At 36.3% G+C, this 125477-nt stretch overlaps 8 protein-coding genes across 13 annotated transcripts; 4 read left to right on the top strand and 4 right to left on the bottom strand.

Annotated features, from left to right (window-relative positions):
• Positions 1–2204: 2204 nt before the first annotated feature.
• LOC132304411 (serine/threonine protein phosphatase 2A 57 kDa regulatory subunit B' kappa isoform-like) lies at positions 2205–16965 on the bottom strand. The gene is made up of 2 exons (XM_059802074.1): positions 14930–16965; positions 2205–2881 (listed from the first exon to the last, which is right to left on the bottom strand). The coding sequence occupies exons 1-2, from the start codon at positions 16082–16084 to the stop codon at positions 2543–2545; spliced, it is 1494 nt and encodes a 497-aa protein (XP_059658057.1). The 5' UTR covers positions 16085–16965; the 3' UTR covers positions 2205–2542.
• Positions 16966–27882: 10917 nt separating this feature from the next.
• LOC132304410 (E3 ubiquitin-protein ligase At1g63170) lies at positions 27883–36369 on the top strand. Of its 2 annotated transcripts, none has more exons than XM_059802073.1 (5): positions 27883–28048; positions 28997–29851; positions 34346–34471; positions 34570–34861; positions 36047–36369. In XM_059802073.1, exons 2-5 carry the CDS (start codon positions 29172–29174, stop codon positions 36239–36241), a joined length of 1293 nt encoding a protein of 430 aa, XP_059658056.1. In that variant the 5' UTR covers positions 27883–28048; positions 28997–29171; the 3' UTR covers positions 36242–36369. The 2 variants fall into 2 exon arrangements, with proteins under 2 accessions (XP_059658056.1, XP_059658055.1); XM_059802072.1 differs by having other exon boundaries at positions 28994–29851.
• A 3573-nt stretch (positions 36370–39942) lies between these two features.
• LOC132304408 (uncharacterized) lies at positions 39943–52263 on the top strand. Its single transcript, XM_059802071.1, has 5 exons — positions 39943–40075; positions 46167–48552; positions 49925–50045; positions 50929–50988; positions 51074–52263. Exons 2-5 carry the CDS (start codon positions 46283–46285, stop codon positions 52121–52123), a joined length of 3501 nt encoding a protein of 1166 aa, XP_059658054.1. The 5' UTR covers positions 39943–40075; positions 46167–46282; the 3' UTR covers positions 52124–52263.
• A 597-nt stretch (positions 52264–52860) lies between these two features.
• Positions 52861–61795, bottom strand: LOC132304407 (pentatricopeptide repeat-containing protein At1g63330-like). Of its 3 annotated transcripts, none has more exons than XM_059802069.1 (6): positions 59021–61795; positions 55745–55822; positions 55232–55366; positions 54982–55123; positions 54759–54868; positions 52861–53944 (listed from the first exon to the last, which is right to left on the bottom strand). In XM_059802069.1, exon 1 carries the CDS (start codon positions 61319–61321, stop codon positions 59126–59128), a length of 2196 nt encoding a protein of 731 aa, XP_059658052.1. In that variant the 5' UTR covers positions 61322–61795; the 3' UTR covers positions 52861–53944; positions 54759–54868; positions 54982–55123; positions 55232–55366; positions 55745–55822; positions 59021–59125. The 3 variants fall into 3 exon arrangements, with proteins under 3 accessions (XP_059658052.1, XP_059658053.1, XP_059658051.1); XM_059802070.1 differs by lacking the exon at positions 55745–55822 and having other exon boundaries at positions 52861–53418; positions 53510–53944; XM_059802068.1 differs by lacking the exon at positions 55745–55822.
• Positions 61796–63839: 2044 nt separating this feature from the next.
• Positions 63840–71011, top strand: LOC132304406 (psbP domain-containing protein 5, chloroplastic). 2 transcript variants are annotated; one of them, XM_059802067.1, is made up of 11 exons: positions 63840–63991; positions 64096–64262; positions 65516–65624; positions 66641–66690; positions 66925–66992; positions 67078–67176; positions 68077–68136; positions 68287–68346; positions 68435–68489; positions 68879–68928; positions 70746–71011. In XM_059802067.1, exons 1-11 carry the CDS (start codon positions 63912–63914, stop codon positions 70842–70844), a joined length of 897 nt encoding a protein of 298 aa, XP_059658050.1. In that variant the 5' UTR covers positions 63840–63911; the 3' UTR covers positions 70845–71011. The 2 variants fall into 2 exon arrangements, with proteins under 2 accessions (XP_059658050.1, XP_059658049.1); XM_059802066.1 differs by having other exon boundaries at positions 67051–67176.
• A 1871-nt stretch (positions 71012–72882) lies between these two features.
• Positions 72883–80939, bottom strand: LOC132304405 (uncharacterized). Its single transcript, XM_059802065.1, has 3 exons — positions 79948–80939; positions 78052–78307; positions 72883–73526 (listed from the first exon to the last, which is right to left on the bottom strand). The coding sequence occupies exons 1-3, from the start codon at positions 80251–80253 to the stop codon at positions 73132–73134; spliced, it is 957 nt and encodes a 318-aa protein (XP_059658048.1). The 5' UTR covers positions 80254–80939; the 3' UTR covers positions 72883–73131.
• A 650-nt stretch (positions 80940–81589) lies between these two features.
• On the top strand, positions 81590–92675 carry LOC132304403 (probable ADP-ribosylation factor GTPase-activating protein AGD14). Of its 2 annotated transcripts, XM_059802064.1 has the most exons (15): positions 81590–81804; positions 82138–82274; positions 84109–84170; positions 84837–84924; positions 85014–85075; positions 85153–85249; positions 85457–85867; positions 88606–88795; positions 88880–89178; positions 89459–89626; positions 89711–89818; positions 89940–90023; positions 91094–91268; positions 91384–91429; positions 91847–92675. In XM_059802064.1, the coding sequence occupies exons 2-15, from the start codon at positions 82176–82178 to the stop codon at positions 91983–91985; spliced, it is 2028 nt and encodes a 675-aa protein (XP_059658047.1). In that variant the 5' UTR covers positions 81590–81804; positions 82138–82175; the 3' UTR covers positions 91986–92675. The 2 variants fall into 2 exon arrangements, with proteins under 2 accessions (XP_059658047.1, XP_059658046.1); XM_059802063.1 differs by having other exon boundaries at positions 88606–89178.
• A 604-nt stretch (positions 92676–93279) lies between these two features.
• On the bottom strand, positions 93280–95115 carry LOC132304402 (molybdate transporter 1). The gene has a single exon (XM_059802062.1). It carries the CDS (start codon positions 94907–94909, stop codon positions 93515–93517), a length of 1395 nt encoding a protein of 464 aa, XP_059658045.1. The 5' UTR covers positions 94910–95115; the 3' UTR covers positions 93280–93514.
• Between the last annotated feature and the right edge of the window lie 30362 nt (positions 95116–125477).

The raw sequence follows: 125477 nt of genomic DNA, 5'->3' as shown, positions 1-125477 counted from the left end.
TCAAAGGACAATGAAGTACTTTTACATTGATTTATGGTGTCATTGTTCAATTTACCAAATTTGAGGGGTGTCATTTCCAAAAAGTACTTAAGTTGTATCTATCCGTCTTTAATCCAAATCTAAAAAGGTGTGAGTGTAATTTACCTAAAACTTTTTATAAAATGTGAGTTCGAAATAATCTTTTGAAAATAATTATCAAGAAGACCTTCTTTTAGTAGTGGCTCCATGCAATTTTCAATTCAATTTATAAGACCGGAGGTTTGACCATGTCTCCGAAAGATTTTTTGGAGCATCTGTGAAATATCTTGGTTACCACAATCTAAATTTATAGTGTCTTTATATTTTTAAAATTTTCAAAATTTGCCTTACTTTTGGCACAAAATTTATTTTTGTTCTAAAAACAGATTTCTTTGAACAGGAGAATGGAGCAAAATATGAAGTTACTGTCCAACTATCCAAGAGATGGAGTACAAGGGAAATTAACAATTAAGAACGAAAGTTTATACCAAAGGGTCTTTAGCCTAATAGTATAACCTTCTCATTTTCAAAGAAGAGGGGAGGGGTTTAAAATAAAATGTGGGCAAAATAGTGTGTGTGTGTTTGCTTTACCATCCAAAAAAAAAAAAAAGGACGAAAGTTTATATTTATGAGTTAAAATCATCTCCAGAGACATGTATTCAACTGTATTTATGAGGAAGCACAATGAATGCCTAAAAATTAAGTAAAATAAAAGAACAACAATAATTAAAAATCTTAGTCCAGTTGAATGACACTGTATACTAAGGGCGCAAATCCTCTGATGTTATTATCCCTACGGTCCGGTCCACTGCCTTGAGGCCTTGGTTTGGCCATGTTTTTTGTATTTATAATATATGAGTAGGCTCCATTATAAATAAGAAATAAAAACTGATGAGTTATCATCATAAATTTGACCCTTAAACAAAACAAAAAGCCAAGGAGTCATCAAACAAAGCAAAACAAAAAGACAGGATTTTAGGGAAGAAGATCCAATTTCGCAACAAGATTACAGTATATGTTGTTCAAATCTTTGTTTGTTGTATCAACTTCACCAACCCACAAACCCTAAATTCAAGTAAGGGTTTCGAAGCAACAAAACCATAAAGTAAGATTTTAGGAAAAAAGGTCCAATTTTGCAACAAAGTTACATTGTATGTTGTTCAAATCTTTGTTTGTTGTATCAACTTCACCAACCCACAAACCCTAAATTTAAGTTTCGAAACAACAAAACCATAAAGTAAGATTTTAGGAAAAAAAAAGGTCCAATTTTGCTACAAGGAAAGGAGGGAGGAATTAGGGTTTTTAATTAAAAAAAGGAATTAAAAAACAATATGCTTTTGATGGAACTAGAAGGAAAGGAGAGACAAATTAGGGTTTGGATTAAAGAAGTTAAAAAATAAATAATAGAAGAAAACGAAAAGGGAAGGAAATAAGAAAACGAAAAGGGAGGAAGGGAAAGATAAAAGAGAAGGAGGCCCAGAAGGCGCCACTTTGCCCTTTTTCAACTTTTTTCTTTTTCTTTTTGGTATATACCGTATATAGTTAGCAAATTAGCGTTAACTTCACTGTTCCATTACTTGCCTTTTTTATTGTGCCAAGCCAAACAAGGCCTTAGTAGCTCACCGCAGGGACCGTAGAGATGATAACATCAGAGGATTCGCGCCCCCTCTTGTATTGACCGAGGATGCCGAATACGTAAGTTTGGGCATGGGCTCACTTATGATGTCAAGGTAATATTAGTGGATGTATCATTTTTGGTATACTAAACAACAGGTAAATAAGAAACCCACACAATCAACATACTTGACACAACCTTAGGTTGAAAGTAGTAATTATCAAACTAAATACAAGTAGAAACAAGTAAATGCCTCTGCAAGAGGTTTGTGGGATCAAATGATATGAACAAGTTATTTTAACGAAGAGACGCATTTCTAAAGAAAATAATACAATTTCATGTTGATGGCACTTCAAAATTAATTGAAAAGCCGAAAAAATCGATAAAACAGAAAATTTACAACTGCTAAAGAAAACATGGTGCAAAACAGAGCAGAAAGATTGTTTTAAATTTTCACAAGAATTACACACTTTTATTTTACTATATTTTTTCCCCAGGCCTATTTATAAAGCAACATTTGTTCCTAAATTCTTAGAGAATATTTATCACCATTTTCTGAAGTACTTAAAAGTGTTACACACATAAATATAATATATATATATATACACACACACACAAAGAGAGAGAGAGAGAGAGACACTAGCCAGCTGATAAAAGATGCTAGTTTACGTAATCCGCTACAAGGCCCTTCGGACAACCTTTCCACTGAAGCAAATTAACACTTCATATTCTAAAAAAGATGAGAAATATAGAATCAAAGAGGTTACAACAGGCTATCACCAGAAAATGCTATCCCGAGACGAGATCCAAACCCGTACATCTCTTCTGGTTTTCCCTCCACCGAAAAGAGGTAAATAAGAAAGAGGAAACATGTGGACAAGCACAATACTAAAATGCCACTTGAGGTTGCTAACGACGAGTTACCAGGACAGCTGTGTTTCCGGCTATTGGGTGCCTACTTGCTGCATTCTCTAGGTGCTTCCATGCTTCCTTCCGCTCCGCTTCTTCCAAGCTTAGCCTTGCTTGTTCTTCCCTGAAATGGGAATGGCAGGCCAGGAACAGAGCATCATCCATCTCCACAAACATCTTTCTCACATTGAGGGTCGAGTTGAGCACTGCGGGATTCCAATGACTCTGGGCATTCTTTTCAAGGGCTGGGAATATGATTGGGAGGATGCAATGTCGGTTATGTGCAATCAGGCTTACAATTTGGTCATTGTTCCAAAAGAACAGTGCCCTCTCAGCCACCTGAAATCAATCGAATTTGGGGGAAAAAATAAGGGTTATTCATAATTAACGAACCTGTTTCAGAGAAAGTTTTACTCGTCCCGAACTTTTTATAATTAAAAAACAAAACAAACCATGGTATAAAATTCACTGTATTTAGTAGATGACAATATGGAGAAAGAATTCTTATAATGATTAAAACAATAAGATCCATCATATTTATAAAAAAAGTTGCCAGTATAAACGGCTTCAAGAAAAGAACCCAAGAATGATTCTTAAGACATCGTTCACATATTTCTTTTCCACATTTTGAAGGAAACAAGTGAGAGATACCCGTAAGCTTCTCTGTACATTATTATCTTCCTCTCTTTTTTTCACTAGTAGTTATATCAAAGAATAAGAGGAATGCATAGCAAGTATGTGTGAGAAACAAAATGGTCCCAGGGCACCTATGCTGAAAGCAATTATTGATGTGAAACAACTATAAATCCACATGTAAGCTTTTTCTTGTAATCTGTCTTGTTGTACGAGGTATATCGTTTGTGTACGAGATTTCAAAGGCAGACCTGTTCAAAGTTCGAACTGCTTCTTTCGCTTGCATCAGTCTTTTGACCACCGGAAAGAACTCTCTTTATTTTGATCTAGGAAGTCTAGAACTACTCCACACTAAGTCAAAGAAATCATAGAGAAATTCTGAACTCCCCTGAAGTAGAGCTCCACGGAAAGAAGCTGTAGGACCATGCTCTCATCTAGAAAGAAGAAAATTCAAATACATACATAATTCTCCACTGGCATTCCCTTAGCATACTGAATAAGGCAGAGGCGGACAACTCTCTAAATGATTAAAATGATGATTAGTAACTTAAACCTAAATCCTTCAGAGGTCACTGCCAAAAATTTGGAAACACCTCCACAGAATTCAGATAAGGGTAAACAAGAATTGGCAAAGATTTTGCACATAGAAAACCTATCCAGTTAGACTTTGCACATAGAAAACCTATTAGATATTCATTGGCTTTTACCAATTAAATGTTTGGGACATTCAAATTTTTATCCAAACAAAAAAAGCAGGGAACAAATAACCCAAACTCCATTAGCTGGAAATGCACCGGTCTTAATTCAATCCAAAGATTCAACACAGGAATAACAGGAAGCACTCCACTTCAAGTCTTTCTTTCAACAAAGGATTCATCCTCCAACAGGTGAACCCAACTGAACATTATCTATGCAACAAATCCACTGCTGATAATGTGATGTATGGCGGAGCTTTGATAAAGGATATCAAGGATGCATTACAATGAATTTATGTCTGCAAGGACTAAAAGGAGAAGAAGAAGAAGGTCATAATGTTTATAAGGCCACCCGTCTAGAATGCCTTTACACCAGTAAAAGATGGCAAATCTTGAGGAGGCCATCATTAATCAAACTTGTTGAATGGTCTCTACAAACCTCACTTATAGAAGCATAACTGTTAGACTTAAAGTCATCTGTTGACAATTTACTACTCAAAACTTGGGCTGTAATGTGCAAAGTGTTGTGGAATCATTTGTTTATTGACAAAGTTTAGCGAACAACACGGCATAGAATTTGAATGCTCAACCACATATCCAGGGCACAGGTAAATGAGACCTTAGAAGACCTTAATTGATCTAAATTTAATCTTGAAAAGTCTCAAAATATTTTTCTGAACTTGTTTTTAAAGTTACTACTTTCAAATTAAAGTTCACTGAAAATGTCTTCAATGTTGACTTTTACTGAAAAATAGTGTGGATCGATAGGATGATTGATCAAGTACTCTCTGGCAAACCTCGATTGATAGGTAGATTGATTGAAGTTTTCTGAAAAATTGCTTTTAAATTCAATAAGCCTCAATTGAACGTTGGAGGCTTGATCAATTGAGGGGACTCCAGTATGTGTCGGTTGAAGGCTCAATCGATAGACCCTTCAGAAACTCAATTTTGGAAACTCTCTCTAATAAGACTTCTAAAAGGTTTTAAACTTCCATACAGCATGGATGTTGCACTGGATCAAGAGGTTTGCTCAGATTCTTCGATGTTGCACTGGATCCTTTCCCATTTCTTATTTAGGGTTGCCTTTGGGAACTCCTTCGAGATGCGTAGGGAGTTGGGATCCAGTTGTTGATAGATTTGAGAGGAGGCTGGCGGGTTGGAAAAAGCAGTATCTCTCAAAAGGGGATCGGGTTACTCTAATTAAGAGCACCCTTTCTAGCCTCCCCACTTATTTCTTCTCGCTCTTTCAGATCCCATCTTCTGTGGCTGAGAGAATAGAGAGATTGCAGCGCAACTTTCTTTGGGGGGGGAGAGGAGAGGAGTTCAAATTTCATTTGATTCGATGGGAGCAGGTGTGCCGTCCGATTCGGTGTGGAGGTTTAGGATTAACGAGATTGGTGCCTTTCAATAAGGCTCTCCTTGGGAAATGGTTATGGAGGTTTGGGATTGAGAGGCATTAGCTTTGGAGGAGAGTTATCGCAAGCAAGTTTGGGGAGATTAGTGGTGGGTGGTGCTCTGCTGAGATTCGCAGTACTAGAGGGGTGGGGGTCTGGACTATTATTCGGAAAGGGTGGGATGATTTTTGCAAGCATGTTCGCTTTCGGATCAAAGATGGCAGAAGGATCAGATTTTGGGAGGATCTTTGGTGTGGGGAACTTCCTCTTGCTCTCACTTTTCCACGGCTCTATAGGATTGCTTCTCATAGACAGACCATGGTGATTAACTGTTATCACCTTGATAACGGGAGACTGACTTAGGATGTTCAGTTTAGGAGGCACTTTCAAGACTGGGAGATTGAGGATGTTACTCGTCTTTTGGAAGTTTTGTACCGTCAGGCGATCGTTGTTGGGTATTCGGATTGCTGGCTTTGGGTTCCTAACTCTCACGGTCGGTTCGAAGTTAGGTCCTTCTTTAAGTGCCTTTAGGTTGATTATGGAGGCTCTTTCCCTTGGAAGTCTATTTGGCGGTCTAAAGCCCCCCTTAAGGTTGCCTTTTTTGCATGGACTTCCGTCCTAGGCAAGATTTTAACCCAGGATAATTTGAGGAGGAGGAATCAGGTGGTGGTCAATCATTGTTATATGTGCTTGTGTGATGAGGAGACAGTTGACCACCTCCTTTTGCACTGCAGTATGGCCAGAGATTGTTGGGATTTGATGCTTGGATTATTTGGAATCCATTGGGTTATGCCTAGGTCTTCTAGAGGGTTGATTGAGGCTTGGAGAGGTGTCTCTGTTGCAGCTCTTATTCTGGAGGCTTGGAGGGCTACACCTCTTTGTATTTGGTGGTGCATTTGGCTCAAGCGAAATAGGAGATATTTTGATGGAAAGAGGAAATCTATTTCTACGCTTAAGTTCTCTATTATTTCCACTCTTTTTTGTTAAGTGTCAGGGAGAGATTATAAATCCATTGAGGAGATTATTGTATTTTTGGCCTCGTTGAAGCTTTAAGGCGCTTTGTGGCCTTTTTGTTATCATGGGTTCCGCTCCCCTTTTTTTGAGCGTTTTCAATAAATTTTACTTACCAAAAAAAAAAACTTCCATACAGCATGAATTTCCTATATTGGCTATAGTTATGAGAATATACTCAACCTAGGGTGTCTCTCATGATCTCTACAAGTTTCTTCATATTTTAGAGAAACAATTTCTTGTTTCTCGATAACGACCAATATATGCGATAGAAAGTTCAACAACAAGGAGATCATCATAATGATAAAATCAACAATGAGGAGCAAAATAAATATTTTTATTTTGTTTGATAACTATGAGGAGCAATTGAACCAATAAAACCGAGAGCAGAAGCATTGAACAAGTCATGAAGAAGCAAATTGCATGAGGAGCAAATATATTAACGGAACAGACAAGCTGGAGACTCAAGTGGAGAGTTCGGTGTGTATTGTGTCAAGAGGTAACTAGAAGATTCTAGGGTGAGGTTGTACAAACTCTTTCTCATAGTGGATCGTTCATGGTTGGACAAGGTCCTTGGTGTTTTCCTTTCTATGATTTTTCACGTAATATCCGTTGTTTTTACTCTTCTGATTTTGCCTTATATTTTTATGGGATTTTGCGGATGAAATTCAAAACACAATTCAACAGTAATTTAAAATTAGTTGTATTTTTAACTTTCTAATTTTGGTTGATTTTTCTTATAGCTCTCTCAATTTTATCTAACCATTTGATATTTATTTCTTTAGTCTTCATTACCTGCAGCTAGCCAATGTTAGTACGCTCTATGTTTTCTTCTTGTCTTTCATCACCATTCATCTATTTATTTGGTTATTCTGGTTTCTTGTCCGCATGATTTGTTGACTCCATCATGACTTAATAATTCTACAGTATTTTTTATCTGATCTCTGTCTTGTGGGAGTCTACTTGGATTCATCTCTTTCTTAGAGCCTCTTGTGTAGCTCATTTGAAAATCTTATTCTGTCCATTTTAGGATTTTTGCAACCCATTTGATTATCTGAACGCAACTTAATGGTGTTTTGCATCAGTATGAATATTGATTGTCACCTGGAATCACAGCAGCATCAGGCTCCAATTAACATATACACGTTGTCAATTACATCAAACTTTTGGCTATCTATGATCAACTTGAGTTTAAGCAGCCAATGGTGAGAGTATTGAATAAGTAAGATTAAGCACCGTAATTTTCTAGAGTTATTCAGCTGTCACTTTAGAATATCTAGGTTTCACTTGGTGTATGTGGTTTGTAGTGTTGTCCTGATTCTGTGTATTGAATATAGAAGACTTCCATTTTAGTACTTCTCAAAACTATATGACATAATCATCTGAAAGATGCTTCTGCACTATCACACTCCCTCCACATAAATTTTTAAGGCTTTTGATCTTCTTCCTCTTAACCACTTCAGCCAAACCTAATATAAGGGAATGTAATAAGATAAATAAAAAAATAGATAGGATTGGCTAGGGCATGATCCTTTTCCAAGGAGCAAGACAGTAGGACACTTTCTGAGTCACTATGTCCAGAAACTCTCAGGCTCTGGGATTACCTCATAAAGGAAATCCATGGACATCACAACAGAAGCCATTCTCCCAAGTCCATGCCAAGATACTCCTATCAAAATTAACATTTACTTAAAAGGATATATATTCTGTTAGAAAGCAATAATAGAGAAAGAACTTCCATTACCATCAACCCAAATTGTGAAATATTCTAATAAACCACATGTTGTCGCCTTAGCTACCAACTAGCACAAGGCCTCCATCTATAATATATGTATATATGTATATGTTTATATATAAAAAGAGTAGATCAATATATCTCCCTTCTCTAGTCCCCCTAGAAATTTAAAATAACCAAAAATAAGGATACCACTCATCAGAAAGCCAATGGTAAGGATGCTTATAAAGATCCAACTTCTCCAAATCCACGGCCTTGCTTCAAACCTAGCTTGTGAATTACCACAGCAACTTCACTTTTGAGACATGAGTTCAACTTAAATTAGCTATAGGCCCAAGATACAGACGAGCCAAGGCTAATCTCCCCAATTTCTCTCTCTCTTTTTTCTTTTAATTATTTATTTATTACATATATATTTTTAAATTCGCTTTAAAAAGTAGCATTGGAGATGTACACGTCACTATGTGCGATTTCACCCCACTAGGGGCGATTTGTGAGGCGATCTGTGTTTTGGTTGGTTGGAATGAAATCTTTTCTGGATATCGCAAGGTTACCAAGAATTTCGCTTGGGGGAGATGTGAAGTCGGCGGTTCCTCATCGCGGTCCGTCGTTGTATATCGACGGGGAATCTGTCGGAGGAAGGATATCTGTTCTCTCCTCTTGTTTGGTAGGAAAATTTGACAAGGAAGTGGGGAGTTGTGATCGCGTGAAAGAATGGGCAGCGAGGGCTTGGAATACGACTTGTGGAGTGGGGGTTTCACCGTTATCCGATTCAATGCTTCTTTTCCGGTTTCCTTCTCAGGCAGAGGCCAAACGTGTGTTGAAAGAAGGGCGAAGACAATTGGGTTCCGCAACTTTGAGGATCGACGTGTGGTCCTTCCGTGTTGGTTGCCGTGGCGTTCTCAGTGATCAAGGTCTCAAGCAGATCCGGTTGTTTGGACTTCCATTACATTTATGGTGCCATGCTCTGTTCGTCGAAGTGGGAGAACTTTGTGGTGGTTATGTCAGATCTGACGCGGATGAGACCAGGGATGCTGAAAGCGTTCGGATAATAGTACGAGTTGGTCGTGATTGTCCGAAGTTTGTGTAAATCAACGACGACACTTTCTGCTACAAGGTCGCGATTTGGGAAGAAATTTCGTCGGAGCTTGTTCCTTCAACGGAAAGTCTTGAAGGCAGTGACGGATCTCATCTTATGTCGGAAGAAAAATGGAACGAGCTTCTTAGCAAAGGTGAAGAAGGGATTCTCGAAATTCAACAATGGCTGAAGGATCGTGAAATTCAGCAAAAGGTGAAGTTTATTGGAGGTAGACGACGAGGTGAGATTCACACGCCGAGCAAACACGTCGTTGATGAGCAACACCGGTGTACACGTGGTGAACGATGGGCTACCCCTTCAGATTCAGCTCTATCCTTATTTCTTGAAGATAAGGTAGGGAAGGATTATTTTCGGGCTGATAAAGGTTTTACTTTGGGCCATAAGTTATCAAGACAGGTCAGGAAATTTGGGCCTGATAATCATGGGCTCATTCAATCTCAACCTTACAGAGCGTATTTGGGTTCTGGGCCTGTTAGAAGAAGACTACAGAAAGGGCCACTTAGATTTGGTCAAACTGGGCAACTCCAAACTGGGCCTCTCAAGTCTGGGCCTATTAGAAAGGTACGAAAAGGGCCTAACTCATTATCTATCTCACTTACAAACATCAAACCTGGTCCTAATGAATCACAAGCCCATACCAAACCCTCTAATATTTTGATGAAATCCGAGAGGAGATTGACGAACGTCGGACGCCATGGATCTCGGTGGACTCGGAATGAAAAGCAGAAATGGGTCGCACGTTCTCGCACTTTTTCTCCAGGTTTGAGTCCTAATCTTTCTCTCAACACTCTTTCTACTTCTTCTCCTTCTTCTTCGGGTGAAGTGGCTAGCGACAGGAATGTTGCTGAGAATGTTTCGGGTCAACAGAGAAGTATCATTGGGATTTCGACTTCAAAATCAGAGTTGGACGTCTCAAAGGTTACTACCGAGAGTACGGGTTTTCTCAATGGAGTGACAGTTTGTGTTGGAAAAGATTTGCATTTCAAATTGAATAATGATTCAGCCGTAGCTTTGCTTAAAGAGCTTCGGCTATTTACTTCAGTTAAAGGTTTGAGCAATTTTTCATCTGAGCATGAGGAGTTTTCAGTAATCCCATCCAAAGAAGTTAATGCTTCGGAAATAGAGGGGATTTTACAGGAAGGAGTGGTTGATGTTGCTTTTCAGCAGCACCCTTTTAACGCATCTTTTTCCGGGACAGATCCTGTTCACGATGAAGTGGACTTTATGGAACCTTTGGCTGTTGTGCGGCCTGATTGTTTGGAGACAACCACTGATCTGGGCATGGAATGGGTCATTGAGAATATTGGAGCAGTTAGTGAAGCTTTGGGTGTCTCTGCAGAAGGTTATGAGGAACAAACCCTGTGTATTCTCCACGAAATTATTGCAGGAAATGGTAGCAGTGAACCAATTCGTGACACAAAAGAAGTCAAAGTCAGAAATTCACATCGGAAAGGCGAACAGGAAATGAAGAATTTGATTTCTTGTGTTAACTACGATGGAAAGAATGGGTCAACCAAAGAAAGGGGGAGAACCAGGAGTGGTAAAAGGGGAGGAGGTGAATTGATTGTTTTTGGTTCTTCATGAAGCTACGACTTATAACATGGAATGTTCGTGGTCTTAATGACCCGAAAAGAAGAAGAGTTATCAAGGTCGCTTTGAGGAAGTGGAGTGCTCATGTTGTCTGCTTACAAGAAACTAAATTGGCCGATATTACTGTTGAGATTGTCAGGAGTCTTTGGGGAGGTAGGTTTGTGGACTTTGAAGTTTTAAATGCAACAGGCACTTCAGGTGGTATTCTCCTCATGTCGGATCGTAGATGGTTGTCAAGTTTGAACTGTTGGAAGGGTATTTTCTCGGTGTCATGCATGTTTCAGATGGAAGAAGACAATTTCAAATGGACGTTTTCAGGTGTGTATGGGCCTGTTACTGATAGTGATAAACCAGTCCTGTGGGAAGAGCTTTGCTTTGTTAAGGACTTATGGTCATTGCCTTGGTGCTTAGGTGGGGATTTTAATTCTGTTAGATCCCCATTTGAGAGATCCACAGGAGGTAGGTGGTCTTCAGAAATGACCATGTTTTCAGAATTTATTGACAATAATTTTCTTATCGATCTTCCATTGGAAGGAGCGGCTTTTACTTGGTCTAATGGTAGGGAACCGGTTACTTTTTCTCGATTGGATCGTTTCCTGATTTCTGGGGCTTGGGAAGAGCATTTCCCGGATGTCTCTCAGGCTGTGTTGGTTAGAGTCACATCTGATCATGTACCTCTTGTTTTGGATTGTGGTGGTTTGAGGTCTAGACGCACTCCTTTCAGATTCGAAAACATGTGGCTTAGATCTGAAGACTTTCAAGGGAAGGTTCAGTCTTGGTGGCAAAAAGGGTCTTTCACAGGCTCTGCTAGTTATGTGTTAGCTAGAAAGCTTCAGTTTCTTAAAACTGAGCTTAAGAGATGGAATAAAGAAGTTTTTGGGAATCTTGAATAGAAAAAGAATAGAGCCCTTGCTGATATTGTTGAGCTTGATCGTTTAGCTGAGGTGGGACAAAGTAGGGAGTCTTTACGCTCTCAAAGAGCCTCTTGTCAAGTGGTTTTTGCTGAGATTACTCATATGGAGGAGATTTCGTGGCGTCAAAAGTCTCGGGCTTTGTGGTTAAAGGATGGTGATCGGAATACAAAATTCTTTCATATACTGGCCAATGCTCACAGAAGGTGTAATCATATCGGACGTATTCAGGTTAATGGTTCTGATTTGTGGAGAGAAGAAGATGTGCGCGGAGGAATTGCTTCTTTTTATCAGCAGCTTTACACTGAAACTTTGGATCGAAGACCTATTCTTGATGGTCTTCCATTTAATACTATTTCTGCGTTGGATAGGGATAGTATTGAGATTCCATTCACGGAAGAGGAAGTGCTTAAGGCACTTTCTAGTTGCAACGGGGACAAAGCACCAGGGCCAGACGGATTTACTATGCGCTTTTTTAAGGAGAGTTGGGAGGTGGTGCGAGAGGAGGTGATGAGCACTTTTCAGGATTTTTATTCTCATGGCACATTTGAAAAATCTTTGAATGCATCTTTTATTGCTCTCATCCCTAAAAAGGGTGGTGCATCTGATATCAAGGATTTTCGGCCAATTAGCTTAATCGGATGTATGTATAAGCTTATTGCCAAGGTTCTTGTCTCCAGGATGAGTAAAGTGTTGGATGGTCTTATCTCAGAATCGCAAAACACTTTTGTTGGTGGAAGGCAGATTTTGGATTCTGTTCTTATTGCTGGGGAATGTGTTAACTCTAGATTAAGAAGTGGGGTTTCTGGCGTTTTGTGTAAGCTTGATATCGAGAAAGCTTATGATCATGTTAATTGGAAGTTTGTTTTGTATCTTCTTCGGAGGATGGGATTTGGTGATAGATGGATAAAATGGATTGACACTTGTATCTCATCAGTTATGTTTTCTGTTCTTATGAATGGCTCTCCTGCGGTTTTTTTGCTAGCTCACGTGGTCTGCGACAAGGTGATCCATTATCTTCTTTTCTTTTTCTCATCGTTATGGAAGGTCTGACTAGATTAATGAGAAAAGCGGAAGATTTGGGTTACATTAGGGGGTTCAGAGTTGGCAGAGATGTTGATCATCAGATCCAGATTTCCCATCTTTTATTTGCTGATGATACTTTGGTATTTTGTGACACTGATATTTCTCAACTCAGATATCTGAGGTGCACTCTTGCTTGCTTCCAAGCAGTTTCTGGGCTTAAGATTAATGTCGGAAAGAGTGTGCTTGTTCCAGTGGGGGATGTTCCAGATATTTCCTCCTTAGCTGCTGTTTTAGGGTGCGGAGTTGGTTCTTTTCCTCTTCCTTATTTAGGATTGCCTTTGGGAGTTTCTTCTACTCTGGTTGGGAATTGGGATTCAGTGATTAATAGATATGAGAAAAGATTAGCAGGATGGAAAAAGCAGTATCTATCTAAGGGTGGGAAAGTCACACTTATAAAGAGTACTCTTTCATCCCTTCCTACCTATTTTTTATCTTTGTTTCAAATTCCATGTTCTGTTGCTGATAGAATTGAAAAAATTCAGAGGGATTTTCTGTGGGGTGGAAGGGGAGAGGAGTTTAAGTATCATCTTGTTAATTGGGATCAAGTTTGCCAACCATTGAGATTCGGAGGGTTAGGCATTCGAAAAATTGTTCCTTTTAATCGTGCTCTCTTAGGAAAGTGGTTATGGCGATTTGGAAGGGAACGACATCGTCAATGGAGAAGAGTTGTCTCGTGTCGTTTTGGTGAGGGGAGTGGGGGTTGGTCATCTCTTCCAGTCACTATTACGGGAGGCGTTGGTTTGTGGAAATTTATTCGGAAGGGATGGGATGTCTTCTCTACTCTTATTAGATTCAAAGTTCGTAATGGCAGGCATGTTCATTTTTGGGAGGATCTTTGGTGTAGCGACCAGTTGCTTTCTCACTCATTTCCTAGGCTTTATAGCATTGCAACTAATAAGCATGTTTTCATGATTGATTGTTATCATCTTGATAACAATGGAGTTACGTGGGATGTGCGGTTTATGCGGTCTTTTCAGGATTGGGAAATGGAGGAAGTCTCTGCTTTTTTGGATATTTTGTATAGGCAAGAGGATATTGGCAGAGGGTGTGATGATATTTTGTGGGTTCCTTTGGCTTATGGTCGGTATGATGTCCGCTCTATGTTTATTCATTTATCCAATTTCGTTGGTTCCGAGTTTCCTTGGAAGTCCGTGTGGTGCTCTAAAGCCCCTCTTCGAATCGCGTTCTTCGTTTGGACAGCTACATTGGGGAAGATTTTGACTTTGGACAATTTGAGAAAGAGAGGCAACATCATTGTTAATTGGTGTTGTTTATGCAAAGATGATAGTGAATCCGTGGATCACATTCTTTTGCATTGTCCTGTGGCGTTTGGTTGTTGGAGTTTTATTTTCAGCATATTCGGCATTTTTTGAGTAATGCCTAAGCACTCCTCTCAATTGATTAACGCTTGGAAAAGCTGTCCTGTTAAGAAACAAGCTCGTGCTTATTGGAAGATTGTTCCTCATTGTGTCTGGTGGTGTTTGTGGCGTGAGAGAAATAACAGATCCTTTGAAGGAAAAGAATCGTCCTTAGCTAATTTAAAAATTCATATTCTTCGTTCTTTATTCTTTTATGTTAGAGGAAGTACATGCTCCTCGATTGATGATTTCTTTGATCTCTTGGATTCTATTGGTCCTTAGATCTTTTCTCTTGTATTAGGGATGCGTTCCCCTTTTGAACGTTTTTCTAATATATTTTTACTTATCAAAAAAAAAAAAAATTCCTATATATATATTCATTTTCTTACCATGGAACTCCTGTTTATATGAGGAAGATTTGAATTGGTTTGCACAAAAGGATTATTACTCAGTGTGGTCCCTGTTGATCCCCATTAACAGATGGTTCTGGGAGGAGTGAGGTGGATACAGACCTAAAATTTGGTGTTATTTGCACAATGTGGCTACTTACAAAATTTATACTGCATTACATAATTGTTTACATGCATATAAACATCATACATATTTTCTATGTATATGCAAGTGTCATGGAACCAAAATTATTAAAATTGATACCCTCCCACTCCATACTCTAGTTACATGTAGAAAAACTATTGTAGCCCACTGAATTCAGCAGTAACTTTAAATATATCTACTATCTTCCTTAAAAAGACAAAATAGTAAATTACTCGTCATAGAATAAATAAAGTAGGTGAAATGATGGGTTAAGGAAAACCACAGTGCATGCTACAGAATACTTGAGTAAACCTAAAAATCAAGGATAAAGAATAATAAACCTGAAAGTGAAAGCTGGTGATGCAGCATCTGATCCGCCAAAATAATGGAACCATGACCTTTTGGAACTCCCCCATGTTAATTGCTTCCAGAATCTCTTCTAACTCACTCAGAAACATTACCTCCTTCTGGCTGTTTGTAATTGGCCAGTATTTCAACAATCCCATTATCACAGAGCTTGTTAACTTGGGCTCCTTCTCTAAAAACTGTGCAATACAATATGATAACTGTTGAAAGTAAATTCCCAAGGATTTTGGCTTGTGCAAAGGTACCAAAGCCTTCAACAAAAAGGTCTTGTGTTCCTCCTTTAAAGGAAATGCAAACCCAGGGATTACACTCCCAAAAACCTCCAACAACTCAGCAATTCCATTATGTCGATCGTTTTCAAACACAAAGCGATAAAAGATATTGCTTACGTTCCTCCGGATAAAACGCCTATGAACCATGAACTTTCCATAAATCCTATGCAGAATAGTTTTCAGACATTCTCTCTCTCTTGGATCCTCAGAATCAAATAGGTCAAGCAACCTCAAAATAAAGGAATGATTTATATATTTTTTCCCTACCTTTGCTTCTAGCGAATTAGAAGCTATAAAATTAAGCAGTAGATCATAAACGATTTGTAAATGGAACCATGCAGGATCAAATATTGGTTCATCGTCGTCATTTTCACTCCCACTAAGGTCCAATTTATACCTGGGAGGGAAATCCCTAAACAAATTACTAGCACACATTCTACACATTGCTAAAATGGCAGGTTCTGTAAATCTCGGGGGTCCAGAAGCAACAAATTGAGTAAGCTCTATCAATGTCACACGTTTAAGATCTTTCTCTACTGTATTCTTACTTAGGTCATTGAAGTCAAAAACCACACAGCAGAGACTCAACTTACTGATAAAGAGAGTCATCCTCTCTGAACTCGGAACATCTCTGAATGCTAAGAGAGGCTCAATTCCAGCAACAACACTCGCCGGAAACACTGCTGATGACATTTTTTTAACCGCATTGGGACGGCCCGGAACCATTGTACCGCTGCTTGTTCGTTGAATACCACCACCACGGAAAGAAGACGAATCATTGGGAGAACAATTTCTCGAATCAACGGACTCGGATTTCGACAACTTCCGAGGAAGTTTACTGAGAAATTGCTTCAACATGGCAATGCAATAGACCGACACAACGTAAACACTTAAATAAGAGCCATGGTGATAAAAGTTATAAACCTGAAAGAGCCAAAAAGAAACCCTAGACTTCTGTCATGGCTGATAGAAGCTCGAGATCTGGAATTACAGAATCGTTTGAATGAAGATCAGATCATGGAAATGCATGCTCTAGCATGATTCGGTCTACAAATGATGCATGTGAGAACGTTTAGAAAGAGAAAGATGAACAAATTCTAGTGCTTGATCGGCACAGTATTAGAAAAAGACATGGATGAATTAGAGAGACAAAAATCACAAAAATGATAGAAACTTCAAACGATGAATACAACATTGAATCTCAGATCAGTCCTGGATACCCTAGGGGAGAAAAAGAGTCATTATATAGATACTATGAGAGAGAAGAAATTGAGAAAAACTTCTTATGTTAAATAGAGAGCTGAAGCTGGAGAATCAAATCCTCAAATACCAAAGAGAAACAGAGCAAAAGATAAATATTTATATATACAATATATATATATAGATAGATAGAGAGAGAGAGGGAGGAGAAATTTCAAAAGCTAATTACAATTTACAAATCTGAAAATATGAAATCCGCATATATATATATATATAAGAGAGAGATGTGTAGATAGAGAAGGAAGGGGAGAGATGGACGTTACTGGGAGGTGTGGTGAAATGTTTGAAAGAGTTTTCTTCCTCATTCAAAGTAGGGTTTGCTTTATGTGATTTCAGAGCTGATTGGAAGATATTGTAACAACTTTACGATCTTCTTCTACGCCATTCCATTCCATCGTTTGATCTTTGTTTGTTTGTTTAACCAAAAGCTTCTTCTTTTCCTCGATCCATGAGACGTTTATGGCGTTTTCTGATAAATTGCAGGTATCTATCTGTGTCTGGTGTTTTTGTTCAAAACTCCCCCAACTTTCAAAGTTTCCTATTTTACTCCCCTAAACTTTTATTTTTAGTACAAAAACCCCCTGAACTATTTTAAAATGTTGCAAATCACCCACTACAAGATCTACTATATTGGAAATACAAGGCATGAGAAGGAATTCTTTTATGTATTTATTTATTTTTTATTATTATTATTTTTTTTATCATCTGAAAGGTACAAAAGCCAAGTCAAAGTCATGATACAAAAGCATAAGCCAAGCCCGATAAAAACATATAAATCGTGAAGTAAAGCAATAAAAATAAAGAACAGCTTCAGATTTGTTTAGAAAGAGCCACCGCTCTAGAACGAAAACCACCAAGAGAGAAGAGCAGCAACTAAAGTGACCAAAGGTCAGGATATCATCGAGGCAACAGTTCCAATACTGCATCCACAAGGCGCCTCCACACACCCAACCCCGCACAAGATCAAATCAAATAAGGGAAAATAAAATTCGACCCAGATCAGAGATCTAGCCGAAGGGAAAACAACAAATCCACCCTGTCAAGCCGGAAACAAACCAAACAAGAATAGATCTAGCCACATAAAACAAAAAACAACGTGAAAAACCACCCACAAGCGCGAACTTATTAAGACACGCCGAGGTTATTAACCTGCAAGAAGCAATAAATTGAACAATTTGAATGTATCTAAAATCTGCATTAATCTCATACATACGTGACGTCATCATACATCAGAGTGCCTGTTTAAAAGTTTATAATTAAAAATAAATAAACTATAAATCCACCCGGCAACTTCTAAAAAAACTAAACAATTAACTACAAGTCACGATATTAAATTCTACTACAATATTTACATTTTTTACAAAAGACGTTCCATTATTCTTTTCCCCATTCACACCCAATACTTTAGACCTGGCAGTAGCGACCCAACCTTATACCTGAAAATATAGATATGGAAGGAGTGAGCTTAAAACTCGGTGAATGCAACACTACTACATCAGAGTAATATAAACAAATATTGTCTGATAACTTCAATTTAACTTGATAACATATAACTTCCAGCTTTACAGGCATTAAAAATATAGTACTATCCTTTCAGACCAGAGTATGGACATTATATAGTATAATACTATTCTTATAGGCCATAGTATGGACCTTATTTAAATATAGTACTCACCTTCCCGGCTAGAGTATGGACCTTATTTAATATATATAAACATTTCCACATCAAATAAATATCTTCAATACTTCAACATACCCATTCAAGTATAAACTTCTAGTGAGTACACTCACCTTGGCTACTCCCCAATTTATTCACTTATCCTTTGATAGGGTCGAAGTTGTCAGCACATTTTCCTTGCCTATACAACATTATAACCATGTTATATTTATTCCAAAAAGATTAAACAATTAGTCATCAATTCAAACATAAATTTCAGCCTTGTTATTTAATTGTAATTAAAATTCTAATCACAACCACGTAGAATTAACTTCAGCATAGTAATTACAATCAAGTAAGAATTGTATTCCTTCATATAATTTAACGCTCAATTAGGAAAATAATGAAATAAATGGATTTTATTCAAGAACACCTTAATAAATAAATTATTGAAGAATTATATAATATAAACTTCCAATAAAAAATTAAAACTACAAAATTTTCTACCGCAGGACTGCAAACACGAATTTTACTAGTTTTCCTTATTTGTCTTATCTTCCTTCCATTATTTATACTTTCATTCCTTCTCTGCAAAACACCTACTTTCTGATTCCCTTTTTTATTTTATTTTTCCTCTCTCTTTCTTTCTTCCTCTCTTTCTAACGATTCCCCCCCCCCCCCCCCCCCCACATTATTTCACTGATATTTTTTTTATTAACTAGTATCAGTTTATATATGGTGACTGATAAGGCAGTTCTCAACTTAGATAATTCAATAGATGAATCAATCAAGTGAAATAATTCAAGATATATGTAATTTATGCAAAATCCCTAAACCAGATTATTCACGAAAGTTTTAAAAAATAAACACTACTTCAGAATTGAAACTATAAATTTCTTTACCTTAGGTTGAATCCAACAAAGATGGTAGAAAAATCCCTTTCCTTTTTCTTCCTTTTCCCTCTTTCTTTCCCACACAGCTTCACCTTCCTTCATCTGTGTTTCCCCTTTCAAAACTTTCTATATTTCTTTTCTTTTTCTTTTTTTCAACCCCAGCCGATTAAGGAAGTCACAAGGATAAACTTCAATATAATGTTATTTTATTTCTATGCCACATGTCATGTTCGGATGTGCTTACCAAGTTGTGCTGGAAACTAACCGCCATTTATTAATTTTATTCAATATATATATACGAGTACTACAGCCTTCCACTAAGTTTCCTAAAGAAACTTAAACTAACTTCTAACTAGTAATATATAATTACAAGTTGATCACAAAACTTTCCCTCTAACAAATTGCATCATCATTTGATAATAGAAATATTAAATATTAAAGCTTTTAACAAAATTCTAAATTCACCACCTAATCCTTCTGCATAAAATTCACTCACAGGTATGCATACTTTTTTTTACTATTACCAAACACAATATCTAATGGTATCAAACCCACCACCCAAACAAACCTTCATTACATACTCTCCCCCCACATCCACACATGCATGCCACTATTATTATATTATTATAATTTTTAAAACTACACTAAATAGACATTTTAAAAGCTTAATTCACATTAATAAGAGTATAATATAAAATAGAAAAATAATTAAGAATTCGGGATATGACACAAGGTCACCTCCCCACTCCCATGGAAGGGAGCATGGAGCAAAACTGAAGGAGACGAGCGGCTGAGAAAGAGGAAAGGGTAGAGAGAGAACAGAGGAAAAGTTAGAGGTGACTGTGATGCCCCTCGGATCCAAGACATGGGTTGATCAGGCCCAAGCCCAAACCCGAGGGAATATCAAACAATTAATATATAAACGAATACGGAATACAAAAATGAAATAAGACATAAATAATGAAGAGCTGAAAGAAATCTAAGTTTAAAAATCCTTGAATAGAATAAAATTAAAATCCAGAAATCCAATCATCCATAAAACCTCCAATAATTAAACAACTCGGGAATCCATCTTTAGTGGATCCCTAATAAAAATCCAAACTGAAATAAAACTACTAAAAGAACATCCAAAGTAAACCATAGAGAGAAGTCCTACGTCGTTGGAAGAGTGAGTGATAGTCTTTGCTCAGCACGATCAAGCCTACGACTGGAACTGTCGAACACTTGAAAAATAGAAGTGGGTCAGGCCCACGAACAAGTCTTATCCTACTGCAATCCAAGCAAAGACTCGATACGCATATTGTAACACCCCCACATTTTCCACGCATAAGTTGATCAGGCTTATACACGAAAAACGAGGGATATCAAAAACAATTGGCAATATACAAGCATGGAATACGAAATGATGATAATAAAAGAATTTAGACAGGAAATGAACACTAAATAATACAACATCTATCCATCCTTTATTTAATACAGTACCCCATTACAATTTCGAAATCCTATGTCAAGGATCCCTAAATATAACCATAAGAGTTCAACGTCAAAAGTAAATAAAAACTGAAACTGAAGTAATACATAAAACTTCTACCCTGAACTGGATCGTAAGAGTAGATGAGTTCGGATGGTGGTCCCTCACTGCTAACCTCAACCTTGGAACGGGTACTGACCATATCCTGAAATAACAACAATGGTGGGTCAACCCCACGAGCAAGTCCTCTCTACTATGACCCAAATCAGAGAATCAAATAAATTAATCATTATGAATCGGATGAGTACTATATCTGTATACATCCTAAGCGAACTATCCAATGTATAACATGACCTCAACCAGAATAGATGGTGATCACTTAGACTCACACTAGGTGGTTAAGTGTCGCCTTTCCCTACCCGGGAAACCAGCTATTATACATGGTGCACGGTACTGACAACACCGACTATAACGAACTACACAGTGATAACACCTCTCAAAGTACTGATGAATATACTGCGCATATAAATTAGGCAACACATGCCAATAATATTACTAAACATACTGAGCATGTCAATTAGGCAACACATGCCAATAATATTAAACCACATACCCCGACAGCCGCACATCTGTCTATAGCAACGAATGCATAAGGTATAAATGAGTCTAAACTTATTAGCCAGCTCACATGGTTCTATATGGCAACACATCCATGTAATATAAATGCGACATAATTTAAACAGTCCATTTATTCTCTGAAATGCACACCGCATAATACTCATGGTTGATATATGATTAACAGTATAAATATCCCATAATATCTAATGGCTAATTTATATGACGATAACCGTGACATTATTAACAGTACTACTGAATACCATTTAATAAAACAATAACAGCATCTATAATAATGTTGATAAATGAATCACCTTCATATCCGTACAGTAAACGTGCCATTTAAGGTTTAGAAATATTAATCGGCCATAAGAATAAGTAACGGGTAGTAAAATAATAATTTTGTGGCCCGTTAAACCCGTAAATACCAACACAGTACCTAAAAATCCAAGTTTAAGGTTCTGGAATTTACAAAACAGGCCCTAGGGGTATTCTGGTAATTTCCAGCAGCTGAAAGGGCCCTTCACGCGCCGCCCTAAGCTTCCCCACGCGCAGCCCAACCTTCCCCACTCTCCCACGCGCCTCCACGCGCGTCTGGCATCAGCCACGCGCGTACACGCACTCCCACGCGCGTGTTTAAGTCTCCTGCAGACATTGCACCTCCTGGTTGGTTGGCTGTATTGGCTTGCTGTGGGTGCGCTACACAGGATCACTTCATCTCATCTCACCTAATCCAAGGGTCAATGATCCGGGTGTACCGCGGTAACATGGACCGCGATGCACCGGATCAATCAGCTTCATCTAAGGCCCAGGATGCGCGCGCACACCCTCCTATGGTGCGTCGCATCACACCGGATCACTCCGGTCATCTCCCCCATTGCCGGCGACCGGAAAACTCGCCGGAGGGTCGCCGGAAAATACAGAAAAATTCCGAAAATTGCCCAAAAATTCTAGAAAAATTTCTAAAACCTTAAATAACAATTTCCTAAGTTTCAATTAATTACCTAGGCCAATAATAAATTATTTAACCCTTAAATAATTAATATCACATTATTTTAATAAATTAAATAATTAATTTCTCATTGTCCTAGCATGGTTTCTAACCTAAAAAATAGCCGAATAAATGTAATGAATAATTTATGGACTCAAAGGGGAAAAGTAGATAATAACTTGCCTTTTTGGATTTAAAATAAATCCGCCGGTTGCGCGTAGTCGGGTAAATTTTTCCTACACCGGTCCAAGCTCATTTCTTTCTCTCTCTTCCTTTCCACACATTTACAATGGCTCACTAAAAGTTATAATTTGATTCTAACTCCCTTTCCTTCTTTCTAAGGTAGGCTAGCTAATTTATATAATATAAATATTACAAATATCTATTTTTGCATTTAATTAACCACATTCCCAACCATATGGTTTTAAGGCAAGCAAGCCAAGTCAAGCAAGATGTCCTAAGGTTCAACTATGGGAATGAGATCCTATCCTAAGATTTAATTTCTTCATCATTACATTGATTTAATACTATTATTATTTATAATAAATATTATTATTATTAATAAACTATTATAATTATTATTATTATAAATATTATTATTATTATATTATTATTAATAAACTATTATAAATATTATTATTATATTATTATTATTATTCAATACAAATTAAATACTTTAATTAAATAATAATAATTAATCTAAAACATAACCAATAAAAATTTCAAAACTAATCATTATACTATATAGAACATAAAATCAATATTACATGCACAAATAAATAAAATTAATTAACTAATCTAACATATATAATTACAAGGTGAATAAATCTACACATTAAAGAATTAACCTAACACAAACTTAATTTAAATACACTCTTTAAAATTACGGGGTATTACACATATGCATCCTAACCAACTCAACAATAACTATATAGTCCGTAAATAAATATATATATTCACACTAAAGGATTCTCACTGGACTACAGGTCGGTTTTAACCTAAATAGAGGCAACATGCAAAACGCACCTAAAGTGGGCATGTATACCTAAGCCTAACAGGGTACACCTTCAATCATCATTATCAGCTATGCATCCCAATGCATATACGCGCCCTAACCATCGATCCTGAGACTCAAGCTCATATCGAGGTACCATAACAATATATTTTAAATCCATCCAGAATCCATAGTAGTGCCGCTCAATCATTCGTTGCCCTGACATTACAAATCAATATGATTTAACTTTTAGTTAATCCATTCCTTAATTCCATAGTAGGTAGGACTTAGCGTTTTTTAGCTAATCCCCCTAGTATGCCACCATCCCATACCGGTGCATACAATCCATCAATCCAGCAGTTGATAATACAGACAAGGAATGTAAATATCAACTAATCCATACATCCAATAATTGATAATTAAAATATCAAATAATAACATCAATTGTTCCATACTAAATATGATAAAATTCTGTAATTTAATAGGCTTATTTGATACAACTCTGCACAATCCAATAATTGATAATACAGATCCTACATGTAAACATCAATTAATTCCAAGTAAGCATAATAGAATATATAAATTCACATGCTTATTTATAACACTGGAACATGATTTAAATTATAAAATCATTCTCGAAAAATTGCTAAAACAATAATGAACAATTTTAATCCTCCACGTTAAAACAGTTTACCAATTTGTGTAAGAATTTTATACTATTCAAACTATAATACAAGGTGGTTTATTATGCACTAATAAGGCTTTTGGGAGTTTTAAATAAGCTCAGGACACCTCTGAGAACCTCCAATATGGCTTCTAATTAAACTGGAACATCAAAATCCAAGTACAGGAGTAAAATCCATTGCTGAAATTAAAAACAAATTGAAAATCCACAAAGGAGCAAGCTCCAAAAAGATGTAGAGCAGGCTCCAATTTAAGGTAGAGGAGACTCAACTTTTAGGTAGATGGGGCTTAACTTAGGTAGAAGAGGCTCAACTTAGGTAGAGGAGGCTCAACTTTTTTGGTAGAGGAGGCTCAACTTGGGTAAAGGGGGCTCAACTTTTTAGGTAGAAGAGGCTCAATTTAGGTAGAGCGGGCTCAACTTTTAGGTAAAGTAGGCTCAACTCCCTTGGAGCCGCCTCTACATCATGTGGAGCCGCCTCCACTCTTCCTAGCCTTCGTCTTCCCCGACGCCGGCTGTTTTCTGACTTTCTGATTGTCCTTGCTAAGGTTCCTAACCCTCTGTTCTAGGTTCCAGACAGTCCCAACAGTTTATTAAATTCATTGTGCATCAAATAACATCAATTAAAACATGAATTATGTAAGAAAATTTACAAACAAACAAACACCAATTCGAGTAAAGGCATACTGTTATAATTGAAATTAACATGCGAACCAGATTAATCTTTAATGTCTATTTATCCTGGAGTTGTGTTAGGCATGTAAAGAACACGAGTCAAAGAGAATGAGTTAGGAATAGAATTTGCCTGCGAGATTTTGAATTAAAATCTTTACGCCGTCTTCCTAAGTTTTCCAGCGATTCCTACTATTCCCGACTCCTCTGTTGCCCTTGGTTGCAACCACGAACCCCACTCCTTCCTTCTCTCATTGGTTTAGCCTCAGTCCTAGCTAAACCCTAACCAAAGTACTCTGTTTCTCTCCGTCTCTCTGTATACGTGAACAGGGTTTTGGATTTCTAAACCCTAAGCCGACGTTTACTGCTATATTTATAAAGGTTTAAGGAAAACCTAATTCTACTATATTATGATACAGAAACCTCAACCAAAAATAAACCTAGTCGGCTAATTCGTGAAACATAAAATCCATAGAATTATAATGAATACGAAACCATTAAAACAATTAATTCATTAATCCACATAAGCATATAATAAAGAAAGAAAAATTAAAACAAATACTCAATTAAATAATTCGATTTAAATAAAACAAATACTACAATTAATTCAATTAATTAACACTAAATAAAACAAGTAAACAAATGGCCAAATAACTACATACAAACACACAAATTACAATAAAACCATAAAATAAACTATCGAGACTATCATTTTAAAATGAGGGGTATTACAGCGGCTCTTTAAAAAAGAATTACTTTATTGACAAGTGCTACAAGATCTACTATATTGGAAATCATAGTTATGGACATAATTCATTATTATGGAACATTTTGGATATGCTTAGTTTATAACTCTGAAAATAATTTTTGAAAAACTCATAAAATTGTTGGGGATAATTAACTCCCTTTAACCCACTTAACGGTCGGTTGTTGTTGAGATTTAAATCCCTCATTCATCACACACAGCGGAAGCATCATCATATCCATTAACACAAGCATATATAAAGATAACAATCGTACACATCCACGCACAACACAATATTTTACCTGGTTCACCCAACTCTAGGGTTATGTCCATGGGAGAGAGAGATTTCACTATTATGAATCAAGGAAGAGAATATACAACCACATGTCAAAACCCCACTCACTCACTTATCATCTATTTTGAGGCTACATGTATACACTCGGAAATTACATATATTATTCCCTCTACTTACAACACTCACCCTTAAACCCCTTACATATTTTTTTTTTCTCTTTCTCTCAACCCCTCACACCTATCTCTGTTTACAGAGTCTTCAAAACCAATTCCTTGTTGGACAAATATTCCTCAACTTGCCTACAAGAAGTTACTATAATGATAAAAACTCTAAAATAGAAACATAATGGGATACACTTTCCTTTACAAATTTCAGCCTTCCAAAACGAAAAAGGACATTTATTTTCTGCACACGAATTTTGAGCCATAAACCCAACAATCTCCACCTTGGCCCAAAATTCAATCTTCACGTGCTTCTCCATAACTTTACCTCGAATAAGGATCTATTCATAGCTCCACCTCAACTGAAGATTTCTCCACCTCAAATAAAGCACTATGATGAACTTGAGAAACACTCTAACAGTCTCCACCTTTTCTCAAATTTCATCATTCTTCTTTTCTCTATATTCTCTATCCATCTCATTGGTGTTCAATTGCTCACATATGGTAACCCACCAATCTTCAAACTCATCTTCATCAATTATTTTTCTGGATCAAAGCAACAAACCTCCCCTCTTTACTCTTCATATTCCCCTTTGCTCTTTATTAAACTTAGAGCAAACCCCTTCATTCATCACACCCCTTGCCCCATATTGAGAACTAGCACTCATTATTGTTTTGTCCTCAAAACTTGTTCCTCGCGGTCTTCATCTCTATCACCTTTGCGCATATTGAAAATGAGCATCCTCTGACTTGTCCCAAAACTTGTTCCTCCTGGGCTTTACACCATCACATTCTTCATATCTTCGTGTCATCATTAACTCTTGATTGAATCTCCATAGCACTTCACGATCATCTTATGCTCTAACAAACTTCGCAATAATCTTCTTATACTGATCTTCAGGACCAATCACAGGCTCTGACCCACCATCGGCTCTGATACCAGTTGTTGGGAAAAATTAACTCCCTTTAACCCACTCAACGGTCGGCTGTTGTTGAGATTTAAATCCCTTATTCATCACATACAGTGGAAGCATCATCACATCACATTAACACAAGCATATATAGAGATAACAATCATACACATTCATATACAACACAGTATCTTACATGGTTCATCCAATAATAGAGTTAACATAAGCATATATAGAGATAACAATTATACACATTCACGTACAACACAATATCTTACATGGTTCACCCAATAATAGAGTTACGTCCATGGGAGAGAGAGATTTCACTATTATGAAATAAGGAAGAGAATATACAACCACATGTCAAGACCCCACTCACTCACTCACTCATCATCTCTTTTGAGGCTACATGTATACACTCGGAAATTACTTACACTCTTCACTCTCCTCACAACACTCACCCTTAAACCCCTTACATATATATATATATATATATTTTTTTTTTTTTCTTTCTTTCTCTCAACCCTTCACACCCATCTCTATTTATAGAGTCTTCAAAACCAATTCCTTGTTAGACAAGTATTCCTCGACTTAGAAGTTACCATAATGATAAAAACTCTAAAATAGAAATATAATGGGATACACTTTCCTTTACAAATTTCAACCTTTAAAAACGAAAAAGAAAACTAATTTTTTGCACACAAATTTTGAACCATAAATCCAACAAAAACTGTTATCGGAAAACAATCTTTTATCTTTTATAGTTATTTAAAATGAGGCATTTTTATAACACAGTTTTTTAAAAACTGAATTAAATAGAGTTTTTTAATAATTTTTTTTTTTTCTTTTTTTAGAGTTACAAATCAAACATAACCTTTATTTTCAAAATGAAATCTCCTAATATATTGTGGAAGGACCTACAAATTATAATGGTGCTAGCCCAGCGTAGGACGTGTATTGTTTGGGGGAAATGATGCTGGTAAGATGTTTACCGATTACATTGTCTACCTTTGGATTGTGTAAAATTAAGTTATTTGGGCTTGAGATTGATGATTGGTACATATTAAGATAGGATCTCTATCCGAGTAACTTTTACTTTTCATTGTTGTTTTCATTGTTGTCTAATTTCATAAATCGAAATATATTAATTATAACTTTTATTTAAGTTTATTAGTTAGATTTTTATTTCCTTTTATAAAAAATGAGTTGGTGTAAATTGTTTCTTAGTTATAAAAAATGAAGCTATCGATAGACAAATTTGAGGATTTATTTATTATCATTAAGTCCATATTCGCAGACGCCGTAGTGAAGCAACGGATGTCGTAAGCTGACGCTATATAAAAATCTCCCAAAGGAGAGAAAGAAAGCGCGTTAAACAAACGTAACCTAGTACTGTGGGTAAATCAACCATCCATTCAACCAAGATTGCTCTGATTTTTTTTCTTCTTCAGCTCTAACTTCTATGGCCGCCACTGGTCAGTACTATCTTTAACTCTTTATCTCTCTACGAATTTCACTATACAATCTACGTCTCTATACCTGTGTGTATGTATCGATTCAATTTGTGAAAAAACCATACACAGGGTTCAAGATTGAAACACTGTTTCTTATTGTTCTCATCGATATGGACTGATTATGTTGAATTGTCAGTTGATTGATTGTATTGGAGGATTTTAAGTGCCAATCGATTGTTTTTTAAGGTTAATTTAGGGTTTGATGGTTTTTATTGACGATAGTCAACGTTCTCTAATTTTAGGGTTTTAGTTATTGTTCTGATGATGGAGCAGAAGATGTAATATGTAATCTATGATTTGTTCTTCAAAGTTTTGAGTTTTACCATCACTTCTTATTCTGGCGGCTGAATATTATTCTTTAGTCTCTGTTCATTGGTGCTGATTAATTGACTAAATTTGATTAAGAACTAGTTGTTCCACGGGCATGTGTTTTTTTATTAATTTTTAATTTTTTCTTCTTCTTTCCCTTTAATTTTATGTGTATATATGACCTATAAACAGTGTGGCTCGATTTGATCACTGAATTGTCAAATTTAACTGTTTATTACTCTGTTTAGATCAAACACCAGTATTCAATTCATAGTCTTATTTTCCTCTGATATTTCCTTCATGTCCTGTTTGATTGCTGAGAAAATAGAAAATGAAAAGAATTGAAATTTTATTTCAGGTTTTTCATTGTTTATAATCTCCATTTTGGTTCCTAAAACAACTTTTTTTGTCAGTTGAGATCAATTCCTCTCTCCCTCCCCCATCCATTTATAGGAAACTATATCCTCTACTTGTATAAGATTCATTTTTTCTTCTTCTTTTCTTTAGTTTTGTATGGCAACAAAAATTGTGTGTATGCTTTAGAGGGGAAGAGATTACAATTACGATTTTGATATTGTTGTTGTTTTGCTTCTCCAGCAGGATAAAATTTGGCTATATCTCTCCATCTCTTGTGCCAATTGCTGAGTACACAAGTGTATGACTGGGTGATCATATAGGACTAGTTTAAGTACGGTTGAGAGTTGGGATCTGAAGTTGTTTTTTTCCATTCCACCATCCATGTGTTCTTTACTCCATAGTTTGTTGGTGGACTTAGATGGCAATTACCTTACTGGGACTACATCGTAAAAGCCAGGTTGATAAACTGTCACTCTTAATGGATCGACCAGAAAACCACAATGTCACTCAGCACGTTATTGACATAACAAGTAGCATTGATGCTTCCTCTTCTAGCTCATCCCATGATAGACCATTTAGTGGCATAGATCCGCTGCAACATGAAGACCGACCTTCTACTAGTGTGAGGACCCCAGTTTTTCAACCTTCAGCATCTTCTGCCAATGGATCAACCTCTAGAAATTCATCATTTATTAGGAGAGGGGATAGGCAAGGCCGCCACCGTAGGAATCCATTAAATTCTGGTCTGTGGATTTCTATTGAACTTGGTCTAACAGTTTGCCAGATTATTGCATCAATTGTCGTGTTATCTTTGTCAAAGCACGAGCGCCCACATGCTCCGTTGTTTGCATGGGTTGTGGGTTATGCATCCGGATGTGTTGCAACGCTCCCGATTCTGTATTGGCGTTATCTTCATCGCAACCAGACTTCAGACCAAGATTCATCTCAGCCTCATCAGGGTTCTTCTGTTAGCAACCTTGCTGTGAGACCTACATCTTATTCATCTATTTTTAGTACAAGGACTTCAGAAGGGGAAGATCGACGTAGTACTGGGACACCATCTAGATTTGGCCTGAATGTGGAAATACTCACTACAAGGTATGGACTATTGCTATTAATTGAACTATGTTTACCCTTGTTGGTGCTGCCCTCTGTTTTTTACCTGTCTAATTTGTAATTTGATGTTAACTGGAATAAGATGCTCCTTTCAGAAGGATTGGCAGCAGTTTTAGATTCAGATTCACCGTTTTAATTCTCACACTGCAAGGATGATAGGAATATCAAATTAGGTGACAACATTTGTGTGTTCCCTTTTTTAAGAGGTGTGTGTGTGTGTGTGTGTGTGTGTGTGTGTTGGGGGTGGGGGGTTGGGTGTTGAATCAAGTGAATAAGTTATTAGAAGAGGATCAAGAAGGGGAACGTAAGCTGTTTACAAAGTGGAGAAAAATTTAGGCTGAAGAAGCAAATGACCTCTAGCTACGAGTAACACCATCCCAGTTTTTGTACAATCTTGCACTCTTTCCTCTGCAGACTCCATAGGCAGCATAAAGCACCTCCTTCTAAACCGAATGCCCTAACTTGGCAACAATAAGGATTATCCTCCAAAGAATCTGGAGGGGACCTTAGAGATCTGAGTCAGGAAAGAATAGAGAATTAGACACAGAAAGCAAAAGACAATAATTTAAAAGAACTCTATTTTATGTATAAGAAAGAATTAGACACAGAAAGCAAAAGACAATAATTTAAAAGAACTCTATTTTATGTATAAGAAAGTAACATGATGTACATTTTTTAATCAATGTTGAAAAGGATGTCTGCAGTTTAAATGCTGTACCAAAAACTGCATGTTGATGAAACATGGATTTTGAAAAGGATGTCTGAAGTACCTACTAGTTGTGGAGGTTAGTGGACAGTTGTCATAATAGAAGCTTCATGCAAAGAAGATCCCTTTGATTCAACCAAGCAACCACCTCTGCTCATAGACACCCTTCTGAATAAAAATATAAAAGGTAAGCTCTGTTATACTTGTGACAACTCTGATCTTGCAGATGCCAAAAGCTTGTGACCCTCCCTCTCTTGATTTTAATGAAATCCAAATATCTTTCTCCTTCTCCTGCTGTGGCATGTATTAAAGGAATTCCATTGCCGAGATGCCCATCACTTCCAAAACATAATATATTATGCCTTTTTTATTAGTATGCAATGAGTGTGAGAGATACAGAGAATTGGAATTGCAAAGCTGCTGCAGCTCTGGAAGATGAAGGTAGTGGCTCATAAGACGAGCACGCCGAATCGGATGCAGACAAGAAATCGATGGCATGAAATGGGTATGGTACTAAAATACTAAGTTCATTTGAGAATTTTAGACGATTGGTTGGTCATACCAGGGGGCGCAATCTTGGATTTCAAATCTAAATCCACCATATTGATAGATATAATGGGCATGTTTATATATATACATATATATAGATGGAATAAACGGAAACTAAACGAGGTTGTTGGTGGTGTGTTTAATTTGGAAAGTGAAGAGAGACAGAGATATATATATAGGTGGCGTTTAGGGATCATAAACAGAGAAAATGAGCGTGGAATGAAGAACATGGAATTTCAAAGTCAAAGCAGTGATGAAAACTTTTAACATTTCTTTTGCATACTTCAAATCCTTCTGCAATTTGCATATATAGTGTGTTGTTATGGTAGATACGTATGTATTACATTTATATTACATATTATTGCACACTGTTGACCGTCCTCAACCTGATCCTCTGTACCAAAAACCCCAACAAAGAACTCACATTCTTCTATGACCCGTTAACCATCATCAACATTTCAAACCAAGTCTTGATCACAAATGGGTCGTTCCCATCCTACACCAGTAACCCAAGTAACATTACATAAATCCGATCTTCTATATCTCACAAGCTCTTGATGCAGAGTCTATGAAGGTTTTGAGATCTGATCTGAAGAAGAACAGTGGGTTCACTTAAAGGTTGTCTTGGACACGAGGTTGGTTGTGAAGATGGAAGGATTGAAGAGAAGGCTTTGGGGTTTTTAGTCTTTTTTTGTTATGTTACATTTCTTATTTTTTTTTCATTTTTATTATGATATAGTAAAAAGGAGGGTAAATTAGTAAATTCCCAGAAAATGTTAGTCTGTTATATTTGCTAACTCTGACGGGAGTGTCATGACGATTTTTTAAAATCTTTAATCTCATGGTGATAAGCTCAAACCTGGGGGGAGATGAGGGTAATTTTCCCTAATTCCATTCATTTCAATTCCTTCAATCTGAAGGGAGTCTTAAGGTATGGGCAGACACAATAACATATTTCTTCATATAGTTCAACTTTGATGGGAAGGAAAGTCTTCGTGCATGTACATAAGCAAATCTAGATTTTATAGGTACTTTTAAGAGTCAAATACTTTTCCACATACTTGTAGAATTTATCTTTTGATTAATTTGAAAATTTAGGTTCCTATTCTACACGACTCCATCTACCTCCCATTTTTGGTGACTTCTATTTTGTCCCTATCCTAGCCTCTAAACTATCAGTCTATCACATATCAATTTGATACTGGCAATTTCATTTCTTCACTCCATCTACCTCCCATTTTTGGTGACTTCTATTTTGTCCCTATCCTAGCCGCTAAACTATCAGTCTATCACATATCAATTTGATACTAGCAATTTCATTTCTTCCTGTCCAAAATGTGTATTCTGTTGGCAAGGTCAAGTTGAGTTTGGTCAAGCTTTGTCAACAGGCAACATTTTCTGTGAATAACTTGAGGAAGCTGACTTAGTTTGAATGCATGACTTGTATAGGAAGATCGTTCTGCCTTTTGTTTAATCTTTGTATTGTAATTGAATAATTCACATTTTCATCTTATGAAAACAAAAAAGTTCTTCTGATCAATCAGATGAAAAGGAACGAAAATTTGAAAATTAAATTGGCCATGATGCTTTGACAATTTCATTATCAGGTGCATGTTAAAAAGGAGCTTGGGGAGAGTTCCTTTCATCTGAATTTGGTTCGCTTATTATTAGTGTTTGTCCAGTCTAATGCTTTCTTTGGTTGGGACGGTTAATTAGTCTTTGTCCAGTGCAATGCTTTCTTTGGTTGGAGGGGTAGAAAATTGAGAGGATATATGAGGTAAGAGGGGTTGAAAAGGCAAGGAAAGGGTGGGATACTGGTTTCTTTTGCCTCCTTCCATTTGGTTTAGTAGAAAGGAAATTGTTATTAATTTTGCTGTTTGGTTATGCAGAAGGGAGGGAAGGAAAGAGAGGCCACTTGCTTAATTATGATTATACCGTTACATATTAACGTATTAGATGTAGATAAGGGTCTAGTTTGAAAAGAAAAAGGTCAAAAAGTAACCATCAAACTATTGGCTCGACTGACATGTCATTTCTCCAAAGGGGAGGTTGGGGTTCAAGCCCCAATGGATTCGTGTATGTAGGCCAGAGGGACTTATTCCCTTTCCAATTCATTCCATTCCTATTACCTTCCTAATTCCTGCCAAATGAGGAAAATGTCCTCACCTCTTCTTTTTTCCTTCATCATATTTTGATCCTGTAAGTTTTTTTTTTTTTTTGACTAATTTAGGTGTGTTCTTAAGGTCAGTTACCCGATAATTACTATATATCTAATTATATAACCATACATTCATTATTTGCCAGAACCTCCAGAAAGCATGGAAAAGTAGTTCCTTTCAGAGGTTTCTTTCCTTTTAGAGGATGATAGACTGTAATATCATGATTGGTTGCTTGGTTGGAGATTTTATGTTAAGAAAAGGTCATAGATATGTACAGAACCAGAGAAATGTTGACATAGTTCGTTGGCATCCAAACCAGTCAATAGAATTCTGTCTTTTTGTTAGACTTTAACCGTCACTTTATTGAGTGAGATATTTTAGGGTAAACTTCTTATTACTAATTGGCAGGAACCTTTTCAGAAGTGAGTGGAGAAAGTTTTAGATGGTAATAAACTCCCAACTGTTATATATATGACATGTAAAATAATTTTGTATTGCATTCTCTCAAGGAAAGGGACCAAGTATGGTTATGCATGAGGTAGCATTAGTATGACAATGAGCTCTTCTTTGGGATATTTATCATAGGGGTGCCAGTCAGCCTTCTAAAACAGTATCCTTTAGTAGTTTGAGGTAATCCTTACCTCAACATAATGGTTTTCAGTCGTTGCTTCTATACATTCTGATGGTCCTTAATAACTGTCGTAATTGGACAGACATCAGTGAAAACAAGGGTTTTTAAATTAGATGGATGAAGACCAGTTTCCAAAATTTGTTCGACCATGCCTCATTCAACTGCTTAGTGTTCAAAGCTAATTTTTTCATTTGATAAGGCTTACTGCTGTTAGTTATATGATAGAATACTATCATTTGCTCATTCAAATTATTCGTCATTTATACTTCTCAAAACAAAAAAATAAAATAGTATTTATTATTTATGCTTTTGAAATTTGTGCTCTTGAGAGGCTGGGCAAATTTCTCTCTTTATTATTGAATGGTGCAAGATACATAGAAATGCTACTGTTAGATATTACATTTGATAAATCAGCTTGTTTTTTCTTGCAGACTCAAGGTACTGGTGGAATACATCAAGATGGCTTTGGATTGCTTCTTTGCAGTATGGTTTGTGGTTGGCAACGTGTGGGTCTTCGGGGGGCACTCTTCTGCCTCTGAGGCTCCCAACTTGTACACGTACTGTTCATTAGCACCTCTAACATATTCTCCTTCTCTTTCTTTTTTTCTTTTTTTCTTTTTTGGGAGCTCAACCTGTGCATTTTCTCCCTTTGCAGGTTGTGTATAGTGTTTCTTACTTTTAGCTGTATCGGATACGCGATGCCATTTATTCTGTGTGCTACAATCTGCTGCTGCTTCCCTTGTATAATTTCCATCCTGGGCTTCAGAGAGGATCTGACTCAAAATAAAGGAGCCACATCAGAATCGATAAATTCTTTGCCAACCTACAAGTTTAAGATAAAGAAAGGTAAAAATGGTAATGATAGAGAAATCAACTCAGGTGCAGGTGAGGGAGGGGTTGTGGCTGCAGGAACAGAAAAGGAACGGGTGATATCAGGAGAAGATGCAGTAAGTCCATCTCCTCTCTTTTACAATAATAATAATAATAATAATGAGTCCTTCTCCTCTTTTTTTCTGAACTCCCTTAGTTTGTTGGGTCATAGGAACTGTTGTACCACTTCATTGTATGGAAGGTCGCTGCCTTGTTTTTCACTGAAAAAATGAGGCTCTCTTTTTGTGAGCCTCATTTTCCTCTTTCTTAGTGAAAAGCCAACAGTGTTCTTCATAGTTTGGCAGCAAATTATTATTATTATCAATATTTTTTCTTTCCTGAATGTGTTGCTGCAAATTGGTTATTTTGTTATCTTATTTTTTGGTGAGGAGGACTCCTGGAGGAGCCGAACACTTTCTTTGAAGAAATAAGAATTGCTGCTCCCCCTTTTCTCTTCATACAATACTTAATAAGAAAAGTCAGAAAGAGGAATAGTAGTAGTTTCTGATAAAGAGCAACATAAAAATTCAATATAGATGAATAGTTCTTGCCTACTCATGGGTCTCTATGTATGCATTTAAAAATTTGATTTATCCAACCATGTAGTGTTGACTGTACAGTTTTTTCATCTTCTTGTATGCAAATGCGGTGCGTGTGTTGTTGATGCGATTTCTATCATGCTTTTAGCGAGTGTTTATATGGGAAAAAGCAGCTAATAGTTGGGCCTTGTTATAGAAATTTAGATCAAGGATTTTAAATTGGCTCGGCAGTTAATTCCTGTACCAATCAGAATTAAAATACGATACTGACACCTTTTAAAATTAGTGGACTTTTTGTGCACAAGGTTGAACTTGGACAATGTAATTCTTTTATTTCAAGAAGTTTTTAAAAATTATTGGACTTTTTGTGCATAAGGTTGAATTTGGACAGTAATTATTGTTTGTCAAGAAGTTTTAAGATAGTCAAAATTTCGGACAAAAAAATCAAATTGAATGTAATTCATGAAAATACCTAGAGCAAGATGGTTGTTTGGGTCATCTTGGAGCCCTGTATATTTTCTTTCATTAAATCCAATGTTGGCTTATATTTTTTTCCTGAGCAAGTATGATGACATGCACCAATTGTTAATAATAGATTGATAAAGGTTTATATAATTAAACCTTGATTTTTAATACGTGGAAGGTTCTTTTGGTTGCAGTAAGCAGAGCACCATTATTTCCCTTAAATAACTACGTTAATGACTAGTTTTTTTATTGTTGCAGGTTTGCTGCATTTGCTTGGCTAGGTATGCAAACAATGATGAGCTTAGGGAGTTGCCATGTACTCATTTCTTCCACAGGGAATGCGTGGACAAGTGGCTAAAGATTAATGCATTATGTCCCCTATGTAAACATGAGGTTGGTGAGAGCATTTTGGGTTCGCTCTCTGAAGCAGCTGCTAGCTTGCGACGTCTGTAAGTAGGGTGGGTAATGGTTTGGACAAAATTGTGCTAAGATTTAGTGACATAATGACCTTTATCGAATATTTGTATATTAAGTGATGCTTCGAGTTTGGGACTATTTGCCCAAAACTTCATTGCCTCTAATTCCTTTTGACTGTGCTTTTGGTGTTTCTTTAAAACATTGGCAACAAAGTGAACTGGTCTATTGACATAGTGAGATCTAGAACTGGGGAGTTGCTTTGGAGCAGACTATCATAAGCCTAGAGTTTCACCTTTATTTCACTTCAGCATTGTATGTACCATCCTGATGGGACCTAGGTAAGCCATGCCCCCGTCACTTGTGCCTAGACTTGGCTTCCACACACATTCACTCTAGCATAAAACCAGATTTTCATATCTGGACTTTACTTTGATTTTCAGTGTTGACAAGATTTTCCAGGTTGTCTATCTTACAAACAAGCCGTGTATTATCCTCTTCGGGTATATCGACATCACCAAGATCCCAGACAGCCAACGATGCTGCCCTTGTTTTGATTGTCTAGCACGCGTCTGAAAATCCATCAGCGCCCGGGTGAGACAAGGAAGAACGAGTAGAGTGACACTCTGGAGCAGCACCAGATCAATTGAGAATGGCCCAGATTTTATGATATTGTTCCTGAAGTTATCCTCTAGCCAAGTCATCTAGATTAGATTCAACGTATTCCTTCTATTGTCCAGGGCTCTTTCTATTCCCAATCTTGGAGGACCATTTAGCTGAACCTTTATTAGTTTTACCTCCAAATTTGGCCCCCAAAACCCTAATTGAACGTATCTCTCCGAAGCAAAAGCGTCATCTTGGAGGACCATTTAGCTAAACCTTTATTAGTTTTACCTCCAAATTTGGCCCCCCAAACCCTAACCGAACCTCTCCGCGTTTAGTGATTTCTTAACCATGGTTAGCTATTCATGAACCAAGTTTTCTCATGGGCAAGCAAGCATCTTGAAGCACTCATTCCTTTGTAGTAAAAATTCCTACGGGCGTAGTCCAAGTAACATGTCCTGCTCCTTCCAATGAAAGGTTGAGAGTTGGAGTAATAAAACTACACATGGGTTTTTGAATAGAATCTTCATTCCCATTTCTACTTGTCTATCAAAAATAAAATAAAAAAAGGTGAAAAAGATTTGGACCTACCACTTGCATAGAATCGAAACCTACCATGTCAGGTCATGATCTATAAATCAGCAGCCAAATGCATGATCTATAAATATTATTGTGTGAGTCATGTCAAATGCATGATCTGTAAATATTATTGTCTGAATCATGTTTTTTTTTATAATTAATTTCCTTTTGTACTGTTCTCTCACTTATGTACCAGACTCTACCTAATGTTGTGCATGGCCATTAACAAACAAATCATGTTTTCAAGATGCGTACCTTTTTTAGGGCACACTGAATTTACCCTTGGAAGTGAAGGAATATATTCTGCTGGATTCTCACTCAAATAAAATATACACCATAGAAATTAGTCACAAAAAATTAAGATGGTTACGCAGAACATATAGACATTAACCGACATTAACGTCAGGTGTCATGATTTAATGGATATTTTAAAATGAAGAAAAAATTAATATAATTTAGCTACAGAAGTGAAAAACGAAATAAATGTAAAATGACCAAAGTGCCCTAACCAAAATGATAGGGAATTGATATTTATATGTAAAATGGTATAAGGGCATTTTGGGGAGATCAAAAGGGTATACAAATGTGATTTTCTGACATTATCCTTTCTTTTGCTCATGTTTTCAAAGTTAACACACTTATGTACCAAAAAAAAAAAAAAGATTAAGGGTGATATTTACCAAAAATTTAAACATAAGGGTGTTTTTCCCACTTTATCCTTTATTAATTCTTATAAACTCACACACTTAAAACCAATCCAAATTAATTATTCTTTTTAAAATTGAGTATTTTTTTTAAGAATACTCAATTTTAGGCCTCCAGACCAGACGAACTTGGTCGAGTCAAGTCGGGCAGGCGGCAAACACACGTGGTAATTGGTTTGGACCCAAACTTGCCTAGTTACTCTCCCTCTTCAAAAATAAAAACTTGTGGGCCCAACCCAAACAAAGAATTAGTGTTAATGGAAGCTTTACACATCGCCATTGAAAATGGTTTTCAACGGTTCATATTCGAGGGCCAATGTGTAACCGGTAGTTGGAGCATTGAATGGGTTTGAACGTATATCTCCAGTTGAAGCTAATGTTATAGAGGACAAAGAGAGGCTATTATCAATACATAGTAACTTTCAATTGTCTTTTTGTCTTCTCTGATGGTGCAACTCATGAGTTGGGAAAGTTGGCTCTTCTCCACAAAAAAAAAACAAAATATCATGTACCGTTGAGAATATATACATTAGGCTAGGTGGAGAGATGTAGTGGATGCTATATGTATTAATTATCTATTTTAATAATATCTTGCTTGTGAGATTAAAAGAAAAAAAAGAAAAGAAAAGAAGTAAATTACACTAATCTCTTCTGGAATTTGAGTAAATTACACGCATAAATTGCTTTGAGTTTATTACATTGATCCGGAGAGATCAAGGGCCTTGTGGCCTAATGGTATCTTTTTTACCTTCCGAAATAGATGGTGAGAGTTCGAGTCGAGTCTCCAAATAAGTAAAGTGGGTGTGTAAATAGTGTAGTGTGTGTGAGTTTCTTGTCAATGAAAAAAAAACCACAAACTTTGACCCGAAGAGTGTGAAAAGTCTCCAATGCCCTTATATTGTAATATAGAGTAAATTACGCAGACCTTCGGGGAAGTTTGCCATAATTACACAAACTTTCCCTATCATTTAAAAAAATACTTAGATCACCCCTAAAAACCAAACCTTACACACCACCCTCGTCAAGTAGGCTAACAATTAGATTTAATCTTACCAAGTTACTCTTAGAATAACATTAAAACTAAACTTATTAAGATGAGTTTTAGGCCTCTTTCTTTATCTAAAAATGCTCTCTTTCTTCTCTCTAAAACATCTTTATTTTTTTTTTTTAATGAAAACCTAATCCTAATTCCTTTGAATCTTTCATTGAATAATGAAAGAAAAGAAAAAAAAAACCTATTTGAATTTATCTCAAGTAGGCTAACAATTATATATATATATATAAAGTAATTTACCAAATGTTATATTACATTTTATATACTGAAGGAATATAGTTGTCATTTTATAAAATCACATCTGAACCGGACGCTTGGCAAGATTCGGTGTTACTCTATTATATGATATTAACACTCAATTCATATATATCAAAAAACAATAAGTAGATCCTATTGACAGTTCATGTGAATCAATAATAAGTGGACACATTTTATTTTAATTACTAAATTATAAATGATAATTAAATTATCATATCTCATTTGATAAATAAGTATTTACCCCCACTATATTAAATTTAATAATTAAAGTTGTAATCAAATTACTTACTCATTTCAATCCGGCGTGTGACAATATTTTCTTGTAATGCTACGCTAATGGGTAATTTCCATTTACTTTTTGTATATATATATATATATATATATATTTTTTTTTTCATACATATCAAACAGAAAAGTCTTCAAATCTAACCGTCAAAAACCATCTGATCATCGATCAAGAAACGGTCCACCGCAAGGGGGTCCCACTTAATATATGCCACGTGTCAAGCCTACCCCGCTAGCGAAAGCGGTTCGTCAAGCACGAGTGGATCTTTCTAGGGTTTATATTGTTCTAGCAGATAAACTCGACCTTTCTCTCTCCTCTTTCTCTCTCTATCTAGCCGACTCACTTCTCAGCTTCCCACTCTCTCCTCCGCAGTTTCATCTTCCGATCAGGTAATTCCCGACCACCACAATCTCGTATCTTGTTATTTTTTCCTTCACATTTGTTATTATTATTATTTTTTTGGTAATTATATTCTCTTATAAACGAATTTCTATCTGGCGGTATAGATTCATAGATTGAAAGGGAAATTTAAAGAATTCTCAGAGTTGTGTGAGTTTAATTAGCAGCCAAAATTGTGGTATTTTGCATTCTTTTTAGATGTGTATTACTGATAATTTTCTCATCATTCTACATGTTAATTTAGTTTTATCTTTGTATGGTAATTGAGTGCAATACCGTTGTATCAAATATATATATATATATATATATATATATATATATATCACAAATCATAAAATACTGAATCCGAAAAATGTGTCTGAGCTCTCTCTGTGGTTTTCTCGGAGGGGGAGAAAAGGGCAAGCAATACAAAAACTTTGAATTATAGCTTACGTCACTTCTATGCATTTCCATTGTCTTACGTTTTAATTTGGCTTCAAGTATTTTTATTATTGGTAGATTATTGTATTTGCATGAATTAGCTTATATGAATTTACATCTTATAAATGGAAGGGCACAAAGAGTTGAAACTTTTTGGATAACCAAACGGTAGACTGATCCCCTTCCTAAAAGGGGAATAAATAAATAAAGCACGGAATCTCAACAAGCTCCTCAACTGAAGCTCAAGAGGTTAGTTAGTCTTTAGAATTTATGGACAATGAACTAAACATGAGTTTTACATTTTAAGAATTTATTGGGGTTCCTCTCCTGTAATAATTCAAAATATCAGGGTCAACTTTCAAAACTTTCTGTGTCTTTTACTCGAATCCTTTTAGAAAGAGCAGTCAACTTCCAAAACTTGCCTTTTCTCTTAACCCGAGCTTTGAAATGCCATGATTTGAGCAGATAACTTTTGTAGTATGTCAGCTTATCGTAATGGAAGATTTGTAATGGACCTAATGACTTTGGCCACAGTGCAGTGGGTGAGTGGGTAATATACCAATTGGGTTACTTGGGCAGGTGTTTGCTCTAACAAATTGATTATGAATATCTATCTTTTGAACCAAGGTCAGCAGTTATCAGGATCTTCTAAAATAAAGTGGACCCTAAGAAGAAAGCTTGATCTTGTAGGAATATGACTTTAAGAATCTTTTTAGGAATGCTGCCCTGGTGTACAGTTTAACCCATTCTTAAGTTCTACTATATAGGTCTCTTTCGTTGATCTATATGTTGGGAATGAAATACATAATTAAGGCCTTATTGATGGTACTCACGAAAAACTAGAGTTAGAGGAACTTAGTGTTGACTTTATTTTTTAGCCCAAGTAGTTTAATATCATTTTACATTTGCTTTTGTTTCCTCTTTCTAATTTTCAATTTGCCAAATCTTACCTTCAGGCTTTAAAAGCTTGTCGAAATCTAAAGCATATTGGCAGCAAAGAAGCATATTGAAGTTTTTCATCAATATTATGGTGGTGATTGATATCATATCTTCCTCTCAGGGTTTTGAAGTTATTTTATGCATACAACTAGCGGCCAGATACTTGAGTTCGTTTTATTTTTATTGTGATTGGTTAAATGGAATGGTTTGACCTTTGTTTGATTTACATAATGTAAACTATTTGAGCTATTAGCCTCTGCCAGAAGTTTTAAGAAATTTTTTTGTGTGTTCAATGTCCGAGAGTTGTTAAGCGGTTGAGCTGGGTGCCTCGAAGTCTTCAATTGAAATTCTGGAAGCTAATAAAAACATAACTTTGGATGATTATGCTCCTGTCGTAATCGGTATTTTCAAGTTGGTGTTTTTTCATTTCTTTTTCATAAAGTTATTTTATTTTCCATTCCAGCTCCAATGCTCCACCCTATTTTAAGGAAGAATTTTTTTTTTTTTTTTTTTTTTTTCATTCTCTCTTTAGTGGAATTGATTTTGTATATATCATATTATGTAATGCTAGTTCCCCTTTCTTGGAGGAGTCAACTTTTTCAAAATTACAGTCTTTTGTCTAAAGATCTAATATATACTAGGGTTTAACAAAAAAAGTTGTTTTCTGGCTCATTCAATGAATCAATATAGTTCGAGATTATGCAACAAAAATCTGTGGCAGTTTCATCATTGCTTACTTGGACGGGGAACTGGAAAAACCAGTTCCTTCAACCATTCTTGAAGCATACATGGTTCTTGTTTTGATTTTTTTTAATTTTATGCAAACTTAACGTCTAGATGATGTAATGAAGATGCAGCCAATTTGACTGTACACATTTACCCACAGTTGACAAAAACCAAAACGGTGTGTTTGGTTCATAGACTTGGAATTGATATATGAATTGTTAATTCTAAGAATTACTTATCAATTTTTTTTATTTATTTTAATTATAATAATTGAAAATCCTAGAATTGTAAGTTAGTGGAACTTGAATTCCACTATTTGGATGTGTCATTGAGATTTTCTTTTTTTGTAAATTTATATTTGAATTTAACATTTTCAAAATAATAATTTGGAATCATGTAATGATAGGTAAGTATTGGATATGATAGTGATGGTGATAGTGGAGTCACCTTAATGAAGGATGATGTGATGGTGGTGTTGACTATAACCAGATGAAGCTATGAATTTTTATGATTAATGTGGTGATAGTGGTGGCATTAGCAATTGTATTATGGTTGTGTTGTTGGCATTGATACCTGTTTGGTGCTGTTTTGGAGATGGGGTGCTAGTGGAGGATGGTGGGAGATATTTTGGTGGTGGTATTATGGTTATAGCAACGGTGAAGATAATTCCAGTGGCTGTGTGCTGCCATGGAGATTGAAGCAGTATAGCTAGTGGTGGTAGTTCCGATTGAGTGTTGATAAGAACAATATAATGGTTGTGGTGGTGGAGATGTGGTGCGTTGTTGGTGATTGTATTGTCTCTGGTTGTGTGACAAGGGTACTAGTAATTGTGGTTGTAAGAATGGCACTGACATTGGCCTTATGTAGCTTTTGAGGGACACGTTCCCCTTTTGAACACTATTTATACAATCTTTACATATAAAAAAAAAAGAAAAAGAAATAGCACTGACATTGATGATCTTAATTTTATAACTTTTTTTCCCGTCAAACTTCTTATTTGCTTTTGGTTCTTGTGAATTTGCTAATAACACTTCATACCTTATAATTCATAAATCTTATTTTCATAGCAAAGTTCGAAAGCTGGATTTGGGGTCAAAATTCAAGTTCATTTTGAGGATTGAGTCCTGAACACAAGATTTGGATTTGAAGGTCTCAAATCCAAATCTCATTCTTACATCCCCAATAAAACCTTTAAATCAAACACATCCTTACTGAAATCAACAAACTTGGTTATTAATAAGTAGTTTTTTTCCCCCCCTGGTTTTGGTGGGTTGGGGGTGTGGGAGGGTAGTGAATGTCTTCATGAAAATGTTTCATGTTAACCAATTTCGCAGGGTTATTCTGTGTTGCTCACTACAAGAAAGGGGTTCACCAATTACTCATTATGGTACTAGAGGAGTTGAATGCTCTTGAGAATTTGGGAAAGGCATGTTATATAATTTGAGATGATTGTTGAAGTTGGCAGCTTCTACACTCTACTCACCACGTGGTATTCTTCAATTTGGGTATGGCTTAAAAGAAAGGAGGCGGCTAGATGCTTAGATGCATGCAACACATCATTAATAATAAATAGAAGAGATCAAATTGTTTCCAAAAGTGTTGTCATAGCAAATGAGTCTGTGTCGATCTCAAATATTCTCAGAGTATCTTTTCTCTCGCAGAACTGTGTGATGAAGTTAAACGTTGTAAAGTTTTGCTTATCTTGCTCGTCTAACAGCATGCTTGTTGAGGCTGTTGGTATTTGTATATGTAATTATGAAAGAGAATCAAGGCATAGGAATGACATTGTTGTAAAATGTTTCAAGTTTTTAAAAAATACCATTATGCGTTGTCTCTGCCTTGGAGATATGCAAGAATGCTTTTATACGCCATATTCATACTTGACTTGGTCAACCATGGTTAAATAGTATGTCTAATTTATTTATTTATTTATTATTATTATTATTATTATTATTTTTACGATGTTCTGGTCCTTAACAATACATTTGGTTTTTAAAATATGAGTTCAATATATGGCATTCTAGATGAAATTTCATTTTTATTCAACAGCTATGGATTTTGAATCACCTATTGAGTATGGTACAAATTGTGGAAACTCTGGTTTTAAGCAGTGGACCTTTTGTTACTGAAAATAGAGGGTGGGTCTTGGTGGAACAGTCTCTCTGCATGCGGAGGTAAGACTTGTGTACAGACCCTCCCCAGACCCCGCAATGGCGGGAGCCTCGTGCACTGGGCTAGCCCTTTTACCCGCTGTTACTGAAAATGTAAGCGAAGCACACCTAAATTTTATCTGTAGGATGAACTGTTCATAAAACTTAGTGTATTGGCATTAGTAAGCCTAGGTTTCCTCCTATTCATCCTCAATTGGATTGGATATGTACATATTGTTTGTTTTCTGCAATTGACTCCAAGCAAAGCTTTTGTGAGAATAGAAAGAAAAGAATATGAAGTCTGAAAATATTTTTCAAGGATCCCAGAAGTGCCCTTTTAACGAGCTAATTGTTGTAGCAATCTTGTTTGGATAGCTGCTCCATTGTAAAGCCTTGTACTGTTCTATTACCTGTGGTTTGCTTTGTTATTTGTTCCACATCCATAACTATTATTTTGTGCCTGTGCTGTTTAATATATAAGTGCTTTCCTTTTGGTTGCTCTTTTTCTTCATTAATGTGAAAGTCGTCTTTATATATATATTTTTTCCTAGTTTCTTCTTTATATTTTTCTCTCTTATGTAAACATGCTCAAGTGAGCACACTCGTCAAGACAACATCGTCATATGAAATATGTTTATATTCTACTGGGAAAATATGGACACTTCTAACAAGGAATTGTGTTTTTGTAAGACATTTCATTTCTTGGACACTTCCAGATGTGTTTGGATGGGTTTATAGTTTACACATGGTGAACACTTTTCAAACACTGACATGCGATTATTGAGACTTGTACATTGGATAAAGAAATAATAATTGTTAAAAATAAATCAAATTAAAGATTTTTATAGAAGTAAAAACTATAAACAGTTTGGAGAAAAGCATAAGATTTACAAAGAATTAATCAAAAGATTGGACTTGAGAGTAGAAAAGGACAGAACCTTATCAAACTACATACATATCTATGCCCATACACACCAAAAATCTGTGTATTTGTTATGACCATGACTTTCTTTATGTGACAAAGGTGATTCTGGTTATATAATTTATAAGTAGTGAATTTAATCTCATAATAGAATATTAGATTTAGTTATAATGAAATAATGTTTTTCATAAATAGTAACATTCTTGTATATAAAAATAAATATCTTATTGTCTTGTGTGGTGTGCCCTAGTCTTTTGAGATTCTTGTTGACGTGTTCATATTCTTCTTAGCTTTTCTTAATTTAATATTTGATTTGAAATGGTGTACTTATCTATCTGCAATAAAGATTTGGTAAGATCAATTAGCATTGTATTGAGTATGCAACCTTTAAATAGTGCCAGTCTTGTGGAAACAATGGCATGTGGCATCTTCAAGGAAGAATTTTCTAGAGGATTACGTTCACAAATTCAATTTTTTTTAGTCTATTTGGTTATTTTCTTCAGAGGTATGAATTATTTAAAGTTGCCTTCTGATCCTAGATCCCGATTTTCATGGAGATTGGAGATCTTGAAACGAATATATAGGTGACTGATGACAAGAGTATATTTGTCACTTGTAATGTGTATTAGTTCTGTACTTCTAACCTACGAGGTAGGGATCTGGCTATAGTAAAAAGGTTTTAAAATTAGTTTGTGAACTTTCTGCCTTTCAAGTGTTGCCTCTATGTGTGCTGACACAAAAAAATATTGTCGTATAAACATTGACTTTTGCTCTTTCAACTATATATTCTGTGTTTTGTTGATATGTTGTTCAATCTATTGAATTTTTACAGCTGAACCTGCATAATCTGTCAGTTCATTTTATCTTTTGCTCATGAGCTGTGGTTTTGAAGGGAATAGTAACACTTTTTTTTTTTTAATGCAGGGGTCCATATTTCCGTTCCAGTGATGACATAAAGGCACGTCGTAAAATCGTGATTTGAGCATATTAAATTTAAAAAATGACTTGCAGTTGTATATGTTTTATGGTGCTAGTCTAGCATGTCCAACAATCTTGTATCGCAGCAATTATCGTTACTAAACAAGCAGGTGGGCCAGATGGAACCTATTTCCAACAACCTGGACCCATCAATATCAAACATGCAAATTGGAACAATTGGGCCTATTTCCAATTATGCTGCATCTCAGAAGTTGGTAATATCAGACAATCAAATGGTTCTGGTTGACCCCATGTCTGACAGTCCTGGGTCACATAGCTTACCAGCATTAAGCAGGCATATTGAGCAGATGGAACCTAAGCGGAGCGATTTGGGGTCGCAGCAGTTTATATTGCCAAACCAGCATGTTGGAGAAATGGAAGCAATGTTCAACAATATGGGTTCACAGAAGTTGTTATCAAATAAGCGAAGGGAACCTATGTCCAATAATTTTGTGCCTCAACCTATGTCCAATAATTTTATGCCTCAACCTATGTCCAATAATTTTATGCCTCAACCTATGTCCAATAATTTTGTGCCTCAACTGCCTCAACCTATGTCCAATAATTTCGTGCTTCAACAGCTACCAGTTATAAACAAGCCTATGGCACACATGGAAATCCTCTCTGGTGCACCTGGTTTGCAGCCGCCATCTGTACCTCATAAAAAAACTATACAGATGCAACCCATGTCTGGTACTTCAGGTTTGCAAAATTCACCTGCACCAAATAAGAGAATGGTAAGGAATGATTCCATTTCCAGTAGATCTGGGTCACAGCACTCACACACTCCCAAAAATCGAACTGTGCAAATGGAACATTCTCCCAAAGTTCATACTGAATCATTTGAATCCGTTAGGTCCAAGATGAGGGATTCATTAGCTTCTGCATTGGCCTTGGTTTCTCAGAATCAAAATAAAGCTCCAAACGAGGAAAAGAAATCTCAGAGTGAAGCTGCAGTTAGTCCACGGCAGATGCAGGAAGTTTCTCAGCCTGTTGAATCCACTTCCACCTCTGCTGATGCTTCCGACTATGTTTCTGAAAACCCTATGGATACCTTGCCCTCCAAAGAATCTTGTTCTGCTGATAAACTCAATGACGGGCAAAGCACATCTCAGACTATAGAAGGCATGGATCATTCAGTACAAACCTTGAATTGCAATGGACAAGCATTACAGTCTGACACTTTTTTACTCCATCGGGATGTATCATTGGGTGACAATTTCTTTGTCAAAGATGAACTCTTGCAGGGAAATGGGCTGACTTGGGCAATGGATCTTGATATGGAGTTGGCAGAAACAAAGGAAGTTCAAGTGGCCAAAAAACCCAAGTTGGTGCACGAGAATGTGGGTGCAGCTAGGGGAGAGCAAGCGGTTCAGTCTCCTCAAAATTTAGCCTTTAAGATTGAAGCAGAACTCTTCAAATTATTTGGGGGTGTGAATAAGAAATATAAAGAGAAGGGAAGATCTCTGTTGTTCAATCTAAAGGATCGTAGTAATCCAGAACTGAGAGAAAGAGTCATATCTGGCGAAATTTCCCCCGAGCGATTATGTTCTATGACGGCAGAGGAACTAGCTTCAAAGGAGCTTTCTGAGTGGCGAATGGCAAAAGCAGAAGAGCTTGCTCAAATGGTTGTTTTGCCTGACTCGGATATTGATATAAGGCGTCTGGTGAAGAAAACACACAAGGGTGAGTTTCAAGTAGAAGTTGATCAAGATGATGGTGTTTCTGTGGAGGTTTCTGTTGGGACAAGTTCGCTCTCTCACAATCGACCCAAAAAAAAGGAGACTGGAAGTCAACCCCCTGCTAAATCTAATGGAAATAATGACAGAGAGAATGTTGTAGATGACAAGAGTAGTTCAGAAAAACAGGATCCTTCATGTAGCCTTACTATCCCAAGTGACGGGGCTGATTTAATGCAAGGGCTGATCGTGGAGGAATTGAAGGATGTGGATTTTCTTCCTCCTATTGTCTCCCTAGATGAGTTTATGGAATCCCTTGATTCAGAACCTCCATTTGAAAACTTACCAGTGGATGCTGGAAAGACTGTACCTCATTCAGAAAAGGAAAGCTTGGAAGCTGGCCGGGAATTGGTAGCTTCTGATCCTTCTAAAGATCCTGAAGAGACCACTTCAGGTAAAGTTGACAAAGAGGGTAAGGCTGATAAAATGGATGTGAAGTACACAGAATTAGATGTGAAAGTGAAATCCAGTGAGAATCTTACAGAACAAAAGAAGTCCCCCCCTGGAGGTGCGTCTAAGGGTGAACATGTCTGGGAAGGTGTACTTCAGATTAGTATATCGGCCATGGTCACAGTTGTTGGCTGCTTTAGAAGGTGTGCCTCTTCTTAGTAAACATTCTCATCATTGCAAATTGTTCCCTGCTGCAGTTCGTAATTAGAATACTTGTTCATTACCTGTATTATCTTCTGTGTCTGCTGCTATATCTTATTTACCGTTCATTATCCATATGATCTTCTGTGTGTGCGCATATCTACGGTTATTTTATGTGCTTTTTGGCTGCAAGGATGCCATAGTCTGTAATTATTCTATCAGTGGCACGCCCAACGTTTTTGTGCTGGACTTGTGAGAGGCCCAATTCTAACTTCCTTATCAGGTTGTGATAGGATCATTGCGCATCCTCTCAGATATTGAAATTATCTCCTGGATAGTAATTCATTCATTTGCATACCTATTGAAGCTATTGTTTATTTCTCTTTCTTTATATTTGTATTATATACGCCTATATTTGACTAAACATTTTCTGTGTTGTTCTTGCTTATGGGCCTCCTAACCAAGTCTATTCTATTAGAAACAAAATTGAAAATACATGCATACACCGACTTGTACACATGCATATATATTGACCTAAATTAGCTATAAACATCATGTATAATGATGCGGATTAGACTAGTTTTATACTCTGATTACAGAATAAACTTTGGAGCATTGTTATACTGAATGAAATTGCAGAAATTTGAGACTAGAACTTCACTTCAAGCAAATTTATAAAACCTGATCACTTTGAAAATTGGTCCAGAAACTGCCTTTATTTGGAATAAAAAATATCAATTGAAAAAACTAACTTTAGGTTGAATGTACAAATATAATGGTGTTTTGCATTTTGGTTTACTGTGCTAGATTCAAATTTCCTTGGTAGCCAATCAAGATCTTTATTGGATAACCTTCCTTTCTATAGATCCCTTGATGTACTTAAAAGGATATGCAGTGCATGTTCCTCCTGTGTGGGGTGCTAAGATGGGAAGATAGGAGACAGACCTAAAACATTGTTTTTTAGTGTGAGTGGATGTCATAAAATCGAATTCATGATGTGACACGCATCGGTCAAATTTTCTTAGCGGTGCACCATGCAACAACCCCTACTTGATGCACTTACACTTCATAATTACTTCTCTTTGTTTTTCAAGCTTGAATTAACATGAACTGTTATGTTAATGCAATGGATGTTATATTCAATTTCAATTGAACAACGATTTCTGGTCCGTGATGATGCCATCTCCAGATCTTAGCCGACAAATGCACTGCATTTCTTTTGAAAATGGGATGCATTTTAATATGATCTTCACTGGGTTATAATGTTATTTGAAAGAGAAAAATTTGTTGTCTTGCTTACCGAAGAAAAATTTCTTGTCACGTTGTTCTGTATTGTTGGTTTCTTTTTAGCTGATATGCCTTCTCTTCTTGCAGTGGTGAAAAAACATCAACAAAAGAGTGGCCCAGCTCTCTTGAGATCAAGGGTAGAGTAAGACTTGACGCTTTTGAAAAATTCCTTCAGGAACTTCCTATGTCCCGAAGTCGTGCAGTCATGGTATCTCAAGTTTCCTTCCTTTTATCCATGGCAAATGGCATTTGTTATAAACTAATGAGAATGTATGTCAGCTGCTTGTTTGAGACAAAAAATAAATGGGAACTATTTATCTCTAGACGAATAATTTGTCTAAGAACCACACCCCTACCGGGAAAAAAAATGAAAAGAAAGAAGTTTCTGTGTTGGTTCCCCCTTACCCATCATACTCACGAATAATTTTATTTTAAAGTTCTTTGTTCGACTGAAAATTTTGCTGGAAATAGAGAAGATAGCATTCTGTAATGGCTAATACTTTGCATCTATGCCCATTCCAGATGAAACAAATAGTTGCACACTCTTCAACTCAATCTGATTTGTCATGTTTACTATTTATGCTGAAAAGAAAGAAGTAATAGTAATAATGACTTGCCTCAAGAATTATAACTCCAAGATGGCCTTAAGAATAAAAGGAAAGAGAGAGTCCCTTGTTTCAAAGGTGAAAAGAAAAATGACCCTTATCCATATATGATAAGCATATATCTGTTGTAACAGTGTAAAATAGTAATCACATGTTATCTGAATCAATTAGTTGATCAATTATCCAGAATGTGGTTGGACATGATGATACATTACTTTTTCTTTGGAAAATATATGGGAGAATGGATGGGTGGGTTGGGGGAATAGAAGAAAATGGATTACGGAAATTTCCACACAGAAATTGTAGAAATTGATAAGTCTAAACGAGAATAAAATATAGGATAATAGCACTGCAGAAATCAGAAAAGGATAATAGACTATTATAACTCTGTATATACATATGTGTGTAAAAATGTTTTTGTATTATTTTTCATTTTGCCATTGAACTCATTGATGAATTCTCACTTTCTGAACTATGTATATATAGGTGGTCGAATTTGTTTTGAAGGAGGGATCTTCTGAGAATGAGCATGCTAGCCTTTCTGAGGTGACCATACAACCTTGTTTATTATCATATTATCTTCTAACAACGCTCATCCTTTTCTTGCTTACTCAAAATTGTCCCATTGCAGGTGGTGGATTCATACGTGATGGACGAGAGGTTGGGTTTTGCTGAACCAGCGCCTGGAGTGGAACTCTATTTCTGCCCACCGCACACAAAAATACTTGAAATGCTAAGCAAGAACCTGCCCAAGGATCATACTGAAGTGCTTAAATCTATGGATAATGGCCTAATTGGTGTTGTTGTATGGAGAAAAGTACATTTAACTTCCACAGTATCACCCAACTCATCTTCTTACCATAAACGCAGCTCAAAAAAGCAACATTTCTCTTCTAGGAGACCGCAAGATAAAGAAACAAATATGAATGTGAATTATGCATCAGAACCTCCTTTGCATCTGGGTGCAACTTCTTTTAATTCTCAACCCCCTCCTGATGTTGATGATGATGATATTCCTCCCGGGTTTGGCCCTGGCCCTGGCCCTGCCCGGGATGAAGATGACTTGCCTGAGTTTAACTTCTCCGGTGGTCCAAACCTGTCTCTGCCAAAATTTTCTAGCCAAAACCCATCGCATGGGTCTGGAATGACCCCTTTACAAGCACCATCTCGTCCCGTGGATCATGTGAGAGAGCTTATACATAAATATGGGCAAACTGGAAGCGCTGTTGCTTCACCTAATTGGCAGGACAAAAAAGGGGTTGGGGTTGGAATTAACCCATGGAACGATGACGAAGAAGATGACGACATACCCGAGTGGCAGCCACAAGCCCCCCAGCAGCAGCCTACACCCCAAGCATCGAGGCATGGCTTTCAGCAGCAGCTGAGGTTGCCCCATGCAGTGAATCAACAACATTTAGGACTAGCTGCTATGCCTCAGCAGCCAATGGTGCAATTAGCAGCACCCGTTGCCATGCCTTCCCCGTCTCTGCATCCTCAAGCTAATGTGATGCAGGGTGCGTGGTTGGCCCGGCCGTCTGGCCACAATGTCTTGCGGCCAAGTATGCCCAGTCTTTTAGAAAGTCAGCCTGGTGGAGGGCAATATTATGGGGCGCCTGTGCACCGAGCCGGGCAGCCAAGTGCGGAATGGAGACACGAAGCGTCAAGGAGTAGGGGTTTTTGATTTTCCTGTCATGTAAATTTCAGCTTTTACATCTTTTGCATCTTGTTAGAGAAATTAAAGTTTTTGTAAACGTAAAGTTTAGTGTATGATGCTCTTAGTTTTTCAGTTGCTAAAGCAAACAGTGGTCTGGTTTTATCTAAGATCTTAAATACTTGGGTTATTAACCGGTACAAGAGCAATCAAACAAATCTTTTACGAATCACTCAATTACACACAAACCATACCCTGTCTTTGAAGTACAGATTGACAAGGATTGGTATCGAGTAGAGATTCCTATTCTTGTAAAAAGAATCATTTTTTTTTTTAATTCACACAATTTTCAGTAGCATTCCAAAATACACACATTGTTCTCTACTGTTGTTTTGGGGCCCTTTTGGGTGCACCAATATAATATGAGTTGCAGGGGCATGGAATTGAATTGAATTGAATTGAATACAAGGACAATGTCTTCTGGTCCAACAATGGCCATCTGCTTTCTGCAGCTTCATCTCGACGCCTTTTGAGATCTTTGGCTCTCAATGAACATTGGATTGAAGGCGCTCATAGCATTGCTTTGTTTTTCTTCTTTCCCATAAGCGAGTTCACATCCCCTTTTTCAATTTTTTTTGGGTTTGTACTATTAATTCTTGCACATAGTCACAACTTTGGCATCTATTTTATTAACATGTCAGCAGCCAAAAACAATATATTAACATGAATACGGATGGAAAGGAAAAGCAGAACGTGCAGAAATAAAGTTCATCTGTAAATTTTTTTCCCTTACATTCAATCAAGGTCTCAACATATTGTCGTCGTCAACAAAATACAAAAAGAAAAGGAGAACAAGCATAAACAGAGTTCATTTGTGAAATTTTCTGACATTAAACATTAAGTCAAGGTCTTTGAGGTTCTTAAACAATATTTCACTGTTACCCAATATACTCGAATAATGTATGCGCAACAACAGCTTCCAACAATGGCAACAGAATAAGCCTGCCAACCTTACGAATCCAGTCAAGAGACAAGAGTAAGGATAACAAGAACTCATTTTTCTTAACATAGGGCTGAACTAAATACTTCTCAGGGGCAGATTTTGAGGTCAGCTCTGACACCGTAAACACTGTCGTACCCAGTGCACAAGAATCCCCTATTAAGCAGAGGCTGGGTCAGGAAAGCAGCGTTACCCCTCTCTCTCTGACACCATATACTTTGGCTAAAATCGCATTTCACACTTTCTGAAAACTAAGGCCAGTTAATTCCAGGTTGGTTGGGCTTCAGCAAGGTCCGGCATCACAAACATAACAGATAAGCCAACGCTGTTAAATTCCATTGCAAAGGAAAAGAAAGATGAATAAGCCCAGTATCCTATGAATAAAAAGTAATGCTACACAAACCAATCACTCGTACCACAATCCTTCAAAAAAACTCCCGTGCTCATCATTAATGTAACTATATTTCCCTAGTGTTGCGAGTTATTCCATGACATCCCTCTGCACTTCTACAGAACATAGGTCCACACTTGGAATTGTCCTCACGACTTAACTGGTCTTTTTGAGTATCTTTTTCACCATACACTTTTGTGTCCCGAAGCTGCTCTAAAGCTGTACCACCTCATTCATGCTCTGCCACAACTTTTGTTCTTTTGATAGGTATTGAAGTGATAGGTTAGCTGCCATTAGGGGCCGACCAAGTGAGTAATGGCCTTTGCAACGGACATCCAGAACATTTTTTGTCAAGGAAAGGCCTCGCCCACTTGTAGGTCTTTTCTCCAGATGGCAGTTCTTGTCTGTTACTCGTTTACCAGGAAAATTTCTAGAACAGCTCCGAAGCTTTATTGATGACCTTTCCCAAAACAGATGCAATCATGATCAGAAAACAGAGTGCATCCTTCAGTTCATCAAAATCAATAATACAATGCAAAATGAAACCAACTAGTGCCCAGTATAATAAGTACTTGAATTAATTGACCAAGGTAATCATATGATACAAGTAAACTAAGCATGTGAGCTGAAATTTTTCTGCAGTGAAGAGGGGTGGATGTGGGCAGAGTATGTAAACAATATAAGGCTGGTTACAGTTGTAACTTCACAGAAGCACTTGGATTGGAAGTCTGGAAATGGAGGAACCACAAGCAGGGTGGTTTTCTAATTGTTTTTTGGGAGGACATACAATTTATATAAAGAAAAGGTTGGTTGTCAAGGCATTTTACAACATAGACAGGATTCCAAAAACCTCTGACAGTGACAAATGAACTACCAAATATCAGTTTTTACCACAAAAGAGTTTCTTGAACTCAAGTTTGTCTAAACAGTTTAAAAAATACTGTATAACACTACTGCAGTGACACTCTCTTAATAAAGTGTAATGAATAATTCCTCGTTAACACATATTAGTATCCTTACAGTATGCATTACCTTTTATTTCAGAAACTAATTAGGTCAAAGATGAAAAACATAACATATAAAGGTAAAAGTTAATTGAAGCATTACATCAACTGGTGACAAAATTATATAAAGCAACTAACCGAAAATTAGAAAGAAAAAAAGAACGACTGAGTGGCAAACGAGTAATTAGACAAAGTAAAGAAAGGTGCATGAAGCCAAAAAACCTGATATAAATCAAGGACGCCATCAAATAAACCAAGAAGAAGGTATACCTGTAGGTGGATAGGTACTCCAGAGCATCATGACCCTAGTGCTGATATGGAACCTATTGCCAGTTGGCTGTCTGCCAACCCAAAATTTTTATAAGTTTGGAGTTCCAGTTCTGTGAATTAAAAGCAAAAAGGGTAAAAGGGTGAAAATAGGAACAACACCACTAAAAATCATCAAGTTCAACAACATTATAGAATTGAAACCAACGTATGCTTCTGCACTTACATAGTAAGTGAAGCAGGAAGCATAACTCATGAAGTCCCAACAAGAAATTTTTGTTTCGGCACTGTTAGGAAAGGCAACATCCTATGTCGCATCAAGAGCAGCTTTCATTTGGAGGCCCCAAGGAATTGCGAAAGTAAGACCTCTTTAAACAATAATTTAATGTGTCAACTAAAATCATAAATTTGAATCGTGAAAGTAAATTTGATTCTTTCCAAAGACAGAAGTGTAATAGAGAATATAGACAACGCACCTGTTAATAAATGATACACAATGCCACCCTTAGGCATGAACTCATACATCAAAACTCTATGCTCATCATTTTAAGCAGTAGGGAATCAGTTTTACAAGATTAGGATGACAATGGTGCCCAACATAGTATATCTACCTGTTAATCCAAAGACACAAAAGAAAATAAGCTACACCACTCATTTAAATATTCTAGGCAGTGTGGCAATCTATATCCATAAACAGCCACTCTGTCAAAAACATTCCATCCATTCCATTTCTTTTTTTCTGTCTTTTTTTTTTGGTTGTTGAAAAATAATTATCAAAGAATCTCAGACTTGGAGCAGTCTATGAAACAGAAAACAACTAGTGCAGACATCTCATTCTGGGCATCTGAGTTACTAATAAAACAATAGTTCTGGAAATTTCCTCAGTCAAAATCATTTGAGAAATCAAAATTTAAGCAAAATGAAAAACTACATATTAGATAACCATCCGTGAGAATATAGCAAATTGGTTAAGATGTTGTATGCCTTACTCTTTGGCTTATTGTCCCTCTTTATGATGGATCCCCCACGGCTGGTAGTCAAAGGTACACAGATGAAGGGTGAAATACCTACATATAGGGAAGAGGAAGAAGCTTTGAATAGTGAGATGGGTGACAGCATCGCTGGCAGCCAGCGAAGTGGCAATACCTTCAGCTTGGAATGTTAATAAAGAACAAAAACAAAATAGGGGGATATAGCAGGGATGGAAGTCAGTAGTCCATAAGGCATAGAAGTAAAGCCAGATAATTGAGAAGCTTTAAGGAATTATAGAAGAGAAGCTATATTCGGAAAAGGAAATAAAAAATTAAATAATTGCATGGACTGTAATTACAAGGAGGCTGTCTCCGCACCCTTTAGATTTTTAAAATAACTCCTTTAGATTTTTATTTTTATTCTAGTTTTTTCTTTTTGGGGGTGACGGAGGGTGTCTCCACATCCTTTAGAGGAGGGACTATTACCCTTTGGATATTCGCAACCACCCCCAAACTACAGGTATTCTTTGTAAGCCCAGGGCAGAGGCTTGACACCCTCGGGAGTTGAACACAAAACCTCTGGTCATTGCCCAGACGCCTTATACCAACTCAGCTACCCCATGGGGGATCCTTTAGATGTTAGTTTGTTTATTGATTACTATGAGAGAGAGAAAGAGACAGAAATCAATACAGAAAAAAGGGGGATAGATCGCTTTTTTTTATCGATAGATTAGTGAAATGGAGAACTAATACAGATTGAATTAAAAAACAAGCGCTTTTTGAACTTAAATTAGAAAGAAAAAAAAAAAAAAAAAAAAATCGCTAGTCCGAGCATAGAAGGAGGCTCTTTGCTGACTTGTTTCATGTAAAAGAAAAGAAAAAAGGAATTGAAACTTGTTAAGTTAATAGAACTTCTGACAAATTTCGTAATAAAAGCTTGAGTTAGTATTTTTGTTTAACTTTTAGATTGTTTTCAAAAGTTAGTTAGTTAGAGTTGGTTGTATTACCTCAGTCCAAGGGCAAATTTGGAAGTGAAGCTACAATTAAGGAGAGAAATGTAATTTCAACACTCACTCACCATTGGGGTTAATGTTTTAATGCATTCATTTAATTAGAGTTTTCTGCATTCCATGTTTTGATTCATAAAAATCCTTTTTTTAAGTGCAAAAACATATTTTTGGAACTTTCCTAATAAAAATTCCGATGCAATAAGGACAGGGCACTTCGATTGATTGACAAATTTCTCAAAGGTTACTGGACATGTGTCAACCGATTAACAATTGGCTTGATCGATTGAGACCCACAAATTTCAGTTTCTAAATAGAATTGAATCTCTTTTTAAGCTAGCCTCTATAGGCTTCTAAATTTTATATAAAGCCCACACATGATCAGAAAACCTATGCAATCAGTCTCTAAGCATACATAGAGCAAATGGAGCATATTAGAGTGCGATCAAGCAATTCCTTGCTTGAGTTTTCTCCTTTTTCATATTCACTATTGCATCTAGTATTTTGAGGTTGTTATTGAGTTGTTGATCATCAACTATTGTTGTGCTCTAAGGAGAATTCAGAAACTAAATGTTTCCGCTCAACAAACACGTAGTGTGGATGTTAGCAGTCATGGAGACTAATGTACTGGTGAAGAAGCGGATTGTGTGAGGAGTAGATCTGTTAACAGAGCAGCAGTCTGGAGACTTGAGCAGAGAGTTTTCATAAGTCTATGCCAAAAAATAACCAGGGAATTTCTAGGATTGGGGGAACTGGTCAACCTAGTTGTATAATCTCTTTCTCACAGGGGATTTATCTGCCTACACTAGGTCCCATGATTTCTCTTCTTGGGGTTTTCACGTGAAAAACCTGTGTTCATCGTGTGATTGCTTGTTTTACTTGGACATGTTTTTATATGCTTTTAAATATGATGAATGATCTAATTTACATGCTTTCTAGTTAGTTGATTATGAAATTTTAATTAAAATAATTGCGTAATTAAGACTTATTCACCCTCCCTCTAGGTCTTGATCACGGCTTTACGCTACTCTACATTAGAGCCTAGGGTTTCAGTCCTAATCCTTCAAATCAATCATAAACAAAAAAGTATGACTTTCCACTCTTTTTTACTTGTCAAAAAAAAAAAAAAAAAAAACCAAGGAGTTCAACATATATTCCATAAGATGCGGTATAATAGAAGTCAACAAATCCAAAGTAAGTCAAATGTTGTCATTAAACAATAGGATTTCAACATAGAAACAGATACAAGCACCACCCACACAAACAAGTGTATATCTATCTATCTATATATGTGTGTACATATAAAAAAATTAAAAAAGCCACTTGAAAGTGCACGAAGGATGTCGGTGGCAAGGAATGGTTGTACCTATTTTTAAGAAGATGGGTTTCATAAAGTGAAAATGCATCTAGAGGCTCTTCATTGACACGAGCATTGAAGTTTCACTCCAGATATTAACAGCATTCCCTACAATAGAATATATAACATCCAAATCCAATCTAACGTGAAGTTGCTTATGGCAGAACAAGTAGCTACGCTTAGATTTGGTTTTTATACTTACTAATATACCTATAAGGGATGACACCAACACATAAACTGAGAAGGTTCACCAATTACATGATCAAGTAAGGAGAGCCATAATACAAGGAGAGGGCATACTTATAGGAGACTAGACAGAGAATATTATGTAAGAAGTTCTCAGAGACAAATATTCTAGCAAGGTCCTTATAAAAATTAAGAACTAAGAAGTTTTGGACCTCGTACAGCCTTTCAAAAGGTGGAACCCGGGGCCAATATGCTAAGAGTTGCCAATAGGATTAATCAGTCCCATATTCAATATAGCTGATCTTTGTGAATATCCGGGCCATGATAATGACAATTTAGCTGGTGATTGTCTAGTAGTACTACTTGGAAGGAGTGACAGGAGTCTAGGGCTTTCTCATATCATTGCTACTTTTTCGTCCTAAGAAGCAGATTCCTGGAAAATCTATCACTTTAAATTATAGATTGTCATGCAAAAGGACTTGCATGATTCTATCTCGATTTTGTGTTTTAGGGAAAAATATACAAATAAAAAAGTAAACAGTCTGTCATTTACTTTTTTATCCAGAGGATGCAACACGTATGACAGAAAAAACAGTCAAATCTAAAAGGAATAGTGCATATTTGGATGTATTTCACAAGTGAGGCCACATATTTTATAATAAGTCTACAAAAATTTCTGTTTTTAACTTCAGCATTCAACTAACAGAAAGCATAGAATATATTCACAAAAACTGTATTTCATACCTGTTGTGATGTTTTTGAATCTTGCTTACATCGAACTCGCCCAAGACAAAGCTGGATTCGGCTAAGAGGATTAGGGTGTGTGATAACATAATCAATGACAACGCTTCAATTCTCTTTGTCAATTAGTGTCATCTCTCCATGATATGTCTCCTTTTCACAATTACCACATATCACAAACTCCATAAGTTTTGCAGCCCTAGGGAATTTCTTCATCCAACCTTTTGACCTTGCCCGGCTTAGAATATCATAAGTAACTACATTAGGTTCACACCCATCCCTAACCATCTCTTTCAACAATGAGATAATGTCCCAAAACTTACCTCTTTTGAACATTGCCTCTAATATCGTATTGTAAACAGCAATACTTGGAATGATCCCATTCTCAAGCATTTGATCGCGCAGCTGGAGAGCAGCTGGTATCTTGCCTTCCTTGCAAAGGCCATAAATAAAGGACCCATATGTAACAGCATCCAGTTCTAATCCTTGGCTATACATATCTGTCGACAAATGATCCACCAGCATATCATTGCCATCTTTTATGGAAGCAAGTATAAGAATATTATAGGTAAACATGTCAGGTAAAAATCCAGTGTTTTTCATATATTTGAATACCCTGTATGCTGTTCCAAGCAACCGATTCTTGCAAAGGTAACTTATAAGAGTATTAAAAGTTACTATAGTGGGAGTAGGACCATTACCCACCATGGATTCCAATAGCTTTAAGCACTCTGGAATCTTCCCAACTGTACAAAAGTACTGAATTAAACAAGTCGAACTAACAGCATTGAGTTTAAAACCATCATATTCCATACGATACAGGATCCTTCGAACCATAGAGGAATTTCCTTGTTTGCATGCTGTAGACAAGATTGTATTGAAGGAAACCAGATCAGGCCCATTATTAGCCCACTTGATGCGGTCGAAAACCTCAAGAGCTTCATCAATACTGTTATCCTCACAAATGCCTTTCAAAATTGTGTTATATGACACATTATTTGGTCGAAAACCTTTTTCCATCATACTCTTCAACGCAGATACTGCTTTGCCTGATCTATTCTCATGACATAAAGTGTTGAAGTAAATGTTGTAAACAGCAACATCCACAGTACAGCCCCGTGAAATAACATCTAGTAAGAGCTTATTAGCAAGTCCTACTCTGCCTCCTTTCAATAGACCTCCAGCCAAAGCCGCATGTGTGTATGAATCGGGACAAAATCCCTTTCGATCAATAACCTCGACAAGATCAACAATTTCAACCATCCTGTTTTGATGGCAAAGTTCACGGATAATTATATTGTATGTGACTAAATCTGGATCACATCCTTCCTTTTCCATCTTGTCCAATAGGCCTAATGCCTCATCAATTTTCCTGTCATCACAAAGAAACTTAATAACTGTAGTGTATGTAATCACATTGGGCTTACACCCAACAGCTTGCATTTCATTTAAACAACAAAATGCCTCTTTCCATAACTTTTCCCTACTAAACCCATAAACCAAAGCTGTATATGAGCACGTATTATGCACAACGCCTCTCTTCTTCAAAGAATAAAACAATGACAAAGCAGTGTAACTCTTATCAGACTTGCACAAATCCCATAATATTGGAGTGTAAGTAGAAGCACAAGGATAATTGCCCTTACCTATAACAATAGACAAAATGAAGAATGCCTCACGAATCATCCCAGCTTTGCATAGCCTAACCATTAACAGATTTAAAATGTTTTCGGTCGGGAAATAGTCCAACCTCAGCATAAATTCCAATACACCAAGAGAATCCACTACACTCCCCGATTCCAGCAACTTCTTCAACAATTTCATCAACGAAACAAATGAAGGTTTGAACCCACATTTATACATCTCCTCCGAAATAACGAAGGCATCTTTGTAATTCCCAAGCAAAAGCATCCCATTCACGAGAATATTGAATGTTGATGCATTTGGCAATGGCCCAAATCTTTTCATTGCAACATACACTCCAACCAACTCTTTCAATAACAAATTGTTGGATTTGACATAACACCAGATTAAAGCATTGTAATCATGAACGGTCGGTTTACCAGGCACATTCCTCATGAAACTCAAAGTCTCGAGAGCTTTACTAATGGAACCAGAGGTAGCATAAGACTGCATTCTACGCTGTAATTCCATGTAATTGGGCTCCTGGGTATTGATTTCTTCACTGAAATACAGAGTTTCAGCAGCACAAGATGAAGAAAAGCTCATAAATTGATACAAAAACCAAACCCTACAGCAAAACCTCTGTGGAGTGTTTCCTACACGAACCGTGCAAAATTTCATTGCTGGGAAAATACTCGAGGGTATCAACCCAAAACAATTAACTGAAGGATTAATGGGTCACAACGACAATGCATGACATAATCCAGTGTTTGGTCTCCGAGAAAATGAGAAAGAGCAAAAAATAAATAAACTGGGGAACTCTGTTTTGTGGAGTTTGGCAGACCCAAAATTGACAGAACTCGAATTAAACTAAACTTAAGCTGAAAAATCGATTTAAAGCTAAGTTGAGAACAGGCTTTGTGCTAAACAACATATATATATACACACACATATAAACATAAATTCAAAAAATTTAACCTTTTTTTTCCGTCAACCAAAAATAAAAAAAAATAACCTTGTTTGCCGTCAACAAAATGAAAATGGAAGGAAAGAGTGAACTTTCAGAGCCGAGACAATGAAGGAATGCTTGTTGGTTGTTATTGTGGGAAAGGGTTTTCCCTCCTTTTTCTGTGCTTGTGGGAGAAAACCCTAATTTGGGAGCTTAGTCTAGGACACCACGATGAGATGACATTTTGCCCACTAAAAACGTCGACGTTTTCCGCCTGGTCATAAAATTTTCGTAAACTGTAAATAAAATAAAAGGCAGAGTACAGCCACACCCCTTGAGGTTTGACAAAAGGACGAAAACTTATCTTTTTTTTGGATAAAGACACCGAAGATTCAAAAATGGACAAAAATACCCATTTACATGAAAAATTGACCAAATTACCCATTGACGACTTTTTTTAACTTTACAATTTAATAAATTGAAACAATCTACCCTCATGAACAATTTATGCAAAAAAAAAAAAAGGTAAAAAAGAAAAAAACTTTATATTATTCATTTTTTTTTTTTTTTTTTTGTTATTTACTTTATAAATGTTCCAACTTCTTAAAAATTTAAACATCTAAAAATGATTTTTTTTGAACCAATACATATTTTTTTTAATTTTTTTTTATGTTTGGAAATACATAATATTTGATATATAATTTAAGATATATAAAGTTATACTAGTACTATATTTTTTTATTTTTAAGGAAAAGAGAGTAGTTTAATTTTTTTAAATGAAAGAATTAAGTATCTTAATTTAAAAATAAAAAAGAAAAATAAAATAAGTAATAACAAAATATAATTTATTTGAAATATATGTATTGAATCAAAAAATTATTTTAGATGTCTACATTTTTAAGAAGTTGGGACATTTATAAATTAAATAACAAAAAAAAAAAAAGAGTGAACAATATAAAGTTTTTTTTTACTTTTTTTTAAGCATAAATTATTCATGAGGGTAGATTGGTCCAATTTATTAAATTGTAAAGTTGAAAAAGTTTCCTAAACAGTCAAAGGATAATTTAGTCAATTTTTCATGTAAAGGGTTATCTTTGTCCATTTTTTAACCTTCAAGGGGTGTCTTTGTCCAAAAAATAGGTAAGTTTCATTTGAGTGTCTTCTTGCCAAACCTCATGGGGTGTGGCTATACTTTAACCTTAAATGAAAACTCAATTTCTACAATTTCGTAAAACACTCCCTTTTAACTTTTATTTTTGCACAAAACCCCTTATTCTAGTCCAAAAGTATGTACATTGTCCTGCTGTTTGCAAATCCTTCTAATAGTGATGGAAATTGATATATTTTATAATATCCTTAAATCTCTATAATATCCTTCTTTATTGACTAAAACGACTTTGGGTCATGATCATATATATATATACATATTCCTAATTTGTTTGCATAAAGGACCATCTTAACCTTATTTTCTTAACTAGTCTATTTAGTGTTTGTGACATGATTTTTATTTTTATTTTTACATAGGCAGATGGGAAGTACCACTAAATTACAATCATCTGTGACATAAAATTAAATATATTGAAAACCTTGAAAAAAAGAAAGAAAGAAGAGAAAATGATAATAAATCCTTATTTTATTTTATAAAAGAAATAAGTCCTATAAAAAGTTTATAGGACCAATGGGTTCTATTTTTGATATGTAAGCGAATTTTTTTTATTTGACTATTTAAATATGTCTAAAAAATTTCTATTAGCAATTAAAACTTTTTCCAATTTATATTTTATTTCTAAAACAATTAGTCTATTTTTTTAAAGGATAAAACTTTATTCAAAATTAAAAATTTGTCATTTAACGTTGTTCAGGAATATTTAATTTTTGCATATTAAAAATTTTTGTTGTAAAATCTACAAAAGAATTTTTGAATTGAAATTTAATTAAAATTAATTAAAACTTAATTTATAATTAATAGTCATTAATTAACTCAACAATCAAAGAAAATAGAGACAAAAAAGTAGTATGTATCAAAAACTACAATTGCAAAACTTACTTCTATTTGGTAAGGGTATAAGTGAAAAATTGAGTGGTTTAAAACTTAAACGAAAAAATATTTCGAAAGTAGGATTTATTGATGCTATAAAAAAATTATAAAATTTATTTACCTTATATATATATAAAAAAAAAAAAAGGACTTAGTAGTAATTTTCTTAGAGAAAAGAAAAGAAAATTAATTTTCATCAAATTTTTAGCCGAAACGAACCGGGTACGCCAACAAAAGGGTAGAAGCGTTCTCCATATGAAGCTGAGTGGATGAGCAGCTGAACAATGGCAAAGCTTCTCTCTCCTTCCTCCAATTCTCTCTCTACGTTCAACCACCCACTCATTTCCAGTCCTCCCTTCTTCAGGTATTCTATTTCAATCTATGTAAGTATATATACTTACATATATATGTATATACACACACAAATCCTTATCCAGTCTTTTAACCGTTGGTGGTTTTTCTATTCAGGACCCAGACTGGGATTAGTTCAAATCAGAAGAAATGTAGATTACATGAGAAAATTATAGCATGTTCATACTCTCCTTCAAAACCGAATTCGCAAAATGTGTCGTGCAGAAGGGATTTGCTGCTCCTTGGCATTTGTTCTTCAGTTGCTATGATTTTCCCGTCTTTAGGTAAGCCCCAATTTATATATATTCTAATTCTATGTTTTGTTTTCGATTCTATCGTCTCTGCATGCGGATTGTAGTAGTTCACACACTGTGTCTTTGTATTGTTGTGTTTGTTTGGACTTTAGCTTTTATTTGTTCTTTGTGTTCATTCCATGTATGTGTATGTGTGTATGTGTATCACATATTGTGGTTTTAATTTGTGTAAGCTAGTTGAAACATTTGAGATGGGTTCCTTCGGATTTTGAAAAGACTACAAAAGTTGTACTTTTAATATATTACTTTCTCAAAGAGATGGACAGAAGAATGATTTATTTGCGAAAAAATGCGTGGGATTTATAATTCTCTGAATTTCGATTCCTTGTTTTAATTTTTTACTTTGTCTATATCTTATTAATGAGATAACTTAATGATAAACTGACAATCCTAGAAGATTTTAGGACACGGTTGGATCAAATTTGCAAATGCATACTTAATTTATGTCTAATAGTCTCTTTTAATAGATGGGAGGGGCATGAACCGGTTCATGCTTTGGTTCCTTTGCTTATAACAATTCTTCTATGATATTTTATCTGATACTAGTAACATATTGGCGCAAGCAAAAATGCGACAAATTTTATTTCACAGTTTAGTGAATAAAGCATGAGTGAGATATGTATATGTCAATATTGTAGTTGTTTCACAATGTAAACTTGCCTGCATATAAATCTTCAAAGATACTGTATTCTTTTTCAACTCTCTTATTTCACTGGAAAAGTAGATGATGGATATCAGACCTAATTCTTGCATATACAGTGTCGGTTGGGACCGTTTAGATTAACTATTTAGGTTGTGGGTGGTTTTATTTTTTATCCATACTGAACAGCATCTGTAAGATGTGTTTGGAAATGAAAAGAAAACTGAAACTGTCTATTCACCTTTAGTGGCGAGTAAGCTAAATCTGCCTGCGGAGTGCGTTTTGGTCCACTTTTAAATATGAATATATTAATATCGTTATCACGGATGATAACTGTATTGGTGGTTGATTGCCAACCTTGTATTGTGACTTGCGTAACGACCAAGTGCAATAATTGTATGATGTAATGCACCTCTTGTAATTTGAGTGCTCCAACAATTTTAAATTAACACAGTTAATATTAAACTATTGTTGTAAGACCACTCCCTTGCATCTGGCTCAATTTTAAAAAAAGATTGCTTGAATTGTTGTTTTTTTCCCCAACTAGTTTTTATCTCAGATATTACATTTACTACTGCTGCAGCATCTGGAGCGGAGGAAGAGTTGAAAACAGCTTCACTTGTTGATGATATAAATGCTTATTCTTATCTATACCCGATGGAATTGCCTTCTAAAAAGTTTGTCTTCAAATGGTAAACCTTTATTTTTAGCAAATTAGAAATTATAATAAGGGCCCATTTGGCATCCTTTGAATCTGAACAGCCCCATTCATATTTAAAATATCATTGTTATGTAGAAATCCATCTTCTAAATGGAGCCATTTAGAAAAATAAGGAACTTCTCCATGTGCAACACACGAACATTTTTAGATCTTTTTCGAATGATAAAGTTGAAGAAATATCCTTGTTTTGTTGAAATGGCTTTCATTTTCCCAGTGCGGTTGCTTTTACTTTTAATGGTATTCAAAAAGTGAAAGGAACCATTCAAATTTAAGGCGGCGTCTAAACATGCCCTAAGTTGATAGTATTTCTCTTAAAATTTCCAAATTTGAAAGAACAATAATTTTGACATAAAGTGGAGCAGTTTGTACTGTATGAGGGCATGGAATTGTGTATTATTCAGCAAGTGCAAAACAGAAGGTTTTAGTTTTGGAGAGTTTTCTATTTTTTATTAACACACCTATACACTTTGTCTCATTTGGGACTTGAACCCTCGATTCCTCTTTCAGAGGCGAAGAGATACTACTCAAGCTTATGTTTGGTGGTAGTTTTGGAGACTTTTGAATATTTCTTTTTTCAGTTGCAAATCTTGTTGAATCTTTGGGCATATTTAAGATTTTGAGATTTTCAATTTGTTTAAAAATAAGTTTTGGGTTGCTTCATTATAGTGGCCATATCAATAATGTTTTAGTTTGTCAAAGTTGGAATACCATTAACGATGCCTGATGCCTCCATTGGACATTTTCATGTATACCTTCACAAAAAATAATGTAGAGCACGACAAGCGCCTTTCTTTTTTATTCTTTGTTCTGTATATTGTTGTATCATTTTAGTATTATCTCTTCAAAAAATGAGGTGTATAAAACTACTTTTCCGTGACAAAATCTTATTCCTTCGCATTCTACTTAAATTTAAATATATAGAAGTCATCTTCTTTGTTATTGTGCATCTATAAATTCTAGAAACCTGACTCTACTATTTATTTGAAGGGTGGTATCCAGAAAACCAGAACGTTATTCATCAGCTGCACCACTGTCCCGTAAGTTCAATTGACCTGTTTCCTTTTTGCAAACAGAATTATGAATGTCACAAAGAAGATATGAAACCATGCTAATTCTTGAGTATCTCCATTAACAAGTTTTAGCAAAGTCATTTGAATTTGATAAAAATACAACAAAGAAGTGTTTTCTATATCAATTATTTGAATGAGACGTGTTTTTAATATATGCTTCTTATAGAAAACTTAATAGAAATATGTTCCAATATAATACAGCTGATGCACGCCTGCGCATTGTGTCTGAGCGTGTTGACATTATTGACAACCTCATCATTAGTGTCTCGGTAACTTCGATGAAACCATATTCCTGTGAAGTCTAATTTCTACATTTTCTTTTTCAAGATTTGTGTTTTTATTTCTTTGTTTCAGATAGGTCCCCCCAATTCACAGTTCCTAAAATCAATGGACAAAAGTACATGGAGTCCCAGAGATGTCGCTGATTCTGTTTTATCTGACAAATCTGCTTTGGTAATTCACTTACCTGTCTCTTCACTTAACAGTTAACACTGCCTCTTTAATTTCGGGAAAAAAAATCATCATTCTCATAGTCCGCAAAGCATGAATTTTTTGTTTAGAATTCAAGCAGTTCCATAATTTTCAGCTCATTTTCAAGGAGGCCAATATTTAGGTATCTATCAGTGTTCTATCACCAAAACGGATTTGAGTTATCCAACATGGTAACTTGGAAAACCCAAAATTATCTATAACTATGGGCTGATTTATGTTTGGTATGTGTATGGTACAATTCAATACAGCAAGGGAAAAGCTTAGATAGCTGTCCCTCTGTGGTGTAAATTAGCATTATTATACTGTCTCTTGAACTTCCGTAGTTAACATAGGATGAAATTAATTAGAAATGATTGTAAAAAGTTAAATATAATAGGTGAAATGGCATGTAATAGAAAAGAATGGGAATAAGAGAATTCATGTGGCTGACTCGATTCATAAGAGGGATAAACTATAAAGGCAAGGATGATGATCTCTTGAACTTGCTGTGAAATTTCAATAGCTTGTAGAAAAACATGCAGCTGTCTTGCTGTGATGAAATTAGAATAGTACAAGCAACAACTGTCCTTTGAACTTGCTTTAAAATGTCAAAAAGCTCTTAGAAAATTTTATTGGCTGGATCTTTTTCAGCTTATATAACCAAATCTATCAAATATGTATTTGGTAGTTTGCACCCTAAAAAGTTTAACCCCTTAATCTCACTTCTAGTGGGATCCCCCCCAGCAAGAAACTCACATACACATTTGTCCCTATGGGGACTCGAATCCTCACCTCCCACTTTGGAAGATAGAGGAGATACCACTAGGCTACAACCTTTGGTGGTAATTCTAGTGGGAATTAACATGCTACAACTTTGTGCAGCGAATCACATCAAGTCAACGCATGGCTGAGAGTTCTGTTCTTGATGCACATTCTTCTGAAGTAAGCTTCTGAGCTTTGCTTTTTGTCTTTCAAATTTAACTGGAGGGCAATCCAAAATTCACGTTTTTCACACTATTACAAATTTAACTATGATATTCAATATGTAGTACTTCCACATTCAAATTTACATATTGATGTTTTTCCCCTTAGATTGATGGCAAGCCTTACTGGTACTATGAATACCTCATTCGCAAATCACCTACAAAATCTGTAAGTTTTCCATTTTAGTCCCAGTTGATAGGTTAAAGATGTGTATATGCTATATTCATACGTTCATGCTTCTTGAGGAATGATGCAGGCTCAAGAATCAAATAATTATCGGCATTATATCGGTTCAACTGCAGAACGAGATGGTAGGACCCTCTTTTAGAGTTTTCTGCTCATTGTTAAGCAATTATGGAACTCTGCATAAATTTCTCGACCATCATGAATTCATCTTGTCATGACTGTCAACACTGTATCCATACTGAGTGCTTGAAAGCTTTCTAGATTCTTGTTGATTTTAAAACGAAAAAACACTTCAATTAATGATGAACTAACTATTGCTCATTTAGACATTTACCAATAAAATTTCAGCAGAGAAAGAAGAGAAAACTTAAGGAAAATTTGTCCCGAGTTGTTTTTTGTCTGTGTGAGCTAGTTTGCTGGCTAATGTTTAATTATTGTAATAGCTATTCTTTTAGAATTAATTATGGTTCTTTCACTCGACTATATATTTAAATTCATTAGTGCTTGATCACAGGTTATTTGTACTCTCTGAATGCTTCAACTCTAAATAAGCAGTGGAATACAGTAAGTTTCTTTCTCTCTACATGAACGCATAATTTTATGACAAACAAAGAAAGATGCATGCTTTATCGCACTTAAATCCTCAATATTAAGATACCAGTTTTATGTATTCTTTAGCTATGCTTCTGATTATATTTTTTCGATCAGGCCTCGGATTGATACTGTCTCCAAAAACATTTCTTTTTTATTTTAATTTTACCATGTTTTTGGAATTATATGCTCATCATATGCTTTTCCTTTATATTTTTGACATGTTTGTGGTGAAGCTATTTTCTGAAATCATGTGATCCTCATTTGCTTTTCTGGGTTAAATTGTAACCAAGTCATCATATTTTTCAAAATACCTTCATTTTGTTCTTATTTAAAAAAAAATTTCTTTTTTCGGCTAGTCTTATTCATCCTTTTCATTCATCACAGGATAATTCAATATACACTAGGCAGTTGCAAATTTGATTTTTGGGACAGTTGAAGCCTTATAATTAGTATCACTCGAGTAAACTGAAATTAGCATATGAAACTTTGATAATTTAGAGCCATTCTGCAATGTTACATGCTAATGTCACAAGCTAATGTCAATGCCAATCACTTACCCTTTCAAGTCACCATTGGAATAGACAAAACCTTCTGGGTATCCCTTTTATTGTGTAATGTTATATCAATATCTGAAAGAAACTCCTTATTTTTTTGCGCGCGTGTGTGTGGGTGGGGGTAGTATAAAGTGGTCATGGTATCAATATAAACTCCTGGTTGTGGCATGCATTAGCTAAGGACTCAAGAGTTGGAACGTTGGTGACACCTGGCTGAGCTTGAAATGTTGTTTGGTTATTTGTAGCATGCATTGATAAATGATAATCGATCACCATAGACCCCTGTTATAAAATTTGGAGCTCTTAATTGTAACAAGTCAAGTGAAGGACTTAAATACTTATGTGATTATGGAAGTCTGAACCTTAAGGTGAACTCCGGGATAATTCAAGTTTGCAAATATTCTACTGATTCTATCTCAATTCTACTAGAACTGTTTTTATTGGCTTACCTTTAATTTCATTGACATAAATGAGAAAATGGTGGATGACAAACCTCATTATTTCACAGCAAGTAAAAGATTTGATGTATATTCTATACCAAATGTTGTTTTATTTTAATAATTTGGCATCTATCTGTGACTCATGATGGAATCATGCAGTAAGGAGGGCCATTGCATATCATTTTAAGCACCAAAATTTGAAATTGATGCTCTCACTGTATAAGTTTGTGTTGGATATAGAAATTGTAACATTTTTTGGTACATTACTTACCATACGAAAATTTTCTCCTGCACTAAAACTTTTAGATATATACCAAAAAAAAAAACTTACGGCTTGGACACATGCGGAAGTTTCTTTACAGTTTCAATCATCTCATCCTCATCAGGAATACCATTGCATTTAATCAGATAATCAGCTACATATAGTATGATGTCCGTACTCTTACATGTGTTTTCCTCAAATTCCCCTTTAGCTTAGAGATTTTTTAATGTTTTGGTACAGTGTCTTGGCATTGCTTAGATGTTCCAGATATTATCTCAGTCAATTTAATTTTTTCTATCATTTGAAATCTGAGTCTATCGGTAATCATTTGTGGAACAATTATTTCAAGAAATTTTATGTTTTACTATGGAGTATTTTATAAGCTTTTGGTAATTCTATTTAAATGATCGAATCACAGCTTCAAATTCTTATTCGAAACCAGTGGTTGCTTCTATTCTATTCTATTTATTAATTCTTTTCACATGTTTCATTGTTTGAATTCTAACCGGAAACTACCATTATGTGATGCAGATGGGGCCCTTCTTGGAAAAGACCGTGTCTTCTTTCCGCCTTCTTCCACCCACTGTAGACTATGTTCCTCCATACAAGGATCCCTGGAGATTTTGGTGACAACTATTTTTTATTTTCTAATTTAATAGCTTTTCGTCATTTGATTTCCTCTGTCTCTCTTTCAAATATTAAAAAATGTAAAAATCAGGGACCCTGAGCACCATTTCATGTAACGTGACTTTGTTTCAATTCTTAATAGAAATTTGAATGTTATTTTTTGTATTTTACTCCTCGGATGCCTGTAAAGGTAGGTGGTTTGACATTCTTGCCTACCCAAATCATCCCTTGTTTGGTTGCTGGTAGGACGGATGAATAAAAAATGTGTCACAAAACCTGTCAACCACCATTTGAGATTGGAATAGTTAACCGTAGACTGCACCTCATGAACAGGAAATTCTATATACATGTGTAGGAGACTGTTCTGTAGGTGCTCGGGACCTCATATATACTGGCTTTTAGTAAATAATAAATTTTGTATTTTTTGAAATAGTGGGAATGCATTTGTGAATATTACTTGGTAAAAAGGTCGCCCTAGGTTTCTCTAGTCTATGGTTACGAAATAGAATATCCTTTGTCATTGTTGCTTGAGCATGCTGACTTAGAATGTGTGAAGGATCTCATTTATCTAAAGTGCTGTATGTATAACCGAGGAAGGTGGCAAATGGTAGATGAAACCTTAATTCTGCTGCGCGCGTGCAGATGAAAGAACAAAGTTTTAGCAATGCAGGAAAAGACTGGTACAATGCCGATCATGGACGCATACTGGTCAGTAAGCTTTTCAGTTCCAGACAGCAAGCAATGGGACAAGGGCAATGGCTGCTATGGCCCTGTGATGGTTTTTGCATATCCAGAAGACTGTGGATGCTCTTCGGGTGGAATTGAAAGTCACACTAGTGGGATAAGCCAGCCAATGGCATAGAACTTGAGAGAAGTTTTGCTTATTTCGGGAAAAATGTACCACAGGCGGTCTGAGATGTCAAGATAAGAGTTCTTAAACCCGACACCGATGAAATTCTCATAGTTCTGGCTTCATTTGTTTCGATGTAAAATATTTTCCTCGAAAAGTGTTTTTCTTTTTCAAGTATAATATATTTTTTTTACCAAATACTAAAAATTTAAAAAAATATTTTCTGAAAAATATTTTACATCTAAACAAACGGAGACTTAAAAGACATCCCTCACAAGAAGAAGAATTTTGGGTGTTAATGGAAACCTTTGCAACCTCGTTTACAACAGTTCCCCTCAAACATTTACCATTGGCTCAACAAATGTACAATATCGTTTGCACCTAAGAAGCACGTAAGAAGAACGGAAATAGACATGGACCCGGATACGTCCAACAGATCAAATTCTAAAAAAAATAAGACAGACACATGGTGAAAACTTATAAATATAAATATATTTATCTATTGAATGAGACAATCATTCAACTTTAATTATTTTATAATTTCTTTATAAAAGCACATAAGTTAAAAGATGAAGCTCTTTGAATACAAAAAATCATATTTGATAATGATATCCTATTTTGTCATTATAATTAGAATTATATTTATAATGTTGTTTATACAACTGGCATGCGTTTGTTTTCTATAAGAATGTATGCGTTGACCAGGTGTCCCGAGATGTGTCGACCGAGTGTTCAACATGTATATGCCAAGTATCCGAAATAATAAAATTTATTTTTAAACAATGGACACAGCCATGAAGCATCATACGTGTCTGAAACAGTATCCATGGAGTGTCCGTGTCTCATAGAAGAGTACAAGCTTCCTAGGTTGGACCATATAACAAGAAAGAAAATCCCAAGATGAAGCAAAGGAGTAGAAAACTGTACAGGGCCAGAAAGTCGGTGCCAAAAAACACACGTCATTATCACCTCTCTATATACCCTTCAAGGGAAAATATTCTTCTGGGTACTCACAAGGTCTGATCTTATATATGATTTGTCCACAGATTATAATGCAACCAACACATCTAAAACTAGGAAAGGCATGTGGTTGGCTTAGGTATTATTTTTGTAAAACCACGTATAACATCAGCCGACAAGAAATTGCAAGTCCTTTCTCATGATTCCAATGACATATACAAGAGAGAGATATAGGTTGTAGAAGGTACTACTCTGATATACAATGAGCAATAAGGTCCAAATACCATAAATATTTTCAATGACATAACTGTCTGGAAAAAAATGTCATATGACTAGTGAGACAAAAGGAGAAACAAATTTTTTTTTTTCCCAAGTGAATACACCCCAAAGAAGCTGTTTATTTCGGATTTGGCAAATGAACAATAAGAGATGCATAAGAGATGCATCTCTTGATCTGTGAATGTTGAACTAAAGGGGCTCTTACCGCACCGGTTGCTGGTTGTAATGATTCTTCTCTTTCTTCTTTGCTGCAGCAAGTTTTGCACTCCTTGCTGCAGCCTCTATTGCAGCAGCTTTTGAAGCACTGTCTGTCTCTTTAGATGATTTCTTCTTCTTCATTGATGCCATCTTCTTTAGCCGCTCTTTTACATCAATAGCAGATGCATCTTCTTCGGCCTGCTTGGTTCCAGCAGTTTCCTCTTGCCCATTACTGACATTTGAGCTGTCAGTTTGATCCTGCAACTCCTTTACCTCCTTCGAAGATTTATCCTTCTTTTTCTTCTTCTTCGCACTTTTGGACTCAGCAGGAGCATTTTCCTTCTTTTCTCCATCTACAACTCCATTTGGTGCCCCCTCTTTCTTCTCTTTTGCAACGTCTGCAAAATGCAAGAAAAAAAAACAGATCTTACATGTCTAGGCAACCACTGAACAAACTAGAATTAATATACGTAATCTTCTCTATTGCATCTGCTACATGGGACAGTGGTGTTCATGTGTTGCTCGCCTAACAGAACAGCAACAACAACAAAAACAGATGCAAGGAACAATCTTACATGTTTAGAAAAACAGTCAACAGAATCAAACTAGAAAATCTGGAATTTTCAACTGAAATTACATAAGAATGGATTTTTCAAACTTTCCCACTGCCAACAAGAATCAAATTGCAGACTAAGTTTCAATTAGGGAATAATTGAAAACAACAGGATTGCAGTCAATTTCCTGAACTGATGATTACTACTATATTTTGGCTTTCAGGAGTTTTCTCTATTCTAATAATTCATCTGTAAATTGTGTAGGTGATTTAAGCTTCGTTTAGGTGTTGTATTTTTTTGTTTGCTCATACATGATCTGCTTGTACTTGCATCTCCCCCCTGGTGCCTTCTCATGAAGTTTTTCTGATAAAAATTTAAGAAAAAAAAATGATAAAATTATACTACTATATAAATGTTAAAATTTAAGAGTTACCAATTTTTATACGCGCTATTTACTTATCTAAGAAAAAAAAATGCGCTACTTGACATTTTATTTTCATACTATATTGATATTTGAGAATCATGGTTGAGATCAAAACTCTACTACTGAACACATTCAATAAAGTTAAACCATACGCTAATATATCACAATTATTTTGTATTTTAATACTTAATTGAGAATTACAATAGGGATAGCAATCTAATAATATAATTTAACTTCAATACTAATATTAAATATACATTAAACCATACAATGAGCACGATGTGTTCAATACAGAATTAAACTATATCAATATAATTCATTTTTGATTGAGAATTATAGTTAGGATCTTGTATAGTGCCCACTGAGTTGGGCCCCTCAAACTACTTTTTTTTAATGTCTATATATTTGTGACCCTTGTCAAGTGCAGTTTACCATTTTTTTCTGCTAATGTAGGAGAGAGCTTGAGTACCATAGGGGAGAACAGAGTAATTTTTTAATCAAGGTGTAATTATGTTATGCTTTAGGAACCCAAATACAAAACAAAATTATACAAAAAATAACAATAGAACATTAAGCTAGAGGTAAAATACAAATTCAACACAATAAATATAGAAAAAGAACAGATGATTAATATAAATACTGCATATACTCATATAAACATGTAAAGTAATTATAATCTTTAATATAATATATTGATCTAATACATCTCAAAAATCAATCAATTTCTATCCTTCCATATCTAGTCATCAATACAAAAGGTAAAGCTTTATCAAAGTACTTTCAAATATCTATTAAAATCAATTCAATTAAAACTTATATAAAAAAAATTGTAGACAAAAACTGCTAATCATAACCTACCACCTTAACCTCAATACCATCATATAGATCGAACCCTCAATACCATCATATAGATTGAACCCTCAATACCATCATCTAAATCGCACCCCACAAGACCATCTGGATCAAACTCCAAAAGACCATCATCTAGATCAAACCGTTAAGATCCTTATCTGGATCGAACCCCACAATACCATAATCTCAATGAACCATCAAAACCATCCTCTGAATCTAGACTTTAAATTCTTACATCTTAATATTTTAGACATCACAACATTCTTGCTATTGGCGGGCTTATATCTCACAAACTTGGTTGCTAGCTAGTGTGACTTTCAATTCACATGCTTACAGTTAGGCATTCTCATTATCATCCACTATTCGTTCTTGAGGGCTCGATCCAGACAAACGTCTCAAGGGCGTGAGGGTTCGATTCAAACAATGGTCTTGAAGAGTTAGGATTCAATTTATTGAATGGTTTTGAGGATTCGATTCAGACAAGGGTATTGAGGGTTAAGGTTAGATTTAGAGGATGGTTTTAAGGGTTTATCGAGATAATGGTCTTGTGGTGCTCGATCCATATGAGGTTAAGGTTAGATTTAAAGGATGGTGTCGATGGTTCATCGAGATGACGGTCTTGTGGAGCTTATCCAGATGATGGTCTTGTGGGGTTTCATGAATCCTCAAAATCATCCTCTACATCCAACCCTTACCTTCAAGACCCTTGTTTGAATCAAACCCTCAAAACCATTCAATGAATCTAACCCTAACCCTTCAAAACCATTGTTTGAATCGAACCCTCAAGCCTTCAGACTCTCGTTCGGATCGAGCCCTCAAGAACGAATAGTGGATGATAACCCTAAACCCGACTTAGAAGATGAAAAGAACTGAGATTACGCGGTTTCTTCGAGGGTAAGGAAAAGCGAATCCTCCGAGAAATTTCCTCTCGAATATAATGACCACGTTCGAGTAACACGTCATTCAGCCTCACTCTCGCTAGCAACCAAGTTCGTGGGATATAAGCAAGCCAATGGCAAGAATGTTGTGATATATGAAATATTAAGATGTAGGAATCAAAAGTCTATATTTAGAGGGTTCATCAAGATGATGGTCTTGTGGGGCTCGATCCAAATAAGGATCTTGAGGGTTAATGTTAGATTTAAAGGATGGTTTTGTGGGGCTCGATCCAAACAAGGATCTTGAGGATTCAATCCAGATGATGGCCTTTTGGGGTTCGATCCAGATGATGGTCTTGTGGGGTTTGATGAATCCTCAAAACCATCCTCTAAATCTAACACTAACCTTCAAAACCATTCAATGAATCTAACCCTAACCCCTTAAGACCCTCGTCTAGATCGAGCCCTCAAGAACAAATAGTGGACGATAACGAGAATCCCTACATGCGAGTATGTGAATTGAAAGTTACACTAGCTAGCAATCAAGTTTGTGGAATAAGCCAGCCAATAACAATAATGTTCCACATGATGATGATTGAAATGTTAAGATGGAGGAATTGAAAGTTTAGATTTCAAGGATGGTCTTGAGGGCTCATTGAGATGATGATCTTGAGGGTTCGATCCAGATGATGATCTTGAGGGTTCGATCCAGATGATGATCTCGAGGGTCTGCGCTATATTTAACTCATTTCTTTACTATTTATCACTCTAACTCGTTAATAGTTGTTTAAGGTGGTATGTTATGATTCTGCCCACTCTAATTTTTTTATATATTATTTTTCGTTGAATTGATTTTAATAGATAATTGAAAGTACTTTGATAAAGTTTTACCTTTTGTAATAAGGATTAGATATGAAAGTATAGAAGTTGATTGATTTTTGAGATGTATTAGATCAATATATTATATTAAAAATTATAATTACTTTACATGTATATATGAGTATACACAATATTAGATCAATATACTACATTAAAAATTAAAATTACTTTACCATTTATTACTCACTTATTTTCGGTGATTAATAGTTGTTTAAGGTGGCAAATTATGATTGGCAGTACAATACTCAAAAGAATTAAAAATGATCTGAAACCCTCATATAACACTAATTAGTAGTATAGATATCAAAAACTCCATGTACATTTAATACTACATGGATTTTCCGATCAATTTTTATTTTTTACAGTATCATTTATTCTAACAAACATAAAGAGACATCACCTTTTTCAAACTCTTAAACAAGTATTCCTCTCACTCTATTTTTTATCTCTTTCAAAGACTATCTTAAATAAAAACTCTCATTATACGATTTATATAAAATATATAAATTCTTCCTACGCCCTAAAATTCGGGCATAGGAAGAGTTTGCGTTCGGCATGAACTTTGATAAGTTGAGGAAATAGAATCTAAAACTCACATATCTATACCTCTTTTAAATGTACATTATGTTTTCGTTCATTTTAAATTTTTTATAATATTATTTATTCTAACATCAACTTTTTCAAACGTATTCTTCTCTCCCTTTATTTCCCTTCTCTTTCTAAAATCATCTTAAAACTTTTATCTCCTAAATCACCATTTATTAAGCCAGCACAAACAAGAGGAACAATCCTCAACACAAGATACAACGAGATACACATCAGTCAAACCAATAACAAACAATGCAACAAGAAGGAATCACATGAAAGTGCATGCAAGTGTGTGTGTGTGTGTGTGAGAGAGAGAGAGAGAGAGAGAGAGAGAGAGAGAGTTTCTAACTGAAATAAGAAGCATAGATTTTAAAAACCTCACACAACCTCTAAGAGTGACATGAGAAATAAAATGAGATTAGAAACAAAAAGGTACTCTGAACGCCAAATGCAAGGCACGGCTGCACACAACTGTGTAAAGATTCACCTTCAGAAACCTCAATTTTAATCATCAATAAATTTCAAACAGCTAAAATGTATCAGTTTCTTGAAATGGAACACATCTCATTATCAGGAGCCTCTGTTCCTGTGCCAATGATTCGCAAAAGCAATACACTGGTTGTAGCCTTGTAGGACAAAAATGGAATGTGAAGCAAAGATTCAAATCAAAAGCAGAAAAATCATGATAACACAATTAGAAAGCAGAATAGGAATATTTCATGTCAAATACAATTAATCGAGTAATTACCCCCAGAGTCTTCACGAGCATTATCATCTTTTGGGGCAACTCCAAAATCAGCCAAAAGGGCCTCGAGTTCCGCAAGCTCCTTTTTCTTCCTTTCCTTCTTTGAAAGCTGTCTTTCTGTTTCTTTAGATGCTGAAGAAACATCAGGCGCCTTCTTCACCACAGGCTCAGGATGTGCTGGAGCCTCTGGTTCATTGTCATGTTCTTCCTCCACATCATCATCTTCATCATCGAGAATATCGTCATCACTTTCACTTTCCTGCAATCCCAGATAAACAAGCATCATGTCAGCCATATATCAGAAATATAAAGGGTAGCTTTCGGGAACAAATTATTTGATTGTTTCTAACATGTACATGTTTGACCTCTGACATATAAATGGTGCAAATTGAACATTGCCCTGATACTGATAGTAATCTTCACAAGGGAAATCAAGAATGAAAAAAACTGTTGTTTTCATGACCTTTAGAAAAATTTCTACAATCTTGATTATTAATTAGTAATTTACATTTTATAAAATTTCGACCAAACTAAACAATAATAATAATAATAAAAGAACTTCAGTTAATCACACCATTAGTTGCTAATTGGAAAACTTCTAGTAAAATATATTGAAATTATTCAGACTTACGCTACTTAAGAGATGCGAGCTTCAAAGCAAAAGCTTGGCAGAAACCCAAATAATGGTTTTACATAAGATTCATAACTGGTTATGATCTATAATATCCTGCTCAGAAGATGTCATGCAGGCATCCTACCAAGTGCAACATGGGTCAGAAATATAGGCCACGAACCTACCTGATCATCCATGACTCCATCAGGTAACTATTTCATTTATATACTTTACATTTTTTATAGACCTATATTTGACCTTCCACTGAAATTTAAGTATGCCTCTTTTACATTTCCAAAAAGTTTGTAAGCTTCAGTCCTTCTCAAAAGCTCTTTGAAATATTAATCCAATTTCATTCTATTTCAATGCAGCAATGCTATCTTTTTCTCCTGCATGAGGTCTGTTTATAGGACTTAAGGAAAACCCCAAGAGCACAAAATTACCTTCTAAAATTAAACCTGCCTAACATTGGTAAAAATGAGACCTAACTTCTATTTTTAATCCTTAAAAAAACAAAAAAAGGAAATACAATAATATTTTGAGAAAGATGGAAAACCCCAAAAGCACAAAACTACCTTCCAAAATTAAACCTGCCTAACATTGGTAATAATGAGACCCAATTTCTATTTTTAATCCTAATATATATATATATATATAGGAAATACAATAATATTTTGAGAAAGACACTGCTAGAAGCTCATTTATAATATAAATTTTAAAAATCAACCGTTCATATAATGATATTTTCAGTTTCAGTATTTCCTTGTGTAAATTTTTATTTAAAAAAAAATAAAAAAACCATATCTTTGTAACTTGAACACAAATAATGAATGGCACTGCAAAGATGGTACACATAAGCAGCTAATGATAAGGAGTCAAAACAATCAACAAATACATTCTAATGACAAGATTCGTGTACCAAAGTCACTTATAAAATAAAAAAAAATCATGTACCAGAGAGAGACGCACACTAATTAGGAGACACAAAGGTACCACTAAACATCAGACACATATAATCATGAGACGTTTAATTCCTAAACTTTCAACAAACTGCTGCAAAATTTTGATGAAAAAAAATAAAAAAGCAACAACAACAACCAATAATAGACATTCCAGGACATAAGCATTACAAACAAATTCTTAAGCTCCAATGCCAACAGATTCTCACACAAAAAATTATTGGCCTCGGCGAAAGAAAACCATATATAGCATATATCTCATTTTCTCAATCAGCCAATAGTGAATAGTGAATAGTGAATAGTCAATGAAAGCATTCTTATTCACACCTCTACATGGGCCTTCTCCTCATTTTGCTGAGATTCCGACGAATCCCAAACAGACACAGGCGGAGCAGTGGTTGCAAAATAATCATCATCGTCCTCATCATCCACATCTGCCCACGATTTCACCTTCAAAGGAGCTGGGGTCCAGATAACCTGCGGCTCAGGCTCCTTTGCTGGAGCCTTTGAAGAGCCCTTACCCTTCGACTTATCGTTCTTCTTCTTCTTCCTAAGACTGTCAAGCGCTGCAAAAACGTTGGTATTGTTGATCACCGACGACCCATCGTCTCTCCTGTTACCACCACCCACCATTCTCCCTCAATCCCAGATATGGCACAAGTATGCAAATGTATAAAAGCTTTAAAACAGGGAAAATTACAATGTTTTCCAGAATTTAGAACACTGAACAAAAATGAAATTTCCGAGACAATTTGATTATGCTATCAAAACTTTAAGAACAAAACGATTATTAAAGAATGTAAGAAAACTTCTATGGTTCAAACAAAAAAAAAAAAACAAAATTGTAAGAAAATTTCTATGGTTCAAACAAAAAAAACAAAATTGTAATTGAAAATATCAGATAATTTTCTGATTTGAGGAAATCAATTAATGCAAATATTAACAAGTCTTGAGAGTCAGATTCTGGATCAAAAATAGTAAGGGTTTCAAAAGATAGAGCCTATTTTATTATATAAGAAAATCCTATGAAGCATTTAGATAAAACGAATATTGGGATGTGATTTTAGAGCTTGAAAGATGGATGAAGGACGTGAATGGATGATTAGGGTTTCAACGAGATAAATGTCGACGAATGTAGAGAGCTCGAGAGAAAATCGGGGAGCGATGGATTTGAGCCCTCTCTCAAATTTTGAGGTGCACGCGGTAGAGAGAGAAGGATGTATGGAGGGGGAGCTAGAGAGTTAGGGTTAAGACTTGTTTTTCTGTTTCAGAGAGGGATTGAGAGAGGAGGCGGTGATGTTGATAACGTAATAGCAGGAACACGAAAGCGAATCTTATATAGTTATAGTAGTTTTTACAAAGTCGTCCCTAAAACTGTTTTTTTTTTTTTGCAATTAGGCGCTGGAAATTTCTGAAATTGCACAAACATGCACTCTAAAATAAAAAGAAAGGAAATGGAATTCTTACAAATATTTTATGATATTGAAAAGCAATAAAAAATTTAGAAAGAAAAAAAAAATCATAACCATATATACTAACTTCTCATTATTCTTTCTTTTTAAATCATGGTAATTCAATTTTAAAATATTTATGTTAGTCAAATGCACGTAGGAGAAAAAAAAAAAAAAAAAAAATTCCACTTATAAAAGATTTATTATGTTGTGTACTTTTAAATTTTATTTGCAGAACAAAATTAAGAATTTCACAAAGGGGAGGGGGGGGGGGGGGGGGATATGAGTAATTAGATTTAGTGATAATGATTCAACTTTCTAGTAATAAGGTGGACCTAATCCACTGACTAGAGCTAATCCAAGAGAGGTATTGTCCGAGGAACAAATTCTCTAACCATTGTCAGGTAAACTTTTATAATAAATAATAATAATAAATAATAAAATTAAATATATATATATTTAACCCTAAATTGAGTCTTATTCAAATCCAAAGTTAGATAATCTTTAATAAAATATAGTTTTATGAATAAATTCCTCTAATTTCACCATTGCAAATACCCTTTTCATAACCGGCAAAATACTGGTCATCCTCCCCACCCGCCAAAAACGCCAGCATTCTCTCTCCTCTCCTCTCTCTCTTTCTGCAATCAGGCCGACTTATCAACCCTCCCCTCTTCCGAATTTTCCATAGCTCCATCTCCGAAGCCACATCTTCCAATGCTCACCCCATCAGGTACTTATCTCTTTCTCTGTTCTCGAACTTGCCCTTGTTTGGTTGCCGAGAAAATTAAGAAAAATAACTGAAATGTTGTTGTCATACATCATGTTTTCAGGCTTAATATATATTACATTGACAAGTTCTTGAATTTGTTTTATTTTCCTACATTTTTCCGGAGAACTGACTCAGAATTATGTTTATAACTTTATAGTTGTTGATATCCTTGCTTTTTGTTGGTGATATATGTTCTGGTTTCTAGAACAAAGTCATTTTATTTGTAAAATGTATATAATGTATGTATGTGTGTATATATTGATTGTTTTTGCATGGTGTTCTGATTGTTTTTAGATTAAGGAGGTGGAGAAGGAGGTAGAGAATCCATAAAAATGCCGAAACGGGTGAAGGATGAGGAGAGAATCGAAATGATCATTCGTGGGCTTTTGAAGCTTCAGGAGAATCGGAGATGCATTAATTGTAACAGTCTGGTATAGTTTTGGTCTCGGACTCTTAAATTGTCTTAGGGATTTTAATTTGTGTTACAATGTGGTCATTGTTATTGCACTGTAAATGAGAATGTACAAGTGAGAGGACAGCCCCATTATTGTCAAACCACTGAATCAGGAATTGGGTTAAATCAATTTTTTATATTGAAACAATGTGGATTAGTAACATTTTGTGTAGACAATATTAATGGTCAGAGCTTCTTAAGAAACTATGTTTTACTTCTGAATGATGTGTGAGGGCAAGCCTTGGCCCAATGGTAAGGTTGTTCCATTGTGACCTGGACCTGGAGGTCATGGAGTTTGCCTTTTGTATATATATAGATATATTTTCTATTTATGATGTTTTACTATGCAGTTTCGTTGCTTTCTTTTTATCAGTTTGAATTTGAATCAGGATTGGTGCATGAGCTTATCCTTGATTCTCCCTTTGGCTTCCTTCCCCTCAAAAGAAAGAAAATGAAAATAAAAGAGAAGTACTTGACTGTTCTTGTTCTTCTCTTTTCTTTTCTTTTTCTTTTTCTTTTTCTTTTCCTTTTTTTTTTAGTTATAATGCAAGTGATGTCCTTTTTGATCACCACTTGCCTGGCTTTGAGCTAGATGAGTGGCTATGAGAGCGGCCAAAGTCTTATTTATTTATGGTTATGTGGAAATCCAAGGGATTTGTGTCTTTAACTTAAACCTAACAATTCTTTTGGTGGGAGAGTCTCATCGACCAGACCTAATAAGTGAATTTTATTTCCTTTGCATAACATGTTGTTTAAACTAGTGATTTATCTTTCATTTTTATTTCACTTTCTGGCTTCAAGCAACTAATTGGAATTTTTTCTTTTTTAATAAGACTTGTGATCGGTTACGTATATTTAGCTTAAGCTTTGATCAAACGGGGCTCGAACCTCTCACCACCCCTTTTAGGGAGGAGATGTTATACCAGCTGCGCTAGTGGCCCAGTGGTAATTCTGATGATAAGTTATATTGCGGAGTTTGTGATTCTTTTATCTTTAGGTCACTATTGAGCCTTTGTTTTTTGGGATAGGTAAGAACGCACATCCAACACACTCACACACTTACTATTGCTTCAATGGGGACCTGAACCCTCAATTTCCCAGTCAAAGTTGCCTAATTAATATAGATTGATCAATACCGAGTTCGAAGTAAGAACTAAGAAGTGAACAAACTTATGGAATATCAGCAAAAGGCATGTATCTTTTTATAATTTATTTTGTAGCCTTGCAGACTTTTTATAATTTATTTAAATCTTCCTATCACAAAGAATTTTATTAGAGTAATCAAATGGATTAGTTGATCCTTCACGACTATGAAGCATGGAACATACTATCTTTTTGCAATCACAGGCTGTTTCCACCAGAAGTTTGAGTTGGTGTTATGGTGAAGGATTGCTTAGCATAAGATCCTTCTACAACGAAGATAAAAGTTTGGTGGGCATTAGTGTTAGGCACATGCAAAAATTTGATGTTAGGCCTTATTATCTGTTTTTAGTTTGCCAATAAGGACAATGTCCTGGAGAAACAATACCTAGCACCTCTTGGTGAAATCACCTCGGCATGCCCACATGATCAGCTATAGATATACTTCTCATATGGCTTGTTAACACTGCATAAAGTACTGATTATGGTTATCACAATCATCGTTTTTGTTACATTTTAATATAATGGTGTTGTAGTGAAATACAATTGTAATTCCATTCTTGAGTGTTTTTTTTTTTTTTTTTTTTTTTTTTAATTCTTAACAAATTACAACAATGAGCAATCCCTTGTGAAATATAGTAGTAAGACCAACACATTTGTTCTTCAAGCAGGGACCGCAGTATGTTTGCACAACTTTCTGGACATTTGTTTGCACAAAGTGCAGTGGAGTACAGTAAGTGTTCACACTCATTCCTTTTTTACTGCATTCCAACACTTCATTCATGTAGTGCTGCATGTGATGTACAGAAAGTTAGATAGCACTAATATTGAGATGATAAGGACAGGATACGCTGACATATTCATGGCTATATATAAATATATATATTTTTTCTATAGAACTTTGATTGATTTTAGTTTCTATACTAATAATTAAATAAAATTTAGAAGATGAAGTTACATGAATATTGTAAAGATTATCATGTTATATATGCTACTACTCTCCTACTTCGTCATTACAATTATACTTGTGTCCTGTATAAAAAAATTCATTATATGCTTGACTTTGGCGACCAGGTTTATAATTTCTATTTTCTTACACAAAAAAAAAAACGCTAGACACTTTGAGGTGTTTATATTATTTTGAAGATTGCTGGACATGACTACCTTTGAATGTGTTTGTGTTATATAAGACGTGTTGAGGTGTGTCTGAAATAATAATATTTATTTATAAATTGTGGACATGTTTATGAAGTATCAGACACATTTATAGGAGTGACTATGTATAGATAGTCATATTGCATGATTATTAAAAGGGCCAAGTTAATTCTAACACTAGAGTACTTGATTTTAGTTAAGAGAGGCTTTCCATGGCTGACAAATTTTTATGCACTGATTCCAGTCGAGAGTTCATGCACCGAGTAAAATCAGTGTCTATGGCAAAATTTAATGCAGAAGAACTGAATGCTCTTCAAGCTGGGGGAAATGAGGTCTCTGCATGCATATCTGTTTTAATTGATCTGGCTTTTATTCAAATTTCTCCATTTGTCATTGTCTAACACACATTTTATTTTTACAGCGGGCAAGGCAAATTTATTTCAAAGCCTGGGATCCACAGAACCATTCTTGTCCGGATGGCAGGTATTTATGCATTCTAGTTTATTTCTGCTACTTTACAACATAAGAATGCAGTCTAATGCAAAACGTTTTCAATACAGTAATCTTCACAGACTTCGCGATTTTATTAAGCATGTCTATGTGGATAGAAAATATACCAGTGATAGGAGTGTTGACAAGCTTGCAATGGTGAAAGTGGTAAGCCTGTGACCCATGAACATACACATGCAGCTATTATATGTTGTTCCTTAAAAAGATTCACTTGTATTAAGTTGATCTGCTTAATATAATAACAACAGGGAAATTGTTTTGTTTGTTCTCATTCATTTATTAACAATGGAATTGATTAGTTATCTTCTTTGTGTCAAAGGAGTTTCTAAAGAATAACTTTTGTCTGTGCTACAGGGTGCCAATGAGGACTTGTATGAGCAGCGTTCTATTGAAAGGTACAGTCCTGGTGGAAGGAATGACAGGAGTTTGATAAATTATATTGATGAAAGAAGAAGTCCTCAATACAAACTAGAAAATGTAAGATCTGGGAGACACAAGAGTCGTCCTGTTCATTTTGAGATAGTCGATGACAGGTTTCGAGATGATAATTCTAGAAGGCGCAGGAAAGCTGAAAGCTGCGGGTTTTCTGATGCTGAATCCAGGGTAGGTAGCAGGTCACCAGATTCTCAAAAGAGCAGGGAGATCAGTCCCCCAGTGGTCCGCTCCATCAGAGAAATTTTGGGTGACAATGTTCCACCTCTAAAAATAGGTGAACGTCCAGCAGCAAATGATGAGAGAGATGGTGATGGTTCTAGTCATTTTCAGGTGAGCTGAATTATGATTTGATGCTAGCTGATTACTTTACATCTTATGCTGTATTGGGCATTTTATTAAAAACTGTAAAGTAGTTCCAAATAATTCTCCTGGACCAGACTTCTTTTTGTTGCTGATTGTTATTATGGAATATCTAAAATTACATTTTAAAGCAAACAGAGATGTTAAATTATAATTTTGCAATGCACACTCAATAATTTACGTGGGTCGGCTTAAAGTCTACGTCAATAGATGAGACAACTGTGAAATTTCACTACGCGGACGAAGAGAATACAGCATAGTAGCTGCCCGATTTCACAAACCCCAATCTCTTCACAATAATGAGTTCTCTATCCCTCAAAACTTTAAATGACCTTTATATATAATCAGGTTCAGATACAAGAGAGAACCCAATACAAATCCAGGCAACTGAGTAATCCACTCAAAAAACAAAGAATTAGGGAAAACTACAAGACCTTCACCAACCTCCAGGAAAGGCCTCTTGAACTCAAAATATAAGACAAATCATAACAAATCTTCACATTGACTTAAATTCCATCAAGCCTCGCAGTTAAAAATCTTCTCTCCCGTCTTCTCCACAAAAATCCCCAAAGAACCTCAACAACTGTAAACAACAATCCAAGCGATGCTTGGACTTGAATGTAGGAATAGGCTTGGTTCATAAAGTGATATTCATATCACTATGTTTGGTCCTCTCAATTCACATCTGATATTTGGTCAGGTGTACAGTGCTCTGTCACAGTGTTTAATAGTTAACTCCTGCTGCCAATCCACCAATCAAGCCTCTCATCAAATATCTTTCTTCACTACCTCAGTTTCCACCTGTCTCCATCAATGCATAAGCAACAATCTGAATCACCTTTTAACTTCTTTTTTTTGTTGTCAAGAAACTCACACAGCCAGTTGTCCCTAAGGTACTCGAGCCTTCACCTTCCACTTTGGGAGGTAGAGGAGATACCATTGGGCTACTGCCCTTGGTGGTCAGAATAACCATATAACTTAGGTGGTCTAATCTGCCTCCTCTGTCTACTAGTAGCAACAATGTATTACTGCTCCTTAGGCACATAATCCTTCCACATCTTGTGACTACACTGACGAGTGCCCTCCTCACTTCCACTGGAGCTTCTGACTCTGGCTCCACCTGCACACTCTATATTTTATGTACATCGGACTCTGTTTTTGGGTGAAGCATGATAGATACATCAAAAGTCACATTCTTTTGACAATGTACTTAGTTTACTTATTGACAATAAAAAATATTGTTTACTTAAGATTATAACCAACAGCTTGTATCCCTTTGACCCAATTCGTAATCCGGAATTGTACAAATTTTTACTCTAGGTTCGAGTATTCAATCATTTACTTGCATAAACAGGGCAATCAAATACTTTCAAAAGTCAAATCAGAGAAATCACCAGGAATATGAAAAGCATACTTCTTTGAGAGTGTTGCGCTAAATAGCAGTTGATGGAGATCTATTTACTAAGCAGAAGGTTGCATTAAAAGCTCAGCTCAGAACTCTTTAAACAATCCAACATTAAGAATTATGTAAAGAGACCTCTTCAAAAGAATTATGTTCATGTATTCTGCAACACCATTTTGTTTTGAAGTACACCTAACATTAAGGTGACTTACAATTCCTTCTGATAGTTGTAAGACCAAAATCCTAGGCTTGATATAGAGTAGCACAAGTTCTGTGATCTATGCCTCTAGAGGGGGAGGGGGTGAATAGGTCTTGTTGGTTGGATTAATTGTTTTTATATACTTTTTGAATTTAAACTAAAATAACAAAAAAAAATATTAAATCCAAAATATACTAAACATTAAAATCTACTCAATCCGTCATCCCAAGCAATCATGCAATAATTAAATAAAGCAATAAAGCATAAAAGATGGATATAAAGATTTTTTACGAGGAAAAACTAACCGGTTCAAACTACAGGACCTAGTCCAGCCAAACCAAATCCAAAATGAGAATGAAGCTTACAACTAACTTAAAGTTCTCCAAAACCTATAATCCTTAGTTACCTCTTGACCGATCAATCCACCAAACTCTCCACTCTCGTCTTCAGGCACATGATCCGCTCGTCAACAAACTTCATGATGTGCTCATCAACAATCTTCATTCACTCCAAGCAGATCTGCTTCTTCACTCAATGATTCAATTTCCAGCCAACAAGCCATTCAACACAAGTTCTGAAGAATTGAATTGAATTGTTGGTGTTGAACTTCCTAGATTTGCTCCACAGCAATGATGTCAACACACTTAGAACACACCCACCTATTCTAATGCAAATTGATGAATGTATGAAAGAAAAATATTATGCACTCTAGAACTCAAGAATATGCTCTTTATATATACATGGATTATCTCTATAGGTGTATATAATTTAACCTTAAGTAGTATATGATTTTGTTGAAAACGAAAATTTTGGTGCTCTCATGCTCACTGCCACTCATGTTTGTGTTAGCAAACTTTTTAGAAGGGCTTTAGGTTTTATGACTGTAACTCACATGTGGCACTGCTGTAAATAGCGCCAAGAAGATTGTCTTATTGCCTCCTTCAAGGAGGAGACAATTGGCTAATTTCTGAATTATTATTTGGTGTTAAAAAATTGTTCAGCTTGAATTTTGTTCATGAAGTCCAGTTTGGAAACCTGGCATCTTTTATAATTTCTATTGAGTTTAAAACACAACGTGTTCTAATATTTCAGTCTTTCTCATTGCAGAAGACATCATCTCCCAGCACCCCAGGTTCTGTTGATGGAAAAGTAGAGGAAAACAGAGGAGTGAATTTGGATAGCTTAATTGATTTCAGCATTGATATTGAGTCTTCTGACACCACAGCAGTGCCACAAACTCTGCAAACGGCTCCATCCATTGATGGTGGCAACTTGGCCCTTGTTCTGTCTTCCACAAGTGAGAAGGCTTCTGATGCTTCAAATGTAAATTCCATAGAATATTTATTATTTGAATTGTCAGCTCCTGCAGTTGAACCTGTAGGTGTGTCTGAAGCACCCAGCAGTGGTCATGATCCATCATCCGCAGCTGTAGCATCATCCCATAGTGTCAGTGCTACTTCAACCGCATCAACAACCAACGTACCATCGGTCCCCAGTAATGGGGGAGCTCCAGCAGTTTCATCTTTAATAACGACACCAGCATTGCCTAATATTAGTGGTGATTTCATGGTCAAAATTACTAATGGACAGCAGCTGCCAACCATGCAGCAATATCGGACTTCTGGGCATAGTAGCTCCACTGCTCAACAGAATACTCCATCAGAAGCTTTGTATAAGCAGGTGAGAAACATTTGCTGCCTTTTCTTTCTTGAGGTTCAAAATTCAGATTCGTTGATTTTTCTTGGTTGAATCTGATACCAAACCTGAAATTTCATGAATGCTAGAATTTACACATAGAAGGGTATGAAAAATTAGTGGAAAAATCCAAATACGTTGAAGACGAAACAGTTGCAAAAATATTTGAGCTTTAAAGTTTAAACCTTGCTCTATCTTGTTTTGTTCCCTGCCTTGGCCCTTAGGTGTAGTAGCTAATTCTGTTTCTTCTTTTGCCTATCTGCAGCCATGGAATTTATCACTTGCACCAAATTCTGAAGGACCTTCTGGTGCTTCTGCTGAACAATCATCTCAAGCTGCCTCTACACTGGCCCAAGACCCCAGTTCTGGAACTGGGCTGCAAGAAATTCAGGTGGCAGAAGCAATACACAGTGGAAGAAAGGAACTCCCAGTGGTAACAGTGATCTGTCTCATAATATTTTTGCATTATATGGTATTTTTCCTAAAATTTTCTAATGATGAAAATTGAATTCTGCAGGACCTTTTCGGTGCAAGTTATTCATCATTCCCTGCACCAGTTCCAAGTTGGCAAATGCATCCACCTCATGGAATGGGATTTGGCATGCAGTACCATCCTACTGTATTGGTATTCTACCTACTCCCAATAAATAAACAAATAATTGGCTGACATAAGTTCTATGTTAGCTTCATCTACCTCATGAAAGTTTTTGATACATATATATATATATATATATATTGTGTTACAGCCCGTGCCAACTGTTCCCAACTCAGCAAAGACAAAAAACCCATTTGATCTTGACGACGACACAACCCAAGTTCAAGCCCCAACGGTATGCATATTCTCATTATGTCTATATGGACTACAGATCTTCCCAAAGTGTTATGTTGGTCTTAGAAATATTATTTAAAATGCACACTCTGCCAATAAAGGTCTTGTATATATGGTTATAGTATTACATATCAGCAGTAGACTCAGAGCTATGTTTAACTTTACCTTACTGCTTTTAGTGGGGGAGAAAGTTTAAGGTTGAGCAGGAGCCAGGAAGTGAATTTGTGCCGACAATTAAAAGCTTGCAACTTATATTGAAATTAGGTGCACTCTTGTAGACAAAGTGGCTGTGCTGAAACATTTATTTATTTGTTTATTTTTATTTCATTGTTTTAGAATGCTCACTTGTGCTAGAGTCCCTAGTCCCCTGCGGCATGAATAGTTTAATTTTACCAAACTAGTTTTGCATGTTTCCTATCCCTTTCCTGCATCATATTCAACAGGTATTCCAAGGTGGATGATAAATAAAAGTAATCCATGTGCACGAAGGCAAGATTCATGCTCTATGCAGTATGCTCAGATATTTTATTGAATCTTTGCTCAATGGTTAAGGAAGAGAGAGAAAAATAAAAATACAATAAAGTGAAGCTGCAAGCAATTTGTTAAAAAATACCAGAGCATGAGGCATGCATGTGATTGCTTGGTATGGCTGCCTGCCTGATTAATGTTCAAAGCATGCCTGATTACTGTTCACTGGTAAGAAATATACGAGAGATATCTTAAAGTAGATTTCAAAGGAAGTTGTAAATATTTTTAGCCCTTTTAAGACTTCAGTTTCTCGTCTACTAAATCAGATGGGGCCTCTGGGAAGGAGCCTTCCCAGTCCAAACTTGAGCGGATGATGTTGATAATGTCTACGGCTTGAGACATTATCATACAAAGTTATGAAATAGTTTCACGTTAAATGATGGATGACATAAATGAAGAATAAATAGTCTGGTTTATTAAACCTTTCTGGTTCTGTTTTCTTGTGAAGGTACTTGTGAGCCTTCTATTCATTTGAAGTTGCATGTAGACCAAATGGACTGTTTTGATTTCTAACTTCTAAATTCTGTTTGTCCTGTAATGCAGTTTCCTTCAATGGCATCTTTGCAAGGAGCACTCCCGATGGTATCAGCTCCTAAAGGGTTACTGCATAGTTCCAGCTTCGGTGTCCATCCCCCCCAGTTTATGCAGCCTCAATCATCACCTTTTGCATTTGCAGTGCCTTCACAATCACCTTCTTATGGAATGGCCATGCCTCCAAGTAAAATCACATCATTATCATTTGTTTCCACTTTCCTGTAAACTTGTCTTGATTTGATATTTTTTTTTTTTTCTTTTTTCATATTTTTTGCTAATTTCTAATTCAATAATCCCAGGAACATTCATTGGGCAACAATTACCGAATAGCACACCACCTTTCAGGTAAATTTTGTTTTACAGTGCATTTTTTTTAGTTTTTATTATTATTTTAAATGATATTCCTTTTAAGAAAGTTTCTCTGCATATCCGTCCTGCTCCCAATGAGGCTACAAATATATTGAGTTCACCAATCTACTAATTTTGGGCTGTTGGCCCATTCTTTATTAGATAATACATTGTGTTATATAAACATTTAAAGAAAGAAACATTTTCCTTCAGGAAAGGAAAAACAAAGAAAAAAAATAAAGAGCAGCCAAATGCCTTACAATCGACTAGGCATGATCCTTTTTATGAAGAAAGGGGAACGGTAAAATAAAGAGTCTCTAAGAACATGCTCCATTCAAAATGCATTTCCAACAGTTCAGCTTCTCAGAAAACTTCGGCATATGAAATTTTTATATTTACTTCTTGTCACTGCAGACCGCAAGGAATTGGTAACTTTGGTAGTAGTGAAGCTGCTTTTGCCTTCTTAAACACAATGCAACAGCCCAGTGGCAGATATCCAGCACCCGCTACTCCAAATTCCTTTTCACCAAGAGGTGGAAACCCATTTGAATAGTTATATGGATACACCTTTATATTTTCTTGTCAACATAATCTCTCTGTTTCAACCCCCAAAAAAACTGTTGAGAGGGCTGGTTGTTTATCTTCTTGAAGGTCAATTGTAACATGCCGTGTGAATAAAGAGCTTCATCTTCAACTTCTCTGGTCAATGGAAAGGATTCGAGTATAGATATAATTTGAAGGAGTACATGAGCACATATATTAGTAACCAATGTAAATTTCGAGATCATGCCATTCCTGTATGTGTTGTTATTCTTGCAGTTAGATCAACATGTATGCTTCTTTTCCATTCTTTCTTTTATGTGTATAATTCTGTTGTCTTGTTCCTCAGCAAGGTTCTGTAATTTGCATTAGGCTACTGTCGCTATTGCTTCCACAACCATAGCTATGGGACTTCTTGTCAAAGATTGTGTGTGTGCGTGCGTGTGTGCTATTATCATTACTTGCCAGAAGAGATGAAGACATGAGAAACAATGAAGAACCTACTAGGGGATGTTGAAAATGATAATATATATTCAGAATGAAATGTGTATATTTAGTTGATTTTTATTTTTATCATTACTTGCCAGAAGAGATGAAGACATGAGAAACAATGAAGAGAAATGTAATAATACACAAAGGAACCTAGTAGGGGGTGTTGAAAATGATTTCAGAATGAAATGTGTGTTTTTAGTTGATTTTGATTTTTAACTGTCGTTGGAAATTTCAACTAGATCATACAAATGTTGAAATCAGCAGAATACATGTATGCACTCAACATAGTTAGCACAGATGCTGTTTGCAGGTAAAACATAGTCATACTTCCTGTATGTCAAATACACACAGTTAATGAGCACTTCATGGATTCTTTGTCCTATAATCTTAGTCTTTTGGTGCAACATTTCAGTTATAACAAAAGGTTCGAGAAATTTTACATGGTCCCAACCAATCACAACGTGCGCAAACAAAAATCTAAATAAAACTGACATATTTGCTTACGTGTTGAGTTTTGCTGAGAAAATGTAATAATTTCTCTCAAATCCTGCTTGTTCGTCCATTGACAGCCACTTTTTTGTCTTTGTTTTCTACACAACAATCTCTGTATATGTCAATGTCAGGACCTGATGGATAGAAAGAGAATGGAGAGGTGCATAGGCAATAGCTCACTGTGCTCTTTCTTGCAATGTTGTATCTGTGTGGAAGCTTTAGACAAAATGGTGTCTATGGTTGTGTTTGGTACATCGAATCATTTTATTGGATTAAGTTATTCGCAGTATCAATTATGGTTGTAGTACAATAAACTCGGACAGAATCACTATAAACTGATTGATACGAATTGCTTATTGGACTTGAAAAAGAGTCACGTGTGGATACAACGAACCATGGTTACTATGGCTCATTGTGCTCTTTCTTGTTCATTTTCCTTTATTTGACCCTTTCATCTCCCCAAAAGGGGGTGTTTGGCAGCAAGTAAAGAAAACCATTGCAATGGTGTACAAGGATTAGGTTCTTTATTCACAAATTACAGATGCAACTATACATTAGTTATGGATTTCCATGCATCCACACCATAGAACAAGATTGATCTTTACTATATTTTCTTAGCCTAAGAAGCAAATGTGCAACAATCCCACACAAGAAGCCGAGGGTCGCACTCGAGCCGACGAGCGAAACTGCAGTGCACAGAAGCATCACAAAAGACTCCTCCTTAGAACTCATGTCCCTTGAGCACATGGCTAGCTCAATTCCAGCAAACAACAACAGAACCCCCAAGACCCCAACAGGAAACTGGTCCAATACCTTCACTATAGAGCTCCCCAAGACCAATCCCAGAACCAACTTGGCTGCACCTAGAAGTGCCACACACCCACCACTCCTCCCGCCAAACTTGTACTGCCCAGCAAGCCCCCCTGCACCATGGCAGCATGGCATGGCCCCAAACCAGCACCCCAGCAGATTCATTAGTCCCACCGTCACCGACAGCGACGTTGCTGAGAAATCCTTTCCCGGGAAAAGGTCCGACGACAACTTCCCCACGGCGATGACAGAATTCAGGATTGACAAACTGATCTGAGGGATTGTCCCCTTGATGAACCCTTCCTTCCATGCATGCTTAGATATCTTCACAACTTGAATAGAAGATGGCCCAAATGTGAACCCTTTTACCACTTTAGGCCCTCTTAAAATGGCCAAAACCACACCCAACAAAAAGATACTGAAAGCTGAAGGAAGAGAATATAACATCTTTCTCAATCTGTCCCTCCTCGTTCCAACCCTGTCTTCAGTAGTACTACTGGACTCTGTTTCTTCACTCTTTTCATCACCAGCACCAGCGCCATTCACTATCACTATGAAACAAGCACAAACAAGAGCCAAAACCAACCCATCCAACCCCAACCAAGGCCTCTCACCACTAGACTTTGACTTGGCAAAATCTTGTACATTTCTTATGTACTTGACTGCACTCATAGCAAATGACAACCCTTGTGCTAGCTGAATCCCCCTAACAACAGACAGTGGAATCAGCTTATACACTAGCTGCATCAACCCTGTGACACCCAGTACGAATAGAATCCCACCGGTGCATATCCCGGCCGCCATGACCTCCGGGATGCCGAAATCGGGGTTGGATATGGCCACGGCGGCGATGGCCTTCATGGGTTGGACGGGCATTGGGACACCATATGTGACCCCAGTGACAATGTTGTAGACGCCGGTGAAAATCAATGTTGTGCCGAGGTCTAGGTCCTTGGCTAGTGTCAAGGCCAACATTATGGGAATGTAGGTGCCCAAGTCCCCCATTGCACCATTCAATTCGGCCCATTTTGACTTGAAAACCAGATTCTCTTTGACTCTGTGCAAGAGGTTGGACGGAAAACCGGATGTGGGTTGCCGGTGAGCGGCGGTTTCCGGCAAGTTTTGGTGGGTTTGGGCGTCCATGGTGATGAACTACTACAGAAATGAAGGGGCATTCACATAGTATGAGAAATGAGTGTGTGCCTTTAAATTGATGAGAGGCTGTTATGAATGAAGAGAAGTGTACGCCGTTCAATGTGGCGTAAGGCATCCCACTACTTAGTGATTCGGCCACCCTAGGTTTACGCTAACTAGGTCACCGTAGGATTGTTGTTGGTCATGTATATGCCAAATGTTTTTAATGTAGTATTGTTCCTTTGTGGGTGATGATGAAATGAAAGTCGTCTTGGAAATCTAATCATAATAAAGTGAATTAAATTTTTGACAACTACGAGCAATTTGGAGTATCTTAGCCTTTGTAGTTGGGCAATTATGGTAGGGAATTAATACCCTCTCTTCAAAATGTCAACATCTTTGGAATGGAGTAGAAAATTCCTTTTTATTTTTTTTATATTTTTTTATCATGGCACGACTGTTGGGAATTAGTGTTTCTAAAAAGGGTAATTCTTTTGATTTGTCATTAGAAATGGGGCAAGAAAGTCTATGAGGTGGAAAAAACTTCAATTGTGGATCACAAACCTCCCTTTCACGCAAGGCCTACACAAATCTCATTTTAAGTATGGATCTTCAGGGTGTGGTGTGATAGGATATTGATAAAGTGTTTGAGGGCTTGTCGCCAAATGATCCAGGTTTGAACTCCCATTTCATATATTAGTTATTTTAACTTCAAAAATAAATAAATTGAGGAATGCTAAGGATAGTGTTCTCATTGGTGGGTAGAATTGTCAAGTTTCTAACTTTTTATGAAATATTAAAACTATTTTTTTAAAAACAAAACTGTCATTTTAAGCCTTTCATCCTTCTCCTCAGTTCTCACATAATGCCGTTTACATATATAATGTATGTATGTGTGTGTGTATATATATATATATATATAGCGTTACTTGTCTTCTGAACCATGAATTCATATGTATAAAAATAGCTAACATTATGTGAGTGTATTCTTTCTTCTCTTTTATTTTTAATTGTTGTTTAACCTTTATATATATATATATATGCAATCCTCTCAACCAAGAATTCATATAGAGAATAAATATATATATATGCAATCCTCTCAACCAAGAATTCATATAGAGAATAAATATATATATATGCAATCCTCTCAACCAAGAATTCATATAGAGAATAAATATATAGAGAATAAATATATATATATATATATATATAAACTGGCATCCGGATCTAATAAGCAAAAAGAAAAGGAAAGTAACTCATGCAGATCTAACAAGGAAAAAAAATGAAAAAAAAGAAAAGAAAATAAAAGTAAGGCTTTATATATATATATATATATATATATATATATATACATATATTGGCATACAGATCAAACAAGGAGAAAAAAAAAAAAAAGGAAAGTAATGCTTTATATATATATATATATATGCATATATACATTATATATGTAAAAGTCGTCAAGTGAGAATGGAGGAGATGGATGAAGGCTTAAAAAGGCTTAAAAGTGTTGTTTTGTATTAAAAAAATAATAATTTAATATTCCATAAAAAGTTAGAAACTTGTGCATTAATTACAGTGCCTTAGCAACTGTGAATTAACAGTGGCTCTTCTCTTTGGTCCTAAGATTTGTAATTAATGCATTTATTAATTGTATGTTTCTTATTTTTATGAAACACTAAAAATATATATATATTTTTGACAATACTACCCTTTTAGTCACTCTCCTCACTTAAACCATATCAAAAGTGTCATTAATACATTACATGTTTCTTACTTTCAATAAGACATTAAATTACTAATATCAACACAAAACTACCTTATTTCTTTCATTTGCCCAAGGTAGTTTTGTGTTGAAATTAATAAAATAAGGTAGTTTTGTGTTGAAATTAATAATTTAATGTCCTATTGAAAGTAGGAAACATGTAATGGGGTGGGAAGTAGAGGCAAATGAAAGAAATAAAGTAGTTTTGTGTTGATATTAATAATTTAATGTATTAATGACACTTTTGATATGGTTTAAGTGAGGAGGGTGACTAAAAGGATAGCATTGCCAAAATAAATATATTTGCAGCGTTTTATAAAAACAGGATCCTATAGCATTGCTCAATTTTCGTTGTTTTAACTTCAAAAAAAAAAAAAAAAAACAAAAAAAAAAATAATAATAATAATAATAATAATAATCAACCCTAGTCAACCACATAAATTTTCAACAAGAAATGCTTTATTTGCCCTCAGAATTTTGCAAAGACATTGGCAACCTCTCTTTTTATATTAAAATGACTTATATATACCCTTGTAGTGTGTGTGTGTTTTTTTTTCACTTTATTTTTTTTGGACTACTCAAGATGTCATGCTATCGGCCGATGACATTTTCAAGAGGTGTCGAGTGTCGACATTTCTTCACCTACCGATTTCTAACACCTTTTAGAGGTATCGGACTCGATGCCTTTTGAAATGTCAGTTGTGACTCTTCACCTTTTGCAGGTGCCAAGGGACATTTTCATATTTCAAATTGTTCTCCTTGACCGAACTTTAGTTTGAGCCATTGGCTTTTCTTTATAAACCCTACAAAGCCAAAAAGTTGTTTTACATGGAACAAACTATATAAAGGTGGTCATTAAAAGAATTAATTTAGTACTAAAAATGTCGTCCGTCAATTAATTTAGTATTTTCTTAGTCCCTAAAAAGAAGTCCAAATTTAGAAATTGGAGTTTTTAAGGATACATGCGATTAATGCATTGTCCTCTTTTAAAATTACCAAATTATCTTTTTTAATTTAAATATATATAGTTACAAAGTTTGAATTTTTTTAAAAAGATAAAAGATTATGATGAAAATATAATGAAAAAATACTTTGACTTTTTAAAAAGGACAATTAATTTAAAAAATGTAAAAAAAAGAAAAATGGACTTCTATTTGACGGTGGAGGGAGTACTAAAATTTAAGCAACTCGCACTCTGTTGGACTTGTAAATGCCAAATGTTTGAATGTGACACTGTTCCTTGTGTGTGTGATGACATGAAGTCTTCTTGGAAATCTAATCATAAAGTGAGATTTAAATTTGGTCCATGGGCTTTCCTAGTTGGGCACTAAAACACTATATATATATATATATATATACTAGGCCTAGTATATATATATATATATAGACACACACACACGTCTTCCCAAAGGTACAATTTGTTATTAACACACATGATTCAATGAAGCACCTCTCTAACGGTATACTTAGACATCAATATCACATCTTTTGTCCATTTTTAAAATAATTATTTGATAACTTAATTCACTACTTATTTTATTTATTTATTTATTTATTTTATTTTATTTTTTCTACAACATTCTCGCATTTATTGTACCCGCCCCGCCCCGTTTAAGACCACAATTTATTTATTGTTGAAATAGATTTGCTCGTTTTTTTTTTTTCTCCCATTTTCAATTCTTTACCATTGCAACTTTGCTTTTAATGAAATTTATTTGTTACTTTAATATTGTTATTGAGGAGGCCCGAAGTGACATGGGCCGGGTATGACTTGCAAACGCGACATCCAGTCCGTATAGATGGGTCAGGCCCATAGAAAGACACTGCCATATGGGCCGAACGCGAATAAGCCCATCAAAGATGACCAGAACTCATGGAGGAACGGGCCTAGATCCAGCAGTCCATCAACATTTGTAAATATCTATAAATAGGAGAAGTAATGGATAGAAGAGGGGGAGATATTTTTTTGGTTGAAATGCAAGAATTCTAGAGAGAGAAAGAGAGGAGGAATTTCTTGTATCTTCAATTGGCGCCGTCAGTGGGAAGCGTGGAAGATTGGTTGATCAATGATTAATATCGCGTGGATTCAGACCAATCCGGGGGATCGAGACTCGATCTTTGGGAGTTGGATCCAGATCTGAGCGATTGTGACCTACTCTGGAGGAATTTTAGTTCCTGTTGTTTTGGCAGAAGTGGCTTCAGATCTACGCAACAACGAGTTGTTCGATTGTGGCAGGATCTGACGGATTTAGAATTCGGACAATTCAGATCTCGTCAACCGTGAGCATAATTCGGAGAATTCGAAACCAGATTTGAAAAATTCCCACTCACGAAGCTCGGATCTACTCACGAACTTGAGATTAATGCCTTTACTCCGTTCAGGAATAATTATAGGTGAAAGCTCCAATCCGATGGAGGCTGTCCAGCAAACGAAGCTTGAGGAGTTGATGAACTTGATCGAGGCTCTCAAAAAAGAGAATGCAGAATTGAAAGCTGGAATGCAACATCAGCAAATGCCCACGGTTTCGCGTCCACCTCCGGCCGGTGAAGGAGGTGTTCAATCTAATATCGCGCATTAAGGCGAGCAGGACGAGAACAGTCAGTCAGCTTTCCACCGTGATGAAAGGAGGATGGATGATTTGCCGCCAAATGCTCGTCGAGTTGAGGATCACGAAGGATCGACTCACGTTGATCCGCGACATGAGCAGATCAGACAGAACGAAGCCATGACCTTCGATCCGCATCGGGAAAGGTTCAACCGAGAGGAGGTGATAGAGGTTGATCGCCGCCAAGTTGCGTCGCCTTGGCAAAGAGAGCTCATAGAGGAACAGTCGTTCGATCCGTCCTACCGGCCCTCCATGGCTACAATCACTCATCGCGGTTCGGAGAGCAGAACCGTAGCTCACAGAGCTACCACTGGGCGCCAAAGAGAGAATGAAGCACTCCGATCCGCTGCTCGAACGCTTGATTCACCATTCACTGACGAGATCCTGAATGCCCCGCATCCAAGGAAGTTTGCTATGCCAGTATTTATTCTGTTTGATGGAACAACCGATTCGATCGATCATGTGTACCATATCCAGTTGAAGATGGCCCCGAATACGGAAAACGACGCTTTAATGTGCAAATGTTTCCCTACAAGCCTAGCTGGACCGGCGCTCAGCTGGTTCAAGAACTTGCCTAGGAGCTCCATTGGTAGCTTCCGAGACCTGTGCGATCGGTTTATAAGCCAGTACTATGGGAACAAGCGTCCACCAAAGGACATCTCAAGCCTATTCACAATGAGACAGCACAAAGATGAACGTCTCCAGGCTTTTCTCACCAGGTTTAATCTCACTAAGAGTATGGTGATCGAATGCCACCCTTCTACAGCGGTTCAAGCCTTCAAGTTAGCCATGACACGTGGCACTCCGTTCCATACCAGTCTGGTAGTGAACACGCCGACGACTATGGATGAACTCAATGAAAGAGCCGACGGCTTTGTGCGCCTAGAAGAAGAAGAGGCAGCCAATGCTCGGACAGCGTCGCTCGTGTCGACCGAGGAAAAGTCCAAGGCAAAGATCAGGCAGAAGCAGGCTCAGCCGCAGCGTCAGACCTCCTGGAAGGCAGAAAAGAGGTCCAGGGAGGAAGAGCTGATCACTCCGCTGAAGGTCACTCTGGCGAGGCTATATCAGGAGAACAAAGATAAGTTTCATCCACCACTGGCAATTAGGCAACCCCTCGAACAGAGGGATCAGACTAAACATTGTGCTTTCCATTCCGATTTCGGTCATCAGACTAATGAATGCAGGAATTTGAGAAGGCAAGTAGAGATGTTGATAGCTAGAGGGGAGTTTGCGAGTTATGTTCAAGGCTCGGCGACAGAGCAGAATCGACCGATGGAACAAGTAAAAAGGAGTCATAAACAAAGCTCCCACAATTCACAACCAGTTCGTATAATCAATGCTATCCACGGTCGACCCGAGCCCAGTGAAGATTCAGATGAGCTGCTCCGAGCGCGCCTACGGCAGGCGCAGATGAAGAAAAGGGTCAGCAGTGTGAATACTCTACACCAGCAAATCACATTGATACAGATAAAGTTCGACAGGACAGACCTGCAGCGTGTTCAAATCCCCCATGAAGACCCGTTGGTAGTCAGTTTGACAGTGGCGGACTGCCTGGTGCGCAGAGTTCTGATCGATCCCGGGAGCAGTACGAATGTCATGCCGAGGGACACATTTGATCGGCTCGAGATTAAACCAGAGAGGCTCAAGCCCACTGGAAATCCCCTGTTAGGATTCGATGGCAAGAGGGTGGAGCCCGTCGGAATGGTGGAAGTAGAAGTTCAAGCTGCAGAACGAGCTCTTATGGAAACTTTTGTGGTTGTAGAGATTCACCCCTCGTACAATCTCCTGATGGGAAGAGGATGGATTCATAGAGTCTAAGGAGTACCCTCAATTTTGCATCAGGTCATGAGGTGCCTCGGACCCGATGAAAATAAGGTGATTAACATTCGTGGGGATCAGGTTGCAGCCAAAGAGTGTTATTCCGTCACACTAAAGTATGCTGGGAAAGGGAAGGCGCCCGTCCGACCGGCAAGCCCCAGATAGCAATTACAGGAACCTCCGCCCAAGCAGAACAGGGTGGAGGAGTCAGTTGACTTGACCGAAGAGCCCCTTTTGGATGTGCAGATCGATCAGTCCAGGCCAGAACGAACTACCAGAGTAGGAATAAGACTGACCAGGGAAGAGCGGCAAGAGCTAGTTGACTTCTTGTCTCACAATGCCGATGTATTTGCATGGAGTCACCTTGACATGCCTGGAATTAATCCCTCCGTATCCTGTCATTCCTTAAATGTCAATCCCAATTTCAAACCAGTAAAACAGAAGCAACGAAGATTTGCTCCAGAACGCAACCAAATCATAGCCGAGGAAGTTGATAGGCTGCTTGATGCGGGATTTATCAGAGAAGTACACTACCCTGATTGGTTGTCCAACGTCGTTGTCGTGCAGAAGAAGAATGGGAAATGGCGAGTATGCATTGATTTCACCAATTTGAACAAAGCCTATCCGAAGGATAGCTTCCCGCTGCCAAAGATTGATCAAATGGTGGATGCTACCACCGGGTATGAACGTTTAACCTTTCTGGACGCTTATTCAGGTTATAATCAGATCCCTATGGACCCGGCAGATGAAGAAAAAACTTCTTTTGTAACCGAGCGAAGGACATACTGCTACAAAGTTATGCCTTTCGGACTAAAGAACGCGGGAGCAACTTATCAAAGACTTGTTAGCAAAATTTTCAAGGATCAAATAGGAAAGATTGTGGAAGCCTATATTGATGATATGGTGGTAAAGAGTAGGAAGAAGAATGATCATCTGAAACATCTGCAAGATATATTTGATGTGCTGAGGCGATATGGGATGAGGCTCAATCCAACCAAGTGCTCGTTCGGTGTGAGTTCCGGTCAGTTTTTGGGACACGTGGTCAACCGCAGAGGCATCGAAGTTAGCCCCGCTCAAGCGGAGGCTTTGATTAAGAATGCCGAGCCAAAGACGATCAGAGAGGTGTAAGCCCTCACAGGACGAATAACTGCATTAAGTCGATTCATTTCAAAAGTGTCAGACCGCTGCAAGCCGTTCTTTGACACGATTCGGAGTCATAGAAGACAGGTCTGGGGAGATGAGCAACGACAAGCATTGACCCATTTGAAGGAATATATGCAGAATCCACCAGTCCTGTCAGCCCCGGATCCAGAAGAAAAGTTATTTTTGTATCTTGGAGTATCTAGTGTTGCGACAAGTGCCGTTCTGATGCGTTGCAAGGAAGGCGTGCAACACCCGGTATTTTATGTCAGTAAAACAATGACCGAGGCAGAACGAAAATACTCGAAGGCCGAACGGGTGATACTTGCACTTGTAAACGCAAAAAGAAAGTTGAGGCATTATTTCGAATCCCACCCTATAAATGTTCTAACAACTTTTCCAATCAGAGTGCTTATGCACAAGCCAGAACTCTCGGGCAGAATGACAAAGTGGGCCATAGAGTTAAGTTCATTTGACATAACATATGAGCCGAGAACAGCTGTAAAAGGACAAGCGGTAGCCGATTTCCTGCTAGAATGTGACTCTGAAGATACGGAAGAAGACCTTAGGTGCGGCTCTTGGAAACTTTATGTGGATGGCTCCTCTAACCAGATGGGGGCTAGAATTGGGGTTAAACTGCAAACCCCAGAGGGTACTTCTTTGAGTCAAGCACTCAAACTTGAGTTCCGAGCCACCAATAACGAAGCGGAATACGAGGCGTTGCTGAATGGGTTAAAGTTGGCCAGAGAGCTACAGGTCAGAAGTTTGACTGTTTATAGTGACTCACAGTTGATTGTTCGGCAGGTAAATGGTGAGTACGCGACCAAGGATGACACGATGGAGGCATATCGTTCTGCCGTTCTGCATAAAACCAAGGACTTTACAAAGATTAAATTCATACAGTTACCGAGGGAACAGAACGCAGATGCGGACCGGTTAGCATGTAGTGCTTCGAGTTCTGGTGAAACATTGGCGAGGGTGATTCCAATAGGAATATTGACCCAGCCATCTATTTTCGAAGAACCTTTGGACTCTGACCCTTGGCAAGTCAACGTCATACCGTATGAACCGAGTTGGATTGACCCCATTATTACTTATATTCGAGATGGCATTTTGCCTATGCAAAGGGATGAAGCTAGGAAACTTAAAAAGAATGCTGCAAAATACGCCATTGTGCATAACCAGCTGTACAGAAGATCCTACTCAGGCCCATACTTGAAGTGTGTCACCCCCGCAGAGTCGCAGCAGGTATTGCGAGCTATTCATGAAGGTGTGTGTGGCAATCATTCTGGGGGAAGATCGTTAGCGCATAAAGCAATGACACAAGGGTATTTCTGGCTGAACATGTCAAGAGATGCGGAGGAGTTCTCTCGAAGGTGCGATAAATGCCAACAATATGGACCATTGATCCACCAACCACCTGAGGAATTGCACGTAATGGCCTCGCCATGGCCTTTCGCGTAATGGGGGATGGATGTGGTGGGTCCTCTGCCAACGGCAAGAGCTCAGAACAAGTATGTGTTACTGGCCACGGATTACTTCACTAAGTGGGTGGAAGTAGAACCATATCCAAGCGTGACTCAGACTCATGTGAGACGATTTATTTGGAACAATATTATCTGCCGTTTCGGCGTTCCAAGGTCAATAGTCATGGATAATGGCACAAACCTCGACAGCAAACAAGTAAGAGAGCTGCTGGAGGAGTATGGAATTAATCAGAAGTTGGCTGCAGTAAGTCATCCTCAGGCCAATGGACAAGCAGAAATTACAAACAGAACAATTTTCGCCTGCATTAAGAAGAAGCTGGAGGACCATAAAGGGAAGTGGTTGGATGAGCTCCCGAACGTCCTATGGGCTTACAGAACCACCCCAAGGTGGCCGACTGGGGAGAGCCCGTTTGCAATGGCATATGGTACCGAGGCGGTTATACCGGTTGAGCACTTGGTCCCAACTATCAGAAGCTTAGCATGGAGTCGAGATCAGAACGACAGAATGTTAAGATTGAACCTCGATATGATAGACGAAAAGAGGGACGCTGTAGCAATAAGGTTAGCATCATACCAGCAAGTATTGGCGAATAGTCACAACAAAAGAGTGAAACACAAAGATTTTGCCCCTGGCGATCTGGTTCTGAAAAGAAAGGTGGGGATAGTCAAAAAAATGATGCCACCATGGGAAGGCCCATACAGAATTGCAGAAGTCATAGGGAAGGAAGCATATACGTTAGAGACCATGGCGGGAAGGTTGGTCAGCAAGCCTTGGAATGCCACGTCTCTGAAGAGGTACTAACAATAAAAGCTAAGTTTCGGCTTTATTGGGTGTTGTTTGTTGTCAATCAAGTACGTATGAATATGCAAATTCCTGAAATTTATAAAAATAACTTTCCTTTTCAATGGGTTTTTTTTTTTTTAAAAAAAATAATAATAATAAAAAGCCAAGTGGCAAGTGGCATTCTAGCCGAGCGCCAGGCACTTAAGCAAGATAAGTGGCAGCTGACACCATAAGCCGAACGCCAGGCACTTGCTAAAAAAAAATAATAAAAAGCCAAGTGGCAAGTGGCATTCTAGCCGAGCGCCAGGCACTTAAGCAAGATAAGTGGCAGCTGGCACCATAAGCCGAACGCTAGGCACTTGCTAAAAAAAAATAATAAAAAGCCAAGTGGCAAGTGGCATTCTAGCCGAGCGCCAGACACTTAAGCAAGATAAGTGGCAGTTGGCACCATAAGCCGAACGCCAGGCACTTGCTAAAAAAAGATAAATAATGAAAAGCCAAGTGGCAAGTGGCATTCTAGCCGAGCGCCAGGCACTTAAGCAAGATAAGTGGCAGCTGGCACCATAAGCCGAACGCCAGGCACTTGCTAAAAAAATAAAAAGCCAAGTGGCAAGTGGCATTCTAGCCGAGCGCCAGACACTTAAGCAAGATAAGTGGCAGCTGGCACCATAAGCCGAACGCCAGGCACTTGCTAAAAAATAAAAAGCCAAGTGGCAAGTGGCATTCTAGCCAAGCGCCAGGCACTTAAGCAAGATAAGTGGCAGCTGGCACCATAAGCCGAACGCCAGGCACTTGCTAAAAAATAAAAAGCCAAGTGGCAAGTGGCATTCTAGCCGAGCGCCAGGCACTTAAGCAAGATAAGTGGCAGCTGGCACCATAAGCCGAACGCCAGGCACTTGCCATAAACACGCACACGACAAAGTTAATATAAAAAAAAAAGAAAGAGAAACGGTATATATATATTGAAAATGGGTTTGAACAGAGCGTAACACAAAGGAAAAAGAGAAAAAGAGTTCTGTCATCTTATTCATGATAAGCATTGGATTTACAAAAAATGAAGTATTCAAGTCACATTGTTACAAAAAAGTATGGAATCGAAGAGTCCGGAGGAGTCCTAGCTAGCTGCCCCAGTACTGACAGCCTCCTGGTTGTGCCGATCCGCCTCCTCGGTCCCATCAGCCATCTTACCCTCACGAGGTGGGGAATCAAGATGAATAACAGAGTCATTCTGCTGGGGGCCAACGTCAGCAGTGGCTATGGGAGATACCACAGTTGACGATTGAGGAGCGGTTAGAGGCAGAGCGGTAGGAGGAGCTGTAGTGATCCTAGAGGAAGCAATGTCCTGACATTTATCAAATATGTGCTCCGCTTCGGTGGGTTCTGGGTCAACATAGACCCCCAGAGGGTCAATCCCTAAATCCTTATCGACTTCATCTGGAGTTGAGCTGGTCTGTCCCTCAGCCGGAACTCGGTCGGAGAAACTTTCTCGGAATCCTTGAGCATATCTAAGAGCTCCGACTCTTGAGAACCGAGCATGAAGAGCCAGCATCCCACCGTTCACTCTGCTGATGGTATCAATCAGAGCAGTACGCTCGTCCAGAGCTCTCTTCTCAAAAGCCATCCGAGCAGACTGTTCATCACCCAGAAGGCGCTGGAGCTCTGCCTTTTCGTCTCTGATTGAATCACGCTCAGTCTGCCAGACACTCTTCTCAAGCTGGAGGGCATCCTTCTCATCCTGAAGAGAGTCGTTTTCCTTCTTCAAGACATCTCTTTCTTGTTCGGTTTTTTCAAGCCGAGCCAACACCTCGGTATTCTTACTGGCGAGAAGGTCGTTTTCCTTATTGGCCACCTCCAGGCTATCAGAGAACTTACGGGCCCTGGCGTTCCCTATTTCCACCTACTTCCGCATAGCCATCATACCGAACAAAGTCTGCATAGATATACATTAATAATGGTTAAACCGATAGTCTGGTCGGACGAAGGCAAGACCAAATAGTAGGAGAGGATTCATGAGTTGGAAAATAAAAGTCACCTCCATGGCAGATTGGGGAAAGCGGCTGAACACATCCTTTTGGGATAGACCTTTCGCCGCCTCAAGGTCTTTCGGAGTCCACATGCTCCTATAATACGCCATGGCGGTCTGGCCATCCTTTAGCATGGTCTCGTTCGGTTTCACGAACGTCCCATCCGTTCGGGTATACCGCGGAGCCTATGGTGGTAAAGTGGGAAGAGAAGGAGAAGCTGAAGCAGAAGCAGAGGCACCAGCTGCAACAGGCCCGGAGGGGGCAGGAGCTCTGACTGGGCGATGCAAGAGAGCATTCGGCCCAGAGACCCGGGTCCTTCTTATAAGAGGTTCCTCCTCAGGGTCGACTCCACCGTCAGGATGAGGCCTTTTGCCTCGTTCTTTGTCCCGAGCGCCCCCAGCGGCCGCAAGGGCAGTAGTGATTTGTGGAGACGCGCTCGGGTTGGTAGCAGGGGTGCTGACAACAGAATCAATGGCCACCGTGCTAGGGATGGTGTCAGAGATGGTGGCTGAGGAAGAGGCTGATGCAGGAGAGGAGGTTGCTCCAGCAGCAGAAGTGGCTGGGGGAGTATTTTTCCTCCTACCAAAGGATGGAATCTGAAGCCTGCTCATGGTGTAGCCGAGGGATGAGAGCGCTAGAAGGTTGTCTGAAGTGAGGAGGTCTGAGCAAGAAGGAATATCGTTCAGAACGTATTTTTTCAAGTAATTACTCCTATCCCTGCAAACACTGTAGCTCAAGTCATCACAAGGTATGCCTAAGGAGCGACATAAGAAAGTACAAAAGCGAGGAACGCATGTTTCGCAGGGACAATCGTTTTTATGAGATTTGAATTTCTTATATGAGGAAACAGAACAGACGCCAAAGGCGCTCGGGATTGGGTAATCCTCGGCAGCCGGCGAAGACCAGGACCCACTAATGCCCACAATGTTATCCCTCCAACCCTTTTCAGATTTGATTGTGTCCGTACATATGGACATCTTGTCGATCGGGTAGAGGTGGTAGAAGGGCTCGTTAGTTCGGATCTTACTGACCTTATAACACAGAAGAAGATCTATGAGGTCAAGTTCCAGACTTCTGTCGCGAATCAACAGTAGCATAACGGATATGATTCTAAAGAAATTGGGGTTTACCTGCAGGGGGGATATCCCCAGTCTATTGAAGACATAATTAAAGAAGGGGTGCAGAGGGAACCTAACGACATTCAGTTGAAGGTTTGAAAATAAAACTTCGCCTGGAAGGAGGCCGGCACCAGTCATAATATTAACATCCTTAGGGCAAACTCTAACTTGGATGTTGTCAGGAAGTCTAAGTCTCATACGAAGAACATCTAGATCTACAACCATGGTGGAAGTGATTGAAGGATCTAAAAGGGTAAAAAGAAGCCTGCCGAAAGTAAAAAGGAACAAAACTAACCTCTGAGGTAGAAAGCAACAAAGAGCACTGCAAGATCGCTGGAAGAATGACTCTTGAAGGATTTCACCGGAAGAAATTTAGCACTGTTCTAAAAAGATGAACGAGAGATTTGACTGATGATGGAGACGGTAAAAAGGCATGAAGTGGTATTCTAGAGCCTTATAAAGGCGAGGGGGACCCGAGGGCCGAAGCTTCAGGAAGGCAAGGAATTCATCGAGCCCCGGAACATTGATTCTGGATCTGACCGTCCGTTCCCCCATGTGGGTTTCTCGAGCCGTCAACGTCATGATGAGACGCCTTCAATAATTACCCCCTTATTAAACAAGGGGTAATTATGGGGGCAGTTGAGGAGGCCCGAAGTGACATGGGCCGGGTATGACTTGCAAACGCGACATCCAGTCCGTACAGATGGGTTAGGCCCATAGAAAGATACTGCCATATGGGCCGAATGCAAATAAGCCCATCAAAGATGACCAGAACTCATGGAGGAATGGGCCTAGATCCAGCAGTCCATCAACATTTGTAAATATCTATAAATAGGAGAAGTAATGGATAGAAGAGGGGGAGATATTTTTTTGGTTGAAATGCAAGAATTCTAGAGAGAGAAAGAGAGGAGGAATTTCTTGTATCTTCAGTTATATAGGCTACTTAATATATAGTGCGAAATATATATATTAATGAAATAAGAGTACTTAAGTAATTTGCTATCTAAACGGAGCGGGGCGACATCCTCCGCTCCCACACCAAACCCGCGCGGGTTTTTATTATATCAAACTATCCCCACCCAAATAAGCAAAACGATCACGCAAAACTGTCAAAAACGGGACGGGGTGAAGCGGGTAACCGCAGGGGCAGGTCAAATTGCCATCCCTACTTACTGCTTAATTAAAAATATAATAATTCTTACTTATCTGCCTAAAATTCTAGACGAAGTCTTTAGTAGATGGATTTCAATCCCTTGAATGAAGTGGATAAGGCCAAAACTTTGATGTTATCCCTTCGTATTCAACTTTATCAAAGGGATAAGAACCCCTCAACAAGAGACCTCGGTTAAAATTTTAAGTCTAAGAATTATTATCATAATTAAAAAGAGAAACCACTAAAGAGGTTATTTTCCCTTTTACCTACTATAATTTTGCGTCTCTTTTGTGTGCACACTCAAACACAAAACACACACGTTGTAAAAGTGAAATCTGGTGTCGAATTTTTTTGTGTTCTTTCTTCCTATTAAGATGAACATTGTGAAGGTACAATGTATCTGACTTGCCTATTAATATACTTTCTTATCTTTGATTTGAAGGGAAAAAAAAAAAAAAAAAATTAAACCACTCAAGAGTTGGGATTAAAGTGATACAACAATGTGATGAAGTGGAAACACGCCCACGGCAATATTGGAATGTGAACACTCATCTGCCTCACATAATGGTCACAATTGGCTAATTTAGGAAAACAACTCATTTGCCATTTTGCCTCACAGAATGGTCACACAATTGTCTCATTTAGAAAATACAAATAAGAGGAGGTCTAAGCACCACATGACACCATGATTGGCTCACAATAAGGAAAATAATAATAATAATAATAAATAAAAATAAAAATAAATAAAAAATAAAAAATAAATAAAACTTACTTTGTTGGGTTAACTATATATGTGTGTGGTGTCACTCACTCTAAATATCTTTTGATTTGTTACTAGACACTAATATGACATCTTTTGTCCATTTTTAGAATAATTATTTTATGATAATTTAATGGACAAGAAAATAAAAATGAACAAAACTTGTCTATTCATAGGTAAGGATAACAATTTACCCTCTGGAGACGGGTACCCGCCCCACCCCGCCCTGTTTATAATGGTTTTGAAAGTCTGTTTAGTTTATTTGGGTGGAGATGATTTTTATTAATGAAAACCAGTGCAGGTTTGGGGCGGGGACGGGGGGAGGTCGCCCCGCTCTGCCCCATTTAGGTAGGTAAATTACTAAATTACCTTTATTTTCTTAGTAGTTAGCTCTACAAACCTTAAGTCACATTCACTCACTTCCTTAACCGTTCTTCTACCCTACGAACTAAGAACGATTATACCCTTGAATTTTATGTTAAATTATTGATTGCTCATTTTTTTTATGATTTTTTTCAATAGTTATATAATTGTATTTAAGGAAAAGAATTAAAAAAGGAGGAGAAATTTTGGAACTAAACGGGGTGGGGTGGGGTGGGGCGGGTGTCCGGGGGGTTAAAAAAGTTGAACGGGGCAGGAATAGGGTGGAAAAGTCCCCCGTTTAGGTGGTTTTGGGCGAAGACAGGACGGGAGTTTCTAAACGGCTGTGGGGGTGGAGGAGGGTACACCAGCCCAAAATCGCCCCTGTTGCCATCCCTACTCACAGGTGAATAGGTCATTTCTACTAACAATTAATGTGGTCCAATCACAAATGCACAAATAGCGTGTAATTACAAAATCTAAAAAATGATAAATAAGAAAATTAGAGGGGTTGGTTGAATTTATTATAAAAAAACTATTACATTTATTTATTACTTTTCTAATTTTGTAATTACAAATTATTTGTGTATTTATACATGCGTCACTCTTTTGATTTGTTATTAGACACCAACATGACATATTTGGTCCATTTTTAAAATAATTGTTTGATGATAATTCAACCTGCTACTTATTTTATTTGTTTAATAACGCAATTGAGTTGTCACTTAATGTTGTCGAATGTGGATGATATAAATGAAGTAGTTATTTGGAAAGTAAGACTTTTAATTAAATAAAATTATAAAAAAGTCTAAGAAAATATGAGTTATGCACAAACATTGAGTTTTGGTGTGATATGTCACTTAGAGTATGTAATTATGAGTTCAATTATTCAAATGCAATTACTGTTTGAGATAAGATGTTTGGGAAAGGTGTTAGAATGATAAGATGCATAATGCAACTAATCCATACTTCAAATTGAATAGAGCTTAATGTGTTTTATTGATAGAATTGAACCCAAAGGTGGGCTGCTTACGTATAGCATTTACCTAAGTTTTCATTTTTGCAAGAGGAGGAAAAAAACAGATCTAAAGTATAAATGATTTGAGAATGCACGTAAACCTTGAAAAAATTTAAGAAATTTCGAAAGTTTCGAAAAAGGTGCATCTTGATTAGGGCTGCAAATGAGCCGAGCTATTCATGAACAGCTTGGGCTCGGCTCGCTAAGGGCTCTATTCGGGCTCGTTCATTAAGTAAACGAGCCGAGCTCGAGCCCAATTTTTAGGCTCGCTTAGTAAACGAGTCGAGCCCGAACAACGTTAGACTCGGCTCGCATAGGCTCGTGAACAAGGCTCGTTTATTAGCCATTTATAAGTTTTTGATCCAGCCCATATATGTGAGTCCATTCAATTATACATTATAAGCCCATTTGAAAACCATAATAATCTAAGCCCAAACAAAAATGGCCTATATTCATTTTAAAAACCCAACCCATTTATGTTACCAAACAAACCCTATTTTCTAGTTCATTATTTACCACAGAATAAGCATCACGCAGCCACTCTCATCTTCCCCATTCACTTCTTTTCTTCTCTGCAACCATTCTTCCTTCACTGGCCGCCCTTCAATATTTCGTATTATGAAGACAACAATGGAAGAGTAATGAAAATAATTGCTAGCTGTAGATGATTTCAGACAACCTGAAGGTATGTATGTGCACACACACACACACATATATATATATATATATATATATATATATATATCTATTTTTATTTTTGATAAGTAAGAGTTAGGATTCATAAAATTCACTTTTCAAACACCATCACCGCCTCGATCTCAACCTCCAAGCCCCGATGAGGAAGTGGTCGATACCTCGTGTACCGTTTCTCTCATGCATTCTCTTTCTCCTTCCAGATTGAGGTACGTTAGGGTTTTCTCTCCCCTACTGGCATACATGTGTTCTATGGACTTGTATTAGAGTAAAGTTCACATTCTGATTCTTAAGATTGATGTGCTTATTGACGCAAATTGATATATAGCTCCACACATTGATATATATGATATAATTGTGTTATATTATGTATTATATATACTTGTAAATATGTTTGCTGGGTATCTATAGGTGTTGTGTATCTCTGTGTGCGCTGTATCTACAGATGAGCCCGAGCCGAGCCCGAGCTCGTCGATTTTCTGACGAGCCGAGCTCGAGTTTGGCTATTCTAGGCTCGCCTGAGCCCGAGGCGAGCCGAGCCCGAGTATGCCAAAGCTCGGCTCAGTTCGGCTCATTTGCAGCCCTACTTTCATCTTCCCCATTCACTTCTTTTCTTTACTGGCCGCCCTTCAATATTTCGTATTATGAAGACAACAATGGAAGAGTAATGAAAATAATTGCTACCTGTAGATGATTTTAGACAACCTGAAGGTATGTATGTGCATAAACATATATATATATATATATATATATATATATAGATCTATTTTTATTTTTGAAAAGTAATGAGTTAGGGTTCATAAAATTCACTTTTCAAACACCATCACCGCCTCGATCTCAACCTCCAGGCCCCGATGAGGAAGTGGTCGATACCTCGTGTACCGTTTCTCCCATGCATTCTCTTTCTCCTTCCGGATTGAGGTACGTTAGGGTTTTCTCTCCCCTACTGGCATACATGTGTTCTATGGACTTGTATTAGAGTAAAGTTCACATTCTGATTCTTAAGATTGATGTGCTTATTGAAGCAAATTGATATATAGCTCCACACATTGATATATATGATATAATTGTGTTATATTTTGTATTATATATAATTGTAAATATGTTTGCTGGGTATCTATAGGTGTTATGTATCTCTGTGTGCGCTGTATCTACAGATGAGCCCAAACCGAGCCGAGCCCGAGCTCGTCGATTTTCTGACGAGCCGAGCTCGAGCTTGGCTATTCTAGGCTCGCCCGAGCCCGAGCACCTCCCTGATTGTGGCGAGCCGAGCCCGAGCATGCCGAAGCTCGGCTCATTTGCAGCCCTAGATGAGAGTGGCTGCGCTGCGATGCTAATTCTGTGGTAAAGAATGAACTAGAAAATAGGGTTTGTTTGGTAACATAAATGGGTTGGGTTTTTTAAATGAATATGGGCCATTTTTGTTTGGGCTTAGATTATAGTAATGGTTTTTAAATGGGCTTATCATGTATAATTGAATGATGGACTCACACATATGGGCTGGATCAAAAACTTATAAATGGCTAATAAACGAGCCTAGTTCATGAGCCCATGCGAGCCGAGCCTAACGTTGTTCGGGCTCGGCTCGTTTACTAAGCGAGCCTAAAAATTGGGCTCGAGCTTGGCTCGTTTACTTAATGAACGAGCCCGACCAGAGCCCGAGCTGTTCATGAACAGCTCGGCTCATTTGCAGCCCTAGTTATATCTTCCATTTTTTTGTAAACTTCAACCAATGGACCAGACCTCCAGTAAAGACGATGGTCAAAACTGCAAAACCTTGTAGGACAAAATTGGTGTGCACGTGTGACGCCGGCTTTGGACTATCAGGTGAACCCGTGTAACAACTCGGCTCATTTGCAGCCCTAGTTATATCCTCCATTTTTTTGTAAACTTCAACCAATGGACCAGACCTCCAGTAAAGACGATGGTCAAAACTGTAAAACCTTGTAGGACAAAATTGGTGTGCACGTGTGACGCCGGCTTTGGACTATCAGGTGAACCCGTGTGGTAGGTTCGGATTCCCAAGTCCTACCTAATTCGATGCAGTCCGAATATCAAAAATATAAAAAATAAAAGAAGAAGAAATGAAAAAGATCGAGTCTGAATAGTGAAGGTTTTTAAATGAAAAAGGCTTTTATAATCAAAACACATTCGTTTGAAAAATCAATTAAAATATAATTATGTTACTTACTGGTTAGTGATGTTTCAATTGAAATTGAAGTGAACTTGGTCGACAATGAGAATTCAACAAAATGAGGTAAATTATCAATAAAATTTTAAGATGACAGCTAATTTATGGTCAAAATTTTCAAAATAAAAAAGTTATTTATTTCCTGATTAATTTTTAACTTCAATAAATTTATTTTTTATATTCATTTACGGAGTTGATGATATTCACACTCCACATTTAACCTTTAGACCGCCAGACTCTTCACTTCTTAAATTTAACAATTAAAGTGACTAAGTTGCCCTTCTTCGTAAATAAATTTGGGTCCAACTCTTTAACAAATTATATTCGCTTAATGATGTGGCTCAAGGAACGAATCATCAAAGTGATCGATTTTCTTTTAGGCTTAGCTTTAATGCTTGTTTTGCCAATAATTAACGTGATGAATTTACTGACGTTTTTTTTCTTCTAATTGACGAAAAAAATTTGATCACCGGCTCAATGGACTCTGGTCTCCTAGAGTGGTCTATTTCTCTCTCATCTCTTCCTTTCTCAGTCAATTGATTTTCTGTATGTGTCCATATAAAACCAGTATGAATTTGGTAGTTTTATAATTGATTGAGAAAGAAGATGAAATTTTAGTATGAGAGATAAGTACAGGAAAGGAAAGGATTATGACATCTCCTTCTAAGTTCTAACTGATAAAAGATTTGCATACAGAGTCTGAAAGACCAAATAATTATTACCCACAAAATCACTTATAATTCCATTAACATCCATTATCGGACATAATAACTTCAAACCACTTGTTTTTTCTTTGTGTACTTGGTTTTAAAATACTTTTCACAATTAAAACACTTATTAATTCATTTGGCAGCAATATTGTTTAAAACATTTGCATTATTAATTTTACAACAAAAGTGATCAAAAAATTAATAATACAACTGTTTTAAATAATATTGCAGCAAAATGAATTAAAAAGTGTTTTAATTGTGAAAAGTATTGTTATTTAAGTGCTTTAAATTATTTACATATAAGCTAACATGTTATAAAATATAAAATATTTAAATACATTAAAAATGAAGTAAACCCATTTTGAATGGGTTTGTAGACCAATCAAACAATTTCTCTTTAGGATCGTTTCCGTGAATACACCCACCAACGTCAACCGTCCACATCTAAAACCCTTTTCACCGAAAAACCTAAAACCCTAATCGTTTCACTTCCACTCTCACAGAGGCTGCGATTGAATGGTGGCGTTTCAGAAGTCGCTTTCAGAGGCCAAACCCTATTCTTCAAATACCTGAACCTTAATCTCCAAACGATTATGGCAACAATGGAAGCCGAAGAACAAAAAGAAATGGACAACAACATGATGTGTCTATTAACGGACCCAGAAGGGACTGCACTGGGAGCTCTAATGTACGTAACACAAAAATTTGGACCGAAAGAACTTCAACAAATGGTCAATAAGCTTATCAATAATGTAAGCTTCGTAAATTTGCTTCAATAAATGTCCAAAATCTAGTTTCTTTCATTTGGTTGTGTTTTAAAATAATTGGACGAAAATTAGTTTACAGTCTGACCTTTTTTCTTTAAATTCCGAATTCAAATCATCAAATTCATGTTTCCAAACATAATTTCACTATTTTTTTTTTTTTAAGCAAACGTAGTTATTTTCTTATCAGAAAAACGTGACAAATAGTTTTGATTCTTTTTGTTTAACTCTTTATTTTATTGCTAAATAATGATCCAATAACAAAATGAAGTATTTACGGCAAACAACAATAATCAAGTTTATTGTTATATTTATTCTATAATGTTCTGCCAAATTTTGGTTTAAAATTATGGAATTATTCATTTTAGTTTTAACAAAATTTTACCACAAATACATTTTGATCCAAATTGTAAAATTATTCAATCTTGAGATACATATATACACATTATATATTGAATTTATTCAAACATCCTTTGTTTTTTGTTTTTTGTTTTTTTGTTTTGTTTTGTTTATATATTTTATAACATGTTATAAAATATAAAATATTTAAATACATTGAAAATGAAGTAGACCCATTTTGAATGGGTGGGTAGACCCATCTAACAATTTCTCTTTATGATCGTTTTCGTGAATACACCCACCAACGTCAACCGTCCACATCTAAAACCCTTTTCGCCGAAAAACCTAAAACCCTAATCGTTTCACTTCCCACTCTCGCAGAGGCTGCGATTGAACGGTGACATTTCAGAAGTCGCTTTTAGAGGCCAAACCCTATTCTTCAAATACCTGAACCTCAATCTCCAAACGATTATGGCAGCAATGGAAGTCGAAGAACAGAGAGAAATGGACAACAACGTGATGTGTCTACTGATGGACCAGAAGGGATAGCACTGGGAGCTCCTATGTACGTAACACAAAAATTTGGACCGTAAGAGTTTCAACAAATGGTCAATAAGCTTATCAATAATGTAAGCTTCGCAAATTTGCTACAATAAATGTCCAAAATCTAGTTTCTTTCATTTGGTTGTGTTTTAAAGAATTGGACGAAAATTAGTTTAAAGTTTGACCTTTTTTCTTTAAATTCCGAATTCAAAGTATCAAATTCATGCTTCCAAACATAATTTCACTTTTTTTTTTTTTTTTTGAAGCAAACGTAGTTATTTTCTTATCAAAAAAGCGTGAAAAATAGTTTTAATTCTTTTTGTTTAACTCTTTATTCTGTTGCTAAATAATGATCCAATTACAAAATGAAGTATTTACGGCAAACAACAATAATCAAGTTTATTGTTATATTTATTCTATAATGTTCTGCCAAATTTTGGTATAAAATTTTAGAATTATTCATTTTAGTTTCAACAAAATTTTACCACAAATACATTTTGATCCAAATTGTAAAATCATTCAATCTTGATTTACATATATACACATTATATATTGAATTTATTCAAATATCCTTTGTTTTTTGTTTTTGTTTTTTTTTTTTTTTTTTTTTATATATATATTTTATAACATGTTATAAAATATAAAATATTTAAATACATTAAAAATGAAGTAGACCCATTTTGAATGGGTGGGTAGACCCATCTAACTATTTATCTTTAGGATTGTTTCCGTGAATACACCCACCATCGTCAACCGTCCACATCTAAAACCCTTTTCGCCAAAAAACCTAAAACCCTAATCGTTTCACTTCCCACTCTCGTAGAGGCTGCGATTGAACGGTGTCGTTTCAAAAGTCGCCTTCAGAGCCCAAACCCTATTCTTCAAATACCTAAACATTAATCTCCAAACAATTATGGTAACAATGGAAGTCGAAGAACAAAGAGAAATGGACAACAACGTGATGTGCCTATTGACGGACCCGGGATTGCACTTGGAGCGCCTATATGCGTTCCACAAAAATTTGGACCGAAAAAGTTTCAACAAATGGTCAATAAGTTTATCAATAATGTAAGCATCGCAAATTTGCTTTAATAAACGTCCAAAATCTAGTTTCTTTCATTTGGTTGTTTTTTAAAAGAATTGGACGAAAATTAGTTTAAAGTTTGACTTTTTTTCTTTAAATTCCGAATTCAAAGTATCAAATTCATGCTTCCAAACATAATTTCACTAATTTTTTTTTTTTGAAGCAAAAGTAGTTATTTTCTTATCAGAAAAGCTTGAAAAATAGTTTTGATTCTTTTTGTTTAATTCTTTATTTTGTTGCTAAATAATGATCCAATAAAAAAATGAAGTATTTACGGGAAACAACAATAATCATGTTTATTATTATATTTATTGTACAATGTTCTGCCAAATTTTGGTTTAAAATTCTGAAATTATTCATTTTAGTTTCAACAAAATTTTACCACAAATACATTTTGATCCAAATTGTAAAATCATTCAATCTTGATTTACATATATACACATTATATATTGAATTTATTCAAACATAATTTGTTTTTTGTTTTTATATTTTATAACAAGTTATAAAATATAAAATATTTAAATACATTAAAAATGAAGTAGATCCATTTTGAAAGGGTGGGTAGACCCATTTAACAATTTCTCTTTAGGATCGTTTCCGTGAATAAACTCACCAACATCAACCGTCCACATCTAAAACCCTTTTCGCCGAAAAACATAAAACCCTAATTGTTTCACTTCCCACTATCACAGAAGCTGTGATTGAACGGTGGCGTTTCAGAAGTCACTTTCAGAGGCCAAACCCTATTCTTCAAATACTTGAACCTCAATCTCCAAACGATTATGGCAACAATGGAAGTCGAAGAACAGAGAGAAATGGACAACAACGTGATGTGTCTATTGACGGACCCAGAAGGGACTGCACTGGGAGCTCCTATCTACGTTCCACAAAAATTTGGACCGAAAAAGCTTCAACAAATGGTCAATAAGTTTATCAATAATATAAGCTTCGCAAATTTGCTTCAATAAATGTCCAAAATCTAGTTTCTTTCATTTGGTTGTGTTTTAAAAGAATTGGACAAAAATTAGTTTAAAGTTTGACATTTTTTCTTTAAATTCCGAATTCAAAGCATCAAATTCATGCTTCCAAACATAATTTCACTATTTTTATTTTTTGAAGCAAACGTAGTTATTTTCTTATCAGAAAAGTGTGAAAAATAGTTTTGATTCTTTTTGTTTAACTCTTTATTCTGTTGCTAAATAATGATCCAATAACAAAATGAAGTATTTACGGCAAACAACAATAATCAAGTTTATTGTTATATTTATTCTATAATATTCTGCCAAATTTTGGTTTAAAATTCAGAAATTATTCATTTTAGTTTCGACAAAATTTTACCACAAATACATTGTGATCCAAATTGTAAAATCATTCAATCTTGATTTATATATATACACATTATATATTGAATTTACATCATTTGTTCTTTGATTTTTTGTTTTTTGTTTTTTGTTTTTTGTTTTTTGTTTTTTTATTTTATTTTATTTTTTATTTTTTTGTTTTTATATTTTATAACATGTTATAAAATATAAAATATTTAAATACATTAAAAATGAAGTAGACCCATTTTGAATGGGCGGGAAGACCCATCTAACAATTTCTCTTTAGGATCGTTTCCGTGAATACACCCACCAACGTCAACCGTCCACATTTAAAACCCTTTTCGCCGAAAAACCTAAAACCCTAATCATTTCACTTCCCACTCTCGCAGAGGCTGCAATTGAATGATGGCGTTTCAGAAGTCGCTTTCAGAGGCCAAACCCTATTCTTCAAATACCTTAACCTCAATCTTCAAACGATTATGGCAACAATGGAAGTCGAAGAACAGAGAGAAATGGACAACAACGTGATATGTCTGTTGACGGACCCAGAAGATACTGCACTTGGAGCTCCTATGTACGTTCCACAAAAATTTGGACCGAAAGAGTTTCAACAAATGGTCAATAAGCTTATCAATAATGTAATATTCGCAAATTTGCTTCAATAAATGTCCAAAATATTGTTTCTTTCATTTAGTTGTGTTTTAAAAGAATTGGACGAAAATTAGTTTAAAGTTTGACCTTTTTTCTTTAAATTCCGAATTCAAAGTATCAAATTCATGCTTCCAAACATAATTTCACTATTTTTTTTTTGAAGCAAAAGTAGTTATTTTCTTATCAAAAAAGCATGAAAAATAGTTTTAATTCTTTGTTTATTAACTCTTTATTTTGTTACTATTTAATGATCCAATAACAAAATGAAGTATTTACGGCAAACAACAACAATCAAGTTTATTGTTATATTTATTCTATAATGTTCTGCCAAATTTTGGTTTAAAATTCTGAAATTATTCATTTTAGTTTCAACAAAATTTTACCACAAATACATTTTGATCCAAATTGTAAAATCATTCAATCTTGATTTACATATATACACATTATATATTGAATTTATTCAAACATCATTTGTTTTTGTTTTTGTTTTTTTTTTGTTTTGTTTTTGTTTTTTGTTTTTATATTTTATAACATGTTATAAAATATAAAATATTTAAATACATTAAAAATGAAGTAGACCCATCTTGAATGGGTGGGTAAACCCATCTAACAATTTCTCTTTAGGATCATTTCCGTGAAAACACTCACCAACGTCAACCGTCCACATCTAAAACCCTTTTCGCCGAAAAACCTAAAACCCTAATCATTTCACTTCCCACTCTCGCAGAGGCTGCGATTGAACAATGGTGTTTTAGAAGTCGCTTTCAGAGGCCAAACCCTATTCTTCAAATACCTGAACCTCAATCTCCAAACAATTATGGCAACAATGGAAGTCAAAGAACAGAGAGAAATGGACAACAACGTAATGTGTCTATTGACGGACCCATAAGGGACTGCACTGGGAGCTCCTATGTACGTAACACAAAAATTTGCACCGAAAGAGCTTCAACCAATAGTCAATAAGCTTATCAATAATGTAAGCTTCGCAAATTTGCTTCAAGAAATGTCCAAAATCTAGTTTCTTTCATTTGGTTGTGTTTTAAAAGAATTGGACGAAAATTAGTTTAAAGTTTGTCATTTTTTCTTTAAATTCCGAATTCAAATCATCAAATTCATGTTTCCAAACATAATTTCACTATTTTTTTTTTTTTGAAGCAAACGTAGTTATTTTCTTATCAGAAAAGCGTGAAAAATAGTTTTGATTCTTTTTGTTTAACTCTGTATTCTGTTGCTAAATAATGATCCAATAACAAAATGAAGTATTTACGGCAAACAACAATAATCAAGTTTATTGTTATATTTATTTATAATGTTCTGCCAAATTTTGGTTTAAAATTCTAGAATTATTCATTTTAGTTTTAACAAAATTTTACCACAAATACATTTTGATCTAAATTGTAAAATCATCCAATCTTGATTTACATATACACACATTATATATTGAATTTATTCAAACATCCTTTGTTTTTTTTTTTTTTTTTTTTTTTATATATATATATTTTATAACATGTTATAAAATATAAAATATTTAAAACCATTAAAAATGGAGTAGACCCATTTTGAATGGGTGGGTAGACCCATCTAACAATTTATCTTTAGGATCGTTTCCGTGAATATACCCACCAACGTCAACCGTCCACATCTAAAACCCTTTTCGCCGAAAAACCTAAAACCCTAATCGTTTCACTTCCCACTCTCGAAGAGGTTGCGATTGAACGGTGGCGTTTCAGAAGTTGTTTTTAGAGGCCAAACCCTATTCTTCAAATACCTGAACCTCAATCTCCAAACGATTATGGCAACAATGGAAGTCGAAGAACAGAGAGAAATGAACAACAACGTAATGTGTCTATTGACAGACCCAGAAGGGACTGCACTGGGATCTCCTATGTACGTTCCACAAAAATTTGGACCGAAAGAGCTTCAACAAATGGTCAATAAGCTTATCAATAATGTAAACTTCGCAAATTTGCTTCAATAAATGTCCAAAATCTTGTTTCTTTCATTTAGTTGTGTTTTAAAAGAATTGGACGAAAATTAGTTTAAAGTTTAACCTTTTTTCTTTAAATTCCGAATTCAAAGTATCAAATTCATGCTTCCAAACATAATTTCACTATTTTTTTTTTTTTGAAGGAAACGTAGTTATTTTCTTATCAGAAATGCGTGAAAAATAGTTTTGATTCTTTTTGTTTAACTCTTTATTCTGTTGCTAAATAACGATCCAATAACAAATTGAAGTATTTACGGCAAACAACAATAATCAAGTTTATTGTTATATTTATTCTATAATGTTCTGCCAAATTTTGGTTTAAAATTCAAGAATTATTCTTTTTAGTTTCAACAAAATTTTACCACAAATACATTTTGATCTAAATTGTAAAATCATTCAATCTTGATTTACATATATACACATTATATATTGAATTTATTCAAACATCCTTTGTTTTTTGTTTTTTTTATTTTTTATTTTTTTAAATTTTTTTTATTTTTTGTTTTTATATTTTATAACATGTTATAAAATATAAAATATTTAAATACATTAAAAATGAAGTAGACCCATTTTGAATGGGTGGGCAGACCCATCTAAAAATTTCCCTTTAGGATCGTTTCCTTGAATACACTTGATGAGCGCTGAAAAGTGCGTATTTAAACTCCTTAAGCTTAGGTATTTTAGAACCTTTATCTATCTTATTTTATCGCTTTGTATTGATTGTGTTATTTCCATTTTTAGGCACTTAGTCCCAAAATATGGTAACTCAACCAAATAAGAGCAAAAATGAAACAATTTTAGGATGAATCAAGGAAAGGAGCAAAGTGGGAGCAAAAGGAAACAAATGGTGGAATTTCAGCAACTTCAATCGATTTCAGGAAAAGTTCGATCGATCCATGGATCGATCTCAACCCTTCAAGATAGATCCAAGCCATTTTTGTTCTTATCCAAAGATCCCAAAATTTGATCGATCCAACATATTCTTCGATCGATCGAACATTCCTGACCTTATCCACATTCTTGATCTTATCAAGTTGTACCACCTTACCAACCAATTTTATCCTTTTCCTAAAAATATCTGCCAAAATATCTTAGATTTGTTTTTATCCAAAAAGGCGCCGCCAACGTGGATCGATCCAGCCTAAGTTCGATAGATCTCAGTTATGTTCGATCGATCCAAGCCATGGTTCGATCGATCGAAGTTCTCTAAGTGCGAAAAAATCCAAATTCCAGCTCATAAAAAGTTGTCTCTTATCCATTGGGAGGAATATTGGTGTACGACCCCAGCTCATTTGGGTAACACTTGACCTACCTATAAGAGGATTTGAGCTACTTTTTAGAAAGAGACTTTTTACACATTATTCATCATCTAGAGAGAACTCTTAGTGAGGAAGAAAAGAAAGAGAGGAGGTTAGAGACACCATTGGAGGTTCTTTATCAACCAAGGAGCAAATTTCTTCTATGGAGCTTGCCCTTGAGGGTTGGAGGAGCATATCCATGAGTGGCTAAACATCCTCTTGGGGCTAGAGTTAGCCCTAAGCATGCTTTCTACATCTTGATTTGTGTATTTTTGAGGGATTTATGTTGTAATACATGTTTTGACACTTATATATGCATAGATCTTGTTTATTCAATGATTTGTATAGTTTAATACTTCTAATTGATTATTTCATTCTATCCATATGTCTATGTATGCTATAATAGATGTTCATGTGCTTGTCTCTAGATTTTGCGTTATTGATGCATGTCCATGTGTGTTGATGCTATGGATCTAGAGATTGTCAAAACATAGTGCTTAATGGAATGCTCTTGTGATTTACTTGATGGTTCATACTTATTACCTCTCCTTTAGTTTAATTAGTTTAATTTCATGTTATTAGCCTAGTTGTAGTGTAGTTGTAGTGTAGTTGCTTTAGTTATTAAATGGGAGGATAATACATGCTTGTTGTTTGATATTCCATGCTTTTGAAGCAAGTAGCATATGTCTCTAATCTTGTGATGTGTTTGGATTGTGAGCTTAATGAAAGGATTAATGGCTTAGTTTGATATATTGTGTTTTTCACTATGTTGCTTAGACAATATATATTTAATTGGTCATCCTTGCTAATTGAATCAACCAAACACACACACACACACACCAATATTGCAACACTTGTTTCCCTTTATTAATCACTCATTAAATGATGTAGAAAAACAATGCTTAGTGGTGATCTCTAAACCCCAAGATTTCTTTTTCTCTTTTATTCTCTCTATTACATAATTGTTTACTTTAGTTTAATCTGCACACTTAGCATAATCCAACCAATCAATCTTTCTTTGATCAATCGACCTACTAACCATAATTGTAATTCCATAATTCGATACGATCCACGAATCCCTTGGGACGATCCCTACTTGTAATAACCCTAATTTTAAAAGGATAATCCTGGTATTTTTGATTAATTAATTTGTTGCATTTTAATTATTTTAATTGTTTTTGTTGCTTGACTATTTGAATTACTTGAATTGTTATTTGACTATTTGAATTACTTGAATTATTTGAATTATGTGAATTAGTTGAGTTAATTGAATTTAATTTTAAATTGGTAAATTGTTTAAATGACATAATTTTTATTTCTTTGAATCATTATTTTAATTTAATTATTTGGTTTTATTTAATGATTTAGATTAGGGTTCTTTTAAGAAGTCACGTATGTAGCTGTAATACCCCTAATTTTCAAAAGGATAGTCTCGGTATTTTGTTTAATTATTTTCTTTTCATTAATTGTTTTATTTAATGTTTTAATTGGTTTAAGTGTAATTAGTTGTTTTCTTTTCATTAATTGTTTTATTTAATGTTTTAATTGGTTTAATTGTGTTCTGTAAATTCTTTGATTATTGTTTTATTTAGTTTTTGGTTAATTGGTAATTATTTAGTTTTTGGTTAATTGGTAATTAAAATAAATTAAAGTTACTTGTTTTCCTAAATTCACGTTACTGTAGGATTGGTGGTAAGTAGCCGACATGTTTTTCACTTAGATGGTGTTATGGGCCGATTAGGTATCACATTAGGGCTTCAATTAGCTTTAGGTTTGTGTAACCTTATAAATAGATGTAATAATGTTGTACTAGGGTTTTAAAAAAAAACAAAACCCAAAACACGTCTGTGGAAATAGAGATGAGGAACAGAGGAAGTTTGCAGTAGGAATCGCCGGAGATCGTAGAAGACAACGTGGAGATTTTTAACAAAAATCTCAAAGGCAAGTTCTATCCTTACTCTCTCCCTTAGGTTACGTGTTCTTTGCATTCTTAAATAATTCTAGGATTAAATTGAATCAATTAAAACAAAAGATGTTTTTTTGTTCGTGCTAAAAAAAAAACTGAAACATATCAATATGTGTTGTGTGCATGGAAACCTGTTAAAACATGAATTATACTTGCATGATTGTTTATTTAAATTCCTGTTGGTGATGTAATAAGGGCTTAAACATAGACTGGGAATGTTTAGAGGTTTAGTTTCAACCTCTGGAAACCATAGTAGAAGGATATAGAGGGTGCAGAAGACGTCGGGATCGGAGAAGACGGGGCAGAGAGGGAGAGTGCCGGCTTTCCCTAAGAGGGAGCCGGCTCCTTTTTAATTTGGAGGCGGCTCCTTTGGTTTGGAGCCGGCTCCAATGCTAAAGGAGGCGGCTCCAAACTTTGGGGAGCCGGCTTCTTTATGCATTTTTCATTTTTTTTTTCATTTCCAGCCAGATTTGGTTACAGGGGTTGGTTTTCTGTGGTTTCAGTTGGGTTTGGTGATGTCTGTGGGATGTATGGAGGATGCTTAGAGATAATTATTAAGGTCCCAAGAGCTGTTAATAAAATTATTTACTTGGGTAGCTCAGACAGTAGATGGTTTAAATAAATTAATACACTGGCTAGAGTTAAAGTTTCTGTTAGTAATTTTCTGAGACGGATAATATAATTAAAACATGTTTCACTGCATATCATGATCATGTACTCGAATTATATTTGTTTTGGATGAGTTGGTATCGAGTGGTTTAGGTTTTAAACAAACTTAGCACTACTGGATTCTGGGAACATTATAAGTTAAGCTCGTATATATACCTACTGTAATTCGTGTTTTGATGTTTTCATGATTACTATTAGTATCAGTTGTTGGAGTTATGAACTTAGTTGATAATTACTTTAATATCTGTACTATCAACTGTTGGAGGTATGGACTTCGTTGATGTTTACTCTAAATGTCTGTAATATCAACTGCTGAGTATATTGAATGCT

The sequence above is a fragment of the Cornus florida genome, unplaced genomic scaffold, assembly GCF_030987335.1.
Source record: "Cornus florida cultivar Cherokee Brave unplaced genomic scaffold, ASM3098733v1 CherokeeBrave_3.0.0_Hap2_Chr04, whole genome shotgun sequence".
NCBI lineage: Eukaryota > Viridiplantae > Streptophyta > Magnoliopsida > Cornales > Cornaceae > Cornus > Cornus florida.
This window is presented reverse-complemented; position numbering and strand designations above follow the sequence as displayed.

What these genes read in the sequence shown, in the direction of transcription:
- LOC132304411 (XM_059802074.1), bottom strand. Translation starts at nt 16,084, where the DNA reads ATGTTGAAGCAATTTCTCAGTAAACTTCCTCGGAAGTTGTCGAAATCC. An exon ending in TCACCAGCTTTCACTTTCAG is followed by an intron (nt 2,882 to 14,929) that starts GTTTATTATTCT and finishes GATTGATTTCAG; the next exon opens with GTGGCTGAGAGGGCACTGTT.
- LOC132304410 (XM_059802073.1), top strand. Translation starts at nt 29,172, where the DNA reads ATGGCAATTACCTTACTGGGACTACATCGTAAAAGCCAGGTTGATAAA. An exon ending in GTGGAAATACTCACTACAAG is followed by an intron (nt 29,852 to 34,345) that starts GTATGGACTATT and finishes TTTTTCTTGCAG; the next exon opens with ACTCAAGGTACTGGTGGAAT. An exon ending in GAGGCTCCCAACTTGTACAC is followed by an intron (nt 34,472 to 34,569) that starts GTACTGTTCATT and finishes CTCCCTTTGCAG; the next exon opens with GTTGTGTATAGTGTTTCTTA.
- LOC132304408 (XM_059802071.1), top strand. Translation starts at nt 46,283, where the DNA reads ATGTCCAACAATCTTGTATCGCAGCAATTATCGTTACTAAACAAGCAG. An exon ending in GTTGTTGGCTGCTTTAGAAG is followed by an intron (nt 48,553 to 49,924) that starts GTGTGCCTCTTC and finishes CTCTTCTTGCAG; the next exon opens with TGGTGAAAAAACATCAACAA. An exon ending in AGCATGCTAGCCTTTCTGAG is followed by an intron (nt 50,989 to 51,073) that starts GTGACCATACAA and finishes GTCCCATTGCAG; the next exon opens with GTGGTGGATTCATACGTGAT.
- LOC132304407 (XM_059802069.1), bottom strand. Translation starts at nt 61,321, where the DNA reads ATGAAATTTTGCACGGTTCGTGTAGGAAACACTCCACAGAGGTTTTGC.
- LOC132304406 (XM_059802066.1), top strand. Translation starts at nt 63,912, where the DNA reads ATGGCAAAGCTTCTCTCTCCTTCCTCCAATTCTCTCTCTACGTTCAAC. An exon ending in TATCTGACAAATCTGCTTTG is followed by an intron (nt 67,177 to 68,076) that starts GTAATTCACTTA and finishes AACTTTGTGCAG; the next exon opens with CGAATCACATCAAGTCAACG. An exon ending in TAAATAAGCAGTGGAATACA is followed by an intron (nt 68,929 to 70,745) that starts GTAAGTTTCTTT and finishes TATGTGATGCAG; the next exon opens with ATGGGGCCCTTCTTGGAAAA.
- LOC132304405 (XM_059802065.1), bottom strand. Translation starts at nt 80,253, where the DNA reads ATGGTGGGTGGTGGTAACAGGAGAGACGATGGGTCGTCGGTGATCAAC. An exon ending in AGGAGAAGGCCCATGTAGAG is followed by an intron (nt 78,308 to 79,947) that starts GTGTGAATAAGA and finishes CTGGGATTGCAG; the next exon opens with GAAAGTGAAAGTGATGACGA. An exon ending in TGCTCGTGAAGACTCTGGGG is followed by an intron (nt 73,527 to 78,051) that starts GTAATTACTCGA and finishes TGCATTTTGCAG; the next exon opens with ACGTTGCAAAAGAGAAGAAA.
- LOC132304403 (XM_059802063.1), top strand. Translation starts at nt 82,176, where the DNA reads ATGCCGAAACGGGTGAAGGATGAGGAGAGAATCGAAATGATCATTCGT. An exon ending in GAAGAAAGGAACTCCCAGTG is followed by an intron (nt 89,627 to 89,710) that starts GTAACAGTGATC and finishes TGAATTCTGCAG; the next exon opens with GACCTTTTCGGTGCAAGTTA. An exon ending in AGTACCATCCTACTGTATTG is followed by an intron (nt 89,819 to 89,939) that starts GTATTCTACCTA and finishes ATTGTGTTACAG; the next exon opens with CCCGTGCCAACTGTTCCCAA.
- LOC132304402 (XM_059802062.1), bottom strand. Translation starts at nt 94,909, where the DNA reads ATGGACGCCCAAACCCACCAAAACTTGCCGGAAACCGCCGCTCACCGG.